Source organism: Antechinus flavipes, chromosome 2 (genome assembly GCF_016432865.1).
Source record: "Antechinus flavipes isolate AdamAnt ecotype Samford, QLD, Australia chromosome 2, AdamAnt_v2, whole genome shotgun sequence".
NCBI classification, from domain to species: Eukaryota; Metazoa; Chordata; class Mammalia; order Dasyuromorphia; family Dasyuridae; genus Antechinus; species Antechinus flavipes.
In genome coordinates this window covers 295,658,667-295,780,562 of record NC_067399.1, presented here as the reverse complement: position 1 = coordinate 295,780,562, position 121,896 = coordinate 295,658,667, and the positions used below count along the sequence as shown (strand labels likewise).

Genomic DNA, 121,896 nt, shown 5'->3' with positions numbered 1-121,896 from the left:
TGTTATAGAATAGCTAAGTAGCACAGTGGATAGAGTTTGGGCCTGGAGTCATGAAAACTTGAGTTTAAATCCAGCCTTAGCCACTTACTAACTGTGATTGGGCAAGTCACTTAAACCTACTTGCCTCAATTTCCTCCTCTGTAAAATGAACTGAAGAAAGAAATGGCAAACTATTCCAGTATCTTTGCCAAGAAAAACCCCAAAATAGGCTGTGAAGAGTCAGACATGATTGAAAAGGTCTAAACAACAGCAACACAGATGCTATGGATGGGAAAGTCTAAAAAATTAATTCTCTTTTACTTTTCCTTTTAGTTCAGATACCATTTGATTTTTTAGAAACTTTTAGTGACCTAAGTAACTTAAGCAAGCATACTTATTTCCTCTTATGGCAACAGCTTTAATCTGGCATGATGCTATTTTTATTGCTTTAGAATTGAATCTCTGTGACTCTATTCCTTTTTCGTTTGTTTTAATGTTTTTATCTTTATTTTTCTTGTGAATATTTTTATTTTAAGTTTAAATGCAAAATGAGAAAAGAAAAAAAAATTTCCATGTATACAGCAGACATGATAGAGAATTAAGCATAAAATAATAAATTTCCATTTGAAGAAAACCTGTATAATAGATATTATCTATTGTTTTCAAGTCTGCCTGGGTTTTCTTTGCTTTTGCTTTTTTTTTTTGTTTTTTGTTTTTTGTTTTCTGCTATGTACTCTTTACTTTATTGTTTTCTCCTCCCTTCCCTTCCTCTTCCTCTAAAGAAGGCAGGAATATATATATATTCCATATATAGCCATATAAATTAAGCATGGTTATATAAATAGATATATCCATATGTGTATGTTTGCGTACATATATGTATACACAACATATATATGTTTATACATATTTACACACATAAATAGCTATAAACACATACATACACACATATATATCATACATATATGTATTAGTCTATACTCTGCTTATTTTCTCTTATCATCTGTTTCTCTGAAGGTGGATAGTATTTTCCTTCATAAGTCTGAGTCTTTCCATCTTTTTCTAAATGAACCAATTAATCATTTCCTACACCATGGCAAAATTCCAATCTAATCACATCCTATCTGAGAGTCTATAAAAATTGTGCCCCCCCCTCCATTTTTTGCATTCCTTCTATGCTTGGCTACATAGGTTTTATTTATATAAGAAAATTTTAATTTAATATGGCTCCATTCTCAAAAAAATACTTAAAAAGTAATCCTTCTGATGGTAGCCACCCACTAATCTGTTTCTGGACCTTAAATTCCTCTGAGGCTGATTTATGCTTTAGTAGCCTAAAATCATAGCCACTATAAATATCCTCCCTGCTATACAAATTTGTTTCTAGAAGTGGCTCTTGATTTTTTTCATTTCTCTACTGTTTATAAAGCATTATCCTCACAACAATTATATATAGATAGTGCATTATTATTTCCATTTTGCCAATGAGATAAATAAGATCTAGAGAGATGAGATACACACACACACATACACACACATACACACACACCCAGAGAGAGAGAGAGAGAGAGAGAGAGAGAGAGAGAGTGTGTTCATCTGATAGGAAGTACCCATCTTACAAATGGTAAGATGAGGCTTAGAAAGATTAAGGGAGGTTTCAAAGTGACTCTGATGGAAAGGAGTGGAACAGAAATCTGGGCCTGTGCTCATAACCTCTGTACCACTCTATTTATACAAAACAAAAATTCATTTGTGTTGAATAATAATATATACTGTATTATAGTAAAACAGTCCTCTGGCACTTTATTTGTATTCTTCTACATGAAAGCCAGAATTTATAAGTAAAAGAACATTGAATCTGAAGTTAGACAATCTGGCTTCAAAACCTGCATCTGATTTTGCTATCTACGTAGCTTTTTTTTTTGTTGTTGAGTCATTTTTCAGTAGTATCCAACTCTTCATGACTTCATTTTGGGGTTTCCTTGGCAAAGATGCTAGAGTGACTTGGTATTTCCCTCTCCAGCTCATTTTACAGATAAGGAAACTGAGGCAAATAGGATTCAAAGAATTACCTGGGCTCACATAGCTAGTTAAGTGCCTGAGGTCATAGTGAGGTTTTCCCTACTTCAGGTCCTCTGTGATGACCGAGTCAGCACCCTGGATACCTTAGAATCAGCCTGTGTTAGGATAAGCAAAAGTCCTTGGTCTTTATTCTTGGTCTTTAGAGGTAGGAGTGAATTGGATGGATGCAAGATCTCCACGACTTCTCCTCTTCATCTCCTGCCCAGAGAGTGACCCTGGCTAGTCTTATTCCACTCCCTAGTGCTGCCTACAATTCTCTGTACACCAGTTATCGAGCTAGCACAGGATAGTGGGAAGGGCTATTTTCCAAGCATATGCTAATGGAGTATTGTCCAATTGGTAACTAGTCTTAAGTGCTTGGTTGTTTGACCTCAGTGCATCAACTCAAGAATTTCAGCCCTTTACAATCCCCTCTATACACTATGCCATCTATATAACTTTAGGCAACTCATTTAACTTCCCCGAGTTAAGCTAGGTGAAAGAACAGTAAACAGAGCACCTGGAGTCAGGAGGACTGAGTTCAAATTCAACCCCAGATATTTATCAGTGTGACCCTGGCAAGTCACTTAACTCTGATTGCCTTAAAAGAAATGCTTTTAAATGAGAATGTTGGACTAGATGGTCTCTTAGGACCCTTCCAACCCTAGCTCTTAATCCTAATCCAACCAGTCTCCCTGGGACTTCCATTTTCTTCTCTGTAAAACAAGGAAGCAGGATCATATGGTTTTTTCTAAATTCTAATCAATGATTGTATGTGCCCCCAAAGCAAGAACTTACCGTCTTGTGCCCCAGGAGGCAGGATGCTCTGGCTACTAAAGAAAAAAGAATTAAACAGAACTAAATTCTGCTCTAAGACCATAGGTCTGAGAGGTCTCACTCTTTCAGTTTTGAAAGGATTTGCCCAAGCCATAAAGTTCACAAGTGAGTAAGCAAATGGCTAAGACATAAACTCTGTCTTTTAACTCCGAGTCCTAACTTTCTTGGCCACCTTTGTCCCATGGCCACTTTGCTCCTCACCAACTGCTTTATAAAATATGCTCTGTTGGTTCAGGACCAGCCTCATTCTAATATAGAGTAGGCAGCTGCTTGCTTATATAATATGACTTGCGGGTGGGGTGGTTACTGAAAGGACAAGATGTGAAGGAACATGATTGCTATCTTCAATTATTTGAAGCTTTACCCTATAGAAAACTAATTTGAATTTGAACTGTGAGCAATGAAGAGAAGTTGTTGAGATGCAGATTTTGGTTCCTAAAAAAAAAGAAAAAGAAAGGAAAAAAGAAAAAGGAAAAAAAAAAACTAAACTCAACTCTAAAATAAGTGTACTAAAGTCAAATAAATTGCCTTGGGAGGTAGTGAGTTCCCCATCACTGGTAGTTTTCAAGTGGGATTCTAGAAAGCTAAAATGGCATAATGGATAGAACACTGGACTTGGAATCAGGAAGCCCTGAATTCAAATCTTTCTTCAGATACTAGCTGTGTGATTAGTCACATCACTTCATTTTTCTGTGCCACAGTTTCCTCATCTGTAAAATGGGGATAATAATAATACTTATTTTCCAGAGCTGTTGAGAGGCTCAAAGGAATCAACATATATAAATCGTTATGCTAGCTTTGATGATGATGATGATGATGATGATGATGATGATGATATCAATATCTCAGGTCCATTTTCATGCTGAATATTTTTGCTACTTAGGGACATTGTAGAGGGTATTTTGCTTTTTAGACATGTTGAATCAGATGGCCCCAAAAGCCAGTGGGACTGTAAGATTGAGCTGATCCCCATCAGTGCCCTTTTCTGCTTGCCTCAGGGACTCATTTTATTAGTATTTTAGGCTTTCACTGCCAGCCCTACCTAGTGACCCAGGATCTCATCGGTAGCAAGAGCAGTAGTTGTTATAATAAATAGTTATCTTTTACAATGTGCTTTTAGATTTGCCTCACAGCAACACTGTATTATCCCCATTTTACAGGGTAGTCAACTGAGGCAGACAGAGGTGAAATGACTTGCCCAATGTTACACCATTAGTTAAGTATTGAAGGTAGGATTCAAACTAAGGTTAAGAAGGCACCTTTCAGGTCTTTGGAAATGTTCCCCATTGTAAACTCCACTAGTCTGAAAGTGTGAGTTGTTTTCAGTCTGTCAATGTTCACCTCACACTTTAATTAAACTCTTTTTGAACCCTGTGCTCAGAGTTTGGCCTGACCTATTTATTTATTCTGGGGGTAAAAAAGACAAAAGCAAGTGGTTTTGCAAAGCATGCTTCAAATGGAAACAAATGCTTAGTTTTTAAGGAAATAGAGCAAGGGAACTCAGCTCTGCGGGCTTGGTTTCTGTTTCATGTTTGTTTCTCTCTTCCCCTTTGTTTTGAACTTACCTTCCTCTTTACACTTGAATCTATATGATCTCAGGAGTTGGCAAGCCACCCTGGGCCCATTTTCCAGGGAATTGCACAGGGAGGTTTGGCCAAATGACTTTTTGTTTCCTTTTATTTAAACTAAAACAAACTGAAATAGTAACAGCTCATATTTATGGTTTGCTGAGTGATGGCCTTACTGTAATCCTATGAAGTAAGGCAGTAAAATTCATACTACTCCCACTTTATAAATAAGAAAACTGCCGTTCAGAGAAATTAAAGTTCTTAAAAGGTTACACTAGATCCTGACTTAAGGAAGATGCTGCCTTTGAATACCAGATTTGATTCTCCAATACCTGTGCGTCCTTGGACTTCACTACTCTGAGTTTTGGTTTTGTTACCTTTAAAATGGGGATAGTAATAATTTCATCCTGAGGAACCCCATTATTCAGAGCTCAGAGCATGGATACTGTTAGGTCGGTTGATGTTAATAATAATAATTTATATTTCTAGAGTGCTTTTGTTTTGAGTTATGTCCCACCCTTTGCGATCCCATTTAGAGTTTTCTTGGAGCAGTCTGACATTTCCTTCTCATTTTACAAATGAGGAAACCGAGGAAAATAGAGTTAAGTGATTTGCCCAAAGTCACATAGCTGGTAACTGTCAGAAGCCGAATTTGAACTAAAGTCCTTCTGATATCAGACCTGTACTCTATCCACTGGGCCACCTAACTGCCTTCCAGAGTGCTTTACTATCTATAAAGTGTTTTCTCCACAGTAACCTTATTGAGGAACTAGCACAGGGATAATCATTTTCATTTTATAGACAAGGAAGAACTTTGAGATGGAAAATGGTATCTTAAGGTTGCATAGATATAAAGATATAAAGAAAACAAGCATGTATTATGTGCCTACCATATGCAAGGTCCTGGTTTAAGCATAGTACAAATATTATTTCATTTGATCTTCATGACAACCTTGGGAGTAGGGCTATTATTACCTCCAACTTATAGTTGGGGAAAGTGAAGCAAGCATGGGGGGGACTTGCCCAGGGCCACAAAGCTAGTTAAGTGTCTAAGCGTGGACTTAATTCAGGTCTTCCTGATTTCAGGCCCAGTGCTCTATTGCACCATCTGGCTGCTAATAGATATAGATAAAGTATTTGACTCACTACATTTAAGTGCTAGAAATACAATTATATTGTAAACAGATGGTTGTCCTTCTTTCTCAGAGAGGACCAAAATGACATCACTATGTTAGGGTCGAGTTACAGTGTGTCTGACTGCGGCTGATCAGACCAATATGTCTACAATATATGTAGGTGTCCTATTATCATAATATTATTAATTAATATCAGATTACTGAGATTATTAAATACCATTATTATGTAGCTATAATATTATCAATTATCATATATTAAATATTATCTTAATTCTACTTATTTTATACCTTTTATAATATTTTATAATTATAGTTTATATATAAATTATAAATATAATACAAATAAAATATAGATGTAATTTATAATATAATTTAAAATAATTACAATAACATAAAATATTATTTATAATTATATTTAATTATATAATATATATTTCTTTTTAATTTAATATTTATTCAAATAATCACTATATTGTTAATTAATTATATATTTGATAATGTTGACTTATATAGACAACATATAAGTTTACATTACCAATTATATAATTAATAATATAGTGATATCCTCTCTCTGCAACGACTCTACTTTATATAGACAACATATAAAGTAGAGTGGTTGCAGAGAGGGGATCACCAATTGAGGTTTTGGGATAGAGATTTCTTCAATATGGCAATAAACCCATGAGGAATAGAAAGAGAATTCCAGAGATTGAGTCCCATTGAGATTACCTGTCAAGTTATAATCTCTATAACTGTTTTCTGAGAAAAATTTACTTTATTTTTGTTTCTTTTTTCTTTTTATTTTATTATAGTTTTTTATTTACAAAGCATATGCATGGGTAATTTTTCAACATTGACCCTTGCAAAACCTTCTGTTCCAAATTTTCCTCTTTCCCCACACCTTCTACCCTAGATGACAGGTAGTTCAATATATGTTAAATATGTCAAATTATATGTTAAATCCTATATATATATATATATATATATACATATTTATAGTTATCTTGCTGCACAAGAAAAATCAGATCTAGAAAGAAAAAAAAAACCTGAGAAGGAAAACAAAAATGCAAGCAAACAATAACAGAGTGAAAATGTTATGTTGTGGTCCACACTCATTTCCCACAGACCTCTCTCTGGATGTAGATGGCTCTCTGGAACTGGTTTGAATCATCTCATTGTTGAAGATCAGAATTGATCTCCATATAATCTTCTTGTTGTCGTGTATAATGCTCTCCTGGTTCTGCTCATTTCACTTAGCATCAGTTCATGTAGGTCTCTCCAAGCCTCTCTGAAATCATCCTGTGTAGAGGGCGGGAACTCTGGAAAAATATACTTGAAATAAAAATATTTACAGCAGGGTGTTAACTCAGTGTGACTGATGAGATAAAGATTCTCTAGTTCACATATACTTAGTATGGTGATGTAACGGTTCTACAGTTGACACCTGCTCAGTGTGCTGTAGGGATGTGATTGTATTAAGGTATGTAAAGGCTGAGAGGACTTGAAATAAGCAAACTGGAGAGAGTGTCCAGTGAGAGTGTGCTCGAGCTCAAACGTCAGACTCCAGAGAAAGTTAGCCTAGACATTACAATCCTGCTGGTCATTTCTTACAGAACAATAATATTCCATAACATTCATATACCACAATTTATTCAGCCATTCTCTAATTGAGAATCCACTCAGTTTCCAGTTTCTAGCCACTACAAACAGGGCTGCCACAAACATTTTGGCACATACAGGTCCCTTTCCCTTCTTTAATATCTCTTTGGGATATAAGCCCAGTAGTAACACTGCTGGATCAAAGGATATGCACAGTTTGATAACTTTTTTAGCATAGTTCCAAATCGCTCTCCAGAATGGCTGGATTCATTCACAACTCCACCAATAATGTATCAGTGTCCCTGTTTTCCCGCATCCCCTCCAACATTCGTCATTATCTTTTCCTATCATCTTAGCCAATTTGACAGGTGTGTAGTGGTATCTCAGAGTTGTCTTAATTTGCGAATCTCTGATCAATAGTGATTTAGAATACCTTTTCATATGACTAGAAAAATTTCAGTTTCATCATCTGAAAATTGTCTGTTCGTATCCTTTGACCATTTATCAACTGGAGAATGGCTTGATTTCTTATAAATATGAGTCAATTCTCTATATATTTTAGAAAGGAAAAATTCACTTTAATGGCGTATCATTTGATTAATAATATTAATTTGTAATATTCTATTCTCTGTCAAAAGTACATCTCTTATATTAGTTTAAAGAGAAACCCCTCCCTGGCCAATTCTAGCTAAGGACTGGCATAGCAAGGCATCTGCTTCTTAACTAGGTTGGGCTGAGCCCCAAACAACTGGAAACCAGAGTTTTGTTTACTCTGTAAATAGGACCCAGCTTCAGTTAGTTCCCTCCCTGGGGAGAAGAGGGGGTATGAGCTTCTGTTTTTGCTTCCTTTATTAAGTTTGGAGCAACTTGGTTCATGAAGAAGGAATTATGCCCAAAGGGCTATAAAATTGTGCATACCTTTTGATCTAGCAGTCTTATTACTTGGCCTTTTCCCCAAGGAGATCATAAAAAAGGGAAAAGGACCCATATGTGCAAAAATGTTTGTGGCAGCTCTTTTTGTAATAGTAAGGAACTAGAAATTGAGTGGATGCCCATCAGTTGAAAATGATGATTAAGTTGTGGTATATGAATGTTATAAAATATTATTGTTCTATAAGAAAGGATGTGCAACTGATTTAAGAAAATCTTGGATAAATTTACGTGAACTGATGCTAAGTGAAGTGAGCAGAACCTAGAGAACATTGTATAGAGTAACAACATTATGTGATGATCAACTGGGATGGACTTGGCTCTTTTCAACAATGTAACAATTCCAATAGGTTTGGGATGGAAAATGCCAATCATATCTAAAAAGAGAACTATGGAGAATGTGGATCAAAGCATAGCATTTTTATCTTTTGTTAGGTTTACCCCCCCCCCCCCGCCTTGTGGTTTATTTTTCTTGCACAACATGGCAAATATGGAAACATGTTTAAAAGATGGCACATATTTAACCTTAAAAAAAGAAATCACATTGCCTGGATTACTATAATGAGCTCAAAACTCATGACTAAGCCTCATTCCTTAGCTGATGTTACTCTTTGATGATGAAAGAAGCTGAGGTCTTAACCCCTCTCCTCATTAAATGTCCATCAATCAGTGTAGTTTTTTGAGAGTTCCTGGTCAGAAGGAAAATATCTGATTTAAGGCGTTTCACAGATTGCTTTTTTTTTGTCTTATGAAGAGAAGCCACTGACCATCAATTTGTTGTTTATTAGCTAAATTAATAAATTAATTTTTAATATGCTGAAACTTTGTCTCTCAGAATTTTATTCATATTTCATGGGGAGGGGCAAAATATCCTGTTTTCTGTTTTGACTCACTTCCCCTTTAACACACATAGATGTTGAATATTTGTATTTAGATGAACTTCTATTTCAATGGCTCAAGGAATCTGCCATTATCTTTAATCTTTAATATAGAAATTCTTTCCATGTGACAAAAAAAATTTTTTAACCTCATCAATTCCTGTTATTTCCACCAAGGATCTGTGTTCTAGAGGTCTTCCTTTAGGTCTTTTTACATTTCGTGATCTTTTGTAGACAATCTACTATTCATCCCTTGTTTTTGCTTCATGACTTTTTTCATGACTGATCACTCCTCCAATCATACATTTTCCGAATGATATCCTTTATTCCATATTTATAAGCAGATTGTTGTGTTGCTTATCATTTAATCTCTATTGACTGTTGCACAATTCACAACTTTTTTCAGGGAGTTCTGTGTTACAAGATTTATTACACTATAGCATCACTAGATAGATAAATAAATCATTTATCAACATATAAATAAAGAAGCAAGAAAGTCTCTGCCCTCAAGGAACTTACATTCCTTTTGAAGAAGATACTACTTAAACAGAGGTAGAAAATGTATTGGTTCAAAGACAGAAGGAAATGGTTAGGAGCAACATAAGTTGAAAGTTCACTTCTCAGAGATAATCCTAGAGGTGGGTTTCAAGGTCATGATGGGAAGATTTGTACTGATGACCAGAATATAGGTAGCATGATCTTCTGACTAGAACATGTGAGTACAAATCTAGAGTTTATCTATCCATCTATCCATTCATTCATTTAACCATTTATTTATTTATTTTATATGTTATCCATTTATTCATTGATTGATTCATTTGCTCATTCACTTATTTATTTGATTATTGGTTAATTTGTTTTGTTTGTTAATTAATCCATTAATTGATTACTTGACTGATTAATTTGTTTGTTAATTAATTTACTAATTTATTTATTTGATTATTGGTTAATTTGTTTTGTTTGTTAATTAATCCATTAATTGATTACTTGACTGATTAATTTGTTTGTTAATTAATTTACTAATTGATCCACTAATTGATTACTTGACTGATTATTGCCCAGAAACATTTTGGAATTATTAAAAGCACTGACATTTCTCAAAGGCAATGCATTTAGCTCCTTCCAGTTCAGTTCTGGGCTAGCTCACTGTATCTCACATATTGTCTATTAGCACAGTATCACCCATTAATAGTGACATCTAAAGAATGTGGCTTAAAGGGAATATCTAGAGAAACTTAATTCTCTTAGGACTCTATGTAGGATATCATTTGTGATAATGACAAATACCTTTAGTCATATTACACTTCCCTGTTTTATTCTTTCTGTGGCATTGAAAATCTTAAATTTTTAGGATAGTGTTCTTCCCCCAGGCATGCTCAGTTGACATTCCACTTAAGAACTTAGGAACTTGGAGTATTCCTATTTCTGGATGTCCATGATGGAGAGACTTTCCTCCTTACCTATTCCCCTACTTCAGAGAAGGCACAGATAGCTTCTTCCTGTATCTGTTTCTGGGGTCTACTATTGATTTCTTCTTTCCTTTGCTTATAGAATCCTGTAAGATGTTGACTGAAAGCTGGTACATGCCCTTTCCTAGCAAGATAGCAGCTACCAGAAAAGTTATGTAGGCAGACCAAGCAAAAGGAATAGTCTCCTATAGAGAATGAAAATGCTATAACAAAGCGTTTTGGTGCAGTGGTGTGAAGACCGTGTTAGCACTCTAGATACCTTAGAATCAGCCTGAGTCAGGATAAGTAAAAGTCCTTGGTCTTTGTTCTTGGTCTTTAGGGGTAGAAGTGAAGGGAATGGAACACAGGATCTCCATGACCTTCCTTTTCCACCTCCATTGCCAAAGTTCCCCTGGCCTGTTTTACTCCACCCCCTAATCCCTCCTACAATTATCTGTATACACCAAAAGATTGAACCAGCACAGAATAGTGGGAAAAGAGCCATTTCCCAAGCATATTCTAATAGCATTATTGTCCAATAGGTAGTTAGCCTTAAGTGCTTGGATGTCCGTCCTTAGTGCATCAACTCAGAGTTTCAGCCCTTTACATAATGGCAAAATAAAATGGCAAATTAGTAGCCCTTGTAAAGAAGTTTTGCAAGTAGGCTTCTCAACACTCAGTACTAATTATTTCAGTAATCTTGATTGTTTAGGATTCCCTTTTCTGCATGGGAATAAAAATGTCCATTCTGTACTATTTGTACTTTATGCCTTCCCCACATACTTTGCCATACAGTGAGATTGCTTTCTTTGCATTTGTTGAACAGGATAATCCATCTCTCAACCCTAGGTATCTTCATTGGCTGTCCTCCATGCCCAGAATCCTTTCTTTCCACTCCTAGATTCTCTGGTTTCTTTTAAGTTCTAGCAAAAATCTCACTTGTTATAGAAACATTTGCTGATTGCCTTTAATTCTTCTAGAGCCTTCCCTATGTTGATTATTTCCAATTTATACTGAATATAGCTTGTTTACACATAATTGTTTGCATGTTGTCTCCCCACTAGTCTGGGAGCTCCTTGAGAATAGTGACTTTTCTTTATACTTCTTTATACCTCTAACATAAAACATAATGCTTGACACAAAGCAAGTGCTTAATAAATATTAATTGATTCATTGACTTTTTAATTTCTCCTACTGCCAGCTCCTTTGTTGGGGAGGATGTCTAAGATTGGATTCAAAAATAGAACTGTTTCTTAGTAATTTGAGGTGGGAGTGGAATTTTAGCATTCATGAATCTAGTTAATCTTGTTGAAAAGACAGGCAACCCCAGAACAAGGAACTCAGGTTGACCCAAGAGGAAAGGAAAATGACATAATATTGGTGAAGGTCACTAAGCCTCTGTGGCTTAGTGGTGCTTAATTAGCTACCAAGTTTCTGGATGAATCATTGAACTCTGTGGTTGTATTAATCAAGTAACCTTATGTAGTTTTATACATGAGAGTTGAATGCTCTATTTTTTTTTTTGCTATGGAATCAAATGTTTCCCTCTGCTCCCTTAAGTTATAAACAGAATGTGCCTTTCTATGCTTTGACTCTTTTAATAAATTGTAAGACTATAAAGATATGAAAAATGATTTTCAAAACCCTCCCTTGTTTTTGTCTAATATTTTCATTAACATAGATCCTTCTCATAAAGATTGCATAAGGCTGAAAAAGACATATGACTTGCTAGAAATTTATATCTTCTCAATTGCCTTTTGGGGATAGTAATATTATTTTTGACATTAAAAATTTTTTTTCTGTGGCTTCCTCTGTATGAGCTTGTCTCTAAGACATTCCCTCAGCGCTTTCCTACATTGTTGCCTCCAGCATGAATTTACATCCTTTATTTTCTTAGCACCATTTCTATTTTCACATAAAATATACTGAAGAATGAGGTGCTAGCGACTACACACTATTATTGTCATTGTTTTAGAACTGACAATAAATCTGTTCCATTTTCTATTTATCCTACTGCCAGGATAATTTGTTAATATTCTTGTTGTGACTGTCACTGACTTGTTTTTACTTGCAATGCTTTTCAATGTTTTATGCATTGATAGTTCTCATGATCTTCTGCCATCCTCTTCCATAGTTAGTTTTTTTGGTTGTTGTTGTTTTTCTTTATTTTTACAAATGAATTGGTATTCAAACCCATTATCTCCCTTGGATGTTATCTTTCCCTGCTTGGCAAAGAGATGAAGCATTTTCCGATTAAGAAGGCTTCTGAGCTTTGCTGGACTTCCTCATTGTGGTAACTATTTTACTTCAGTTAAAGTTTTGCAGGAAATGATGATAATCAAAATTTTGCCTTTTTCCATTTTTCATCATTGGCATCACTGAACTGGTGAAAAGTTTGAATGGTATGTCTCCCTTTCCCAATCATACATGCAAAATATATGGTAAGACTTAACTGCCTTAGAGACTAGACATTGTCTCCTTCTTCAACTGCTTGCTGGAGTTAAGTTTTCTGAATCCCTGGTCCTCATCTCAGCTTCCTCTTTAGTCAATTCAGAAAATACTCTGATTTTAGTGATCCAGACTGCTTCCCACTCCTGCCTTTGGGTCAATCTTCTTTTTGTATCATGTCAGCTCTTTGACTAAGATTCTATAGAAACTGATTCTTGGATGGCTTGAGAACTTGCAGAGGAGCAGCTGGTTGCATGTCTAAGCCAATGGCTTATCCATGGAGCTAGAGACTGTAGGAGAGGACATCCCCTTCTGCTGTTCCTCATTCACATCTTCCATGGTTGCTATTCCTGTTTGGTAATTTAATTCTTTGGGAACAATTTCTTCCCTTCTGGCCTGGCAGAAAGCTTCTTTGACTAGATTGTCCAATGATGCAATTGTCTCCATATCTTATCATCATAATTCTTTTTCTAGTAACATGTTGATTTTGCCTTAACTAGTGGATGGTCTGACTGTGTAACTGATTCTGATGGAATGCTCGTGTGAATAGTCATTTCTTTCCTCTTGAGCTATATTTATTTTTTTTCCATAATGTTCAGTGCCAGCTGAACCCAGTACTAATTGTGCCCAATATCCCCTTTTTCTTCTTCTTTTTTTGCCAGGCAACTGGGGTTAAGGGATTTGCCCAGGGTTCCACAGCTGCCTGTAAATATTAAATGTCTGAGGCTGGATTTAAACTTCCGACTCCAGGACTGGTGCTCTATCTATTGTGCCATCTGGCTGCTCCTATTTCCTTCTTAAATAAAATATTCATAATATGTATATATGAAGCTATTGAATTATCTTTTCCTAATTTCTTCTTCTACCTTTCTTGAGTTTTAAAATCTTTTTTGTGTCCTTCCACTAGGATTTTTGAGCTTGAGATCAATTCATATTCCCCTTTTGAGGTTCCATCTGTAGGCATTTTGTCCTTGCTGCCCTCTTCTAATTTGGGGTTTTGATTTTCTCTATTGCTATATCTTTAGGACTCTTTCTTTTTCTTACTAATTTTTTGTTGCCTATTTGGTGACTTTAAAGTTAACTCTGTTCCTGGGGCACAGTAGAAATTGCCTCAAGCTTCTCGTGCTATGGACCAGGGCCTGGTCGCTGGCTTTCCATCTGGGGTTTCAGATGCTTGTGGCTTGCTCACTGCACTAAGAGGGCTTGGCCTAATTGAGCCAGGGCTATGGGGCCCACAATTTGGCATCTGTGCTGGGGCTAAAGGTCTCATAACTGGACTGCTGTGTCACTGACCTGCTGAGCCAGGATTGAGGGGCCTTGATTGCTGATCTGTGCTGTGACTAAGAGCCCCAGGCTTGCCCAAAAACTGAAGTGCTGGACTGTGCTTTCCTTTTACCCAAGTGGGTAAGTGAGACAGACCTTTCCTGAAATTCTAAGTTTTCTTAAACTGGAAAATAGTTTCTTTTTTTGTGCATTCTGTCCCTCTAGAATCTGTTTAGAAGCTTGATTTAATGGTGTTTCTAAGGGAAACTGGGGAGAACTCAGACAATTTCCTGGCTTCTCTCCACTATCTTGGCTCTAGCATCTTTGAATTATCCACACATCTTCAATTGCTTTCATTTCTGAAATCTGAACCATATTTCATATGCTTTTTGCCATTTTTCTCTGTGAGTATCTTTGCATTGAAGTCACTAAGTATTGAAACATTTGTTGATTTAGTTTGGAGGATCTTGTCACATTTGTCATAACATCTCTTTACCTTTTTCTTCCTCCAGAGCAGATGTTAGTTTCTAAGCAGCAATTATCTCACTGGTATTTAAAAAACAAAGCAAAACAAAATACAAAACCAACTTATGACCACCAGGAACACTACAAAAACAGATGATGACATATTTCATGAAATGATGTTTTTAGTTGCTTTTTGGTGCATAAGGAAAAAGATTCTGCAAACTCCTTTACCTCTCCAAGAACATGTGAGCCATTTACTAAATGTACCACCTGGGCAAGTTTTTTTTACCTTACTTTTCTCCTCTGTAAAATGGTAGGTAGGGTTCAAACATCTCTTCCAGAGCTGTGTTCCAGGACCCTCTGTAGTACCACATCAGCTACATAACTGATAGATCTATTATAGATCTACTCTCTTGGATGAATCCTGTGTCCATTCATCTTATGGATGAATGAAGAAGAACATATGTGCTTACCATGTGCATAGAATTATGCTAAATAAGTCCTAGATACATAAATAGAAAAGCAAGAGTCTCTGTTATACAGGAAATTATATTTTAAAAAGGAGAGACCTATAGGAAGTTTCAGTTGTAATGGTCATTGTTAGGGTGCAGCCACAAGGGAGATAGTAAAGCATCGTTTTGAAGTGCCATTTCCATAAATAAAACTAAATTACTTTCTGATAAAGAAAATATGCTAAGTGAATTCATGCTTCTTTAAAAATGGTCTCTGGGGTATTAAAACTCAAAATGAGGTAAGAATAGAAATCATTGCTAAAGACAGTAAAGAAGCACTGCATTTTTTTAAAGCTATGATAAAGACAAGAGAAGGACCAAAGCTCAGGGTGGATGGGATGACAAGTGAGAAGATAAGAGTCCTCAATTTTTATTTTTCTTTTGTTTTCTTACAAGAATATTTATCTTTGAGTTGGGAAGAATAGAGTAAAATGAGTAGAGAGTATAGAAACTTAAGATAAGTGAAGAGATGGTCAGGCAGCAGCTAGCTGCCCACAATAATTACCATACCCTGTTGAATTATAATCTAGACTTGAGAATTTAAAGAATAGGCAGATGTGACCATTGAGCCATAGTGGTCAATCATTATAGAAAATTAAGGGGAAATACTGCTCCACATTTTAAAATAAGAAAGAGGATAGAATTCACACAGCTAGGAAGTATTAAATATCTGAAGTCAGATTTGAACTCAGGTCCTCCTGACTTCAGAGCTGGTGCTCTATCCACTGTGTCACCAAGCTGCCCCTGAAATACATGTTTAAATATATTTTAAAAAATTAATTAATAAAATGTATTCCAAGTTTTATGCACAGAGCACCATGGTAGGTATCAGGAAGACTGAATTCAAATCTATTTTCAGATACTTACTAGCTATGTGAACCTGAAGAAATCATTTAATCTTGTTTGCCTCAGTTTCCTCATCTATAAAATGAGTTGGAGAAAGAAATGGCAAACCGCTCTAGTATCTTTGCCAAGAAAACTCCAAATGGGGTCATGAGGGGTAAGAGGTGACTGAATCTACTAAAAACAAGTTTTTAGAGTTTAAAATTATAGGATTGCTTTTGGAATACCTTGTGTAAATGGCTATTCATTGCCACTTAATAATAAAATAACAATTATTTTGCTAATTGAAGAGGTGCATTTTTAAAAAATGATATGTTCTGGAATTTTATCTGGAATAAAAGTCTGTTTGCAGACTCTAACCTCTTCCCCATTTTGAAATCTGAAGCAATAGTTTCCCTTTTCTTTCAATGATCACTAACTACTGTGTCTCAGTGATCTTGTTTGCCCATTCCTTCATTATTCTGTCCCAGAATGTAGGTCACTAGGGCCTGGTAGCTTGAATTTGCAAGAACCTTAAAAGAAGAATCAGTAATCCCAGAAGCCCTTGGATTTCAGATACCTTTTAATAAAACCAATTGTAGAATCAGAATTCCTCTCTAACATACTGGATATGTAATCAATAAAGCTCAGAGGCAGCCCATTCCATTTTTGGAAAAGTAATTCTTAGAATCTTTTTGTTATATGCAGCCTGAGTCTGCAAAGAGTATTGCTAAAAGCCAGGGAGGCTCCATTAAAAATAATTTACCGAATATGAGAACTAGAAAGGGTTTTAGAGTTTTTGTAGTTCAAATAGTACCTGACTATGAACATCCCATTTAGATTGTGAGGTCTTTGAGCTCAGGGACTGATTCTCCTCCCCCTGTCCCCTTTCTTTATACCCTCAGCACTTAGTACAGTGTCTAGCACAGTTTTTTATTGTTGTTCAGTGGTTTCAGTCACTCTTGGTGACTACATTTGGGGTTTTCTTGGCAGAGACACTGAAGAGGTTTGCCATTTTCTTCTCTAGCTCATTTTACAGATGAGGAAACTGAGGCACAAGGGTAAGTGACTTGCCCAAAATCACACAGCTAATAAGTGTCTCAGGTCAAATTTGAACTCAGGTCCTCCTGACTCCAGAGCTGATACCCTATCTGACATGCCAATAGTAGAGTCTTAATATATGCTTTTGCTGACTTGACTTGATAAAAATCCCCTTTCTATCATCGCTGATGAGTCCTCCTTCATTTTTCACTTGCAGATCTCATGAGGAGCCCATTATTTCCTGAGGCAACCCTCAAAAGGAAATGATTTGTCATGTCAAACTATTTCCTTTTTTTTTTTTTTTTTTTTGACAAGGTATCTAGACTGTTTATCAAGGTAATGTAGTCATAGAATATATAGATTTTGATAAGCCATTTGGCAGTTTTTTGCTTGTGGATAAGATGGACAGATATGAGCTAGATTATATAGTTCATTTGAGTGAATTTGTCACTGACCATGAGAAGAGTGATCATTGTGGAGTTAATGTCAATCCTCAAGGAAGTTTCATTCAGAGTGTGCTTTCATTCTCTCTTGCCAGGAGCCAGACCTCCCCCTCACTTCCTGCCCATCACCCCTCCTGCTTTCCAGCTCCTCTTTATATATGTCTTCTTCCATCAGGGTATAAATTCCTTTTTGGCAAGATCTTCATTGAGGGTATTTGCATACCTCACACTTTACAAAATACCTGTTGATATTATTGCAGTCATTTTCAGTCATGTCTGAATCTTTTTGACCTCATTGGAGTTTTTTTTTTTTTTTTTTTGCAAAGATGATTTGCTATTTCCTTCTGCAATTCACTTTACATAAACAGAGTGAAGAGACTTGCCCCAGCAAAGTATCCAACACACAGCAAGTGCTTAATAAATGCTTTTTCATTCATTCTCTCCTTCTAGGAGCAATAATAATAGTTGATTCAATTATGACTCCCAAATTAGAAAGGTGGGGAACAGGAGAATATATACAATACAGCAACATATTATTAGCTAGAGAAATGAGAGAGGAGTTAGAGATAGATCATGAATTAAATTATGGTCAGAGCCAGGAATCTGAGGGAAAAATGAACCATTTATTATGCTTTTTGGTGTAGAAGAAACCTATGGTCATAGCTAGTCATATATGTACCCGAAGTCTGGGGGGAATGGATTTTAAGGAATTCTGGAAATGAATAGGAAAGATCCCATTGGCTAAATAAACTTCAAAGTAATCAGTCAAGAAGAGATTGGAAGTGTTTGAGATGAAACACTTGAGAAATTCACCTTGACTCCCCTGTATCTGTCTTGACATTTTCTTCTTTCCAAATTTCCAAATTACTCTTCGCTGATTTTCCTCCTACCTCTCTGATTGTTCCTTTTCCATCTCCTTTGCTGGATCCTTCTCCAGATTATACCTGCTAACACAGGTGTTCCACAGGTTCAGACCTGGGCCCTCTTCTTTTCTCCCTCTATACTACTTTGGGAATCTCAGCCATGAATTTAATTACCATTTCTATGCTGATGATTCTCAAATATATCTATCCTTCCCCAATCTCTCTGCTAAGAGATTGTATCTTTTGTCTTCAACTGACTTGCAGACATCTCAAATAGAACATCCAGGAGACATCTTAAACTCAATTCCCCTAAACCCTGTGTCCCTTTCTCCCAACCTTCCCTGCTACTCTAGAAGCCAATACCATCCTCCCAGGCCCTTAGTCTTACTACCTAAGAGTCATGATTAATTACTCACTATTTCTCCCCCTTCTCCTTCATATCCAATTTGTTGCCAAAGCCTGCCAATTTTACCTTTGCAATATTTCTTGAATATCCCTCCTTCTCCCCATGACACTGCTGCCACTCTAGTGCAGGCCTTCATCACTTTATGCCTGAATTATTGTAATATCCTGTTGATGAGTCTGCCTATCTCACTCCAATCCATTCAGCCACAAAAGTGATTTTCCTAAAGTGCACGTCTGATTATGTCATTCTTGCCTGTTTTACCTTCTTCCTACAACATTGCAGTGGATCCCTACTGCCTTCAGGAGCAAATACAAAATACTCTACTTGATATTCAAAGGCCCTCATAACCTACCCCCCTAAAATTCTTACGCCCTACTCCCAGACACATACTCTTCAATCCAATGACACTGACTGCTGCCTGTTACACAACAAGAAATTCCATGTCTCGGCTCTAGGCATTTTTTCTGGCTGTCTCCCATGCCTGGAACATTCTCCCTCCTTTGCCACACCTACTGACCTTCCTGGCTTCTTTCAAATCCCAAATAACATTCCATCTTTTACTGAAACTTTTACTTGAACACCTATTAATTCCATTGTCTTTCTTCTGTCAATTATTTCCTATTTATCCTATGTAAAATGATCTGGAGAAGAAAATGGCAAACCACCCCAGTATCTTTGCCAAGAAAAACCAAATGGGGTCAAATAAGAGTTAGATATAGGGCAGGTAGATAACCCAGTAGATAGAATACTGGTCCTGGAGTCAGGAGCACCTGAGTGCCCCATCTGAGTGGGGTTAACCCAGTTGCCCTGAGGGGGAAAAAAAGAGTCAAACATAATGGAACAATAGCAGTTTCCTTCTAAATATGTTGCACATGGTGGGTGTTGTTGAATCAAATAGGAAAAAATAGCTTGCTTTTTATATATTTTATATATATTTATATATTTTATATATTTGTTTGAATGTTGCCTCTCCCCCCCATTAGAGTGGCAAAATCTGTCTTTTATTTCATTTTTTTGTATCCCCAGAGCTTAGTACTGGCACAAAATAGATGCTTAGTAAATGTAGATTGTTCTCTGTAGCTCTGAACTACTTACTTGCCAGTCCTAGACTCAGTTAATTAGTTCTTGCCAAAGGAATTTTATTCAAAAGATTTAGAATAGTAGTTATCTGATAGTTTTTGGGACCTATGGTCCCCACCTCTCTACTGAGAAGAGGGAGGTATATTTCATCATCTATCTCTTGGAACTGGTATTTATTATTCCCTTTAATCTGAATCCAACTTTTTTTTGTTTTTGTATAATTATTATTTATATTACTATACTATATGGGGTGCATATGGGTTTCTTGATTCTACTTTTTTGTTCTATATCAGTTCATAACAAATTTTCTTATGCTTCTTTGAATATCTCACATTCATTCTTCCAAAATCCAGAGAGGTGAGAGGATTTGTCCAAAGAGTCAGACACAGCTGAAATAACTGAACAATGATTGCTAAAAATGAGTTCAAATCCGACCTCAGACACTTCTTGGCTGTATGACTTTGGGTAAGTCACTTCACCCTGTTTGCCTCTGATTTCTCATCTGTAAAATGAGCTGGAGAAAGAAATGGCAAACCAGCCCAGTATCTTTGCCAAGAAAACCCCAAATGGTATCATGAAAAAACGACATTATTGAAAGGACTGAACAGCAATTGCTAAAAAATCAGGAAAACTCTGATAGAAAAACAGAGCACATATATTTCCTTTCTTCACCTACTCACACTGTGCCATCTTCCATTTTTCAGATAATTACAAATTAAAAAAAAAACTCCTTTAAGCCAGACTAATTTATAGCCCCATTCTTCTCTCCTCTCTTCCCTTCTCCTTTCTCTCCTCTTCTCTTTTTTCCTCTTCTCTTCTCCTCTCCTCTTCTTTTATCTCTTCTCCTCTCTTATCTTTTCTCCTCTCTTCTTCTCTCCTCTCCTCCTCTCCTCTCCTTTTTTCTCTTCTCCTTTTATCTACTCTTCTCTTTTTTCTTCTCTTCTCTCCTTTCTTCTCCTTTCCTCTCATCTATCTCTCTCTCTCTGTCTGTCTGTCTCTGTCTCTCTGTCTCTCTCCCTTTCTTCCAATCCTTCCACCTCCTCCCTTTCTCCCTCTCTCACTTTTTTGGATAGTTCCAGAAACATGTCCATATATGGCCTACATGTCAAGGATCACAAATGATGTTGTAACACGAGGGCAACACTGTGCCATTTAGCTACAGGATACTTTATGAAGAGAAATTCAACAAATTAATGTAACCGAGGGAGACTGAAAGATGGATAAAAGCTTCTGTAGGGTAATCTTCAAACAGGAAATCTGAGATTCATAACAACTTATATTTTGGCTTGTCATCACTGGTCATGCGGTGGTCCCGAAATAAACTCAGCTTGAAAGAGGAGTGTTTCAAAGCTGCACTGTAATACATCAAGACGCTCGGGGAAAGAAGAGAGATGAAAAATTAGGATTTTGGGTGGGGAGAGGGGGGAAGGAAAGGAATGAATATCTGAAGATATAATCAAGGAAGTCATTCTTTTGGGGGGCATTGTTCTCTTGTTTCAGACCTAACAGGTAATGTATGTTTTCAGCTTTCTTTTCTAGAACTTGCAAAAAAGACTGTTTTGCTAGTTGCCAAAGCCTGGGCTGCTCGTGGTGAAGGGGGTGGTGGTGGTGGAAATATTTACTCCAAACTTCTTGCAAATCAAACTTGGTTATCTTTTTTTCCTGTCTCTCTTTCCCCCTCTCTCCTTCCTCCATGTCTTTAATCCTAAAGCTTGGTGGATAATTTAAATCTAAACTGTGGCACAACAGAGAAAGTGGACAGAAGATGAAATGTTAGATGTAATTAAATGAAAGCATTTGCTCAGACTCACTTCAGAGATCAGCTGCTAAATCTGAAGAGGCAGGAATTAAGTGTGATGCTGTTGTAGATTTTTTATGCCTGCAGGTGTAGTTTTTAGTACACTGAGGACTTTAAGGAAAGGATTTCTATTCTTTGAGCACAAAAGTTTGTTTATATAAATAGTTGCCTATAGAGAAAGGCACTCTGGCAGTTATGTAGAGAATAGGCTTTGGAGTCAGATTTAAATTCAAGCCCTGACACAAACGGTCTGTGTGAATCTGGACAAATAACTTAACTTTTCACTTAAGTCTCTGAGATTTCAATGTGCTGCTTATATGCATCAGTGAAGGAAATTTCCACACTGGGAATCCCTTCTTTCTTTCTTTCTCTATCTCTGTGTTTTTGTTTCTGTCTCTGTCTGTCTCTGTCTCTCTCTCTGTCTCTCTCTCTGTCTCTCTCTCTCTCTCTCTCTCTCTCTCTTGCTCTCGCTCTCGCTCTTGCTCTCGCTCTTGCTCTCTCTCTCTCTCTCTCTCTCTCTCTCTCTCTCACACACACACACACACACACACACACACACACACACAACTCAAACGATGCTTTCTGTGATTATAGTAAAGAATGCTTGATGACTTAACCTAAACTTTTAGAACTGCAAACTTGGGTGGAAAATGTCACACATAGACTTCTGAAACTACACTGTATGATCTAGTCTAATCTATTCATTTTATTGTCTAGGAAATTAAGAGGTGAAATACAGAATGATTTGCTTAAGAATGCATGCACACAGCAAGTTAGTGGCAGAGCTAGGACTAGTTCTCAGGGATTCTGGATTTTCAGTCATTTGTGGATTTTTAAAATATTGTTAAAAAATTATATGAATTTAAGTTAGCTATTACATTTATAAGCACCTTGCGTTATGGGGAAAATAACTACAACTCTTTGGCTATCTAACCTTTTGAATCAGTGACTTGCTGCAAAATCACAACTTCACAGTATTATTAGACATCACAAATGTACTTCCAGAACAGTTAGATGAGTCTGGACAGCTGGGGCAAGGAGTGTAACTATTTACTTGCAGGAGAAGGAAGAGGGAGGAGATCTCCATTAGAAACCTCACTGAGCTGTGACTATTCTGGCCTGTATCATCTATCACTGCACCAGAAGTATGAGCCATAGGCTTAATTATCTGCCCAATAGGTACCTAGAAATTATTTCTCTAGAAGGGCATTGCTATTAAAATTCATCAATTGGACCTTTAACGTGAGGAATTTGTTGCAGGGAATTTGTTTTTCTTTTTTCTCAATGGGGGATATGTGTTCAGGGAGGGGTCAAAAGTAGAGCAAATAGATTTCCGTTAATTAAAAAAATACACTTTAATTTTTAAAAATGTGAAGAGTTAGGTCACCTTAGGAAGAAAGCAGGAACTTTTTTTTTTCTGTGTGAAATGTGCTGAAAGTGACCACATTCCTACACTTTAGGGTTGCGAACAGATGTTGGGAAGGGATAATATTATAATGGTAAGAGATTAATAATTAAAGTCAGAGAATCTGGGCTTGTCACAACCTTGCTACTCACTCTCTGTATCACTTTGGCCAAATCACTTCATGGGGTCTATTATTTATTTATTTATTTATTTATTTAATGGAGTTGAATTAGATCAGGGATCTAGTTTTTTCCAAGCCTTTAAAAAAATTTAATAATAACTTTAATTTTCAAAATACATGCAAAGATAGTTTTCAATATTCACCCTTGCGAAATCCTGTGTTCCAAGTTTTTCTCTCTCCCTTCCTCCCCATCCTTTTCCTTAGACAGAAAGCAAAAAAAAAATATGTTAAGTATGTGCAATTCTTCTGTACATATTTCCACATTTATCGTGCTACATGAGAAAAATCAGAAAGGATCTAGTTTTTAAAAATATTTAAATAACTTTATTTCGATATAATCAATTTCCTTTGTAATCCAGGATATTTTGTGCATTTAAAATATCCTGAGAAAGGAGGAAGTAGAAGAGGAATACAGTGGGAAATATAAATGACATTAAAATAAAAGATATCAATTTTAAATGATCAATAAAAAGAAAAAAGAAAAGAAAAATGCTTTCTCCTCCAGAGAGAGAGAGAACTGATGGGCCCTGAGTATAGATAGAAGCATTTTTTCCATTTTCTTAAAAAAAACATATCCTGAAAAGGAACCTATAGTCTACACCAAACTGCCAAAAGGGTTCATGACACAGAAAAGGTTAAGAACTCCTGGATTGAAGAATTTCTATGTCCTATCCAACTTTAAATCCTGTGGTCCTGTGAGCCAATGAAAATGCTTAACTGCTTAGTCTCTATGTAGGGATTCTAAATCTGGGTGCTTGAGTTTTTTATGGCTGGAGGTCAGGGGAGAATCGCAGCTGCCAGTTCCATCCCACACTTGTCTCCTTCTAGGCGTCTCTGTGACCTTAGTGCATACTCCATCTCCTGAACATAGAAAGTTAATTCCCTACATGTGTCTTTTGGGTACACACTGCCAGATTGCTGTGCTTGGGTTGGGGGTCAACAGCTGTTTGAGTGAATTCCTGGGGAGTATAGGAATCTATATGAACTGGGAAAAGCCAACTTTGTTTTTTAGCCCCATGACCTCCTGAGCTCCTTGCAATAAGAGCAAATGCTTAACTTTATGGGAAACCCAAGACCCAAAACTGGGTCAAATGGCCCACTGATACCTTGTCCTTTTGATGGAGATTTCAGACCAATGCATGCTTATTGGCACTTATCCTGAAATGGTTACGTAGGATGTCAGCCAAGGAGGTGTTAACTAGGACATGAGTCCTTCCTCCAAGTCAGAGAGACAGAGACTTAAAAACCAGTGAGAATGATGATGAATGGATCCTCAAGATTTAGAAGTATTCTGTGACAAATTAAGATACTGTTATTGACAATAATAATAATAAAAACAAGTTTATATTTTTATAAACTTATTGGCTACCATGGGAGGCAGCATGTTGTAGGGCTAATGAGTGTACTAGGGTTTGGAGTCAGGAAGATGTGAATTTGAATGCTACCGCAGATACATACTAATTGTTATCCTTAGGCTGTCATTAAAACTTCTCAACCTCAGGTACTATCATCTGTAAAATGTAGATAATAGCATTTATTGTGAGGATCAAATAAGGGAATATATGTAATGCGCTATTTAAATGTTAACTGTTGTTATTAAGGTACTTTGATGAACATTTTCTAGTTGGATTCTCATAATAACTCTGTGAGGTGGCAGGGTGAGTAGGAGTAAACTGGGGCTTTGGTGGGATTGAGAAACTTGACCAAGATATCTAAACTACTTTTTCTATTTCTCAGAATGTTTATATGGCATATAATTATATAAATTTGGGATTTGTGCACATGAGATTTTCACTTTTTTGTCACCAAATTTTCTGTAAAATGAATGAAAGTGGGGGCAGCTAGATGGCACAGAGCATAGAACACCAGCTCTGAAATCAGGAGGACCTGAGTTCAAATGTGACCTCAGACACTTAAATACTTCCTGGCTATGTGACCCTGTGCAAATCACTTAGCTCCAATTGCCCCAGTAAAACAAAACAAATGAATGAAACTGTCTTTTTCCATACTTTTTTTCTTTTCTTGATATCTCTTTTCATCTTTTATCTTTCTTCCTTCCTTATACCTTTATTTTCACCTCTCTTTTTCCCTCCCCTATTTTTTTTCTTCCTCTTAAACCACTAGAGTTTATTTGGTTTTGGTTGGGGTGGAGGTAGCAGGGCTCTTCTCTCTCCTTTCCTTATCAACCACTTTCCTTCAAATATCTTTTCTTAATGACTTACTCTTTTTTTTTTTATTCCTTCACACAGTTGACCTACCTACTCAACTTCCATTTCTATACAGACTTCAGTCAATCACATTCAGATTCTGGGTCATTGCCCAGTTTTTCCTTAGATCCTCCTCCATTTTAACATTAGACATTAAATTCATACTTAAGGTACTGCTCCAGGTATTAGGCTGTACAGTCTATTTAGGTGAATATAATTGCAGCCAAAGAACTCAATGCAAGGCAATTCAAAGGGGGAGAGAGATGACTGGTAGGAAAGATCTGGAAAGGTTTGCCAAAGGACATGGTACATATTGAGCTTTGAAGGAAGCTAGACATTCTAAGCTGCAGAGGTGAGGAGGGAGCAGACCTTTATAGGAATGGGGGAACTGTCTGTGCTAACTCAAGGAGATAGGAGACGGGGCCATTTTGGCCTGAGCATGTAAAACTAAACAATGTGAAGTATGTCTGGAGAATTAGGTTGCAGATAACATGTAAAGGGCTTCAAAGGCCACGTGGAAGAGTCTGTATCTTAGTTCAGGCATCTAGGGACAACTGAAGATTTTTGAGTGGTGGAGTAATATGGTAAGACCTGTGCATTAGGAAGATTATTTTGGTAGTTGTGCAGAGCCTAGAGATATGGTGTACAATTAAGAGGCTATTGCAATAGTCCAAGAGAAAGGAGATTGAGTCCTAGCTAGTTTTGTGACTATGAAAGCAGTAAGGAAGGGATGGATTTAAGAGAGGTACATTTGTTAGCTACATGGCATAGGGAGCTACAGATCCTAAGACACAATTATATTCTAGTCTTGGGACACAGCTAACACAAAGGCAGAGTATTGAAGATAGTGAGTCATGTATGAAGAATGGTAAGAAGGACAGTTTGACTGGACCATAGAATTTGTGAAAAGGAGTTATGTGTAATGAGGCTGGAAAGGTAAATTGGAACCAGGTGGTGAAGTTTTATATGCCAGGAAAGCAGTTTATATTTGATCCTGGAAGAAAAAGGATGAAATTTATTGAGTAGGGGAGTGATATGATCAGATATTCACTTTAAGAAGATTGCTTTGGCGGCTGGGTGGAGGATAGCTTGGAGAGAGGAGAGACTGGAGGCAGGGAGACCAGTTAGGAGGCTACTGCAATAGCAAGAAATGATGAGGGCTTGAATCAGGATAGTGACTGTGTCAGTGAAGAAAAGGGGTAACTGCAAAAGATGCTGTAGAGGTAGAAATGGCAAGATATTTCAAGTGATTAATATGTGGGTTGAGGATAATGTTGAGATTAAGAAACTAGAAGATTAGAAGGATGATAGTACCATTGACAATATTAGGGAAAGTCAGACGAGAAAATAATTTTTGGGCAAAGATATTGAGTTTTGTTTAAGGCAAGTTGAATTTGAGAAGTCTATCAACTATCTAGGACAGCTAGGTGGCTCAGTGGATAGAGTGGCTTGCCTAAGGAGGGGAACACCTGAATTCAAATCTGGTTTCAGATATTTACTAGCTGTGTGATGTTGGGCAAGGCACTTCACTCTGCTTCAATTTCCTCATTTGTAAAAATGAACTGGAGAAGGAAATGGCAAACCAGCCCAGTATCTTTGCCAAGCAAACTCCAAATGCAGTCATGAAGAATAGGGACAAGACTGAAAGTAACTAAATAACAATAGAACATCCTGTTTGAAATATCCAATAGATAATTGTGCTCCACATCTGGAGCTGAGGAAAGAAATTAGAGATACTTACCTACTTACCTACATGTATACAATTATAAATAAATGTATACAGACTTATTTACATATATAAATGTTAAGCAAAGTTAGATGGCACATGGATAAAGTGCTGGACCTGGAGTCAGGAAGCTGAGTTCAAATTTGACTTCACATATTTATTAGCGGTGTGGAACATGTCACTTAACCTTTGCTGCCTCAGTTTCCTAATCTGTAAAATGATGATAATAGCACTTATCTTGCAGGATGATTGTGAAGATCATATGAGTTAATACTTGTAAAAGTGCTTTGCAAATCTTAAAATGCAATGTAAATGATAGCTATTACATATACACATGTAGATTTAGGAGTCATCAGCATAGAGATGATAATTAAAACCATGGGAGGAGGGGTTATTGAGGTCACCAAGAGAGTATTTAGAGAGAGGAGAAAGAAGATGAAGGGTAGAACTTTTGATATATCTACAGATAGAAGGCATGACCTGGATAATAATGCACTAATGAAGTCTAAGAAGGAATCATTGGAAAAATAGAACCAAGAAAGATCTGTGTCATGAAAATCCCCAAAGAAGAAATCATCTCCAGTATCAAATGCTGTAGAGAGATGAGGAAGAAAGAAGATCAAGAAAAGGTCTTTTTAGATTTGGTCTTTTGAGATCATTGGTAACTTTGAAGAGAGTGGTTTCAGACAAAAGTTGGGACCCAGACTGTGAAAGATTGAGAAATGAGTGGAAGAAGTGAAAGCAGCAAAATGTAGACAGCTTTTTCTAAAAGTTTGGATAAAATAGGGAAGAAAGATCCAAGACCTTGAGGGGATAGTAGGATTTAGAGAGGAAGAGGAAAGTTTTAGGGTATTTGTAGTCAGAAGGGAAAAGCCCATTAGAAAGGGAGAGCCAAGGATCAGATAGCAAAATTATAAAGAGAAAGGATGATTGAAGATTAGAGAAGTATGTGATAAGTATTTATGAGCATCTGTATATTTTTATAATTGAATGGAATAGAGGAAGTCACAAAATTGTACTGACTAGGTCCATTTGATAACATCCATGTTATGCAATCTCAACTGGGCCCCAAGCAAAAGGGTTATTTTACTTCTCCATAATTAGGTCTCTATCTCATTTCCTTGAACTGAAGTGCCTGTATAGGAGAGATATTTTGTCAGAGTGTCAGAGTGGATTTTTATAGCCTGAATAGTTTATATTGGTTGCCTAAGTTAATCATATTTATTAAAAAAAACCTTAAATTTTCCATTCAATAGCCAAACCACTAATCTCCATCCATCCATCCATCCATTCATCTACCTGGCCGTCCATCCATCCTGGCAGTATAGTAAGATGAGTAATACTGGGCACTATGCTAAGCATTTTTTTAAAAATATGGTCTCATTTTATCCTCACAAAATCTTGAGAGGTAGATTCTACTATTAGTTCCATTTTACAGATGAGAAAATCCAAAGCAAAGTAACTTGCTAAGCATAGTGGAAAGAACACTAGATTTAAGGCCAGGAGACCTGGATTTGAGTCCAAGTTACAAGACTTAGTAGTTTTATGATTGTGGACAAATTGCTTCTCCTTTTTGACCCTCAGGTACCCAGTCTGCAAAGTGGAGTTAATCATCCTTATACTATTTACCTCCTAAAGTGACTGTGAGCAAAGTGCTTTGTAAATCTTAACGTGATTAAAGAAATGTGTTATTATTTTTGACTCATTCATTCCACAAACATTTTATTAGACATTATGGGTCCATAAAAGTTTTATTCTGATGCCTGCTTATTTATGGCAGGCACATGCCCTTGGGTTCTCACATGTTGTGCCAGCAGAGCTCAGGCTCTGACAGGTCCTCCCTAGAAGAAAGCTTTGAGGACGCTATTGAGGACATATTGTTTTTGCTGTCCAAAGACCAGCTTAACTAAAGAAGGAGAGACTCAACATCAGATGGTTGGCCAGTAGAAGGATTTCACACTGTTCTAGGAGTTATGAAACAATATAAAATATTCAATATAAATAAACAATATAAATCCCTGCCCTCAAAGAGTAGGAGGAAGTATGTGAGGCATAGATGTAGATAAATAAAATAAAAACAGAAATATGATAAGTTCTTAAGAGGAGCATAAAGCATTGTGAAGTCTGGCAAAGTGGAAGGGGTCCAATACTACATTAAAGATTGAGGAGTCTGAGGTTAGTATTTAAGCTCATGGTTGGAAAGGCCAAGAAAAGCTTTTTGGAAATCTTTATGTAGAGGAAGAGGATTCAGTACCCAGATGGGCTGAGTCCAAAAGAGACTGTGAAACCCGATATCTGAAGCAATGAGAGGCTATGAGATTGGATAGCCTATCAAAACTACCATGCTGAGAACCACAGACTGGAGATTTCATCCAGAGAAAAGGAATGATCTCTACATCCAATAAGGGCAAGTGACATGGATAGCAATCTCCTTTGCAAGTCAAATAGGAGGCTAATGATGTGTGTGACTTAAGAAGGGCCAAAAGCCCACCTTCCCCATGTCAGAATGTCCAGATTCTGTCCACTTCCCTACCATGTTATCTCCATGACTGTAAACTCTCCAAGTCTTTTGGAGGAAGACATTGGAACCTGCTGAAATGCAAATGTGATTTAGGAAGGGTACCTCTTTAAAGCTTGTTGAGAGACAGTGTGGGTGGAGTGGAAAGATCCCAGGATTTATAATGACACATGGACTCATACTTGTCTTTCACAAGTAAGTCACTAATCTCTCTAAACCTCAATTTTCTCATCTGTAAAATAGAAAGAATATATAGTATATATAGAAAGTTTATAGATCTTATGATTGTTGGAATGTGAGCTGTTATAATAAATCATTAAGAATAAAATGTCATGGCTGGAAGTCATTAATAGTTGAGGGTGAATTAATTGTTTAAAATATTTAGTAAGTCACCTAACTATGCCCCAAGGGAATGGATGTAAGACAATACATTTTTGTGGAGAGGAAAGAAGTAGGAAAAAAAGGCGGGGGCGGGAAGAAAGATCTAACTTCCAAGAGAGTTGTTGCCAAAGAACCTGGAGCAGCTTTCAGTGCTGGATAATTAGGAGAGTATATCTACAATTGAGTGAGCCAATTGGCAATGACCTTCGAACCATACAGTATCACGGCTAGAAGGGAACTTAAATTCCATCTAGTCCAACCCCTTTATTTGGCTAAGAAGGAAACTGAAGTCTGAGTGATGATGTGACTTCTCCAAGATCACTCAGCTAACAAGTAACAGCAGTGTTGGGACTAGAACTTGGATCTCCCATTTTCTGGGCCAGGGTCTTTTGTACCATATTATGCTTCCTTCTAGGGAACTAGCCATGCAATTTTTTTGAAAATTCTGTGCAAAGTGTGATGGAACATACAAGTATGATACCATCTGGTTCTTCAAAGAATGAGGCAATTTAGGGGAAAGGATACAATGTTGGGAGTGAGAACACCATTAGTGGGTTAGTCATTCCTTAATTGATTCATCCCAGCTCTGACACCAACAAAGTTACCGCACACCTAAGGGTAACTTTAGTCCTATCTGGGTCTTTGTTTCTTCATCTTTGAAATGAAGGGATTAGAAGAGCATAGGAGTTCTTAACCTTTTCCTGTGCCATGGACACATTTGGGGGCTGGTAAAGCTTATGGATCCTTTCTTGGAATCTAGGTTTTCAATGCATAAAATAAAATCCATAGAATTACAATAGAAACTAAGAATAAAAGCAAAGATGTATTTTTAAAAATTTTCAGTATCATCACAGCTATCTTAAAATATATCTATGGATGACTTAGGATCTCTGAACTCTAGTAGTCCTTTTTAGCTTTAATGTCCTGCATTCTAATATTCTATGTTTCAAGGTTTCTTTCCATGTTATGTCTTTTCACATTATGTGTTCTAATATTCTATGATTCTGATGCAGTACAGTCAGTAAAGTAGGATTTTGGAAGAGGGCTGGATAGGAAGATTTTTATTGAGTAGGTGAGACTTGAACTGAACCTTGAAGAATAGATAGAATTTGTATGGAGGTGGGAGGAGAGGACTAGAGAGAGAACAAGGGGTCCTGGGGAATAGAATGTTATCATTCTCCTCAATCCACTTAGGGATTGTTGACTATCTGGGGATGATTTGAACAATATCCAACCAGTTGGATTAGGAAAAATAATACTCCATTTCTACCCCATGGCAACCTGTGAGTATATTATTGACATTTAAAAGGACTAAGTCAGGAGGTTGCCAGGATTTCATTCCAGTGCCCCATGTGATTCCCATGTGTCATCATCCTGAGGGAGTCTAAGGGTGCTGAGAATTACAGTGTTATTTTTGCCAGCAGCTATAATGGCCAGCAGCCGCCAAAATAAAGACAGGGCCAGGTCTGACAGGGGGAGATCAAAGTCCCTTAGGCTTTGTCATTTAATGATCAAAATCTGAATCGCTTCCAAGAAATGAGCCCTGTCAGGACTTTCATGACAAGTGACTTTGGTCAAGTTGATTAATTTCTCTGCATCTCAGTTTCACTATTTGTAAAATGGATATAAACCTGCCATGTCTACCAAATCTAGTAATGGTAATATATATGAAGCTAATTTTCAATATATAAAGTTTGGGACTATTAGTTCTTGAGAGACATCTTTTGCCCCCTGTCCACTTGAAAAGTCACACCAGGTCCTCTCTATTACCTACATGTTAATTCTCATCCTGATAGCCTCCGTTTGGGGATTTTCATTGTTCCATCATTGAGGAGAGGGAAAAAATGATAAGAGAACAAATAAAAGAATACTGTTGTAGTATTAGTTGAGTTCTGTCCTCAGCTTTTATTCTCCAAACATAGACAGACATATGCTGAAACATACACATATATACAATTATTTGATCAGTCAGTCATTTATGATGTGCTTAACATATCCCATATGCTAAATGCTGGGGATAAAAAAATAATAATCTTTGCCTTCAGAAGCATACATTCTAAAGGAAGAGATATGTAAATAAACATATACGTACAAGATAAATAAAGTGGAAAGTAAGATGACAGTGGTAAGGAAGGCTTTAGTTACTGGAGGAACTGGGAAAGGCATTCGTCAGTAGGTAGTGGAATTTTGAAGGAAGAGAGAGAGATACTAAAAGAAGGTAATCAAGAGAAAGAATATTCCAGTAGAGGGAGACAGCCTGTTCAAAGTCTTTACACACCTGTAAGCCAATACAGAGATCCACATGTACATAGAAACATGCAAATCCATACTATCACACATACCCCGACCCACATACTTTGTTGTTTTTCAGTCATTTCAGTTATATTTAGAGTATTTGTGACCCCCATCACAAAGATACTGAAGCAGATTTGCCATTTTCTTTTCTATCTCTTTTTATGGGTCATATGAGTTAGTAAAAATCTGAGACCAGATTTCTGACTCCAGGCAGGCGCACATGAACACAGCTGCACACACACACATACACACGCTTCTGCCCAACTGTAGAAACTTTATACCCCCTGTAAGATAGCCAGGCTGTCCTAAGGCATGGTTTTTGAAGTGTGTAATAGTTCATGGGGTCTCCGCAGGGGTGAAATGTCCCTCTTAGTGAAGGCATTCTGCAGCCTTTCAGAGCAACTCTATATAGGTAGGGTAGGGTAGGGTGGGAGTGTTTGCCTTCCCTTTCTACTTCCCATTTGCATTCTTCTACTTCTACTCTATTGCTCCCTGATTGAATTTTCTTGTTACCATCCCAAATCTTGCATTTCTTCCCCAGAATCAACCTTTAAAATGCATACCTTGTATACTTTTAGACCTTTTTACCTATTAATGGTCAAGTCCTCCAGAACCACAGGTAACTCAAGGGCAAATATAGAAGTTGTTTTTGTTGTTTTTAATTTAGGGGAAAAGACCCTGACAATTAGTTCTGGGTGCTATCACTTCCTTAGCTAATCCTCCTAACAGACAAGACTCTCAAAGGTATCGAAGAGACATGTAATTATAGATTATGAATTGGAAGAGAATGTGTAGCTATACTACCCCGAGTTCTCATTGTATAGATGAAGAAACTGAGATAAAGGGAGCTTATGTGATTTGACCAGTGTTATGCAAAGGAGAGAGTCTAGATGAGAACTCATCAACTAAAGTTCAGTAGTTTTCCTGCTATACCATTACCTCTTGAACTGATTCTTGCTCATGCTCACTCATCCTAGCCTTCTCCTGGCACTGAACACTTGGCTCTCTCTTTTTTGAGCCTCCTCCACTCCTCAATTCATCCCACACATGCATAAGAGTAAATTAAATTGTTGACCAGAAATTAAGTCCCTGTATTAGAAAGAAAAGGGCAGCTAAGAAATATATTGGACAGAGAACCAGTTCTAGAGTCAGAAAGACTTATTTTTTTGAGCTCAAATCTAATTTCAGATACTTACTAGCTATGTGATCCAAGGCTAGTCACTTCATCCAATTTGCCTCAGTTTTCTCATCTGTAAAATGAGCTGGAAAAAGAAATGCAAGCCACTCTAGTATGTCAAAAAAAAGCCCAAATAGGGTCACAAAAAGTTAAACACAATATAAAGTGACTCAACATCAAAAACAGTTCCATCCCTACTACTAGATATAAAGAGATCATTTTCTGGTTGAGTGACCATCAGGGATATTGTAACAGAGATTCTTTTTGGACATGGGTTGGACTAGCTGACTATTGTGGTCCTCTCTGCCACTTTTCTAAATTACATGATTCAGGTATATTCCGCAATAGTTCTAGACAGTTTTAACTTTAATAAAAAAAATAGCTTTTATTTTCAAAATACATGCAAAGATAGTTTTCAGCATTCATCCTTGGAAAACCCCATGTTCCAAATTTTTTCTTTCTTCTTTCCCCCAAACCCCTCCCTAGACAGCAAGTTATTCAATATGTTATATATGTACAATTCTGGGGCAGCTAGGTGGCACAGTGAATAGAACTCCAGCCCTGAAGTCAGGAGGACCTGAGTTCAAATTTGGTCTCAGATACTTAACACTCTAGCTGTGTGATCCTGGGCAAGTTACTTAACCACAATTACCTCAGCAAAAAAAAAAAAAGTACAGTTCTTCTATAAATGTTTTCACAATTATGCTGCACAAGAAAAATCATGTCATAAAGGAAAAAATAAGAAAGAAAACAAAAAGCAAGCAAACAACAACAAAAAAAGATGAAAATACTATGTTGTGATTCACATTCAGTCCACACAGTCCTCTCTCTGGGTGAAGATTGCTCTCTCCCTCACAAGTCTATTGGAATTGTCCTGAATCACCTCATTGTTGAAAAGAGACATGTCCATCAGAATAGATCATCCCATAATCTTATTGTTGCTGTGTACAATGTTCTCTTGGTTCTACTCACTTCACTTAGCATCGGTTCATGCAGGTCTCTTTAGCCTCTCTGAAATCATCCTGCTAATCGTTTCTTATAGAACAATAATAATCCATAATTCATATACCATAACTTATTCAGCCATTTTCCAACTGATGATATCCATTCCAATTTTAACTTTGTATGATTATCATATGATTTACATTTTTGCTTTGTTTCCTATGTTTTGTCTTGTCTCCCCAAGAAGACTCTTTGAATTGGAAAGAAGTTAAAGAAATTATTATTTTAAAAACTTCATTTTAAAGATGAGAAAACTAAGGCTTGACTTATAATGTTAACCCAGGATTAAAAGGCTGGTCAACTGATTCCCACTTTAGGGTTTTTTCTAATGTATTGCACTTTGTTTAATGTCAGGGACTAATGTATTTGTACCTACTGTCATGCCTAATCATAGGTTCCATTTGGGGTTTTCTTTGCAAAAACACTGGACTAGTTCATTTTACTGCGGCTCATTTTACAGGTAAGAAAACTGGGATAGACAGGTTAAGTGACTTGCCCAGCATCACAGAACTAATAAGAGTCTGAGGCTGAATTTTCAATTTAAGCCTTCCTGACTCCAGGCAAGCCACTCTATCCACTGTGTACCTACCAGCCTCCTTTGAATTCTTTCATTCATTTAGACTTCTTACCAAGTGCAGGGTATTGTGAAAGATGCTTAGTGATATCTAAGAATAAGTGAGTCATTATTTTTACCTTTGAGATGTTTATAATCTCCTAGGCAAGATTTGAGCTGGAGAAGGAAACCACTTCAGTATTTTTGCCAAGAACTCTCCTTCCCCAAAAATGGAATTGCAAAGATTATACATGACTGAATAACAGAAAAGGAAGCCAATATCCCCAATGTGGCATTTAAAGTTTTCCACAATCAGGAACTAATATGTTTCTAGTCTTATTTCATCTTTCTCCCTCTCACACTTCATTCTAATCAAACTGGACTGCTATCTAAAACTTTTCTTCTCCTATCTCTGTTTGACAATTTGTCCCATATTTTTAAAGTAGATAATATTCTCTTTCTTTGTCTCTGCCTCATAGAATCCTTAGCTGCCTACAGAACTCAGCACAAGTGCCATTTCCTAGAGGCTGCCTTCTTGATGCCCTTAGTTATTAGAGGCCCATCCTCTTTTTATTACTTTGTATTTTGATACTTTGTATATATGTCCCTAGTCGTTTTGAGAACAGGAATTATTTTGTTTCACCATTGTTGTCCCTTCAGTGTCTGACATAATTAATGTCTTTCACACAGAAGATACTTCATAAACACTTATTAAGTTGAATTGAATCAAAATAGGCTTCTTGGAAGAGATAGTATTCAAAGTGAAGTTCTAAAGCTGGTTAGAAGTTCCATAGGTGGAGATGGAGACTCACTGTGGTGAACAAAGGAGCATACAGTTAGGCAGCTAAGTGGTACAGTGGATAGTATCCTTCTTAAAATCAGGAAGCAAGGAGTTAAAATACAGCTATAGATAGTTTTATGACCCCCTCTCCTCAGGCAAATCACTTAACCTTTGTCTCATTTTCCCCATCTCTAAAATGAAATAATAATAGCACCTGCTTGCTTAGGGTATTATTACATTTATTGTAATAATTGTAATTATATGTATCATATAAAATTATATATTATTGTGAACATAAAATGAGGTATTATTTATGAAGCATTTTGCAAACCTTAAAATATTATATGAATGCCAGCTATTGTTATTAGAGCTGGAAGGTACCTTAGAAGTCATCTAGGCAGAGAAAACAATGAGATGTATGTAATGAACAAATAATAGTCCAATTAAGCTAAAATATAGAGTGAAGAAAATTAATGGAGATAAATAAAACTGATTGAAGCCAGATTAGGAGAGTCTTGAATGCTATTTTAAGTAATTGCATTCCATCCTCAGGAAGATAACTTTTTCTTAGCTCAGGAGGAAGCAAAGTCCTTTGCAAAGGTGTGGATGAGTGGGTAGTAAATTCATAGTTTGTTGGGATTGGGTTTGAGGCAGAGGGTGATGGTAGAGTTGACTAAATAGGCAAGGAAACTTAAGGAGTCAGCTACTAATGCATTCTACCATCTTATGGCAAATTGCCATGTTAAGATGAAATTTGTTATTCATTCACAGGTTAGGGTATTTTACTTTAATCAGTCAATTTAGCTAAGATCAAACCAATGAAAGTACTTTTTTTGAAAAGTACAGGTGAGAAGAATTGTTGTTTATCCTTTGATGATGATCTTTTCCTCAGCAAAGTGCATGCCATGAAAACTTTTAGGCACATTCGCCAGGTTGCTGTCTAGATTGTGCACAGATTGAATTTAAGTGTGGTGAAATTGCATAAAGTCATCAGCCTCATTCTCTCCTCCAGTCATTAAAGTTCAGCAAGAAGATAAAGATCAAGATGACTGGCAGTGGTCCAGGATGGACCCTGGGCCTTTCTAAATTAAAATCTTTGTCTGAGGTCAAGTCTATTCAATGACTAAGGGACAGGTAAGAATCGAAACAAAAGTTAGCCTGATTTATCATCACAAAGAGTAAGAGCTTCCAGAGTTTCTGTTTTTTTATTGGCAAATTAAGGGGATGTCTATCAGGGGTGGGGAATGGTTGAATAAGTTTAGGGTATATGAGTGGAGTAGAATACTATTGTGCTAAAAGAAATGGATGGGTTCAGATAAACCTGGGAAAACTAAGATGAACTGATGCAAAGTGAAAAATGCAGAACTGAGAGAACACTGTAAACAATACCAGTAGTGCTGTAATGATGATCAATTGTAAAAGGTGGGGAAAGAGAAGGTAGGAGGAAAGAAAAGAGAGAAGGAGAAAGAAGGGGAATATTAAGTGGGGTGCTCTGGAAAGATTGGTAGATTTTGAGGGAGATTGATAGATTTTGACTGAAGAGAACCTGGATTCAAATCTTGCCTCTATTGTTGTTGTTCAGTTGTGTTTGAGTCTTTGTGACTTTCATTTGGGTTTTCTTGGTAGAGATATTGGAGTGGTTTGCCATTATCCTTCTTCAGTTCAATTTGCAGATGAGGAAACTGAGGCAAACAGGAATAAGTGACTTGTCCAGGATCACACAACTAGTACTTGTCTAAGGCCAAATTTGAACTCAAGTCTTCTTGCCTCCTGCTCCAGAATATCTGACTGTCCACAAATCCTGCTTCTGTTGTTCATCCCTATATGATCCTGAGTAAATCAGCTACTCTTTTTGGGTTTCAGTTTTCTCATTTGTAAAATGAAAGTCGGGGGATGGGGGAGTGGTGGATAGGATCATATTCCAGATTGCTTGCAGCCTAAATCTTTCAGAATATCAGACAGAGCTGAAAGGAAACAATATCATCTGCTTCAATCTCTTAATCTTCCCGAAGATGTACTTCATACTCAGAGAAGGGAATCTAATCAAAGCAAGTAGAGAGGATGAGGAGTTGGATTAGGAATGGATGTTTTGGTTCCTAGTACAGTTTACCTTCAATCAAAAGAATCCTGCTCTTCCCCTAGTCTAGGTGATGATGCTCTCTGTTCCCTTACCCTTTTCATCTTTGGCTTGAGTGATTGAGAATTGTTTATGTGTGTGTTCCCTTATCTTCATCTTTAGCTTGGGTGATAGGAAAGTGTGTGTGTGTGTGTGTGTGTGTGTGTGTGTGTGTGTGTGTGTGTGTGTGTCTGTGAGAGAGAGAGAGAGAGACAGAGAGAGAGAGAGAGAGAGAGAGAGAGAGAGAGACAGAGAGAGAGAGAGACAGAGAGAGAGAGAGAGAGAGAAACAGAGAGAGAGAGAGAGACAGAGAGACAGAGAGAGACACACACACAGAGACACACAGAGAGACACAGAGAGAGATAGAGAGACAGAGAGACAGAGACAGAGAGAGACAGAGAGAGAAAGAGAGAAAGACAGAGAGAGAGAGAAAGAGAGAGAGAGAGAGAGAGAGAGAGAGAGAGAGAGAGAGAGAGAGAAATTCCCTTACCTTCTTCACCTTTAGCTTGGTAACTGGTGTGTGTGTGTGTGTGTGTGTGTGTGTGTGTGTGTGTGTGTGTGTGTGTATGTGTGTGTGTGTGTATGTATGTGTGTGTATGTGTGTGTGTGATTCTTTACCTTCTTCATATTTAGCTTGAGTAACTCTAAATTTGGAGAGGGAAAGAAGATGGCAGCCTGGTTTAGTTACAAGAATGCTAGTCTTGGGGATGGAATCTTGAACTTTGATTCAGAAAGGGTCTTTCAAGGGCATCTAGTCCAATAGCCTTAGTTGATAGATGAGGAAACTGAGGGAAAAAGAGATAGTGTAATGTGACTTGCCCAAGATCTGAACCTACTAGGAAGACCTCCATTTCAGTCTCAGCACCTTTTTCAGTCCCTCACTCAATCTCCACAAATTTACCTTCATATTCTCATCAATAGAATGGCTAAATATCTCTGCCTGGGACAAGCCTAGCTAGTTTATGGGAGGCAGCATGATACCAACATTTATAACTTGGACTTATAACACCTGAGTTTAAATTTTTCCTCTATGACCTTGAGAAAATCACAACCTCCCTGAGTGTCATTTTCCTAATTTGTTAAATGAGGAAGTTGCGTTAGATAACCACTAAGGTCTTTATCAGTTTTTAGATCTGAAGTTCCCCTTCCCTACTTCCTAAGCAAGTCACGAACTCTCTAAGTCTCATTTTTTTCATTTATAAAATGAGAATGAATAATAATTATCCTGCCTACCTTGTGAGTCAAGTACTTATATAAATGTGAGTTATTATTATTTCTTGGACTTGGTCCTCTCCCCCTCCCAGGACTTCTTGAGAATGTTGACCTTAATTTAGACACTTAATATACTCTACTCTTGCTACAATACTCTCTTCCAGATTGACATCCTATTATAGGCCCTCTAGTCCTTCGGTAAACAAACCAGTCTGGATGGAATCCAAGCTAGACTGATTTCCTTTCACATTCAGCCCTCTGGCTGAAAGCTCCACTGAGCTTCCTGGGTAGGCTTGTGGAGCCTCAATAGGACTGAGGTATGGGGCATAGATATTTGTTCTACAATTGAGGTCAGGAAAATTCCCATGATCTGTGGACCACTATGCTAGGCAGATTTTTCTGGCTCGCTTGGCCACTTATTTTCTTTCTCATCCCTGAAAATGAGTAAGTTTCCTCAGGGGAAATCTCATGTGTCTCCATCCCTACAGGCCTTTGGGAGGGAGAATTAGAAGTGTCTGAAGGCCAGTTCTGCTAACCGCAGTTAACCATCTGTCTCTCTGCCTCAGTTTCCTTCTTTCTCAAATGAAGAGATGATCTATAAAGTCCCCTTCAGCTCTAAATCCAATGAATGCATTCATGTGAGGAAAAAAAAAAGACAAAAAAAATCCTCACATAAAATCTTCCAACCCTGCTGCCAGCCTGTAAATATGACAGTCTTTGGCCACAGTCCCATTGGCAGGGAGTCTCAATCCTAGGATTAGCCCTGGATAACTCATCTTAATGTGAGAAGGATCTTTTTAAAAAAAGACTCTGAGATCAAGATCCCCCTCTCATACATCCTGCCTTAACGTCTCAGACCCCTCTGTTAAGACTGCTTTCTTTCCAATTCTAGTTAAAAATCCAAAGGGACTGTACCTCTGATTTCTATAGTATTGGGATCTCCCAAAGGGAGGAAACTATTTACCAAGGAAGTTCAGCACTTTTTCTGCAACTTATAGTCATCCACTGAATCCTGAGCCTCTTGTTACTAGATTTCAATGCCTCTGGAAAAGAGAATGAGGCTTTGTGAAACTCTATCTAAATGAATTCCAATTCACACACAAGTCAAGTTGTCATTTGATGATATAAGTCCTCTTCAAAAATGAAGGACAAACAAAAACAACAGAATTCAGGTGCTGACCTTCATTGTTAGAGGGAATTTCCTTACTGGGAGTACACTATATTAATGAGATCTCATATCATGTCCAATTTTTAAAAGGTAGAAGAGAAGAAGGGCAGAAACTCAAAATTCTTATTCTTTATTTTGTAGGTGTAGGACAAAGAACAAATTAAATCTTGGAATTTAGAATTGGAAGGAAACTTAAAAGTGCAATGATCTAATTTTGATTTTTTTTTTTATCTCAACTGAGGAAAGACTTTAGAGATCATTTGATTTAAGGCAGCTAAGTGTTTGACAGTGGATAGAACACCAGGCCTGGAGCCAGGAAGTCTCATCTTCCTGAATTCATATCTTGCCTCAGACATTTTCTAACTGTGTGACCCTGTGAAAGTCACTTAACCCTGTTTGTCTCAGTTTCCTTTTCTATAAAATGAGCTGGGGAAGGAAATGGTGAACTATTCTAGCATCTTTGCCAAGAAAACCCCAATTAAAGTCATGAACAGTCAGACATAACTGAAAAACAACTGAACAACAACCCTCACAAAACCACGTATAAGGATCCTTGTGGGCTACATATTGGAAGTAAGTTTAACCTGATTGTACATGAATAACTTATATCAGATAACTTCTTGTGTTGGAGTGGGGGGAAGGAAAGGAGAAAAATTTGAAACTTTAAATCTTACAAAAATAAGTGTTGAAAACTATCTTTACATGTAATTGGAAATAAATAAAATACCATTAAGTTGAAAAAGGGGAAATAAGAAAACCACATATTAACATTATCTATGTTTTATTGTCTTTTTATATATTTTGTGAAAAATTTCCTAGTTATAATTTAATTTGATTTGGCTTTATTCAGAAGTTTTGTGGGGGAATAAGGCCACGTGTTTGATATCTCTGACTCAGACTATAGTCAAATGTCTCCATTTAGAGAAAATTCCCTTGTCAGTTCCTTATTCCATATTGTCACATCTCCAGTTGCTAACCAGTGAAACATACTTATGTCCCCACTAGGACAGCCAAAGACCAGAATACCAGGCCAGTATTCATTCCCTCGCCTTAGGAGAAGCATCTATATTTGAAAATTTATTCTTTTCACTATTGAAACCTAATATTAGATCAAATTACAATGTAAGAGACGACATCCACATACCCAAAGGGACATGATAGTCCTTAGCCAATGCTGCCAGATTTGAAGACAGACAATGTCAGAATGTCAAAGTTGGAAGAGAGCCTTCACCAGAGATAATCAAATTTTTTGATTCTTGAACTTTTTGCACTCAGATCCTTTTGCATCCCTACAATTATTGAAGTCCCCTCAAAGAGCTTTATTTTAGGTTTTGATTTTTATTATATTTGAAATTTTTTAAAACCTCAGTATTATTAAGAAAATGGTTTTGGCTTCCTTGATAGGGGGGTTTCAACCTATACTTTGAGAACCACTGATCTATAGTTTATAGTTCAGTTTATAGTTGGAGATTTAAAGTAACTTATCTAATATTACATACTTACTAAGTGGTAGAACTAGAATTTTAAATGAAGTCTTCTTATATCCCCCTCCCTCCTTTCTAGCTTACATTTTTTTCTATTGTATCTTAAGCCTGTTCCCCATTAACCTTCCCCCAAAGTATAAATAACTGAACATGCTTTATGTGTGACCTCTTCTACTCCCATTCCTTTTGATAATCAGGACTTGTATTTAGTAAGGATCAATATCTTAAACTCAAAGGTATTTATTGATTATTCTACTATTCTATTCTACAGGAATTATTTAGGAGGCATCTAGGTGGTTCAGTGGTTAGAACTCTAGCCTTCGAGTCAGGAAGACCTGAGTTCAAAACCTTTAATAGCTACGTAATACTGGGCAAGTCACTTAATCTTTGCTTAATCCCCTGGAGAAGAAAATGGCAAGCCATTCTAGTATCTTTGCCAAGAAAATACCAAACAGGATCATGGAGAGTTGGCTACAAATGAACAACAATAATAATGGAGTGGAATTGCAGACACCAGTGATTAGATTGTGGAAGATTTTTAAGGTCCCCCAATCCCCCTGACACCATTTTTCCCCTTCCCATCTCCTAGTCACGTTTAGTCAGGTTTCCTGTTGCCCCTGAGAGTCCTTCCCCATAGATGACACTCAGCTGAGTAGTAAGGAGTAAGATTGACCCTGCCACCATCAGCAGGTGGTGAGGGGAGATGGAGAAAGTGGAAAGGGCCAATGTGGGCACTGAAAGGCTGGATCCATATGGTTAGCACTTTAGAGAGTTACTTTCCCATGAACTTAATGGAGTTCTCTTTTGTAGTTGTCATTCTGTGCCAAAAAACCAGCCCATTACGTTAAGTGCTGCCCACTGGCAACAGGACATTTCTCTCCCAGGGTGCAGGGAAGGAGAGCAGACTGTTCCATGAGGAGATGATACGAGGAGAGCAGCTGCAGGATAGGCTGCTCAATTTGGAGACAGCCAGGGGCCCCCAAGCCCCCTGACACCACTCTTCCCCTCTCCCATCTCCTAACCATGTTTAGTCAGGCCTTCCACATAAACCTCATCCCATCTGGGCCTGTATTTTTTTCCCCCTTAAAATTCAATTTCTCCCTCTTTAGTCTCCCTGGGGTATTATTATGTATAGAAAAGCCTTGGTGTGTTTACTTGAGAAATATTCATTATTCATCACAATCCACTCTTCTACAGGGTCACTTTCTCCATGGAGTCAGTTGATACATTTTTTTCCCCTGCTGCCCTAGGGTAGAACAGCTGTGAGATCAGGGGACCCTGGGGAGAGTCTCCACAGAGAGGCTCAGCTAGATGGCTAGTATTTGCGGGGTACAGGAAGAGGGGGGAGATTTAGAGGGACTTTAAAGGTTCTCTACAGCTACTGCCTCTATTTTTCAGATAAGCTGAAAACCAAAACAATTGAAGTGATTTGTGTTATGATCACATTGATGGTAGTAGCATTATGACTCAAGTCCAGGTCATTTAGGCCTTTTAACACCTTATTGTTGTTCAGTCATTTCAGCTGTGACTCCTTTTGGGGTTTTCTTGACAAAGATATTGGAGTGGTGTGCTTTTTCCAGATCATTTTTACAGGTAAGGAAACTGAGGCAAGCAGGGTTAAGTGACTTACAGAAAAATGATATTTCTGATTCTGAGACTGGTACTCTATCCATTGGACCATCTAGCTGTTCCTTTTGACATTCTTGACTCCTAATTCACTGTTCTTTCTTTCTGAGACTAGTTTTTTCCTCCTCAGCTTACTCTTTATCTCTGAACAATGTACTTTTATGATGCTTACTTTCTTTATCTGCAAAATATTAGACTCGAGTGCCTTTAAGATCTTGTTACTTCTATGTTTCTATGATCTTTAAGGTACCTTTTTGAGTCTGTGATTCATTGATTGAGGATATTTGTTCACCTTTGCCATCAATTCTTCTATGTGTTTGGGAAAACCATCAAGTGGCGAATTAAAATTTTAACTCTATTGCTAACATGTTCTGTGATCTTGGCAAATGAAGCCTCCTCTCTGAGCCAATTTTTGTCTGTAAAGTGAGGAAATTTGACAAATAACATCTAAAATCTTTCTTGGATATAGTATTCTATTGTTGAAAGTTCTCTAACCTGTATTTTATGATCCTTTCCAATGCTAACATTCTATATGCTAAGGTCTTTTTAAAGCTCTAATATTCTGTGATTCTAATTTTCTAGTTATATATTTAGGATATGGTATCATCATAGTCACTTCAAGGCATAGCAAGTAATACCTGAAAGCTCTTGGACTGGTTATGTATTGCATGTGTATGAGGTGGTGGTCATGGTAGTGGTGATGATAGTATGAAAAGGGAGGGAGCGGCTTCTTCAATTGGAGATCTATTTCTCAGGTGACTGAAGAAAAAATGGGCTGAGATTAAAGCTTACATTACTGAATCCTTATGATAATTATATGTAATTATAATAATACTTATAATAATTATAATATACAAAATTGGAAAATCAGACCAGTGACTTATTATGCCTTTGTGTGTGGTTAGAATTTGGGAGAATAGATAAGTAGGATTATGAGGAGTAAAGAGAGGTCTACTTTTTAAAAACATTGACTTCTATTCTCTAGATTTGTTTGTTCTTTCTTTCCAAAATTCCTTCAATTGTTTTGTAATTTTTCCCCCTTTTATGTGTGCAATTCATTCCCCCCTTAGAGTTTAAGCTCATTAAGGGTGGAGATTAAGTCTCTTGTTTTGACCTATGCTCTATAGGACTGAGTATAGAGCTTGTCACAGAATAAAGCTTAAATTATGAAGGAAAGGGAAGGGAGAAAAAGGGAAGGAAAACCTCTTTTGGTGAAGATATAGGATTGGAACCAGAGACAGTCTTCACTGGTTGCTGGCTCAGCTATCAGGTAACATCTTATTTTCATGATTCTATGTTTTATCTTTCCAAAGACATCATAAATGCATAAGAGGGTCAATTCTGCCACAAACTAGCTCTGAATCCCTTAATATATCTGAGCCTCAGTTTCCCTATTAATGAAAGAATGAAAAAAGTATTAGTTTCTTATTGTGTGCCAAGTACTGTGCTAAGGACTGGAGATACAGATACAGAAGTGTGTTATCCCCTGTTCCCAAATAGTTTCTATTCTAAAAGGGAAAGACTAATAGTGAGAATTTATATAGTATTTTAGGATCCGCACAGTACTTTACAAATATTTCATTTGACCCTTACAAAAACTCTGACATATGTACTATTATAATTTCCATTTTCCAGATGTGGAAACTGGGTGGTTATTGTTGTTTAGTTGTTATGATTGTGTCTGATTCTTTGTGACCCATTTGGGATTTTCTTGGCAAAGATACTAGAGTGGTTTGCCAATTTCCTTCTTCATACAATAAGTGTCTGAAGAAGGATTTGAACTCAAGTCTTCTTCACTCCAAACCTATCCCCTATCCACTATACCATGAGTTATTGGTCTAGTGGTAGATAGGGAAGGATGTTATGGTCTAGGAGTTCCCCAGGAGAGTGAGTGGAATAATAAGACAGTCCACTGGCATGCCCTTTCCAGAACCAATGGTGGTATTAACTTGATTACAGTTCTTAAAGCAAGATATGGAAAGCAGGAAGGGAACAGGGAGGAATATGGCAGCAAGGAAGAGAAATGCCCAGTATGAAACTAAGGCCCAACTGGCTCAGGGAGTTTATGCCTTGGTTCCTACAGTCTCCATCTAGAGAGATCTATGAATGGAAGTGATAATACCTCCAGCACCTACTTTGTAAGGTTGAGGCGAGAGCCAAATGAGGTTGTATATACACACATACATGTACATATATGTATATACATCTATAATAAATATATTTATGTATATGTATATAAAATGTGCATAAACATAAGATTATGTACATATATTGTGTGTATATGTGATAGGTATATAATATATACTAAATGTATGTATATATGTGTATATATATTAAAAAATTTGCTAGCTAGGTAGGTATGGGGATAGAGAGCTGGATCTGAAGTCAGGAAGCCTCATCTTTCTGAGTTCAAATCTAACCTTAGACACTAAATAGCTTTAAGACTCTTGGCAAGTCACTTAATCCTGTTTACCTCAGTTCCTTATCTGTAATATGAGAGAAGAAAACAGCAAAGCACTCCAGTAACTTTGCCCTTCCCCCCAAAAAACCCCCAAATGGGGTCATGAGAAATTGGGCATGACTCAAAAATGACTGAACAATAACAGCAATATATATTATGTGTGTAGATGTGTGAATATATGTGTATGTAAATATATAAAATATATATGTATTTTTCTGTGTATACACACACACATATAAAATCATCTTGCTTTGTAAACAAGATACCACATAGATGTTGGTTATGCACATATTTGGGATGCATGACTATACATTCTAGGTTTCCTATTTTGATTTCCTCCCTTTAATAAACCTCCAATGTTGTGAACTTTGTGCTTTTATGTGGATAGTTGTTTTCAGCATACTAGGGGGTACCCCATGCATATTCCTGTTTCCTTAGTGAAGACTTTTTGAGCCAAGAAAAATGAGAAAATCTTCCAAAATATACCAAAGTCCTTTATATCATTTTACAAGGGCTACTGTAGTATAGAAACGTGAGATGTTATTATTATACTTCTGTAGTCCTTAGCTCAGAACCGAGTATAAAGTTGGTAACCCGTCTATACTAAGCAATTAGGTAGCACCATAAATAAAGTTCTGGACCTGAAAGGCGAAAGTCCTGAGCTTCAGTCAGGACATTCAAACTCTGCTTTCCTGCTGTGTTTTTGCTCATGCAATACTGTCTCCATTTAGAATCCTAAATCTGCCTTTACTATCTTTCATGAAGCTTTCCCTGATGCCCCTGGACAGTAAGATTTTTCTCCCACCTTCCCATTTTGTTTTATACTTCTTTTAAGGTACTTTTCTCTCTTGTGATACTCTAAAGTATAGCCAATTTTACCTTCTCCCTAGTTTTTCATATATTCTATCTCCTATAACATTTGTCATTCTGTAGATTTGGAACATACTTCCTTTCTCACCTCTACCTTATAGGTAAATGCCCTTGGTATGTTTCAAGTTCCATAGAGCCTTTGCTTATCTTCCCTACTTCCAGTATTTTCCTTCCCTAATTATCTTGGAATATATATGTATATGTATACGTGTGTGTGTGTGTGTGTGTGTGCTCTTTGAGTACTGAAATTTGTTTTTATTTAACTTTGTATCCCCAATGCATAGAATACTACCTAGCATATAGGAGCCACTTGATGGAGAGTCAGACACTAGCTATAAGATCCTGGGCTTAGCTAGTTTGTCTCAGTTTCCTCATCTGTAAAACGAGCTTGAAAAAGAAATGGCAAACTAACAGTATCTTTGTCAAGAAAACCCAAAAAAGGTCACAAAGAATTGTATAGGATCGAAAAAAGACTAAATAACAACAAATAAATTCTTGTCCATTGATTGATTGTATCATATGAAGTATCCCAAAAATCTTGGTGCATTTTAAAGTCCTTTGGACACATGTGCTATATTACTACTGTACCTTTTAATAGTGCCTTAATATTTTCAAACTACTGGTACAATTATTACTATCCCCATTTTATAGATGAGAAAACAGAAAATTTGAGAAAGTTGTCCAAATACTTAATGTGTTAGAACTAGATTTGAGCCCAGGATTCTTTACCATTGCTACCTTCAAGACTTGGGCAATCATTCAACTTTTCTATCATGTGAAAAGTGTAGACTAGATGAGTTAATTCCATTCAGCAAACATATATCAAGCATCTAGGTGAAAGATTGCTGGGTTCTGGTAACATAACTTCTTCCAAATAAATAAAATTTTAATTCAGGATATCCTATAAGTTAGAGCTGTTTTAAGGCTTAAAATTGACATCTTGGGAAGTCCTTTCTCTTAAGGAACTTACATTCTACTAGGAGATACAGCATTTACAATTATAAGCAAGTACAAGATATTGGGAAAGATTGATGTCCAACAACTGGGCAGCAGAGAAATCAGGGAATGCTTCCTGAAGAAGGAGGTAGCACCTGAGTGGAGCCATGCTGAAGGTTATGAATTCTAAAAGGCTGAACTGAAAGGGAAATGTACCATAGGCATAGGAGACAGTCTGTAAATGACAGATTAAATGCAAAGATGATGGAATAACAAAGAGGTTCTTTGTCCGGAACTCAAAATGCACGAAGCAGATTAATGTGAAATGTCTATAAAGTGAAGCTGGAGCTAAACTGTCAAAGGCTTGAAATGACTGCAATTTTTTTAGATACAATAGGGAGTTTCTCGAGCAAGTGAGTAACATAGTTGTATTTAATTCTTTGGGCATGAATATGGGATTTAGATTGGAAAGAAAAAAATGGCAGCTGGGAGAATATTCAGGAGTTCATTGCAGTAGCCCAGATTTAGGATGGGAAATTAGTGGTGGGTGGAAGAAAGGAAAGGAAATAAGCATTTATAAAGTACCTCCTATATTTCTGTTAGGTGCTTTAGAACTGCTATCTTATTTAATTCCTACAGCAACCTTGTGAAGTAAGTACTGTTTTTAAGTTTATTCTTAAGGAAACTGAGGCACAAGTAGTTAAGTGATTTGCACAAGGTCACACAGCTAGTCATTATCTCAGGCTGACTTTGAACTTAGGTCTTCCTGACTCACAGCCCAGCAATCTCTCCATTGCATTGCACCACCAGCTGCCTGGTGAGATTTAAATATTGTGGAAATAAAACTGACAAGACATGGAAGTAAGAAATTAGAGAGAGTGAAGAATCAGGAACGACTATGAAGTTAACATACTTAAGGATGTTATTGAATTGAATTGATGGTGAATTGAAAGGATGGTGATCGCCTCAATAGAGAGAATTTTGGAAGAGGGACAAGTTTTACTCCAACACTAGCTCTAATACCTTTGCTGGGGAGTAGGGTGGGTGGATTGTTTTGGATATATTATATTTGAAATCATAAGATCATAGATTTAGGACTAAAAAAGGACCTTAGGGAACATGGATTGTAACTGATTCATTTTACACTTCAGGAAATCAAGATTCCACTTAAGTGCCTTGCTTGGGTTTGAACCTAGGTCTTGCTGGCCTAAAAGTACATTTGACCACAATACATTCTCATACAAGCAATGTCCAGCAGGCAGTTGGTAACATTGGACTGGGGCTTAGAAAAGAAATCTAGACTAAATATATAGATTTGGCAATTGTATATATGCATAGATATGGTACCTGAACCCATAGGAACTGATGAAATCATTAAGAGAGAAAATATACCAAGGGAAGAAAGACCAGCACTAACCTTTAGATGGGGGTTGGGGGACATACAGAGTTGGATGATGGGAGATGAATGATAATTCAGCAAGGGAATCTAGGAAGGAGGTGGTCAGATATAAGAATCTGAAGAGAGAAGTATCATGGGAACTAAGGGAAGTGGATGGATTAAGTGGTCCAAACTTAAAGGAAGAACTAGAAGGATAAAACCTATGAACAGACCACCAGCTTTCACTGTTAAGTGATAGTTGATAACCTTGGAAAGAGAAGTTTCAGCCAAGTGATTGGGCCAGATTGTAAGGGGCTGAGCAATAGGAGGTGGGAATGTGGAGATAATAAAAATAGATGCCTTTTCTGGGAGTTTGACTAAGAAAGGGAAGAAAAATGCAGGTTGATAGCTTGAGGGAGTGGCACAGTCAAATGGCAGTTAATTTTTTTATTTGGTAAAATATGGGGGAGATCTGATTTCTTCTAGCTTGAAAAGATTGAGATCTTACCATCCAAAGTCTTGTGTATAATTATACCAAGCTGCCTCTTCTATGTCTCATGTCAGCCTCTAGACTGTAGTGCCTTTAAAGGGAGGCACTTTGTCTCAATAATATAATCTAACTTACATTTTTTATAATTCTTTAAGGTTTTCAAATGATTTACTCATAACAATCCTCTAAGGTAACATTGCTCAATTATTGTTGTTGTTCCCATTTCACAGATGAGGAAAACTGAAGCCCGAGTTGGAAAAAGTGACACACAGCTAATAAAAGTTAGATTCAGATTTGAGTTCAGTATTTATAATAATAAATAATTAGCACTTGTATACTATGTGCCACTTTACAAATATGGTCTCATTTGATCCTTACAATCATTGTAAGGCTGACATGGATTGAAACTGGGAAGTAAGTACTATTGTCATTATTCCCATTTTATAGATTTGAAAACTGAAGCAAAAAAAGAAGTTAGATGATTTGCTCAAAGTTAAACGTAAGCATCTAATGTTGGATTGCCTTCCTGACTCTGGGCCGGGTGTTCTGTATCCCCTCCATCACCTAGTTGCCTCTAGTACCCACCTTCTTTCACTTTCTACTATAACACACAACTCTGTAATTATTTATACAATGTCCATTCTCCTGCTTTGTAAGAATCTTAAAGTCATGGAGTGTCTTACATATTCCTATATTCTCTTTTGAACCATTTATGGGCCCTTATAAATAAAATGAGCTCGAAACTTTTTATTTTAGTTGTAAAGATATTGTCTCCTGTAGTTGAATTTATTGTCTTGTAGCTAATTCTCACAAGGCCCCTGCAGAAGCTATCCTAGCAATTAAGATACTTTAATTTCTAATTTCTTACAAAGTTTGTCAAAAGTTTCATGTTCTTTACCTCCTCAATGAACTCTCTTTTTTCACCCTATGATAACAGACTGGGGGAGGATGGCCACGGAGATCACTACACCGAGGACCCAGAGAACTATTGGACATGAAGAGTACAGTCTGTATAGCAGTATGAGTGAGGATGAGCTTATCCAAATGGCCATCGAGCAGAGCCTGACTGACAGCTCCCCTGGGCAGCCAGCTGTCCCAGGCTGTCAGAAAGCTCGGACAGCAGCGAGAGAAACAGCTGCAGCCAATCGCTCCAACAGGCCACCTGCCCATTTTTACCCATGGACCAGGTAAGTGAATGGAAAATTGTGTGCATGTGGTGGGGGCAGGATTGGGTGGGAATGAGGACTTGAGGGAGTAGTGGAAGGATAAAAAGAGGAGGGGATGATTAAACAATAGAACCCTGTCTTGTCAGCCAAGAGTTTAGCCAAGCAAAGGGAGGCAATATGAAACAGTGAAAAATCTGCTGGATTTGAAGTCAAGGAGGTGGAATCCAGGCTCTAACATTTATGAGTTGTATACCCATGGTAAACGATAAAATTTTTAACAGCCTCAATTTCTTCATTTGAACATGGGAGATAAGGCATTGCTTACCCTATAAGACTATTTTGAGGAAGGTGCTTATAAAGTATTGTGGAAATGGGAATTATATTATATATGGCTAGTTTTCAATTATCTATGTAAAAGATGCTGGTGGTGGAATGAATGATGTGGAGAGTCTAAAATGCTGGCTAATCCAGGAAAGAATTTTCATTTATCTTCAGAATGCTTTTGTGTGTTTTAACTTTGGATATGAGAGACTGACTGATGTAATGAGGGCCAGCCATGGAGTCAGGAAGATATTTCTTAGCTCACATTTCTATAGTGGTTTTCTTATGACAAGCCTGGGGGGCGGGGGAGGTATTGTAATGCCTATTTTACATTTAAATTCAATTCAACAAGCATTTATTAAATTTCTACTATGTGCCAGTCACTATGTTAAGCCCTGGGAATACTAAAACCAAATTAGAGTCTTCCCTGTTATCAAGATGTATGAGTTCAAAGTTCTGGGTGCAAGATCTGCCTCTTGAATAAATTATATTTGTTGTTTGAACCTGAAAAGTCTCGTAACTTTTCAGTTATCACAGCATGGTAACTGGCACGTAGACATTTAAAATAAAATATTGTTGAATTAAATTGAGTGAAATATAGTTACAGATGTGTTGCTGTTTAGAATTGGTGAAGGGAATCTTTAGACTAAGTCTTTCTTAAATAGAAGAAATTTTATATGTTTAATATTTCTTTATATATATGATGCAGTTTGATGAAACCTATGGATCCCTTATGTGAATAATATTTTTAAATGAAGGAAATGTTAAATTTTAGTTAGAGCAAGGATTCCTAACCTGGAGTTCACAGATAGATTTCAGGAAAATCCATAAATATGGATGGAAAAATTACATCTTTATTTTCACCAGTCTTTGGATTCTTTTGAAATATTTTACTTCATGATTTTAAAAAATATTATACTGAAAAGATTTCCATAACTTCATTAGACTACAAAGGGATTCCATGACAGTGAAAAGACAAAAAAAAAAAGCCCTATTAGAGGCTTATATTTATTCTCATTCATTCTCTCTCTCTCTCTCTCTCTCTCTCTCTCTCTCTCTCTCTATATATATATATATATATATATATATATATAAAATAAAGATGTAATTTTTTTCCCATTCAACTTAATGGATGTCCTGAAATTTCTCCTTTATAATACTTGGGATTTAAGATAAAGAAGCCCTGATATTCTAGTGCAACTCCTTTATTTAATAGAGAAATTCATTTAATAGAGAAATAAATGGAAGTTCAGAGGAAGGAACTAATTTGTCCAAAATCAATCAAGTAAAATAAGTGATAGAGGCAGAATTCAAATCTAAATTCTTTGATAGAAAATCTATCCTGAGCTAACACTTTTTTCCTTGCCCTGTCCCTAGATAGTAGAATGTTAGTCATAGAGTCAAGAAAAAGTGTGTTCAAATCTAGCCAAATTACCAGACCTACAGTTTTAAGATTGTTTTATTTCAACCCAGAAGATCATTTTCCCCTTAGGATCAAAGCAAAACTTAGTTCAGAATATTAACCTAGATTGGAACTCTTCATATAGCTAAATGAGGACTAAGCTATTTAGGGTTAGGGGTTCTAAAGAGATTGAGCCCATTTTTTGTTACTTTCCTCATAGATTCTTTCTGAAGTCCCAACAAAAATAAAAACAGAATAATATGGTTTACATCTACATGTTAGTTTTCTTATCATTTGATGAATAGTCTGTGTTTTGGCCTAAAATAGTCTTTGCTTCTATTTCCCCACCTGGGGTGGAGGAAGAAGCTTCCTTGTAGCTCTCTTCCCTGCCCTTTCCCTGTTACAGTTTTCCATTTATATGCCTGTTTGAACTTCATGATAATCTATGAGGTAACTGCTATGGGAATTATTATTCCTATTTTACAGATAAGGAAACTGAGGCTCAAGGAAGTTAAATAACTTGCTCATGATTAAATAGATATTTGATGTTAGTAATAGCAGTTAAATCTATCCTAATTCCAGATTCATCTCTTCATTAGGGTCTCTCTAGAGCAGTTAGTGTGAGGGATGGGAGAATTGGGAAGCTACTAGGATGGAGGTTAGAGTCACAGCATTTGGGAGAGAGTGAAGTGAAATGATTTTAGAGGTCCCTCTTGGTTCCAGGGTTCTGATGATTAGGATCAAGTTTAAAGAATGTCTTTGCAATTACACCATGATAGAGGCAGTATGGCAGAGAGGGACAGAATAGGCTCAAGTTCTGTTTCTGATACATGTTGGCTATGTGACTTTGAGCAAGTTTTCATTGAACCTTTCAAAGCTTTTAAGGAAAATCTAAGACAAAAGTGAACACCAGTTGGTAGAAGGAATTTCCTTATTGAAAATTCTGTTTCATTTCTGTCTTTCTTCTGCCTCTATCTCTGTCTTTTTTCTCCTCTTCACCTTGTTTCTCTCTTTCCCTCTCCCTTTTTTTTTCTTTTTCTTTTCCTCTCCCCCACCTCTCTCCTTTTTCTCCCCTTCTCTTTTTTTCTTCCTGCCTTTTCTCTCTCCTTTTCTTTTCTCCTTTCCCTCTTTTTCTTTCTTCTTCTTTCTCTCTCTCCCTTTCCTCTTCTCTTTCTCCCTCTCCCCCTCCCCTTTTCTTTTTCTCTTTCTCCTTTTTTCTTTTCCCTATTCTCTTTTTTCTCCTTCCTTCCCTTCTTCCTCTTTTTCTTTCTTTCTTTCCTGATCATTGACCTCTCTCTCACTCCCTCTTTCCCCTCTTTCTGCCTTTCCCTCTCTCTTTCTTTCCCTCTTCCTTCTTCTTTCCTCCTTTATCTTTCTCTCTCTCCCCCTTTTTTCTCCCTCTTCTCTTTTTTTCTTCCTCTCCTCTCTCTCTTACTTTTTCTCCCTCTTTTTCTCTTTCTCTCTCCCTCTCCCTTCTTTTTCTTTTTCTCTCTTCCCCTCTCATTCTCCTTCTCTTTCTCTCCATTCCTCTCTCTTTCTCTTTATCTCCTCTCTCTTCACTTACTCTCTGTCTCTGACTTTCCCTTGTATGTACACTCTGATTTAGGAGAAAAAGAATTGAAACAAAGCTCAGTATGAGTTTTATCAAAGATCTGGATATCAGAAAGCTTATTCTTCATTTTTATTTTTTTTTCAATTTGGATTATAGGTTCAGATTACCATAGGGGTCCAGTTGGAAGCATTGGAGCACAGCAGGAAAAGTATTACTTCTGAGTTGTTATTTAGTAATTTTTTTTTATTTATGTCTGACCCATTTGGAGTTTTCTTGGCAAAGATACTGGAGTGGGTTGCCATTTCCTTCTCCAGCTCATTTTACAAATGAGGAAACTGAGGCAAATAGTTTAATGACTTGCTTCAGGGTCATATAGCTACTAAGTATCAGAGGCTAGATTTGAATTCACAAAGATGAGTTTTCTAGGCCAGGAAAACTGTATCACTTAGCTGCCCTTCTCTGATATTCATGTTTCACCTTGGGCAAGTTATACAACTTCTCTGGGCCTTAAATTCCTTATTGAGGATGATTCTTGAAATGGCCTTTGAAGGTGATCTCTTCCAGCTCTAGCTTTGTGATCCATGAATTTTCCCCATTGATATGAAGGCTGAATCTGCATTTGTCAACATTTTTTTCTGAAGGATAGTGACCCATTTCTTCTTTGCTTGAGAATGTCCTCAGTGGATCAGCTCTAATAGGCTACAAAGTTATTTGGTGAAAACAGTATTGAGAATGTGGGTGTATACTTTGTAATGTAGTTTCAAGGACTTCCTCCTCCCACTCTGTGTAAATAGCATTGCTGTACACAGATGATGTAACAGTTCTCCTGGAAAAGTTCCCCAGTATCTTATTAGTCAGTACTCCAGTATCCAAGACTGGGATCAGTAGAAGTGGACTATACACATACTTGAGCCCTGAATAAATAAGTCTTTTGTGGCTTTTAAACCTTTACTATATTTAAAAGCTCAATTATTAATGTTAGGATGACCACAATACATTATCCTGCAGTTTGTACTCTCTTATATATGAGAAGATAAACTGAGTCCTCTAGATTTACACTCATAGTATCATGGCATCTTGAAGGAGAGAAAAGCCTAGAAAAATATCTGATTTGGCCCTTCCCCATCTCTACAATATTCTCAACATAGGATCACCCTTTTGTCAACTTGTGTCTAAACATTTCCAGGGATGGAGAGTTTGTTATGGATGAAGGATGGACATGACATGATAGATGGAACTTTAAAGTGGAAATCTAGGAAATATAGGTCCAAATGCTTCCTTAGATTGTTACTAACCCATGACATTTTCCTTGTCTGTGAAATAGGTATAATAATATGACAAAAGCTATGGCAAAAATCAGATAATATATTTAAAGCATTTTGTAAACCTTAAAGTACTATTTTTATTTAGTCATTTTAGTCATGAAATTCCATTGGGGTTTTCTTGGCAAAAATAGTGGAGTGGTTTGCCATTTCCTTCTCCAGTTCATTTTACAGATGTGGAAACTGAGGCAGACCAGGAGTAAGTGACTTGCCCAGAGTCACACAGCTAGTAAGTATTTGAGCTAGGTATGCACTCAGGTCCAGCATTCTATTTACTATATCTATTATATAGCTGACCTCAAAGTACTAAAAATGCTTATGATTGCTTTTGTTGCATGATATCTCATGAATTAGCCTATTTCACTTTGGAATTATTTGAACTGTGAACATGTTTTTCCTTCTGTTGAAGTGAAATCCATTTCTAGCTTCTATGGGTCAGTGCTAGTTCTGCCCATTGAAACCAAGTGGAATAAAGCTAATCCTTTTTACACATGAGTCGAGCAAGACAAGTTTTGTTCATATGATTTGTCTTTTGCTTGAAGATATTAACTAAATTCCTCCCTACTCTCTTGTCTAGGCTAAATATCTCCAATTGCTCCTCAAAGGATAGTATAATACCCTAGATGTAGTAATAAATGTTTGCCAACTTGAAGGTTCAGATCTACACACTGCCATCATCACTCTAGTGGCTCTCTTCAAGAGGCTAGCTAGTTCCTAAGTTTCTGCTTTTAAAGTCTGTTGTTGGTTTTTTCCTCTACATCTCTACTCTAAGTTTACGCTAAAAAACAAACAAAAAATTTTAAATGCACTAGAATATTGTAAACAAACATATAGGGCAAATGGCATTGTTTTGCTTTTGTTTTTAAAATGTTTTTTATACCATTCTACAGCATTGAATATGTAGCAAATCACAAATACCAGAACTGAAAGGAACCCGGAAGGTCCCTTCCAATCTGTACCTAAATAGAATCTCCTACTCAATATTTTTAACAAGTAGACTTGATTATAGCTCCAAATAATACTACCTCATAAGAAATCTCAGTCCATTTTTGGACCCAGCTAAGTGACACAATGGATAGAGTGCTTGGCCTGGAGTCAGGCAGATATGAGTCTTCCTAACTTCAAATCAAGCCTTAGACACTTATTGATTGTATGATCCTGGGTAATAAGTCACCCAGCCCTTTTTGGCTCAGTTTTCTCATCTATAAAATGAGCTAGAGAAGGAAATGGCAACTACTCTAATGTCTTTGCTAAGAAAAACCCCGAATGGGATCATCAAAAGTCGGACATGATTGAAAAACCACTGAACAAAAAAATCTCATTCAATGAGCAAATTCCATTCCCACTCATGTACCTAAGTATTTAAAATTTTTTACCCTTATATTATTCAAAGGCTTCTTCATTGGGTTCTTGTTTTTCTGTGGTACTTTGTTAACAGGAGTATATTTATAGATCCTAGGAAAGAAACTATTGAGAACTTGAGAACTTACAAATAGAATCAGTCAAGAATCAATCCAATAAACAGAGGATTAGATTTAGGTTAGATTAGATTAGATATGACCTAGTTTGGATTCTTTCATTGATGCTTAACTACTTGTGTGACATTGGGAAAAATCATTTACATAACTCACCTATTCAGCTAATTAGGTCATTCAGCTAACAAATATTTGTGGTGGCATTTGAACCCTGCTCACCTTAATTCTAAGTTCAGAACTTAATCTACTATATCATATTTCTTCTTGAGAGCAATTAGTCTTAGAGTCTGGAGAATGAAAAGTCAAGTCAAGTCTTCAAGTTTATTAAGAACATAGAACTCTGAAGTGACAAACACTATGCTAAATGCTGGGAATACAAATGCAAGCAAAAAGACAGACAGTTCCAACCCTCAAGGGCATTCTAATGAGGGAAGACAAGAAGTAAAAGGGAATTGAACATCATGGGAGAGGAGAAGTAGTTCCATGAAGGAAAAGTCCAGAGAGTGATGGATAGGTGATCTGGGTGCTTCATCAAAATGGAGGTTCTGGGATGAACGCATCATTGAAAGAAAGGGACCACAGAAAGGAGAAGGGAGCTGAAACATTGTTTGAGAAAACCTTAAAAGACTCAAATTTGAGTCACAACTTAGCCACTTACTAGCTATAAAACTATAGGCCCTTTCTTGGACTCATTTTATTTATCTGAAAAATGAAGGAATTGGGTTAGAAAATCTTAGTAGGTTTTTTCCAATCTAAACATTTTCTAAACAAATAACTTATTTGAATATGTTCTACAAAAATTGGTGTAATGGATAGAGGACTCTATGACCTTGATTTTTCCTAATCTATAAAAAGAGGGGACTGGAATAGATACAAGCAGCTAAGTGCTGGGCCTGAAGTCAGGAAGATGAATCTTTCAGAGTTCAAACCTGACCTTAGATACTAACTGGGCAAGTCATTTAACCCTGTTTGCTTATAATTTCTTCATCTGCAAAATAAGCTAGAGAAGGAAATGGCAAACTACTCTAAAGTATCTTTCCCAAGAAAACTCCAAATGGGGTCAACAAGACTCAGACATAACTGAAACAACAATAACAAGGTACTTAGCACAACACCCTACATACACTTGGTACTTAGTATATGTGTGTGGAGATCAACTGGACTGAATCAAAATAATAGAACATCTGATATTTATTCTAAAGGATCTTAGATCACAGAATGAGATCTCAAAACTAGACTATGAAAGCAGGAAGTTATCAGAGGAACATGGATTTAGAGCTAAATAGGATCTTAGAGAACACTCCTTACTTTAGTGAGGTATTGGTAAATGTTTAACAACTGGAGCTCTGGGTGAACAAAAAGGAAAGTATGACATGCTTTAAAAAAAAAAAACCTTTTATTTTCAACACACACACACAACACACACACACACACACACACACACACACACACACCCTATAGTTTTCGACATTCACCCTTGCACAACCCTGTGTTCCAAATTTTTTTTTCTCCTTTCTCTCACTCCCTCCTCTAGACAGCATGTATTCCAATATATGTTAATAATTTGTAATTCTTCTATAAATATTTGCACAAATATCATGCTGCACAAGAAAAATCATATGAAAAAGGGGAAAAAATGAGAAAGAAAACAAAATGCAAGGAAACAAAAATAAAAAAGTGAAAATACTATGTTGTGATCCATACTCAGTTCATAGTCCTTTCTCTGGGTGCAGATGGCTCTTTTCACCACAAGATCATTGGAACTTGCTTGAATCATCTTGATGTTGAAAAGAGTCACGTCCATCAGAATTGATCACCATATAATCTTCTTATTGCCATATATGATGTTCTCTTGGTTCTACTCACTTCACTTACCATCAGTTCATGTAAGTCTCTCCAGGCCTCTCTGAAAGCATCCTGCTGCTTGTTTCTTATAGAACAATAATATTCCATAACACTCATATACACAACTCATTTAACCATTCCCCAACTGATGGGCATCTACCCAGTTTCCAGTTCCTTGCCACTACAAAAAGGACCACTACAAACATTTTTGTACATGTGGCTCCTTTTCCCTTAGTACGACATACTTTTAAGTTTAACTTGTATTATTAACATTTTCTTTATAACTTTCTATAGAATAATATGTCAAGCCAAGACTTGTACCATTTGCTGATTTCCAAAGTTTAAATGCTTATACTGAAAATTTAATAATTAGCACTCAAGGATCAGTATAAGCTGACTCCAGCACATTGGTCCAATGCATTCACTTTAAACTGGAAGAAATTGAGGCTGAGGCTGGGGAATTAGCTTATCCAAGGTCATGCTAATAATTAATTTTGTTCTTTTAAAGTTGGTCTACTTACATCACTGATAAGAGAGCAGTTGGGTACAATGTTTGGGGGCCAAGGTCAGGTCTAGGTTAGGGTTTGAAGTCAGAGATAAAATTAAAAAATAAAACAAAGTAAAACATTTTCTTATCTACTTCTTCTACTTCCCCTGCCTCTACCCCAATTCCTTACAACCACCTTGGGGATGGATGTTAAAGAAGAAAAAAAATCATAAAATGACTCTCATCCACTCAAAATCATGTGAAAATAGTTTTGGAACAAAAGCGCCATTCTCTATATCGCATCCTATCTTGGGTAGAGTGCTTGGAAAGACCTGAATTCAAATCCTGCCTCTGATACTTATCTCTGTGACCCTGGGAAAAATCACTTGATCTCTATTGACCTCAGTTTCTTCATCTGGAAAATGGGATAATAATATTATCTCCCTCACAGGGCTATTTTAAGGATCAAATGAGGTAAGATATGCAAAGTACTTTTCAGAATTTAAGGAAGTAATTAATACTTTTTGTTGTTCAGTCCTTTCTAACTCTTTGCAACTTTATTTGGAATTTACTTAGTAAATACTGGAGTGGTTTGCCATTTCCTTCTGCAGCTCATTTTACAGATGAGGAAACTGAGGCAAACAGGCTAAGTGACTTGCCCAGAGTCACATAGTGTCTGAAGCTGGATGATTCCTCCTAATACAAAACCCAGTGCTCTATGCACTGTCACCTACCTATTTTAATAAATGCTAACTAGTTATTATATGTAGCGACAACAACAATAAATATTTTTCAGCGCCTGCCTTCCCTAAGGCATTATGCATAGAAATACAAAAACAAAAATAAATTAAAAAAAAAACAACCTTGGTATTGGGTAAGAAGTGATAAGATAACATTCCATTGCAGGACTATAAGTTATACTCAAAGCAGAAAATCTGAGATAATTTGAGATCAAGAACTCTAATAACTAAGGGAATCAGGAAAGCCTTCACATAGAAGACCTGTTTGAGTTGAATCTTGAAGGAAGTTAAGAATTAAAAGAAGTAGAGGTGAGGAAGAAAGAAACAGCTAAACAGCCAGTTTGGTTTGGATGTAGAATGTGTGAAAGGAAGTTGCACAAACTATGTCTGGCAAGTCACAATCTTGTGAAGGGCTTTAAACAACAAGGTGAGGAGTTTATATTTTATGATAGAAACCATAGTGAGGAATGAAAAATTCCTGAGCACAGGGGTATGGTGTGACTTTGTCAATAAAAATTTATGAAATACCCATCATGTATCAGGCTAAGGGGTTACAAGTACAAATAGAAATAGAAAGACAGTCTTTACTCTTCAAGGAATCTTTTTTTAAAAAATGTTTAGCCTTTTCTCACAATATCAGTGGATGGGTTCCCTTTTATTTTTGATTATTGAGTCATTTTTCAGCCTTGTTTTCTTAGTGAAGATGAAGTGCTTTGCCATTTCCTTTTCTGGATCGTTTACCAATGAGCAAACTGAGACAAACAGGGATAAGTGACTTATCCAAAGTCACACAGCTGATAGGTGTTAAGTATCTGAGGCTGCTTTGAACTCAGGTCCTCCTAATTCTGGGGCCAGTGCTCCATCCACTGCACCATCTAGCTGCCCCTATTTCCTTCTCTCTTGTTCAGATAATTTAATACAAGGCTGAAGCAGCCCATGATACTCCAGAGTTGAGCCTGAGATACATTAAAATGAAATTGGGAAATATTTAACAAAATAAACATTAAATAATAAAACATAGATAATGTGATTGGGTTTTCTAAGTTAATGCGTGTCTACAAGGATCCTAATGTCTCTTTAGTGAACACTCCTCTTTCTATCTATCTGAATTTGACATCTCTTGTCTAGACTTTTATGAGGCAATTTATTTCTAACTTTTTAAATGCATTTATTTTGTATTAAATGTTTGTATTCCAATTTATTACTAAAAGTACCTCTTGAATTTATATAACTCAAAGTTTGCAAAGCACTGAACTTAGTTTGTTTAATTTATTCTTATAACAATCTTGTGAGGTAGATGTTATTATAATTCCCATTTTACAAATGAGGATTTGTAGGAAAATCTTTAATAATGAGGTAGGGCAATAGATAAAGAGCTGGGCCTGGAGTTAGGAAGAGCCGACTTCAAATTTAATCTCAGACACTTACCAGCTGTGTGACCCTGAGTAGGTCATTTAACTCTGTTTGCCTGAATTTCTTCATCTGTAGAATAAGCTAGAGAAAGCAATAGGAAACTACTGCAGGATCTTTGCTTAAAAAAAAAAAAAAACCAAATGGGGTCAGAAGGAATTGGATATGATTGAAATCAAAACAAAAAGAATTTAGGGATACATGATTTCAAATCATGGACCACAAGAACAGAATTTCAAACTCTTTCTGTCCCCAAATCCCTACACAGAGCAGGTGCTTAATAAAAGCTTGTTGAATTAAACTCAGTTATCAAAAAGCAGAGGAGGAAAAGGGCATGATTTGAGACTCAGCATTCCTGGAGGAGGCACTTCTCAGCCTAGATGAGACCTGGCTCTGAAGGCACCATAAGGCTGGAACAATTTCATGATCTCAGCTTGCAGCAAACCACTGTAACCACTTTTTCAAATCTTCCTTGGAGGTGGAGAATATCATGTCACTTCATATCTTCCTTCTGTGTGGTTAAGTTTTTTTTTTTTTTAAAGAGGGGGGTGTGAACCTCATTGTTGTCTTATATGGTCATTCAAATCCCTTGGTGCTTCCTCAGAAGGCCAAAAATAATCCAGAGCTGAGAACAGCTGAGTCCAGCCCCAGAGCAAGCTGTGGCCATCTGCTTTCATTCAAAGTCCCAGTGCCCAGCATCAGCCTGCCCCTCTCTCTCTCTCTCTCTCTCTCTCTCTCTCTCTCTCTCTTTCTCTGTCTCTCTCTCTTCTTCTTTTCTCCCCTTCTTCCCCCCCCCACCCCCTTTCTCTCCTTCTCCCCCTTTCCCTACTTTCTCCCTCTTCCCCTTGATCTTGCTAACAATCCCTGGATATGACTCGCTTCTCTTACTCTGAGTATTTTTCCTTGTTTCATTCATGCCATCACCCCTCCAGGTCTGCAGCTCCTTCGGGGACCCAGCCTCCGCCTCCCAATGTGGGCTTGTTTCAAGGGGTCAGGCAAAGATACAACGGCAGCCTGTTCAAGACCCCCCAGCCTGTGTAAGTGACCCTCTCTATCTCCTTGTCCAAGGCTCCCAGTCACCTTGTTGTCTGTCCAAACTAACCCAAATGGCATTTGTGGCATAGAGTGTGGGTAGGGGCTTTGTCAGAGTAGTGAGGAAGTAACTTGGACAGAATTCCTGCCTCCCCTCACTTCTCTCCTTCCTCCTTCTACCTTATGGTCCCTTAAACACATATAGTCATTTCAAGAGTTGGACCTAGACCAGAAGGTCCAGTCTCTCCTGATTTTTCAGAATTCATGAGTCACTCAATGGGAAGGCAAACAGGTCCTTGTTCGTGTTTATCTGCTAATTCACTTGTCAGGACTTTAACTGAATTAGCCTCGTGCTATTTTAAAATTATGGATATATTAAGATGCTTTTCACCTCCAGGGAAACAAATAATAAGTTAAGGAGAAGAGACAGAGAGAAATGCATGGGAAGTACACAGAGAGATGAAATGAGAAGAACAGTGAAAGAGAAAGAGATGAATGAGAAATCGAAAAAGACAAACAGAGAAGGAACAGAGACTGAGAAACGTAAACAGACAAAAGAAGGCAAAACTAGAATCAAGAAGGCATTGTTTAATATCGATGTGTCTGGGTATAGCTACCAAGAAGGATTGCATTTTTATCCCCAACTCAAACTGAATTAATATTTGATCTTTAAAAAATTTCTTTTTCCTTTTGAAAGGAGGGAGGATTTTCATATCTGAATGGATTGATAAATCAATACAAATTCCTCCAGATAAAGGAAACTACCTTTTTGATGAACAGGTGCACTGGATCCCTAAACTCCTAAACAACTATGGTTTTCATATCCAGCTCACTGCACAAGTCCAAAGGCCACTCAATGACATATTAGATGACTCTCTGAACTCACTAGAGTGGAAGTTTCTTTCATAACCATTATCTACCCATGCTTTCCCATCCTGAATGGATTTTATCCATGTTTTTTTTTCTCCTCATGAATTGGAAAGCCATGAGATCATACCCAAGAGTTGGATGATATCTTAGAGATCATTTAGTCCAATCTCCACCTTTTATAAATGAGGAAATGAAATAAAGAGAGATTAAGTGACTTGGTCTAAGTCACAAAAGTATGGGGTAGAATTTGATCCTAGGGTTTTTGATTCCAGATTGAGCAATCATTGTGCTGTACTGTAGAGGATTGATTGTTTCAGTGTGGAAGCCGCCTTTGGATGCTTTTAATATCTCAGGAGGTTCTCAATGCAGCACTAGGTCAGCTCATCTTTTGCTTCTTAAACTCACATTTCGGATTATCTTTATCCTCAATGATGACTTTTGTAGTAGTCTTCTCTGATAATGTGCTATAGCCTGCTTATGCTATGGTGTGTGTGTCTCTGGATTTCTTTCCATTTGATCCTTAGAAAAATGTGATTGTCCTTGAGTTATAGCATCATCTAGAGAATACAGGTGTTGAAGAGATGGGCTACAGAGAATTAATACTTCAAAAAAGATTAGTAAGCATCAGAGATCATAAATGTATAGAGAAGAATTTAAAAATCAAAGTTTTATTCCTTTATGGGATCGTTAAAACAACTTACTTTGAATCCTTTACCTCTATCCTTGCATGGAAACCTTGGTAGTCAGATCAACTTAACAAGTTTTCTTATAGTCTAGCTTTTCTGCTCAACCCATGCAAATATACTTTGGAGAACCAACCCCATATAATACCAAAAACAAAAAACAAAACTAAACAAAAAAAAAAAACACCTCTGACATGGAAATTGAGAGACTCTGGGTTTTCATCTCTGTCCTGCCAGTAACTCACCTTGTGACCTTAGGGGATCACTTCCTCTCTCTCTCAACCTCAATTTCCTCTGTAAAATAAGTGGGTAGGTGATCTTTAACATTCTGTGCTCTGTATCTTGACTTGCTCTTTTTAAAAATTCCCTTTCAATTCTAGCAAAATATGATTATGATTTTTAAGATCCTCTTCAAGCTTTTGACAGTCTTTTCCTCTTGTTTTAAGGTCTCTTTCCATCTTTGATATTCTGCATTTAATCCCTTTTAGAGAAAACAGTTTCTAATCTGTGATTCTAAGGTAACTTCTAAGTATATCATTCCGTGTACTAGGATTTTGAGGTTCCTTTCCACTCTCTGAGTTTTTTGTCCTACATTATAATCCCCTCCCCGCTTCTAGCTTTAAAATACTAAGCAAAATTGATTGAGGGTGAGAAGGAGAGAATGTAGGAGAAAATGAAATTTTATTCACATTGTTAGCTTTCTGGCTTCTTGTCAATGACTTCCTAAGGGGTAATACTGAGATGAGGGAGTACATATACCTCTTTGGGGATGGTACAATCTTTGGAATGGTACAATAGAGTCAGGGACACCCCCTAGCTCAGGGAAGACTCAGCAAAAGACCAAATGAACAACACCCATTTCTTCAGATCAACAAATACTCCAAAGTATACTAACATTTGATTAATTAAAAAGGTTCTGGATGATTCCAAGAAGGACCATCCTGAGGAAGTAAAGCTTCTAATAAATGTTCCACTTTACATATAGAAATTGCTAGTATTTGGATAGTGCTATAAAGTGTGTTTGTTTTTCTTTTTTCTTTTTGGCATGATAATCAGTCATACAGCTAGTAAGAGTCAAGTGTCTACACCCTGATTTGAATTCATATCCTCCTGATAACCAGGACTGATCTATCCTTTGTACCACCTAGCTGCCACTGTAAAATGTTCTTCATATGTGATCTTATTTAATTCTCACAATAGCCCTGTAATAGAGAGGTTATTATTATTCCTATTTTACAGATGAGGAAATTGAGACAGAGAGATTAAACAGCTCTCTCAGAGTCACCTAAACAAGTAAGTAAGGGAGACAGAATTTAACCTCACGTCTTCCTGAGTCAAAGTTCAGTGTTCTAATAAGCAAATACAGACAATTTTATCCGAGTCAGTGACAAATTCCTGATAAAAAACGAGAGCTCTCAGGCTCCTGCTTCTTCCAAGACTGAACAACTACCTCTTTTCTCAGCCTTCCTGGGTTTTGGGAGGGGCCATGTAAGCTGGATGTCCTGGGAAAAGATGTTGCTTCTCCTTTTGGCTAGTATTGAGACTGTGTGAGAAATGTCTGTTTCTTAACATAGAATTTCTGCTTTCTACCCAGCTGGAGTTCAACAGCACACTCAGCAAGGTTAACCAAAAGGAAGGAGTGTGAGGGGAAGAGAGGAAAGGGGAAATGTACATTGTGGCTTTAGCCCTTCCAAATTTGAGAAATGTTCTGATGAAGAGTTTGAGCAAAACTCATCCTGGTAGAGGACGATAGATGGGTGGGAGTGGGGAGCAGGAGAGGTTGCCTGCCTCAGTTTCCTCTGGCTTCATTCACATTTAATTTTGTGCATCTCATACGAATACAAAGTATTAATACAAGTCCAGGAGACTGAAAGAAGAAGTAGCCAGATGGGTTTATGGGCATTCTTCATTTTGATCCTGGCTTTGCCATCAGTTCTGGTTTCATTATAGCTTATTTTCTACATCTATAAAATGAAAAAATCTTTGCTTTTCAAATGATATTTTATTTTTCCAAATATATTGAAAGATAGAGTTAAAAATTTTCAAAATTCACCCCCTCAAAACCTTGTGTTCTAGATTTTCCCCCCTCTTTCTCCTTCCCCAAGATAGCAAGCAATCTGATATAGGTTAAATATGTGCAATTCTTCTAAACATATTTCCATATTTATCTTGCTGAGCAAAAAAAAAATCAGATAAAAATGGAAAAAAACACAAGAAAGAAAAAAACAAAAAGATAAACATACTATGCTTTGATCTGCATTCAGTCTTCATAGTTCATGAGAACATCTTTGTAGCTGCAACAATTAATTCACTCATTATTAAATGTCAACTGTGTGCAGAGGACTGTGCTAGATAATGTAATATGGTAGAAAGAACACTGGATTTGTAATCAGAAGACCTCTGTTAAAGCCTTGACTTTGACAAGTCATCGAACCTCTCATCTACAAAATCAGAAAATTGGACAGACTGATTTTTAAGTTTCTTTTTATTTCTGATTTTGTGCAGATATGTGCAGTAATCTTTGGGAAAAAATTTAGCAGCATCAGAATCATGCCCTATTTTTCTTCCTCTTTTTCCTTCATAAACCCCTCACCTTCCAGGTCTTATCAATTTTACCTTCATAACATCTTTTTTATTCATTCCTGTCATCAATTCACATAACTTCTATCTTGGTTCAGGCCCTTATTATTTCTTCATTTATTGCCATTTAACTGGTTTCTCTGTCTGCTATCTTTCCCCTCTCTGACCCTTATTGATTCCAGCTATAAAGCTGACAATTCTCAAGCCCAGGTCTGACTATATCACTTTCTTGCTCAAAAAACTTAAATACCTCTCTATTGCCTTTAAAATAGAAACACCTCTGCTTGTATATTATTAGTGAGAACTTATCTTTCTAGACTTTCTAGACTCATCTTTAATATAAGTATGTGATAGAATATAAACCCCCTGTAGTTAGGGACTGCTTTGTTTTTTTTTTTTTTAGTCTGTATATTTAGTACCTTGAATAGCATTTGACACATGGTAGATCCTCAATAAATCTTTGCTGAATTTAATTTTGTGATATATGATTCCTAGCCTTATGGAGCTCATAGTCTTGTGCATAAGGCATAAACATAGGTAACTATAATAAACATTGGAGAATTTACTCTGGGGGCTTTTCAAAAAATAATGAATATATTATTGCTAATCAATTTTTTTGTTTAGTAAACAGTTATCTGGGAGTCAGAGGAACCTGACTTGGTTCTTGATTCCAAGCTGGGTGAGCTTTGGCAGGTGACTGTCCTTCTCTGGACCTCAGGATCTTAATCTATAATATGGTGGGATTAAACTATTAGATTTAAACAGAAAATAAGAATTAGGGAAGCTAAGTGGCTCAATAGTAACAGTATTGGATATGGACTTAGGAAGATACATCTTTCTGAGTTCAAATTTGGCCTCACATACTTATTACTTATGTGTCCCTGGGCAAGTCACTTTTTCCTATTTGCCTCAGTTTCCTCATCTGTAAAATGAGTTAGAGAAGAAAATGTCAAACCATTCCAGTATCTTTGTCAAGAAAATCCCAAATGGGGTCATGAAAAACTGCTCCTGATTGAAAAACAACAAAGAGAATTGGGCACTTTAAATTGGACCACATAAAAGCATTGAAATAGGGGAGAATGTTCTCTTCCAGTCTTAGAATTATTTATTTTGTTTCAAACCTTTGCTGTTTTAATGTCTTTTCCAGCTTTTTGGTGATCATTTTGAGTTAAGATACATGGGAAGTAAGAATGATAAGACCAAGGAGCCATAAAATTTTAATTCCCTAGAGGAAGAGCAAAAACAGTGATTCAAAGAGAATCATAGTCTGAAGTATTCCAACATTCCCAAATAACTTGCATTGTAACATTCAATGAGAGGCTGCCTAGTAGTAGACAGAGAGCTAGCTTCAAAGCCAGGGAGACTTCAGTTCAAGTCTTGTTTTGTGACAGCCACTATATATATGAATCTGGCAAATCACTTACCATGTTCTAGACTTCCAAAAAGGCACTAACCTGCATTTTTAGAGGTAGTTTTCCCTTTTGGGAAGCTCTTAATATGTAGGTCACCTGAATCTCATTCAGAAGCCATTTCATTTCATCAGATTGAATGTCCTTATGGAGAGACAGATTTTAATTTTAATGTCCAAGTTATAATTTTAAAAGTATGCTATACCCTTCTTGAAGGCCCAATGAATCAAGCAATTATTTAAATCAACACTTGTTTATTAGCCACAAGACCTAGGTTTGAATTTGGATTCTTACCCTAAGCTGATAACTCAGGGCAATACCTTTAACATCCCCATTAAAATATTAAGCTCTTTCTTATCCCTGGTACTTGTTGATTGAAAAGACCCTGATATTGGAAAAGATTGAAGGATAAAATAGAAGAGGATGCAGAGGAAGACAGAGATAGAAGCAATAAACATGAACTTGGACAGACTTCAGGGTATAGTGGAGGATAAAAAGGTCTGGCATGCTGTGTGGTCCATGGTTCATGAAGAGTTAAACATAATTGAATAACAAAAAAAAATCAATTTATTTCTATATTAAAGGAGGGAGATGGGTAGGATGATGTGCAAGGTCTTTTCTACTTTAGTATTTTATGTTCCATAGTCTCATCTATTTTCTAAGGATTCTTCTAACTCTTGACATTCTCTGTTCCATGTTCTGAGGTCTTTTCCCACTTTTAACATTACATTAATGTCAGGGACAGTGCTACTTTTGCATTTTATATGGCTAGTGCTTAGCACAGTGAATGGCTGGCACATACTAGGCACTTAATAAAGCAGGAGTTCTTAATCTGGGGATGCATAAACTTGAGTCTTTCTTATGTTTTCGGTACTCTCATACCTTACTCCCCACTCATCCCCATCATGAGCAATTCACTGATACCTGGCTTCCCTCTAGTTTCCTCCTTTTCCCTTTTAAAAAACTTACTTTTTTTTCTTTTTTCCCTTTCTTGTTTCTTTTACAAGATACTCCAACTCCTGCCTCTAGAAATTTTCACTAGCTTTCTCTTCATCTCCACCACCTGTTCTTTGTTTTCCTTCAAGTTCCAACTAAAATCCTATGTTTTACAAGAAGTCCTTCCTGAGCTCCCTTTATCTTGGTATGTTATCAATTTAGCATGGATATAACTTGTTTGTACATAGCAATTTGCATTTTGCCTTTCTCATTAGACTGTGAACTCCTTGAGAGTAAGGACTGTTTTTTTTTTTTTGCCCTTCTCTGTATTCCTTACACAGTGTCTGGCTCACAATAGGTGCTTAATGAATGCTTGTTGACTAATTGACTGACTTTTGAGACAAGCCAATGTTAATGAGCTCTCCTTCTTTTTAAAGAGTCATAGATCCCGTGGTGAAGGCCATTAAGGATGGTGATGAAAATGCTTTAACTTCCATGATCCAGTCAGGCAAAAACCTCTCTGAACCCAACAAGGATGGATGGCTCCCTCTGCATGAAGCTGCCTATTATGGCCAGTTGGGTTGTCTGAAAATATTACAGAAAAGTGAGTTGAAAAAGAATGATATAATTGCATTAGATGAGGATATGGGAATATAGTAGAAAATGAAAGGAAGCAAAAGACAAGTTGGACTATGCAAAGACACATGTACAAATCTGTCTCCTTATTTCATATATTTTATATAATCCAACTATAAATGTATATATAGCTATATGTGTATATACACACAGATCCATACATGCATACACACATATAAAAAGGCTCAGCTAAGTGATATAGTGGATAAAACACTGGGCTTGGAATCAGGAAGACTCATCTTCATGGGTTCCACTATGGCCTCAGGTACTTACTAAGTGTGTGACTCTGGGCAAGTTACTTTGGCAAAAGACCTCTTTGCCTCAGCAAACCATTCCAGTATCTTTGCCAAGGAACTCCAAATGGGATCACTAAGAGTTGGACATGACTGAACAACATACTTAAAGACATACGATGCACAGCAAATGCAAATGTCCATTTATTGATTACTTTTTCATTATGTATACAAACATATACACATATGCATATATAAGTACCTAAATATAAATAAATATATATGTATTTGTGTATGTATGTGTATGTGTTACATACAGTTGTATTTTTCCTCATCCAACTCCTCTGATTTTTTCTAGACCTCGGTTGAAAAACCCACATTTTAGAAAATTAATGGATTAAATGACTTGCCCACAATCAATCAGTACATTATCAGAAGACCTTAAAACATACGTCTTTTTGACTTTAAGAGGCTTTCCTATCCACCATATCATGTCTTGTTTTAGGAAGGAAATACGCATTTATTGAGCATCTCCTAAGTGTCATGTGCTTTATAATTATTATCTCATTTGATTCTTGCAACTATCCTAGGAAGTAGTTATTATTTATATTCTCAGTGAGCCTGAATTTGAACTCACCTCTTCCTGATACAAAGCCCAGTGCTCTCTATTTTACCCCTTAGATATAACTGCTTTAGAGATGTGAGTTATTATTATTAAATCTTTAGGCTTCAGTTCTCTACTCTATCAAATTCAGGATAACTGTTTTATTCTGAGGTTTAGTATGAGACAACATTAAACAATGTATATGAAAACACTGGGATAATTAGAAGCATTAGACAAACGTTAATACAACATATCAGTTCATTTCATGTACTTTCATAAATGGTTTTTCCTTGAAATCCAAGCCACTCATTAATAAGTAATATGGGCTGTTTTCCAAATGTTTAGTTTAGGTTGTCACAAAATCACAACATTCTTAATTCAGTATAAAGTCAATAAAGCTTATATCTGCACTAAAATTTTTGGACATCCTGTAAATATGGATGTGTCTTGTTATTCACTTGTGTTCAACTCTGTGTGACTCCATTTGGTGTCTTCTTAGAAAATATACTGGAGTAGTTTGCTATTTTCTTCTCCAGCTCATTTTACAAATGAGGAAACTGAGGCAGACAGGGTTAAGTGAATTGCCCAGGACCTCACACAGTTAATAAGTATCTGAGGCCAGAATTGATCTGAGGTGGTTGAATCTTCCTGGTTCCAAGCCCAGTGTTCCATCCACAGTGTCGCTGTGGGTGAACTTATTAATGATGATCTTTCAAATGGTCTTTCCTCTAGCATATCCTGCTATTATTGATCAACGCACTCTTCAGGAGGAAACAGCCCTTTATATAGCAACCTGTAGAGGAAACCTAGATTGCTTACTGACCCTTTTGCAATGTGGAGCTGAACCGGATATTTCTAACAAGTCTCGAGAGACCCCACTTTATAAAGGTGAGTACCTAATGTACTAGAAAGCAACAAAAATGATGTTGCAATGAACACCCCAGAAATCAAATTTCCAAATGCGTGTTATTCCTTTCAAAGAAAGTTTTAGTTTAAAGTGGCTGTTATTGCTTAAAGACATCCTGAAACTCCTAAGGCATAATTGACTTTTGCATGCAGAAATCCAGGAATTCCTTTTGCAACATCTCCCCCAAGTGGTCGTTCATCCTTTGCAGAGAAACTTCCGATGGCTCATTATCTCACAAAACACTTCAGTTCTATGTTGGGTCTTTTTGGTGACAATTTGAGCCAAATTTTTCATCCACAGAATTGTCTATCCATTGGTTATTCTGCAATTCTCTGAAGCCACACTGAACAAATAGAATCCTTTCCCCATCAATATTAGTCCTATGGATAGCCATCATGTTACAGTTTTTTCAAATTAAACATTCAGCTGCTAGATGGTACAATGAGCTAGGTTGTTAGATTTGGAGTCAAGAAGGCCTGAGTTCAAATCCAACCTTATAGACTAATTAAGCTGTCATTGAACCTCTCAACCTCAGTCTTCTCATCTATAAAATGGGGTTAATTCTATCACCTAACAAAACTTTTTTGTAAAGAACAAATGAGATAACAAGTGAAGGGCTTGACAAATCTTAAAACTTGGGCAATTATTATTCAAATTCCATTTTCATTTTGAGACCCTTTATCATCCTGGTCATGCTCCTCTGGACATGTTATCACTTGACAATGTTCATGTTAACATCTGGTGACCAGAAATGAACACAATCCTCTAACTGTGGCCTTATCTTCCTCCTTTTGTACACTCTGCATCTGTTAATGGAGAGGAAGATCATTTCACTTTTTGGTTTCAAAAACTACACTGTTTACTATTATTGATATTTCAATCCTAAAGTTGGGTTTTTGGAGCCCAGGTGCACTTCTTTAATTTTATTCATTGAATTTCATCTTGTCAACCCTAGCCAGTCATACAAAATCATCAAACATTTGTTATTTTATTTCTAAACTATTTTGTAGAATAATATGTTATTAATCTTGATGAGTAATTATCCAACACAAAGGACACTAATCTAGGCAATATTAATAATTATTCTTAAAGTAATTACAATGTGACTATTATATTAATTGTAATAGCTAATCATCTCAATATTGGTTATTGATATCAATATTACTATATGTAATAATATGTTAGTTGTCATTATTTCCTAAGCTTCAGGCTTATGTCACCTACATTCAAATTATTGATACAAATGTTGAAAAGAATTAGGCTATGGGTGGATGCTTATAATATGCCATTAGAAACATTCTTCCAGGTTGAAATAATTGCCACTGTTTATTTATTTTGCACACCTAACTATGAACCCAACCTTATTTCTTTTCCTGGTTTATAAGTATACTAATTAATATTTTAGTCACAATCTGCCAAAAATTTTGTGTAGGATGTCTCTGTTTCATTTGTTCACTCATTCATCCATTTATTCACAAGACATTTATCAAATGGCTGTGTTCTTTATAAGATAGTAGGGAAGATTCAAAAAAAGGAAGATTTGGTCTCTGCTTTTAAGGAATTTACTTTCTAATTAGGAATATAAAATAGGGAAACAAGTAAATACATTATAAGCAGCATGAACCTGGGTTGAAATCCCATCTCATTACCATCATTTCTACCTTTTGGAATTATGGAATATAGAGCTGGGAGGGACAATAGAAGTTATCTCATGTAATTTCATTTAACTAAAGAGGCAACTGAGGTCCAGAGGAGAAATGCCTTTCCTATGTCACAGAATGAGTTGATGTCAAAATCACCATCTTCTCTTTTTTAAACCAGAGTTCTGTTCTTGCCCCCCGTCCAGAATTTACCCATTATTTGAGTTCCGATTTAAGTCCTGCCTCCTCCACAAAATCAATAAGTATTTATTTACTCTTGGGAATATAATATTATTATAATATAATATCAACATCTGGGGAATATAATGAAAGGGAAAAAATCCTATTCTCAAAGGGCTTATAATCTAATATGGGAGGTAACAGAAAACAGCTATGTATAAATAAGACATATCCTAGAAAACTGGAGATAATCAAGTGGAGAGGCATCTGTGTTGGGGAATATAAAGAAATGTTTCTTGCAGAAGGCAGCATTTTAACTGAGTCTTGAAGGAGTCCAGGAAACCTGGAAGCATGAGATGAGAGAGAAGAGTCTAGGCAAGGGGAATAGCCAGTGAAATACACAATAGAGAGATGAAGTGTTTGTGGTACCCATTAACTCACAGTTGTTCTCTGAATTCTTTGTACTTCCTGCTATGATGATCATGTATTTTTTTGTGATTTCTCTTGAATTTTTTTTGAATGTCATTTAAAAAAATAACTTCTTGCATTGCTGCTTTCCTTTTCATACACTTAATCTTTTTTCCACAAGAAGATGCTAAAGTAATCAGATTCCATTTCTTTTAAAATTTTGTATAGCCTCAAAATTCATGTGAGAAATTGTGAAAGTATAAAGAAGTCGTCCTTAATAATCTCTGAGGCAGAGATATGACTAATAAATCTTCACTCTCATATCTCCAAAACAAACAAACTAGTAATTGTATTAAATAGCCTTAATGGTAGGATAGGGATGCTCCATAGACAATTCTAACAGACTATAACCTTCATAAGGACAAGGAAACTGTCTTATCCAAAATATATTTCTCCCCCAATACTCTTTACACAGTAAGTGCTTAAAAATGTTTTTAATTTGAGAAAAATGTGTGAACAGAATGAAATTACTCCCATGGCTAGATCTAGCCCAGAAGCCAGCGATTCCCAAGTTCTATAATTATAGATAATATTTGAACATAAGCATTAAGGTTCTTAGATACCCTCTTGTGGATCACTGGGAGGACCCTCATGAACCTCCAATGGTCTCAAGCAACTTTCTGAAGCTCATTTCTCTAGAGGGACTAACCTTTCCCAGCAGACTTTGTTTTCAGGTGACAGACCCCTCTCCCATGGTCGTCATTCTGCTGAGTGGTTTGCATTTTTCCTGGTACAGCTTGTGAGCGGAAGAATGTGGAAGCTGTTAGGATGCTTGTGCAATATAATGCCGATACCAACCATCGATGCAACCGCGGCTGGACTGCTCTCCATGAATCCGTGGCCAGGAACGACTTGGAAGTCATGGAAATTCTGGTGAGCGGAGGTGCCAAGGTGGAATCCAAGAATGCATACGGCATTACCCCTTTATTTGTGGCTGCCCAGAGTGGACAGCTGGAGGCACTGAGATTTCTGGCCAAGCATGGTGAGTGGAAGCATGACCCTAAGTAAGAGAATCAAAGCATTTTAGAAATAAGAGGGACATTTACAGCACAGAAAGTGAGAGCTGGAAGATATTTTTGAATCATAGAATTTGAGATTAGGCAGTTAGATGGTATAGTGGATAGAGATCTGAGTCTGTTATCAGGAAGGTCAAACTTCAAATTTGAACCCACACTCTTACTAGCTATGTTACTTTATCTAGGAATATCTGAATTTCTTCAACTATAAAATGAGAATAATAATATATGTAGCTCCCAGGGTGGTTGTGGTGGTCATATGAGATATTTGTAAAGTATTTGTACAGTCCTCAGGACACAGTAGATGTTTACTAATAAACAACTTTTTAAAGCTTTTGTAACCAGCAATTACTGTTATCTGGTAAGGTTTGGAGGTTTAGGGTAGAAAGCAAAAATGAAAGTAAGAGACTTAGGTAAGTGGTCAAGGGAGATTCTTTCTAGATCATACCTTTCTCTTTCCACTAGAGAGCTAAGGAAACATAGCATGACGTTCCTTTGATTTACATCTCTGTCCTTGGTGAGAGACAGTAGATTTCACGAAGTGCTTGCATTGAAAATCACATCTGTATCAGGTTCAACAATCTCTTGATTTTTTTCAGTTTCATTCTTTAGCCTAGGGAAAAGGAAGGAAAAATTCCAGATCCATTTTTGGTTCTGTGTTTTGGGAAGCCTATAAAATGATTAATAATCAAAACTATAAGATTTTTTTTACTTGTATCCCAGAGCCCTTTAGCTAGGATGGCCCCAATTCTTTTGAAATAAGGTGCAGCTTTCTATTGTTCTATTTGAATTCTGTATATTTCCAGCTATCCTACTAGCTTCTTCCATTTCATTCTTCCCTTTATTTGTCACAGTAAACTTATGGTTAATTGTAGTTTTAATACGAAACTAAAAAAAAAAAAATCAGGAAATAGAAACAGATGAAAGAGATAGGGAAAACCATAGACAATGCACCTTCTAGGAATGACACCTGGGGGGGAGTTGGGGGAGTTCAAACTTTAGCAGCTTTTCCACAGTTTTCAAAGAGAGGTCACAGTTGATGAGCAATACATTCCAGCCATCTTTTCCATTCTCATCTCTCCTCCAATACTTTTTAACAGAAAAATAATAGACAATAGTAGTATTAATATACCTCTTTGTTAGTTTCCATTCAAAACAGCTATCATTAAAAAAAAAAAAAAAACAGCTGTCATAATTCATTCCATTCCAAAACCTGAACCTCTTCTGCTACAGACTATCTGGAAAACCTCTTGGCCACGAGAGAGAGTCTGCCCCTTGGCTCAAATCTTGCATTATACTTATTTTCTTCCAGGATAGGGAGAAAGTGCTATCTTTCCAAGATTAGAATTTCCAGAGATTATACTTAGATTTCAAGACATTTTTCCCACCAGAAAGAGAAATCAGTACGAAATCCACTTACAACTCAGATTCTATATGTTTATAATTGTGTTTGGCAGCTAGATCGCACAGTGGGTAGAGTGCCAGGCCACGAGTCCAGGAAGGCCTGAGTTCAAAACTGACCTTAGACACTTCCTAGCTGTGTGATCCTGGGCAAGTCACTTAACCCTGTTTGCTTCAAGATCCTTATTTGTAGAATTAGCTGGAGAAGGAAATGGCAAATTATTTCATTATCTTTGCCAAGCAAACCTCATATAGGATCACAAAGTGTCAGACATAAATGAAAAATGATCCAACAAATATAATGAAGTAAGGTCAAAAGAAATCTAGTGCTATTAGAATGTAACCTTCATGAGTAGAGGGATAATGTTTTCTCCAAACTATCTTGGCGGACTAGATCTGCTAGATCTTAATTTCTCTAACGTCTCTAATCCTAAGAATGTTAGAAAAAAAAGTACTAACCAAGTTTTACAAATGAGGAAATTAAATTTTAGTAACACTATAGAACTTATTTAAGTTCACATCATTAGTAAACAGTGGATCTAAGATTTGAGCCTGAATTTCCTTGATTCTTGAATTCAGGATTCTAAGGTTCCAAAACCTCAATGTGGGTGCAAATGAGTTCTCAGAGGTTAGTTTTTCAATCCAATATTCCATAAATCATCAATTCTTTGTTTTTTCTTCTTAATAAAATGTCCTTCTTTGCTCATTGCCATCCCCATACTATTTCTAGCTCTGACATTTTAAAATTGCCAAACATGGCCCGGGCATTTGGGTCAAGGGAATGCAAGAGTTGGCAGGAAGCTTTTATACTCAGAGAAACATCTGATGGGTTTAGCAAACATCTGAGCAGAGCAGAGAGATTTGTTCACTGGTTTAGGACAAATATGTACTGGACAGTTGGAGATAGAGGCATGGGAGTGGGTCCCTAGAGCTAAGGAAGTGGGATTGTGGAAGACAGCAGCACATGTTAGATGATTTCAAGAGTCAAGTATATTATAGAAATCTTCTTGATCCTATGTGCATTTTCCCTCCCATCCCCATACCTTCATATGCTATATATATTTATAAATAAAAACATTTTTCTTGGATGAGCGAACAGCTTGTCTGATGAGGATGAAGTTTTTAATGGAAATTGATAGAGAGCCTTTGATGTTGTGTTTTGAGTTTTTAAATTAGAAGGGGCAATTCAATTCAATTCAGTTTAATTCACTAAGCATTTATTAAGTGCCATTCATTATATTATTGTTCAGGCTTTTTTTTTCCAGTCGTCTGTGACCCCATTTGAGATTTTCTTGGCAAAGATACCGGATTGGTTTGCCATTTCCTTCTCCAGCTCATTTTACAGATGAGGAAACTGAGGCAAACAGGGTGAAGTGATTTGTCCAGGGTCACATACCTAGTAAGTGTTTTTAAGATCATATTTGAAATCAGGTCTTCCTGATTCCTGTCCCAGGACTGTTACCCACTGCAACAGGAGCTGCCCATTTCAGTATAGGGGACAGCTATTAAAAAAGGCCCAGAAACAAGAGATAGAGTGTTGTGTGCTAGAAAAGTAAGTAGACTTGATCATAGAGTATGTGGAGGTACAAAGGGACTATGGTGTGAAGTACTTTAAAAATTAAAGAACTTTATATTTGATTCTGCACAGAATAGAAAACCACTGGATTTATTGAGTAGGATTACTTTCTCAGATCTACACTTTGGAAAAAGTCATTTTGGCAACTGGGTGGAGATTGGAGTAGGAGGCGACGCAAAGTCCAGGGGATAGGGACAGATAGATGGCACAGTGAATAGATCACCTTCCTGAAGTCAGGAAAACCTGAGTTCAAATTCACCTTCAGACATATGATCCTGGGCAAGTCATTAATCCCAATCCTCCAAACCCCTTTTCCCCCCAAAAAAGACAACCAAGGAAGACTTCCGGTTAAGATGGCGGAGAGGAGGCTCACAGCTGTGTAGCTCCACGCTTTCTCTCACTATCCATTTCATTACAAGCCTCTGAATTAATGCTTGACTGAAAAAAACCCACATATAGTTACCAAGAGAAGCCATCCTTGAGAATCGCCAAGAAAGGTCTGTTTTTACTGGAGGGCTGGGACGGTTTTAGATCGGGCGCAGGTGGTGGGCAGCGGCAGTGAGAGAACGGGAGCAGACTGGAGAGGGGGTGGGGAGTGATCGCAGCCGTCTCTGCGGGGAGAGCTTTGCTACAGGTTTGGATACTTTGCTCCGGCAGCAAGTCAGCAGCCCAGCAGAGAAGCTAAAAACACCGGGGCTGAAGAATACAACCCCAAACAGCTGGAGTCTCTCGGGACCTGGCCACCCTCCCCTTCCTCCGCCCCCCCCCCCCCCCACAGTGACTCAGCACGCTCTGGGATCTCAGAGCGCAGGCGCAACACAGTCCTGCTAGTGCCTCACTGCTGCCCCCCGCAGTCTGGAGAGGAAGCTCGGTAACACCACCCAGCCCCTCCCCCAAAGAAAGACTCCAGTTCTTTCTTTTTTTCTTTGCTAGTTTGTCTTTGATTATTAGACAGAATGAGCAAGAAACTGAAGAGGACTTTAACCCTTGACAGCTTCTATACAGATAGAGAGCAGACTCTAAATCCTGAGGAGACTAAAAACAGACAGTCCCCAGGTGAATCCCCAAAGGAGGAGATCATCTGTTCCTCAGCACAGATGAACCTCATAGAAGTGATTAAAAAGGCTCTCACAAGGGAGCTAGAAGAAAAATGGGAAAAGCAGAGTGAGGCTTGGCAAAAGGAGAGGGAAGCTTGGGAAAAAGGAGAGGGAGGCTTGGCAAAAGAGCCTGGAGAAAGTTAAAGAGAGAGTGGATAAAGAAACCAAATCCTTGAAAAATAGGATTAGTGAACTGGAAACAGAAAATAGCTCTCTAAAGAACAAAATTGGCGAAATGGAAAAAAATTCCACAGAAAAAGAACTCAATGGGACAATTAGAAAAAGATTTTAAAAAAGTGAGTGAAGAAAATACTTCACTGAAAATCAGAATTTAACAATTGGAATTGAATGACTCGAGGAGACAAGAAGAATCAGTCAAGCAAATCCAAAAAAATCAAACAATGGAAAAGAATGTGAAATACCTTCTGGAGAAAACAACAGACCTGGAAAACAGATCCAGGAGAGACAATCTGAGAACTATTGGACTCCCAGAAAAGTATGATGAAAAAAAGAGCCTGGACACTATTTTCCAGGAAATTATCAAAGAGAACTGCCCAGAAGTCATAGGAACAGAGGGTAAAATAGACATTGAAAGAATTCATCGATCCCCTACTGAAAGGGATCCTAAAATCAAAACACCAAGGAATATAGTGGCCAAATGCCAGAACCCTCAGATGAAGGAAAAAATATTGCAAGTGGCTAGAAAAACCCAATTCAAGTATCAAGAAGCCACAATAAGGATCACCCAGGATCTAGCAGCATCCACATTAAAAGATCGAAGGGCCTGGAATATGATATTCCGAAAGGCTAAGGAACTTGGTATGCAACCAAAAATAACTTACCCAGCGAGAATGAGCATCTTTTTCCAGGGAAGAAGATGGACATTCAACGAAGTAAGCGAATTTCACCTATTTTTGATGAAAAAGTCAGAACTTAACAAAAAGTTTGATCTACAAATATAGAACTCAAGAGAAATCTAAAAAGGTAAAGATTAATCTTGGGAACTATATTTCGGCTATAAAGATGTATAAAGAATACATGTATACCTTGTTCTAGAAACTGATGTGGAAAGGACATTGTACCAGAAAAAGGGTAAAGTGGGGGTAGTACACCTCATGAAGAGGCATAGGAAACCTATTATATCTGAGAGAAAGAATGGAGGGGGATGAATATAGTGGGTATCTTACTGCCATCAGAATTGGCTTTAAGAGAAAAATTTTAGACATATTCAATCTATGGTGAAACTTCTCCCACCTCATTGAAAAGTGAGAAGGGAAAAGTGAAAAGGGAAGGAATAAGCTAAGTGGAAGGGAATACGGGAACTGGGAGGGAAAGGGGTAAGATAGGGGGAGGAACTCTAAGGCGGGGGGAGGGATACTAAAAAGGGAGGACTGTGAGAAGCAAGTGGTGCTCACAAGCTTAATACTGGGAAGGGGAGTAAAGGGGAAAGAAGGGAGAAAAGCATAAACCGGGGTTAACAAGATGGCAAGTAATACAGAATTGGTCATTCTAACCATAAATGTGAATGGGGTAAACTCCCCCATAAAGAGGAAGCGGTTAGCAGAATGGATTAAAAGCCAGAATCCTACAATATGTTGTTTACAGGCAACACACCTGAAGTGGGGAGATACATGCAGGTTAAAGGTAAAAGGTTGGAGCAAAATCTACTATGCTTCAGGTGAAGTCAAAAAAGCAGGGGTAGCCATCCTGATCTCAGATCAAGCTAAAGCAAAAATTGATCTAATTAAAACAGATAAGGAAGGGCACGATATCTTGCTAAAGGGTAGCATGGATAATGAAGCACTATCTATATTAAACATATATGCACCAAGTGGGGTAGCATCTAAATTCTTAAAAGAGAAATTAAGAGAGCTGCAAGAAGAAATAGACAGTAAAACTATAATAGTGGGAGATCTTAACCTTGCACTCTAAGAATTAGATAAATCAAACCACAAAATAAATAAGAAAGAAGTCAAAGAGGTAAATAGAATACTAGAAAAGTTAGATATGATAGATCTCTGGAGAAAATGTAATGGAGACAGAAAGGAATACACTTTCTTTTCAGCAGTTCATGGAACCTATACAAAAATTGACCATATATTAGGACATAAAAACCTCAAACTCAAATGCAGTAAGGCAGAAATAGTAAATGCATCCTTTTCAGACCATGTTGCAATGAAAATTACATTCAACAAAAAGCCAGGGGGAAGTAGACCAAGAAATAAGGAAACTAAATAATCTCATACTAAAGAATGATTGGGTGAAATAGCAAATCATAGACATAATTAATAACTTCACCCAAGAAAATGATAATAATGAGACATCATACCAAAATATATGGGATACAGCCAAAGCGGTAATAAGGAGAAATCTCATATCTCTAGAGGCCTATTTGTATAAAATAGAGAAAAAGAAGGTCAATGAATTGGGCTTACAACTAAAAATGCTAGAAAAGGAACAAATTAAAAACCCCCAGTCAAACACTAAACTTGAAATTCTAAAAATAAAAGGAGAGATCAATAAAATTGAAAGTAAAAAAACTATTGAATTAATTAATAAAAGTAAAAAAGCTATTGAATTGATTAATAAAACTAAGAGTTGGTTCTATGAAAAAACCAACAAAATAGACAAACCCTTAGTAAATCTGATTTAAAAAAGGAAAGAGGAAAATCAAATTTTTAGTCTTAAAAATGAAAAGGGAGAATTCGCCACTAATGAAGAGGAAATTAGAGCAATAATTAGGAGTTACTTTGCCCAACTTTATGCCAATAAATTCGACAACTTAAATGAAATAGAAAAATACCTCCAAAAATATAGCTTGCCCAAACTAACAGAGGAAGAAGTAAATATCCTAAACAGTCCCATCTCAGAAAAAGAAATAGAACAAACTATCAACCAACTCCCTAAGAAAAAATCCCCAGGACCAGATGGATTTACATGTGAATTCTACCAAACATTTAAAGAACAATTAACTCCAATGCTAAATAAACTATTTGAAAAAATAGGGATTGAAGGAGTCCTACCAAACTCCTTTTATGACACAGACTTGATACTGATACCTAAACCAGGTAGGCTGAAAACAGAGAAAGAAAATTATAGACCAATCTCCCTAATGAATATTGATGCTAAAATCTTAAACAAAATATTAGCAAAAAGATTACAGAAAATCATCCCCAGGATAATACACTATGACCAAGTAGGATTTATACCAAGAATGCAGGGCTGGTTCAATATTAGGAAAACTATTAGCATAATTGACTATATCAATAACCCAACAAACAAAAACCATATGATCATCTCAATAGATGCAGAAAAAGCATTTGATAAAATCCAACATCCATTCCTAATAAAAATACTTGAGAGCATAGGAATAAATGGACTTTTCCTTAAAATAGTCAGGAGCATATATGTAAAACCATCAGTAAGCATCATATGCAATGGGGAAAAACTGGACCCTTTCCCAGTAAGATCTGGAGTGAAGCAAAATTGCCCACTATCACCATTATTATTTAATATCGTATTAGAAACACTAGCCTCGGCAATAAGAGTCGAGAAAGATATTAAAGGAATTAGAATAGGCAATGAGGAAACCAAAATATCACTCTTTGCAGATGATATGATGGTATACCTAGAGAACCCCAGAGATTCTACTAAAAAGCTATTAGAAATAATTCATAATTTTAGCCAAGTAGCTGGCTACAAAATAAATCCCCATAAATCCTCAGCATTTTTATACATCACCAACAAAACCCAACAGCAAGAGATACAAAGAGAAATTCCATTCAGAATAACTGTTGATACCATAAAATATTTGGGAATCTATCTGCCAAAGGAAAGTCAGGAATTATATGAGCAAAATTATAAAAAAGTCTCCACACAAATAAAGTCAGACTTAAATAATTGGAAAAATATTAAGTGCTCTTGGATCGGCCGAGCGAACATAATAAAGATGACAATACTCCCTAAACTATTCTATTTATTTAGCTCTATCCCAATCAGACTTCCAAGAAAATATTTTAATGATCTAGAAAAAATAACAACAAAATTCATATGGAACAATAAAAAGTCGAGAATCTCAAGGGAATTAATGAAAAAAAAATCAAATGAAGGTGGCCTAGCTGTACCTGATTTAAAATTATATTATAAAGCAGCAGTCACCAAAACCATTTGGTATTGGCTAAGAAATAGATTAGTGGATCAGTGGAAAAGGTTAGGTTCACAAGACAGAATAGTCAGCTATAGCAATCTAGTGTTTGACAAACCCAAAGACCCTAACTTCTGGGATAAGAATTCATTATTTGATAAAAACTGCTGGGATAATTGGAAATTAGTATGGCAGAAATTAGGCATGGACCCACACTTAACACCACATACCAAGATAAGATCAAAATGGGTCCATGACCTAGGCATAAAGAATGAGATTATAAATAAATTAGAGGAACATAGGATAGTTTATCTCTCAGACTTGTGGAGGAGAAAGAAATTTGTGACCAAAGATGAACTAGAGACCATAACTGATCACAAAATAGAAAATTTTGATTACATCAAATTAAAAAGCCTTTGTACAAATAAAACTAAAGCAAACAAGATTAGAAGGGAAGCAACAAACTGGGAAAACATCTTCACAGTTAAAGTTTCTGATAAAGGCCTCATTTCCAAAATATATAGAGAACTGACTCAAATTTATAAGAAATCAAGCCATTCTCCAATTGATAAATGGTCAAAGGATATGAACAGACAATTTTCAGAGGATGAAATTGAAACTATTACCACTCATATGAAAGAGTGTTCCAAATCATTATTGATCAGAGAAATGCAAATTAAGACAACTCTGAGATACCACTACACACCTGTCAGATTGGCTAAGATGACAGGAAAAAATAATGATGAATGTTGGAGGGGATGCGGGAAAACTGGGATACTAATGCATTGTTGGTGGAGTTGTGAATGAATCCAACCATTCTGGAGAACAATCTGGAATTATGCCCTAAAAGTTATCAAACTGTGCATACCCTTTGATCCAGCAGTGTTTCTATTGGGCTTATATCCCAAAGAAATACTAAAGAAGGGAAAGGGACCTGTATGTGCTAAAATGTTTGTAGCAGCCCTATTTGTAGTGGCTAGAAACTGGAAAATGAATGGATGCTCACCCATTGGAGAATGGCTAGGTAAATTGTGGTATATGAATGTTATGGAATATTATTGTTCTGTAAGAAATGACCAGCAGGATGAATACAGAGAGGACTGGAGAGACTTACATGAACTGATGCTAAGTGAAATGAGCAGAACCAGGAGATCATTATACACTTCGACAATGATATTGTATGAGGACATATTTTGATGGAAGTGGATTTCTTTGACAAAGAGACTAACTGAATTTCAATTGATAAATGATGGACAGAAGCAGCTACACCCAAAGAAAGAACACTGGGAAACGAATGTGAACTATCTGCATTTTTGTTTTTCTTCCCGGGTTATTTATACCTTCTGAATCCAATTCTCCCTGTACAACAAGAGAACTGTTTGGTTCTGCAAACATATATTGTATCTAGGATATACTGCAATATATCTAACATATATAGGACTGCTTGCCATCTAGGGGAGGAGGTGGAGGGAGAGAGGGGAAAAATCGGAACAGAAATGAGTGCAAGGGATAATGTTGTAAAAAAAAAATTACCCTGGCATGGATTCTGTCAATATAAAGTAATTATTAAATAAAAATTAAAAAAAAGACAACTAAAAAAATAGTCTAAGGAAAGATTGAACCTTTGGTTGAAAGTCTCATCCAAGATGTAGCTGTTTGAGTCAAGGGGACTTATCTGAAACAATAAAATTGGGCAATTGATTTGGATGAATGGCAGTGAGGAACTAAAGGGGATTCTAAATAGAACTGTAATTTGAACCTTGGTTTTGTGGGTTCAAATTCAGTGTATTTCTCCTGATTCCCCCATGGGGACTCCAAGTTGAATGGTAATGTGACGTCTAAAATTACTAATATTATCATGTACATGTGTTCATCAAATGTATTTTCCTCTTAAATGGGAGGGACCTGGGAACCTGACAGAAAGAAAAAGATAATGAAAGAATAAGAAAGACCAGGAAGGTAACACCCCCCAAAAGACTTTTGTCCCCTCCACAATTTTGCCAGCATCTTCCGATCATTAAACCAATCCTTTTGTTCTTGGCTAGGTGCAGACATTAATACTCAGGCCAGCGATAGTGCCTCAGCCCTCTACGAAGCTTGTAAAAATGAACATGAAGATGTGGTGGAGTTCCTCTTGTCCCAGGGAGCAGATGCCAACAAATCCAATAAGGATGGGTTGTTACCTCTTCATATTGCTTCCAAACGAGGCAATTACAAGTGAGTTGATAACTATCTCTCTTGCACCCCCATCTCCACCCTCTATCTCTCTATTGCTCTGCCTTAGAAAATTAATCATTGATCTGACAGAGGAACAGAATTCTTCTCTCTGGAGTTGGAATAAAAGGGAATTATTACTGATTCCATTATCCTATAAATTGCATGTAAATGAGAACCTTACACTTTAGCATCAACTCTGAGTGCCCTATGTGGGTAGGAAGGGGAGAATCATTCAGAGGATCATAAGATGTCAGAGTGAGAAGAAACCTTAGGAATTCCAGAGGTTCTTAACAATTTTGTGTGTGTTGTGGATCCCTTTGTCAGTCTATTTGTACAAAAGCTTTTAAATTTAATATAATGAAAATTACCTATTTTGCATTTTGTAATTTTCTCTAGTTTTTGTTTGATCACGAATTTTTCTCTTTCTAGTAAGTATGAGTTAGTAGGCTTTTTTTTTGCTCTTCTAATTTGCTTATAGTTCCCCTTTAATTATCTAAAATCATGCACCCATTTAGTCTTTATGTTGATACATGGTATGAGGTGTTGGTCTATATCTAATTTGTGTCCTACTGTTTTCCAGTTTTTCCAGCAATTTTTTTTCAGCAATTTTTATTCCAGAAGCTTTGGGTTCATCATACACTAGGTTACTATAGTCGTTGACTACTGTGTCTTTTGGCCCTAATCTATTCCACTGATCCACTTCTCTATTTCTTAGCCAGTACCAGATAGTTTTGATGGTTAGTGTTTTATGATATAGTTTCAGATCTGGTATTACTAGGCCACTTTCCTTTGTATTTTTTTTCATTAATTTCTTTGATATTCTTGATCTTTTGTTCTTCCAGATGAATTTTGTTTTCTAGTTCTATTCTTTTGGAAGTCTGATGAAGTTATGGATTCTTCAGAATAATAATTTTAAGTACATAAAAATAAAATGTAAAGGATGACAAATGAAATTAATTATATTTAAATACAGTTATCAAAATATAAAAAACCCCAACAATTTCATGGACCCCATGATCCTGGAGTCAGGCTCCCACATCAATTTTGCTACTGTTAGGGACTTATACCAGAACTTCCCAGATACTTTTATGGAGGGGTCCCAGGTATTGAGATGGGTAATGCTGCCCAAAGGCCTAGGGTAAAATATGTGGGACCAGTATGGCCCTGTTCCAGGAGCTGAAGAGGTTGTGGAATGGTGGAATACATTCATGATATTAGGTGAAACCAAAGGTCTACCTGGCTGAAAAATAGTGTCTGAACTTTCTAGCTCCCCCCAGAAGATTCTATTGTTGTTGTTCAGTCATTTAATCAGTCTGGCTCTTTGTGACCCCATGGACTATAGCATGCCAGATCCGTTTGCCTTCCACTTTCTTGAAGATTGTCCAAAATTCACATTCACTGTTTTCATTATACTGTCTGTCCATCTCATCCTCTTGTCACTTCCTTTCTCTTTTGTCTTATTACTACTGAAAAAACTAACAACAACAAAAATTACATTCAACTAATCCTAAATGTTGGAATGGTGGAAGGCAACCCAAATGGTTATGGAAAGCCAAAAAACTTGTCTGTGATCTTGAATTAAATGTGTTAGGAGATGCATAGCCTCCAGGAATAAGGAAAATGGTAGTCCTTTTGGATTCAGGTCTGGAGTATTAATTTTAGGTATTACATTTTTGTTGTTGTTCAATCATGTCTGACTCTGTTATCCCATTTGGAGTTTTCTTGGCAAAGATACTGAAGTGGGTTGCTGTTTCCTTCTCCAGTTCATTTTACAGGAAAGGAAACTGAGGCAAATAGAGTTAAGTGATTTGTTCAGGGTCCCTTAGCTAGGAAGTACCTAAGGCTGGATTATTATCATTGTTATTATTGTTGTATTGATAGGGGTAAGAGAGAGAAGGTAGGAAACAGGCATTTATGAAGTATCTATGTTGCCAGACACTGTGTTAATCACTTTAATAATATTATTTCATTTTATTCTCATAGCAACATTGAGAGGTAGGTGCTATTATTATTGCCATTTTACAAATAAGGAAACTGAGGCAGACAGAGGTTAAGTTTCCCAGGGTTAATAATGATGATAACTAACATTTATATGGCACTTAGTGTATTAAGCATTGTGCTAAACTTTTTACAAATATTATATCATTTGATCTTCACAATAATTCTAGGAAATAGGTGTTTTAATAGCCCAACTTTATATATAATAATAATAGCTAACATTGTATTTATAATAATAATATATAATAATAAATATATTTATAAAGTGCTTATTATGCCAATTATCATGCATTTTATAATGCACTTTCTAATTATTATTCCATTTGATCCTGGCAACAACCTTAGGAGGTAGGTGTTATTATCCCTGTTCAGGAAACTGAAGCAAAAATCAGGTGATTTGTTTGGGGGCCATAACCACTGCTATAACTTTCTGGGGTGAGAGCTAATCATTGGTATTTTTGACTCCAGCACTCTATCCAGTAAGTACTCCACTTCTTTCCTTATGGATAAGGAAACTCTTTCCATCAGCATTGGTTGGCTCCTTCTCTACAACTAATTTGTCTTAAAAGAATTTTCTGCCTATTCACAAGCCTGTCCTTCTGATTCAAAAGCATTTTGAAAGCATTAAAATTCTGTATAAATGTTAGTAATGAACAAATTCATCTAATCTGAACTGCTCATTTTGTAAATGAAGAAATTGAAGACCAGTGAGTCTGATGACTGACCTACAGTCACACAACAAGTTGGTGATAAAGCTAGCTAGATGCTCTTTCTAGTGTCCCTGTTCTAAGCCCTGGACTAGTAGTTAGGAGATTTGGTTTTAAATGATGTTTATTGTGCTGTCCTGAGACTATCTAAACCTTATCAGAAAAATAGTAATAACAATGTTTGTATTACCTATTTATGACAAAAAGTATTTTGCAGACCTCAAAGTGTTATAGAAATAGGAATTAACACTTGTCAGTTGAATTTCCTGAGGAAAAATGTAAATATTAGTCATTTTTTGCTACTGTCTTATGACACAGTATTTTACTAGAAAAATACCTTGCATCAAATTTCAGTTATCTATGTTAATGAAGGCAGGTATGGTTAGATTGTTTAAAATACTAGATGATGCAAAAGGTTTTGAAACACTTTCAGTGACAGACTTGTAAATCATTTGTTCATTCATTCTTAAAGTTGCAAAGAGGTTCTGATCTACTTTGGCAGAGGTAACCTCTCCCTATCCTAATGAAGTATTTATAGGTCCATTAAAGACAGCAATAACAATTAAAAAAACCCCCTAAAACAGTGCAAAACATCTTGCTGGACACAGAGTGTGATATACCATGTTCAGATAGGACCATTTCTTTATTTCTTATGCACCTCAGTATCTGACCCTCAGATACCTTCTAATTTGACCCAGCTGTTTGACAATGGCTGGGGACTTTTTCAAAATTTGCAAAATGGTCAATGGACTCAGATATTCTTCTATGGCTTCCTAATTTCCATCTACAGGTTTTCCTTACTTTAAGCAAGTTGGAGACATGAAAATCCACATACATTAAAATGTATGGGGATGGACACAATTCTTTGCTTTATTTACATGTATGTCCTGGGTAGGGATCTTTTAAATGTCAGCATCTCTTAATATGTTCATGATGTGATTCAGTTTAGAAACTGACTTACACAGAATTTTGGAAACATTTCAGCTGTGGAAAGTTGACTTTATTTGGGTTGGATGGAGTTAACATGGCTTAGTGGATGGACCATTGGACTTGAAATCAGGAAGACTAAGATTCAAATATTTGCCTCAGGTACTTGCTAGCTGTGTGACTTAACCACACTCTGAACCTCTTCTGCAAAAGGAAAGGGTTAGAGTCAGGGGCTTCTAGGGTCACTTCCAGCTCTCTCAGTCTATGAGTCTGTGAATCTACTGACAAGCTTGACTTTTGTGTTCTTCTTAGACTCATTCTTGGCTCAAAGTTCTTTCCATAGTCATAATTAATATAATTAATGACAAAGTCTTATTTTATCACAGCTCAGAGGTCAAGTACAGACCTGATATTTTTTCACTGGTGTGAAATGAAGTGTTAACACACTATCTTCCAAGCAGCCAGCACCACGTGTTTTTTTTTAAGAAATGACTGGTCAATGTGCCAAGTAGACAATCATTATTAACTGCTCTGGTATTTGGAGTGATATCCTCAGTGGTGACCCCTCAGGAGGTACGCAAATTTAGTGTGTAATTTTATAGGAATGTCCCTTATAGGCCTTTAGAAGCAAAGGCATGAAGGCTGGATAACATAAAAATCACAATATTTTCGCTGAGGGAAGTGTCCTTTTCATTTCTATGGTGTTTGACTCTTTCCTGAGCTAAGATTCTCGTCTTAGCAGAGATCAAATGAGATATTTGTAAAGCTCTTAGCACAGTGTTAAACACTTAGTAGGCAATTAATAAATGCTTGTTGATCTTTCTGTTTTTCTAAGGTATCTTCCTATTATTACATTCTTTGGTTCTGTTCCCCCAGTTTCCACCTATTGGCGTTTCTTACTTGAAACAGATTGATTTATGAAAATTCTTATTCACACAAAAGACTCATTAGGGTCATTCTTTACTTTCTAGGTTTTTCCACAGGGTTTCTGTAAATCTCCATGGTGCTTCTCCAGTATGCTTGCAATATGAATCATTTTATAAAAATTTAATTTATACACAGCTTCCTTCATCTATTGTTGCCCAGTGAGGTCCTTCCATAAAAGATAGAAACATTACTTACTGTCAAATACTCCAAATAGCAAATAGTAAAATGGAAAATTAGGAAAAAAAAGAAGGAAGGAATGTGTACTCCCTGCTCATATCTCTAGAGGTTAAGAAAAGGCCAGGCAATATTTTCTTGGGAGAATGCTCAGGGTCCAATTATTTTTTTGTATACAGATAAGCTTCTAGTGGGAAACTTTATTTTTGTTTTATTTTCCCTAGAGGGGAAAAATGCTGAAGGCTTGCAAGGGATATTCAATGTCATTCTCCCATTTAAAACTGAAAACCCTAGCAACGTGTCCTCCTTCTCTAAGATGAGAAAGGAATTGAGTGAAATGTTTTTTTCTGATGCACAGTTTCTGCATCTGAACAATGGGGAGTATAATACTTATACTATGTATAATACATAGGAATCACATTCTATAGAATAATATACATACACACATATCAGAGAACCATCAAGAACTTGAGAGAACCAACTAAGATTCAGATACAGAAAAACTACTTGTCAATGGTCATAGACCTATTAAATGGAATAGATAGGATTACACTCCAGGTCGCTAGAATAATGCTCTGAATCTGAGGTTGTGGAATAGGACAGTGAACATGAAGTCAGATAGAGCTTGGGCATCTGAGTGATGCAGTGGATAGAAAAATAAACTGAGAATCAGGAAGATTAATTTTCCTGGGTTCAAATCTATGCTTAGTAATTATATAATCCTGGGCAAATCACTTTATCCTGTTTGCTTCAGTTTTTCCCCATTTGTAAAATGGACTGAAGAAAGAAATGACAAGCCATTCCTGTATGTTTACCAAGAAAACCCCAAAATGGCATGATAAAGAGTAGAATAAGAGAAAAATTACTCAATAGTCAGTGATGATAAACTCACAACTGAACAATAACAACAAAGATTTTAGCTTATATTCCAACTCTAATATTTGATTCCTGGCAAGTCGTTTCCTTTTTTTGGCCCCAGTTTCCTCATCTACAAAGTGAGGGGGTTGGATTTGATGGCCTATAAGGTGCCTTCTAGGTCTGTCTCTATGATCCTGTGATCCCTGCTAACCCCTGCCTGGACAGAGGGAGCCCTCTGCTCCCGAGCAGTGGGTTCTTGGGGAATGTTATGGCTATAACAAAGCATTTGTTAGGAATGGCTGAGGGCCAGGCCCACAGCACCCGGTCCTTCCTCCTTTGACCGCCACCTTTGCGGGTCTAGATCAAACCTCCTGAGTTTGCACAAACAGAAATTATAAGGCCATGAGTCCCCCTGCGTGGGTAAATTTCCTTTGTAGGTTTTAAAGATTGATTTGTAAAACAACAGCCTGAGATCCCAATAATAATACTTTCTTCTGGTGTCATAGTGTGAGACTTAATGGTGTTGGATTTCAAGGGGGCCAGAGAAAATTCAGTTTGCCAGGACTTGGGTAAGCTGGGAAACTGTTTGCGGGGTATCTGCTCCATGAACTGTTCTTGCCCTCCACTGAAATGTGTGAAAAGACGTGGTCACCTGGGAAGATTAGGGTCAGCAACTGAATCTGCATTCCTCAACTGGCCCTTGTCTGTTGGCCATTGGCAGAGAATTTAGAATTATAGAATGTGATTCCTAGAATTGTGTAATGTCAAAATCACAGTATCTTAAAATCTTATCTTTGAGTCACCTTCCTTTTTCAGTATATTCCTTTCCTTTTCCTTCCCCCCTCACCACTTAAAGATACATATTTTAAAATGAATTATAAACATCGGGCCGTGCAGTGGATAGTCTCCTAAGCCTACAGTCAGGAAGACTCATTTTTGTGTGTGCAAATTTGGACACTTTCTACCTGTGTGTGACTTTGAGCAAGTCACTTAACCCTCTTTGCCTCAATTTCCTCATCTGCAAAATGAGCTGGAGAAAGAAATAGCAAAATTACTCTAGTGTCTTCACTGATAAAATCCCAAATTGGGTCATCAAGAATTGGACATGAATAAAACAAAACAAAACAAAAAAATAGGGCATGCCCTTGTGATTCCATTGGTATAGGGAACTCTACCAATATAAGTCAGCACTTTCTCTACAATTTATAGCCTTAGAAAATTATTTAAAGCACTAAGAAGTTAAATGATCAGGGCAGGGTCACACAGCCATGAGCTAGATCTTTGAAAGTTATTTTTCTACATAATATTATTATGTAAATTGTTTTTATTTTACTCTGCATCAGTTTGTATAAGTCTTCCCAAAAGCCACACACTCAGAGGGGAGATGTGAACCCAGGTTGCCCAGCTTGAAGATTAGCTCTCTTTCCATAGTATTACACTGCCTTTAATTAAGCATAAAAAAGAGAGGAGGAAAAAAGCAATGAACTTGCAAAAGGAGGATGCAGAACCATAACATCTTATTATAATGAGAGAATGTTATGACCTTTCAAGTCATTTGGTATAGCCTCCAGCTTATTGCAACCACTTTCTCTATATTATTCTTGACACATAGCATTTTGGCTTCTGTTTAATTACTTCCAGTCATGGGGAACTCATTACCTACTAAGACAAAACTCAGGACCATGTTGGACATTGCTGAGTTAGATATTTTCACTTCTCATCAGGAAAAGGTCTAAAGGTTTATTGTGAGCTATTCTTCTGGAGAAATTAATCATAATTACATTTTTACCAGTAATGAAAAAAAGATTGATTTTTCATTCAGAGGACTTTCACTTTTGGGACCATGTACAAATCACATAACCTTCTGGGCCTTTATTTTCTCATCTGTAAATTTGGATAGGTCATATTAGATGACCTTGGAAATCCCATTCAGTTCAAGGTCTTTGTTCCTATAACTTTTCTTTGAGAAAAAACAAAAGTCCAAAGAGAATCATTGATTCAAAGTTTGCTCTGCTTTACCATCTTGCCATTTCTGAAAAAAATTCATTGAGCCTGAGTGTTACCTCCCTTCTCTCAATGCAGTTATAGCCCTCTCTCTTTGAATGTACCTTAAACTCAGTTTTCTTCAAAGCATTTGACTCTTTCCTTGACCCTATCTTTCTGTGTCACATGAAGGGTCAGACATGGTGACCTTCCAACAAGATGAGGACTAGGCCCCAGCTGTCTTGACCCCCTTCCCACCCAATAAAGTTCAATAAAGAACTCTTGGTCTAATTCCTCCTAAATTCCTCTGACTGAAAAATACTAGAATCACATAAAACTGCCCTCCCCCAAACAGTAGTACCTTTGTTAGACCTCCAAGATGATATTTGGCTTTTGAAAAGGACTTTACTGTCATAAGCCAAAGGGATGAGTGGTGGAAGGAAAGTCAGACAACTCAGAGAGCCAGTGAAATTTCTAGCTGATTTTTCTATGTATAAGATCATCTCAGATTTTACATAATTATTTTTGCCTATATGGATAAATCAGCTTATTTTCACACACTACATCTCTGTCTAAATTAACTGATAAGCCTTATCTTGGAGAGAAACATTAAGAATCATTCAAAACAAATTGAAATTCTAGCATACTTTGAAAAAAAGGATTATAGTCCTATAAATCTGCCCTTATGATAAGCTCTATAAAAAGGTATCAGTACCAGAGAATATTAGAAATGAAAGGGATTTTTGGATACAGAATAAATTAGAATATAAGACACAATGTTGGAACCAAAAGGGAATAGCCTTGGAAGCTGAAGTAAACCTGAAATGCAGTATTCTGGTTTTGAAATGGATATAATTATTATTTTTAAAAGTGAATAAGTATTTATTTTTTCTCTCTCTCCCCCCCATTGAAAAAAGAAGCATTAAATCCTCATAATAAATATGAATAATCAAAGAAAAACAAATACCAATACTGACCATGTCCCAAAATGTTTGTCTTATGCTATCTTTTGAGTCTATCAAATCTCTGTTAGGAAATGGGTTACACTTCATCATCCATTCTTTGGAATCATGGTTGATCTCTTCATTTATCAGAGTTCTTAGACCTTTCAAAGTTATTTTTTCGTAATATTGTTATTATATAAATTGTTTTATTGGTTCTTTTCATTTTACTCTATATCACTTTGTACAAGTCTTTCCAAATTTTGCTGAAACTGTCCCTTTTACATTTCTTACAGACAATGACATTTTATTTCACTCATATACTATAATTTTTCAGTCATTGGAGATAATTATTTTTGCCTTGTCTACTTTACAAAGTTTTGGAGAAAGAAATTTGTAAGTCTTAAGTGGTATAGAATTGTGACTTAGTATTTTTACAAAATGTTTAGAACATAGAATGTGAAGTCACTAGAAGTCAGCAAGTTTAGATAACTTAGCTTTGATGTTACAAAATCATACGAATACCATAAAACTAATCTCTATATTTATTTAATCTGCCTACCTGACATTGATGCTAACAGTTCACTGATCCTGAATGCCCCTTAAATTTTTCTGGATTTATTTTAAAATTATATCCTAAAGATAGTGTTATGCTGGTAAAATCTTTAACAGATAGCTCTCTAAAAATATTTAAGAGTTTAATCTGCATTATTAACACTAGGTTAGGTGAATGACAATTACATGGCACAATGTCAGCTCTGGAGGCAATAAAGTCTGAGTTCAAATCTATTTCAGACAATTACTAGCTTTGTGACCTTGAGCAAGTCACTTGACTGTGTTTATATCTGTTTCTTCATCTTAAAATGAGTAGGAGAAGGAAATGGTTAACTACTCTAGCATCTTTGCTAAGAAAACCCTAAATGAGGTCAGAAAGAGTTCTAAATGATTAATGACAACAAATTAATGTTATCTTAAATTTAGATCCTAGGATCACCAAAACAATGTCAAGCCCTGATTTACAGCATTGGTTGATTCCTAGATTAAATACTCAAAACTATAAATTTGATTAGTTCAGCATGCTCCTGATCCATCTCTTCACTTTATAGCTAAGGAAGCCAAGACTCAGAGAGATTAAATAACTTTTCCAGAGTCACACAGATCAAAACATCAGAGCTAGAATTGGAACTAATATCTCTGACTCCAGAGAAAATGTCTCCCCAGCTAAAATGAATTTCCTGTAAGACAAAGATTATATTTTCTACCTTTTTGGCTCTCTTAGCCCATACTTCTCTCCCAGGGCACCTACACGGTACCGGGAACATAATAAGTTTGTTAAATTAGTATGAATAACTAATATACATATATATAACCTATTATTTACTAAATGCTTTACAAACATTCTCATTTGATCATCACAATAACTCTGAGAAGTCAGTACTGTTATTATCTTAATTTTACAATTGAGGAAATTGAGGCAGACATAGATCATGTGCTGTGCCTAGGGTCATAAGCAGTAAATGTCTGCTAAATTTGAAATCATTTCTTCTGGACTGCAGACCTAGCATGCTGTGCCATCTGACAACATCAATTATTGACTGTGATAAAAAATAGTATCTTCCTGAAACAGTTATTTATGTTTTTCAGAGTGCTTTCATATATTTATTTCCTCCTTTTATCCTTATAATAATACTTTTAGGAAGGACAGATGAAACTATTCTATTTTTTGATAATAACAATAACTAATATTTATGTAGAACTTACTATAAGCATTTCAAAATATTTTTTACTTGATTCTTACAATAACTCGCAATAATTATTATTCCCATTTTACAGATGAGGAAAATTAAGGTAAATAAAGATTAAGTCACCTGCCTAGGACTTAATAAGTATCTGAAGATGGATTTTAACTGAGATTTTCCTGACTCTAGATCCATTGAACATCTATCTATTTTTATAGACAAGGAAACGGATGGCCAGAAAAGTCACTTAAGGTCACTGGTTGAATTAGTTACAGAATTACTTTCTTTCTTTCCTTCCCCTTCTTTTTCTTTCTTTTTCTTCCTCCTCCTCCTTTTCTTCTTTTTTTTGGTGAGGCAATTGGGGTTAAGTGACTTTCTAAGAGTCACACAGCTAGTTTTTGTTAAGTGTCTGACTCCTGATTTGAACTCAGGTCCTCCTGACTTTAGAGGCAGTACTTTATCCGCTGTACTATTAAACTGCCCCAAATGATCAAGGACTCTTTTTTGGGGGAAGAGGGAAAACAGGGTTAGGTGACTTGCCAGGCTCACAGCACTGGTAAGTGTCTGGTACTAAATTTGCGTTCAGGTCCTCCCTGACTCCAGACTGGTGCTCTGTCCGGTGTACCACCTCACCGCCCTTCCCCTAACTTCTCTCTGTTTTGCTCCATAGGATTGTTCAGATGCTGCTACCTGTGACGAGCCGCACACGGGTTAAGCGCAGTGGTATAAGCCCCCTTCACCTGGCCGCTGAGAGGAATAATGATGACGTGCTGGAGGGGCTCTTAGATGCTGGCTACGATGTCAATGCTACCCTTTCCCCTGAGCGGTCCCGGCTGTATGAGGACAGGCGGAGCACTCCCCTGTACTTTGCTGTTATCAATAACAACATTTATGCTACTGAAATGCTTCTACAGGCTGGGGCGAGCCCCAACCTGGACATCATCAACCCTCTGCTCATCTCCATTCGCCATGGCTGCCTCAAGACCATGGAGCTCCTGCTGGACCACGGAGCCAACATTGACGCCTACATCTCCAGCCACCCAACCACCTTCCCAGCCACCATCATGTTCTCCATGAAGTGTCTTTCCCTTCTGAAATTCCTCATGGACCTTGGGTGTAATGGAGACTCCTGCTTCACCTGTCAGTATGGGAATGGCCCCCACCCAATCACACAGGCAACTTCAACCAGGTTCAATGAGATGCCCTTGGACAAATCACCCACTGTTGTCCAGGTAGGTAGAGAAACCCAGAATTGGCATGGAGTCCTAGAACCCCAGAGCTGAAAAGGATCTCTAGTATCAATGAATGCAACTTCTACCCAAATAATGAACCTCATCTATAACATCCCCAAAGTATGATTATCCAGCCTCTGCTTTAAGACCTCAAAATAAGCTGTTACGCTTCTTGGAATATATTTACCATTGTTGGAAAGTTCTTTCTTACATTTAACTGATCAATAGGCATTTATTAAGAACCTACTACATGCTAAGTCCTCTGTTAGGTCCTAGAAATACAAAGATAAAAATGAAACACTTCTTGCCCTCAAGGGGCTTATATTCTAATGGGGAGAAACAACATGTAAATATATACATCTAGTCATAACATAGGCAAAATGAATACAAGGAAGTTTATGGAAGAGACCATTAGCAGCCAGGATGGAGGAGGATAGATCAGAAAAGGTTTCAGGCAGAATATGGCACTTGACTTGAGTCTTGAAGGAAACCAGGAATTATGAAAGACAGAGATAAAATTACAGGCATAAAGAACAGCAAAGACAAAGGCTTAAGATGGGAAATGGAATATTATGTATGCAGAGTAGTCATTATAACAGGATTATAAAGAGTCTTAATGTGTAAGAAGACTGGAAAGGTAGAAAGAGAGTAGGAGATTTAAATGCCCAATATGACTTTCTGTGATTTTTGTCTGTTTTTATTTTTTGTCTCAGGATCAAAAACTTCCCTATGAATATTTTAAATATTCAAAGACAGAAATTATGGTTGCTCTCTATCTCTCTCCCCTTAAAAAAAGCAAAAACAAATTTTCCCTTATTTGGGTTAAATGGTCATAGTTTTTTCATGTGATTCTCATGTGTTAGTCTCTAGTGCTCTTCCCACCTCAATTCAGCTGCCATGTATGTGATCTAATTCATCAATATCCTTCCTAAAATATGATGCCCAGAAGGGAGTATGGAATTGTGGATATGACCCAATGAGGGCAGAAGATAACATTTCCTCATCTGGAAATGTTCTGGTCAACTTTACATTAGTCATGTATGGGTTCTTAATTGCAAGATTTTAAATCAATTCTATTCATCAAACATTTATTAAGTTCCCACTGTATGCAAAATACTAGTAATACTACATACTGAGGAAGCTGTTAAAGATGAATCCAGATACATACACATCCTGCAAATATGGAATTTCAAATATAATAGGGAGAAGAGAGAGATCCCTTTGGCTATCTATTATTGCAAAGTTGAAGGGACTAGGTTTTTTTTTTTCAATTTCAAACACTATGGTTCAATTTATTTTGAAGACAAAATTGGTTTGTGACTAAATCAACTAAGGCAATGTTGGACTAGATCTTGGGGTTATCTTTGCCTTTTCTCTCATCTCTCATATGCCATCAATTATCAAGTCCTATTAATTCTAGTTAAACAATATCTCATATCTGTCGCCTCTTTTCTTACTCCCACAGTTCAACTCTTATTATAAATTACTTAAACTGTAATTATGATCCATCAATCCATAAACATTTATTCAGTGCTGGGGCTACAAGAAGAGGGAAAAAATAGGTCTGGACCTGATGGAGTTGAATGGAGAGACAACAAACAAATAAGTATATACAAAGCAAAATGTGTGCAGAATAAATAGGAATAATTAACAGAAAGCAAGCATTAGAATTAAGGTAATGGCCTTCCTCTTCAAGGGAGATGAGGAATGTGCATTTGTAGGATATGATGAGTTTCATCAATTTTTGTAGAATTGACTGTCTAAGATAGGCTTTTAAATCACCCAGATGATGGATCAGGGAAATAATTGAATGAGCTCCGGGTATCTCTGCTTCAAAGCTTTCTCCTTTCCAATTCATCCTGAATACATTTATAAGACAATCTTAACTATTCATAAATGTGGTAATGTGACACCTTTTTTCAAAATAATTCATTGTTCTATATTGTCTACTCAGTAAAGTTCCAACTCCTCTCTGTCTGGCATTCAAGGCCTTTTATACTTTGACATATGTCTACTTCAAATGAGTTTGCTATCTACCTCTTGCAGAGACAGTCTCATGTGCTTTTGCTTACACAATTCTCTGTCCCTGAAATTCCCTGTCTCTCTCTATGAAAAAGACTGCAGAATATGATACAAAATGTATATTAGAAAGATGCAAAGCCACGTACTATATGAGTTACAAGGGGAAATCCAGAAAGGTTTCCTTGAAAAAGTATCATTTTTAGGTAGATTTGTAAAAAATAAATAAGAATTAATTAAGTTAATAAAGTTATTTTATAAACTAGATTATGAATTTCCTAGGGATTTCTATTTTATCTAATCTGTGTTTTGCCCATAGATTTTGGGCAGAGATTCTTGACTTTTCTTGTGACATGAACCCCTTTGATTGTTGAAGCTTAGGAAGCTAGATCATTCACTAGATAGAGAAATGGACCCAGAGTCAAAATGACCAGCCTCAAATATTTTCAAAGTGACCTTAGATAGGTCAATTAATTTCTGTCTGCCTCAGTTTCCTCATCTGTAAAACAGGGATAAAATAATAGCACTTATCTCACAGGATAAATTGTGATAATATTTGTAAAGTAATATTAAAAGCTAGCTACGATAATTACTGGGTAACTGAGTGACAAAGTATATAAAGTGCTAGGCCTGGAGTCAGGAAGCCTCCTCTGATTCATGAGTTCTAATCCAGCTTCAGATACTTATATAACCCTGCTCAAGTCTTAATGCTGTCTGCCTCAGTTTTCTTATCAGTAAAATGAGCTGCAGAAGGAAATGGCAAACCACTTCAGTATCTTTGGTAAGAAAATTAATTTAGTGAGTGGGACAGGACTAAAAAAATGACTTAATAACATGATGACCTTGGACCTTTTCTCAAAATGGTTTCAAACACAAGAAATAAAATATATAATATCAGAATGGAAACCAATTATATTGAAAGAAAATAATCAAACTATTTTTTAAAAGCACAGGTTTATGGATCCCAAGTTAAAAACCCCTGTTCTTGAGGTTCCCTCAATTCTCCAAGTCAGAAATAAGACTAAGCAATAACTAATTTTGGCGCCACTAGAGGGCACTAATATCAGTTCCAAAGTGAAGGAAGCAATGGGTGCAGGCTGGCAGTTTCTGATCTAGAAAGCTATCCTTGAGAAGACTTTTAGTACATCACTAGGCTGAGAAATTTGACTAATCACTTAGAAAGGAAAAAAGGAAGTTTCTATAGTTTTGTTTAGCGTACCGTAGAGATTGATATCCCCATTTAAAATGTCTTTTAGTTCCTTAAATTATTTCCCTGGTCCATCATCTTGGGTGATTTAAAAGCTTACCCTGGGGAGAAACAGATAGGAAAACTGAGGCAACTCTCCAAAAGTTGATGAGAATCATCATATCCTGAAAACGTACATTCTTCATCTCTCTTGAACTAAATCATTGACTTACTGGGATAATTTATTGTGTGGGTTCCTGGAAGGGAGTCACCCAGTATAAGGTCACATAAGGATACCCAGAAAAAGTAGTAATACTTTAAATGCAAGGATGATATGCTTTGGTAGGTAATGAATTGACTGTCCCTGGAAGGTTTTCAACAGAGGTTATAATGATTTTGAGAAAATTATTGCATTAAGTGACAGTTTGAAATAAATGACTCTATGCTTGGAGGGCCCAGTGAAAGAGAGAAGATACCAGGTCCTTCTATATAACATGCCCTAAAAGGAACAAATATAGGAAGGGAAAGAAAAAAGGGAGGAAAGAAAATATTCATTTATTAAGCACCTACTATGTTCCAGATACTCTGTAAAGCCCTTTACATAGTGAAGGAAGTGCTATTATGATTCCATTTTACAGTTAAAGAAACTGAGGCAGTCAGTGTTGAGATGCTGTCCCTAGGATCAAGCAGGAAATATCTAAGGCAGGATTTGAGCATACTATTTACTTTGCCCCCTCCAGTTGTTTCTAGAATCCTGGACTGATTGACCCAGAATTAAATATTGAATTTGGTGTAGCATTTTTTGTTACTATTATTTTTGTTAAGTAATGATTCTTCATGACCCAATTTGGGCTTTTCTTAGTAAAGGTACTAGAGTGATTTATGCTTTCCTTCTCCAGTTCATTTTACAGATGGGAAAATTTGCAGATAGGTAAACAGGGTTAAGTGGCTTGCCCAGGATCACACAGCTATTAAGTATCTGAGGCTGGATTTGAACTCTTCAAGTTGAGACTTCTTAATTCCAATCCCAGCGTTTTATACACTGTGCCATCTAGATTCCTGAGAATTATATTGTATTAGCTCATTTGATCCTCACAAGGACCCTGTGAGTTAAATACTGCGACAGCATGCCCATTTTATAGAAGAAACAGGTAGACCATAGAGAATTAACTTCTCAGGATCATATGGCTAGTAAATTGCATAGTCTAGACTTGAGTATAGATATTTGAACTCCAAGTCCCAAGCTCTTTCCTGCTTCCTTCTTCATAGCTCAGTAGGCTGAGAACCTGATCTGCAAATAGTTGTAGAGTTGTAATTTAAGAATCTCTCTTCTTGGGATCCTCGGATTATTATAGAGAAATATTAATAAATCATTGGTTGAGATCCTGAACTGCCTGTGTTTTTTCTCTCAGTTCTGTGAAATCATCTCTGCCCCCGAGGTCAGTCGTTGGGCGGGACCCATCATTGATGTTCTCCTGGATTATGTTGGGAATGTGCAGCTGTGTGCCAGGCTGAAGGAGCACATTGAGAGCTACGAAGACTGGGCTGTCATCAAAGAAAAAGCAGGTGTTTATGAGTGATGGGGATGACCTACTCCCGGCAGGAGATCTGCTCACTCAGGCTTGTTACACGTGATTTCCTTCCACGTATGCTACAGTCTTGCTACACTGGCCTGTATGCTGCTCCTCTTAGTAGGCACTCCATGCCATTAGAAGGTTTTCCTGGATGTGAGCTAACATCTGCTTCTATGTAAAAGGATACAGATGATGCAGTAGACAGAATACTGGGCCTGGAATAAGAAGGATCTGAATTTAAGTCCAGGTTTGGGTACTCACTAGCTTGTGATCCTGGCAAGTCATATTTCACCTTTGTCTACCCAATTTCCTCAACTGTAAAATATGGATTCTACCTACTCCCCAAAATTGTTGTGAGGATCAAGTAAGATAATATTAATACTTGCTTAGCATAATACCCAGCACTTGGTGGCACTATATAAAAGATTATTATTATTATTATTATTTATTCCCTCTCCTGAATTACTGCTTTGTGATGGAGGAGCTTGCATAACTCAATGAAAACTGTGAGCTATGCCATGCAGGATTACTTACTATGATACAGGTAATAGGAGAGAGTTCTGACAAAAGGTGATTTAGAGAGGGAAATGGCAAATTGCTCCAATATGTTTGTTATCAACTCCAGTATGTTTCTCAAGAAAACACCATGGGCAGTTAATAGTTGGGGTCACAAAGGGTCACAAAGAGTTAAGATATGACTCATCAACAAATTATTATGATTCATTAAATCTTTTCATCCTATTTCTGCAATAGTAGCTATAGTCACAAGGAGAAAGCATCTCAGGCAACCCCCTGACTGAGTTCAGTTTGGCTCAAACCTCTATCAAAAAATAGTTTTTATTGAGTCTTCTCTACTAGTGCTGGATACAGCTTTAGTAAAGACCAAGTGATGGGTTCCTAGATCATCAGAGCTGGAAGAAGACCTTATATCATACAGAATATTAGAAAATAAAGAATATTAGAACTGGAAAGTTCCTCTGACATTATTTTGTCCAAACCGAGGAGTAAACTTTCTTATTAAAAAAAAGTGATTTGTCCAAACCATTGTATCATAAGACATTTACAGAGAACTTCAGTGTTTATGAAGTTCTTTCCTTCAAAATAATCCCCAGAGGTAGCTAATGTAAGTATCTTTACAGCCCATTTTATAGATGAGGAATATGAGGCTCACCACAGTTAAAACACTTTCTGAAAAGTATCATGGCCGGCATTTTAACTTTGCCTTCTTTCCATTTCAACAAACAATTTTTATCCTCTACTACTTAATTATTTGGGACTCTGGAAGAGTAATTCTAATAGACATCAAGGTAGCGTTGGGTTGATCCCTGAGCTCAAGATAAACAACAAACATTTATATCGTGTGTGCTCTGTACAAGAGATTTGATCTGACTTTGTTAAGAACTAATCAGCCTTCTGCTCTCAATACCTGGGACTCAGGTCAGGCTAGTATCTCTGGGTAAAGGTAAGAGCTGAGTGTGTCTGAGGTTCTCAAGGCTTCAAATACTAACTCCTTGATTTCCATTTTTCCTTTTGTTCTAGAGCCACCGAGGCCTCTGGCCCATCTCTGCCGTCTGAGAGTTCGAAAGGCCATTGGGAAATACCGCATCAAACTCATAGACACTTTGCCACTCCCCGGCCGGTTGATCAGATATCTGCAGTATGACAATTCTCAGTAATCTGGCATGCATTGGAGGAAGACGAGCTTCCTCCTGAGATTTTACACAGCACAGTGATTAAGTACCAGGATTATGAAGGCTTCCAGTGATGATGGCCAACTGACAGGACCGCCCTCAGGCTCACAAGGCTCACAGCTATAGCATCACTGTGACCAGCCCATAGACTCTGTTCTTGGTGGGGCCACAGTGCAAGAGCAAAGAGGGAAAACAAGAGCTAGGTGGGCTGGGGGAGGAAGGGAGGGAGCAAGAGGGACTTACACAAATGCTGCCATGACCAGACTAGGAGATAGGTTTACTGACTTATCACCAATTCCAGACTTTGTTGGCATAAGGGGAAATTTATGAAAGAAAACCTATTAACTTTATAAGGTTTCCAGGCCTTTGAGGTACAGTCAAAATGAAAGGAATCTCAAGAAGTCCAGGAAATATAGAAAAACAAAAGCAAAATTTGCCTGGTATGCTGTGATATAGTTGCTACAGATTAGAATAACCCGTTAGCCTTTCACAGTATCTCAGCAGATTTCCTTATATTAACTTGGGTTCCTTTCTTTGTTAAATTTTTACTTCAAGAATCATGAAATCTCAGAGTAGGAAGGGACTTCATAAAGCGTCTGGTCTAACCTTATGTTCTATGTAGCAATTCTTTTTGCAATGTCCCTCATAAGTCCCCAGGGGATAGAAGCAGAGCAGTGAGAATGTGAGCAAGTAATTTCCTGCTCTGGGCCTCAGTAATTTCCTTTGTAAAATCAGGGGTTGGTCTTAATGCTATGAGTGATTCGTTCCAACTTTTGCAACATATGCTTCTTTTAAATTGGGCACATTTTTCTCCAATCCAAACTGGATGATCACTTCTTTTCTTTCATTTTGAGCACCACCTAGTGGCTCCTTGTTGTGGTGTGATCATGTCTCTGAACCTAAAGATCCAAGAGCATTTTAAAAGATAAATCCCTGACAAGACTTAATCCCTCCATCTCATATCCCGTGCCTCCTTTTTCTAGCTTTTCTGTACTCAATTGTTTTTCTTTCTCAGCTTTCTTTTCAACATATTGTGTTTGAGGATTGGGAACTGTGATAGGATTTTTGTCTCAAAGTTTTGATAAGTACAATGGATGTTTCCTACGTTACATGAAACATGACAGCTGTTAGCGTTCTCTTCTCCCCATCCCTGTCACACTGGTCACATTTTATTTTGTGTGTATATATATATATATATATACACACACACACATATATATATATATTTTTTTTTATTGAGGTTGTTCTTCACTGTCCCTTCCAAATGCTTCACTTCTCTTACCCTACAGAACCTTTCTTTGAATGAATAAAAATTAGTTACTAGATGCTAGAATCAAACTTCTGGGTCGGAATGGAGCCTGATCATTGGAGTCAGGATTTACTGCAGGAAACATTCTGGTCACTGATTTCTGTTCAGAAGAGAACTAACGACACACGACAAATCCATGACAGAAGCAACTCTGGCCGTATGTAACATTCATTTGCCATTCCTCACACAGAAATCTATCCTTTTGATTTGTTTCCCATAATCTATAGACCAAGGGAATATGTCAATTCATTATAGATATGATGAGGGTCAGATTGCATATAAAGGTCATTTTTGGGAGCCTTTAAAAGACACTTATTCATAGAGTACATACACTCTTCATTCCCACAGATCTGCTTTTCTATAGGAGTCAAGACACTGGAAAAAAAAGAAATCATACACTTAACACTTAGTGTATGTTATAAGCAAAAGTACTGTGATGATGACAGGGCTTTCCTGGAGCTCTAACAATGATAATAATGCTTTAAGGTTTACAAAATGTTTTCTATATGTTAACTCATTTGATCTTCACAGCAGTTCTGTGAAGTAATTACTATGATTACCCCTTTTTACAAATGGGGAAAAACAGACTAGGGGAAGTTAAGTAACTTGCCCAGCTTTTAAGCATCTGAGATTGAATCCTAACTCCGTTCTTTCTCACTCCAATGCCAGCACTTTATCTATTATGTCCCCTAGCTTCCTGATCTCACGCAACACATATACTGGTTGGTGAGACCCATGTCCATTGCAGTTATATGTCCTTATCAGCCCTACCTTTGCTCATTCCCACAAAGAATGGATGAGCTCCACTCCCTAGTGCTATTTGCTCTATTTTGTCCTAAAATCGCTTGCATTTGCATAGATTTTATGTAATAACATCACAGAGGTAAGTGCTTGTTTTATTTGTATGAGACTCTTCCAAGTTGTCAGACAAAAGGAACCAAGGACATCAATGTGTTAAGAGGGGGCAGTGGGATACTGAAGAAAGGGCACTTGCTTGGAGAAGTTCAAGGTTTTGGAACTTCTTACTAGCAATAGTAAGTAAAATGAAAGAGATGTTCTACCTCTAAGATCTCTTCTATCTCTGATATATTAGCAGTCTCTGAAACATAGAGTGTCTGTGAAGAGAAACACTGAGTCTGTGATAGGTTAGTAATGCTTGCTATTAAAACATAAACTAAATGCATGTATAAAGTGCTTGTTTTGAATCTTTTAGTGGCGAGGGACTTTAGAATCATGTAGCCCAGTTCCCTGATTTTCAGATAAGGAAACTGAGACCTAGAGGGGGTGATTTGCCAGAAGTCCCCTAAAGAGTTGGAGCAGAAAGTGCAGTCTAAGTAATAGAGATTTAAAAATTAACTCTTAAACCAACATTTTCCAAATGATGAAATTTAATTTTTAGGATTCCATTAGACTTATCACTTGTCCAGTGGGTGTCAGAAGTTTGTAGATGAGAAAACATTGCCTATAAAACATTCTTCACTAAAACTATGTCTTGAAGGAATTAACTTCCCTCTTTGCTATATAGAAAACATTATCAACAACAATTAGGAAAGTAAACAGTTCTGACCCCAGAACTTAGGAAAGGGATAGCTCAAGAATTGTCTTATGGGATATATTGGTGAGCAGAGAGAGAAAAGGAAGGCTTTGTTGAATCATGTGAACCACTTAGAACTATGGAGTTTTTCAGAATAGACACCTTTTGTAGTATCTTCATTTTAAATCTTTAGAGACTGTTATGTTCCATATCTTGCAGCCATATAATAATGCCAATTGAATATTGTTATTAAAATATGGGCTTTTGTTTGGGGGAAAAGTTTGGAGTCATTAAAGTTTTGCTATTTCCTTAAGACAATTCACTCTCTTGTTTAATTCTGTGCTCAGTTTATTAGCCATTTGTGTTTTCTATCTTGGGTTTGCTGACAGATAAACATTATATGTTGTCTATCCAACTGCACATTGTAATTTCATTAATAGACATTTTTTCAACCACTTGGTTTTTCCCTTGTGAATTGTTAGATTAAATTCAAATTTGAGAGAGTTTTGGTTTTATTTTTTGTATACTGAGTTAGGTAAAAGTTGCATTTTTTTCAAAATTAAATAGAAATTGATTAGGAAAAAACCCTTCCAATCTGAAGGCAGTATTACCACTTTTCAGTGTTTCTTTATATATATATATATATATATATATATATATATATATATATATATGTGTGTGTGTGTGTGTGTGTGTGTGTGTGTCTCACACACACACACACACACACACACACACACACCTCTCTATCTTCAGGGAAATAGACATAAGGGATGATAAAGACAGTCTTGAAAATTTTCTCGCATTCTGATCATTTTCTTCTGCTCATGTGATCATAACATATTGGAGTGAAAGGGATTTCTTATCCAATTGTTTCATTTGACAAGTGAGGAAACCCAGCATGCTTTAAAGTCATCTCTCCTGGAGATACAGGAAGAAGACTGCCCGGAACCTAGCATCCTGAGATAACTAGAAGGCATTTTAGGGATCATAGTGTCCTATTTTCTCATTAGGTAGATGAATAAACTGAAGCAGATAGCCATTAAGTGATTTGTCCAAACCCAAAGAATATCCAAGATTTGAACGCTGATCACCTGACTGCAAAGTCAGCCTTCTTTCCATTATATCATGCTGACTCTTGCTGTTATTAGTCATGAGAGTTTATTTTCTTCCTCTAAGATATGATGACAGAATTAAGTCCTATACTCTCTAAAGTTACAGGTGCTCAGAAGGGTTCTCTTTGTGGAAGGGTCATTTTCCTAGTCCTGTAGCAATCTGAGCTATATGAACCATTGGAAAAAACTATATATACTATAGTACTGTAAAAATCAGGGATTTAATCAGTATAATTGTACGAGACTTTGAATGAGCATGCAATATTACATTAGCCATGTGAATTTTAAGAATACTTTTTATATACTAAAGAGAGGAACTTTTTTCCTTTTCGGGTAGGAGAGTGATGCACTTTTGGAGATACTCTAAATCTCTTCAAAATTTCACTAACTTCCTCCCATATGATTTATAAGTAGGTTCATAATCCATGAATTTGGACAATGGACTAATAGTACTGCTTTGAAACACTTCTTTTGGTCTTAGTATTAAGTGATCATAGAGTTGCCATCATTGAGCCAATTTTCATTGTATCCAACTCTTTGTGACCCCATTTGGGATTTTCTTGGCAAAGATATAAGAATAATTTGCCATTACTTTTATGGATGAGGAAACTGAGTTAAGTGACTTGCCCCAGGGTCCCACAACTAGTAAATTTCTGAGGTCAGATTTAAACTCAGGTCTTTCTAATTTCAGGGCCAATACTCTATTCATTGTACCATCTAGCTGTACTGATCATAAGAATATCATGATAACATTTAGAGCATTTGGGAACTTAAACAGAATCTAATGCAACTTAAAATAATTTACTGAGGAAGAAGATAAGGACCAAAGAATTTGTGTCTTATTTAAGGTCTTAGGTGGTAGCTAGCAGAGCCTGGATTCAATTCTGAATCCACTGTTCTAGATTAGAAAAAGAGGAATCTGAAATAACTCTTTTCTATTATATTAGTAGCAAGATGCGATAGTGGGTAGAACACTGGATTTGGTGTCAGGAAGATCTGAGTCTGAGTCCTGTCTCAAGGTATTTATATTAGCAAATATCCCATGCAAGTTACTTAACATCTTCCTTAATTTTTTCATCTGTAAAATGGTGTAAGAATGACCCCTATAAACCAGGGTTGTTCATATTTGTAAGTTTTTTAAAAACTTTAAAGATCTATATAAATGTTAGCTATTCTTAATATAATTCTTCTACTTATCCACTTATGGAAGCTGCTAGGGGAACAAGTAAGACAGTCAAGGGTTATACAAAAATTAATGTCTCCCTGTAAAAGTCCAGAAGTCCTAGAATGAAAGGTCTTTAGAGTGAAGCTTGATTGCTGCTACTATGTGATATTTCTGTAACTTCTCAAGGTTTAAAAAAAATGAGTGCTTTCCTTAAAATTGAACTATAAGGCAGCCAGTATAAATGTCACTACCATCATTTTATAGGTCATTCAAACAATCAATATTAAGAACCTATTATGTGCCAGGCACTATGGCAAGTAATTGGAAATATACAGCCAAAAGTAGAATAGGAAATATACAGTCAAAAGGAGAATTGCCTTTTGAGGGGCCTTATAATCTTTCAAAGAAACAAGTGAACTTATTGGTGTTGAGATAGAAAGACATTTCTGATTACACCCAAAGAATGTTAGTTGTTTTAGGAAATGAATCTATCTCTAGCAATCTTGGCTAGAAAAACAAAAACCACATCAAATTGATTCCCCCCAATTTGGTCTTTCCCATGTAGACCAAGTCACCCCTAATTTTGACTAGAAAGTAAAAACAAGAAACTTATCCCCTAGGAAGGACTTCACTCAAGCTGATTCTCTGTCTGCAGGACAAAAAGAATTTAGGGCTCTTGAGAAGATGCCTTTGAGGCTGAGTGTGATAACATTACTAAATCAAACCGTCTGAAACTTCAGAATTGGGATCACAAAATGAAGGAAAGAATGGATCACAGAATAACATTGCCTATTAAATAGTACAGCTTAATAATTTTCTTCAGTGATTAGTGAACACTGGTCATATGCAATTTTAGCTTGCCCTTATTGAATGGAAAACACTGGAATTAGAGCAAAAGAGAATGGATTCCCTTGTTTGAAATGTAGTGTTTTTTTTTAAATGCCAAATAATTTATTCTTAGTATTGAAAAGGAAGAGTTTTGGGGATATATATTCACTGAATTTGTCTCAGCTCTATAACTCTATTTAAAAAAGGGTCAAGAGAATGTTTAATAATGATTAAACATTCTGAAAGAAAGGAAAAAAGAAAAAAAGGAAGGAAGAATGGAAGGCAGAAAAGAAAATGGAAGAAAAAGAGGAGGAAAGAAAAGGAAGGAAGGGAGGGAGAGAGGGAAGAAAGAAAGGATGAAGGAAAGGAAGGAAGAAAGGAAAGAAAAAGAAAGAATCAAGGAAGGGAGGGAAGAAGAGAAGAAGGGGAGGGAAGAAGGAATGAAGGAAGGAAAGAAGCTGCCTGTTTAATCAGGCAGCAATTTAGTTCTAGAGAGGCAGATTTATTTTTATTATAATATTTGAAAAATTACAAATTTTGGAAAGAACTTCAAAAGATAAAAAGTTTATTTAAAAGCAACTTGATGAAAGGTTAATTGAAGTAGATTTATCTAGATGAAGCATGAGCATTGTTGTTGCCTTGTTGCAGTTGAGTCTCACTCTTCATGATCCCATTTAAGGTGTTCTTGGCAAAGATATTGAAGTGGATTTGCCAGTTTTTTTCTCCAGATCATTTTACAGATGAGGAAACCGAGGCAAAGAAAACGGTTTTTTTTTTATTCCAGATCTGACATTCCTGCCCCTAGCACAACCATTATCAAATCATGTTTTGGGGCATTATCCTTTCTACATCAGGGGACATGGGGGTCTAAACTTGGTTAGTGATTATTTGAATCTAGAGAACTGGCAGAAGTGAGAGAGAGGGTGATAGGACAATTGACAAGTCATAACAATTGATGGGATATGTGGAAACTGAAGTCTGTGTATTACTCAACTATATTGTCTGTTATGGGTCTGTTATAGAGTAAGAAATAAAAGAGTTCGAATCTGGCCTCAGATAGTTTTTAGTTGTATGACACTGGCAAGTCATTTCATTTCTGCTTACCTCAGTTTTCTCATCTATAAAATGGGGATAATAATAGTACCCAATTCACACAACTGTTGTATCTAATGAGAATATAATTTTAAAGCATTTAGCAGAGTGCCTAGTACATATTAGGTGCTTAATAAATGCTTATTTCCACTTTTGGCAATGGAAACTGCCAAGGTAATTATATAAGACAATCAGCCTTCTACAGACATTCCTTCTGTGCAAATATTTCTCATAGCAGACCATAGAATCCTAGGATAAAAAATCTTGGAGTTAGTCTAGAGCTCAGTTCTAACTACTGATTCTTCTACTACCATTACTAACTCATCAGGGGCAGAAAATAATGAGTTATTATTGGCCTCTTTTCGGGTGGAGAAACTGAGAGCCAAGAGGATCAAGTATTATAAAAGTTATTATAATGCAGTAATATGTTTCAGGTACTGTGCTAAGTGTTTTTCAACTAGTATCTCATTTTACCCTCACAATAAATTTTAGGAAGGTAGATACCATCATTATCCCCATTTTACAGATGAAGAAATTGAGGCTAACAAGAGGTAACCCTTTCTAAAGTCACAGAGGTAGGAAGCATCTGGGGTTATGTTTGAACTCAGGTCTTCTTAATTATGTGCCTAGCACTCAATCTACTTTGCCACTTAGCTGCTCCAATTACACAGCTATTATGACTAAATCACATTATAGAACCTTTACAGTAGTAATACTGGTACTGGTAATGGTGCTGGTGGTAGCAGCAGTAAGAGGTAGTGGCTTTTTAAGGTTTTCAAAGTATATCACACATGTTTGTTTTTGTAAATAGTTTTATTTTATTTAAAAATATAGAAAAACATTCTTAGCCTCCCGATGACTCATCAGAAGATCAAATTAAGCCCTGATGTATAGAATTATTGATTTCTAAGGTATAAAATTTTCATCGCAAACTTAATAACCATTTTTCTTAGGATATAGGCACTAACTTCAGTACACCCTGGGACCTTTCTCTTCCTTTTTGTAACTTTTATACTTTTGTATAAACTTTTGTAACTCAGAACTCAAGTTCTGTGCTCTGTGGTTAAGAAGAACAAGTGGAAGAAACCTTCCTCTACAAGAACATGCTACAAATTCTTGAAGACAGTGATCAGTGGAGTGATTTATCCCCATCCCCTTTTTTTCTTTTTCAGATTAGATATTTTCAGATCAACTGATGGTTGTTTGTCATGGTCTTTAATTTCCCATACATCTTAATTCTTCTGGAAGCTCTCTGACACATCAATGTCATTCCTAAAATGTGGCATTCAAAATCAAAGAGATGTAATGTGACCAGCAGAGAATCATTAATCCCTTCCCTCTCCCCCACTCCATTAAGGAAACTATATCCCTCTTAATACAGTCTATGATTACATGCTATTGATGTATATTAAATCAACACATCAAAATCCACAAATCTTTTTTCCACAGGAACAGTCATCCAAACACATTTTTCCACCATTTACTTTTTCCTTAGAGAGTGGATTTTTGTTTTTATAGGGCTTTATACTTAGTGCAATTAATATACCTTAATCAGTATGATCTATCATCCTCAGGTGCTAAAATCTTTTTTACAACCTGACTCCAAAGTGTCAGTGTCGGCTTTGGGCATCACTTCATTTCACTACCCTTTAAGTTTATTCCTTTTCAGCCGCCTCTTTGTCCCAGTCCACATCACTCCTCCAAAAACAAAATTTTTTCCCAACCCTGTTCAATCCATTTCTTTCTCCAACACAATCATTTTCAAATCTTAATCAACTTGTCCTTCCCTCTCATTTGACAGGAAGAAACTGAGTCCTAAACAGTTAGATTTGCTCAAAGTCATATGACAAGTTAATGGCAATGGCAGAACTAGACCCCAGGGATCCCAATTCCTAGCCTGATGCTTCTTCCAGGGTGGATGCTTTGTCCCCTGTCTCACCTGATATGTAGATGGCATCTGTTGATTGTTGACATTTTAGTCATCTTGGCAATGAAATATTAAGACCTCATATTTAACAAGAGTGTCTTAATTATCTGAATATTTCAGGTTAAAATTAATTTGGGACCCTAAATAATTTAGGCCATTGTCCCAATTCTCTACTTCGTTTTGCAAAAGGAGGCACAGCTAAACACTGCCTTTTACTTTAAAAGATGAAAAATTTAATTGACTGAATAGTTATTTTGTTTTCATGGTGCCAAACTCCAGTTGGATTGTTTCTTTTTGTCCCCAACTGGCAAATGCTTAACTATAATAGTGTGGATACAGCCTTAGTCCTGAGTATCTTTTCAAAGAGCAGAACACATCATTCTCTAGAGCTTTTTCAAATAACTAAGCTTCATACTAAAGCACCATAGAAACAGGCTGAGTGCTGCTTTCTTTTCCACTTTAGCCAAACTCATCGGGGACTATCCTTACCTAGATTTGCCTAATATTTCCCATTCTTTTCTACTTTAAAAGCAAACATTAGGGATTATATTTATCTAGATTTGCCTACCTAATTTCCCATACTCTGATCTTTGGCCCTATTATTCAATCAATAAACTGACCTGCTTTTAGACCTCTTAGGGATGACATGGGGGGGGGCAAAGATAGAATAGGGGTTTTTTTGTTTTGATTGGCTTTTCTGATAATGAAGCATCATAATTAAGTTTGTGAAGTCAAGAGCTGAACTTTTGAGAATCACCTAGTTCAACCTGATCATTTTAAAGATGAAGAAACTAAGGGCCAGAGAAGGAAAGCAAGTATATAACAGAATTGGTATTCAATTTTAAAAGATCTGAGAAGTAGAAACTAAAAAAAAATTACTTTGCTTTATTTTTTAACTCTCTTAATATTTACAAGGAAGGAAAAAAACTGAGATTGGCTTACACATTTCTTGTCAAATGAAGTGAATATTGCTTCCTGAGCACCTATCAGATAAAAGTTAGCCCCCCCTCCCTTCCCCACTCCCCCCATTGCCCCCCAAATGCTAGAACAACTGTTTACAGTATAGATCTGGTTCACAATTGTCTTCGGACATGCTGACTGGTTGATGAGAGGCTGATAGATCCTGGCTCCAAATCTCACTGATGCTGTCTGGGAAAATAGTCTTAAGCCCCTCCCTTATCCTCCCCACTCCCCATTCCCTCTCATGACAATAATTATCTTAAATACCCTCAGTAGGCCTCTGAATGTGCTTTTCTTGAATATTGCAGAAGTCATCCACTCAGTGTTCCTCATGGCCTTTCCAGGGAGGCCATCTCCCCTGCAGGGGACGGTGGGAAGCTTCCTTTCCAGGAATCCAGGAGCCCAGGCAGGATCTTTGTTAGATCACGGTGGTCAGTGCTTTCCAAGGGACACTCACCTGGGGCTAGATATAGCTGAAAACATTAAAAATGGGAGGAGGAACCCCTGGCTTTGTGGGGATGGGTTTCAAGACCACTGGTCTGTAAACTTTCTGGCTTGGGCTACCAGGTTCCTTGCAGAAATGACCTATCTCCCCGGGGGAAGATGGACTTTTTCTCCAAAGCCCCAGACTTGGCACAGGAGACTGAGGCAGACCTCCTGGGCTCTGGTAGATGGGTTGTCCATGATATTGGAATGGACAACAACTCCAGGCACTCATTCGGCCCATGAGGGAGGCTGAAGGGACCTTAGGGGATTCCTTCTCTGCCCTGGGAGAAGCAGGTACAGGTGCAGTCTCTGAACCCAAGGTCTCAAGTCTCTTTTTGCTTTTTTTCCCCTCGTAGGCAGGGACCTCCCTAGGAACTGGGAGCCCATCTAACCCTCCAGAGTAGCTTTGGGCAGGTCGGGGTTCTTCCCAGAAGGAAGCAGGCAGTTGTCTTTTCCGCATGGGGACTTGGTCTGGCCTGGAGGCCTCTGGGATTTGCTCTTGAAGGGCCTGCTCTTCAGGAAAATTCTCTTCCATTTCTGGATTTCCTGGACCCTTCTCAGTGCTACCATTAGAGGGGGTCCGGCAACGGCCATCCTCAGGCCCCCTTTTTGGATGAGATTCCCCAGATCTATTGGGATAGCATCTTGGCAGTCGGGAATATTTCTGAGAAAATCTCTTGAGCTGTTTCTGCAAGTACTTTCTGTGGTCTACAGAGCGTCGGCAAGGAGCAGATTTGTCCAGAGCAGCTTTGATGTCACTGGAGGCCAGGTTCACAAAATTGAGTAGCATCTTCACCTCACTGTCGGATGCCATCTCCCTGGGTGCACAGCCCGGAGATTTCCATGAAGAGCTTCTATTCCCTGGCCTACAGCTTAGCAGATGGACAAATGGCAGACCTAACAAAAAGGATAATAACAATAACAGGGATAAGCAGAAGTTGGCATTTCGATAGCTTTTTAAAGTTTGCAAAGTGCTTTACATGTATTGTCTACTTTCAGGAAAAACAAAACAAAACAAAAACAAAACAGGGACATTGATAACTGTGGGAAGCACATGATAAACCAGACACAGAGATGCATTTTGCTATCTCTGGCAGTCGCCCACCCACCACACACACTTGCCGACTTCCCTGGTGGGCTAGCACCTAAATGCCTAACCAGCAAACGTTCTTTCATTAGCACTGGCAACTGCAACATTTAGAACTTATCCTGGCTTTTGAAAGCAGTGCACCCTCCTCACTATTCTCTTTTCAATCTCCTTCACTTCACCTCAATTTTCTCTTTCAGGAACTACCCCCCCCCAATTCCTTCCCTTCACATCTCCCTCTGATTCTCAAACCCTCTTACAATACACCAATTATTTTTCTCCTATCCCACAACAGTCTCCATCTTTCTCACTTTTCTCAACACAGCCCAAATTTATTCTCCATTCACAACAGCTTCTTTTTCTTCCTGTGTCCCCTTTATATCCACTTATTCTTCCACCCCCAGCTCACTACATCCATATTCTCTCCCTCACTCCACCTTCTTCCTTGCCCACTCACCCCAACCCCGTTATTTTCTTCCATACCTTCCTAACACCCCCTCACTTTCTATTTATAACCGCCAGTAACTCCCCCAATTCCCGCACCCCCCCCATCCTCCTCCTCCTATCCTCTCTCATCCTGAAAAGTTTCTCTCTACTACATTGCCTCTGAGTTAGGGAGGGCAGTACTCTGTTCCCAGATCATCTGGTTACATAGGTAACAGTGAACTCGGTAAAACATCTGCAGCAATTTCATGCCTTCAACAACCGCCCAAATACCCTCCATCCCAAACACACGCATGCAGGCACTCATCCCCCTCCCCTCTCTCCTTTCCTCCCTCCCTCCCTCCTTCTTTCCCTCCCTCTACTTCTCCCAGCCCACTGTGGGCCAAGCTGCCTCCCAAATATTGACTGTTACTGTATGCTGCTGAGGAGGGACCCGGCGGCGGGCTAATCTTGTTATGCAGGTTATACACGACCAACCTTTGGAGGAGCAACCAGCGGCTAGGAGTGTTTAGAAGCAGTTTAGCGGCACTTGAGTAGTCTGAATGAATATCAACTCCTTCGAGCTGGGGGACTTCTCCGGCCAATCAGGAGCCACTCTGCAAATACAAAGACTCCCAATCAGGCGTCGGGCCCCCTGTTCCCACATTCTTTGCCATCACAAATTGTTACCATGGGGACCATCACAAAAAAGACAGCTAATAAAATACCATCATTTCCCGGCAAATTTCTGCCCCCTCATTCTCCCCCCTTTTTTATCCCCCCCTACACACTTTTCCTTCCCTCCATCCTTTCTGTGTTGGGGGGGGGCGCATAAGGAGGATTGAGGGCGGGGAGCAGGGAGGGCGGTTCTCAAGACGCCCTGGACGCGGGCTCTGCCGATGGTTAGTGAGTGAAGAGAAACTTGAAACTCCGTATTGAAGACAGCCCCGAGAGGCCTGGAGACGTGGGCGGCCATGCTCCAGTGCTGCGGGACAGTTAGGGAGGGGATAAGCCGATGAGGCTGTCTACATTTAAGAGAGGCTCTCGTCTCGAATCTCGGCACTGATACTTAGTAGCTGTGTACCTCAATTTCCCCATTTGTAAAATAGGGTAAGAATATGGGGATGATATTACAATTCATTGGGTTATTGTGGGGATCAAATGAGACAACATGGGTAAAGTAAAGCTCTACACAAATGCTAGCTAGCTATTATTGTTAGGTGATTCTGGTCAGTCATCTCATTTCTCTGCTATCCAGTTTCCTTATTTTCAACTTGGGCAAATCATTTAGCTCATTTGTACCCCAGTTTCCTCTTCTGCAGCATGGAAGTTAGTAAGTGGGTCTTGGCTTAACTTTTTCATCTTTCTCAGTGTGTCTACACATTTAATAAATCTTTGTTGAATTGAATTTGATGTTGAACCTGGGCAGATCATTCCGCGGGCCTCTCTCGAGTCTTTGGGTTCCTTATCTGTGAAATGGGAGTTTTGGTTATTGTGAAGAAAGTACTGGAGAAACCTGGATGCGCTCTCGAAATGTGAGCTACCGATATTATTATTTTTATTAATCTTAAGAGCTCTCCTCCATCTTTTTTCTAAAGATGCTGTGTGGGGGAGGGAAGGAGAGGAGGAGTGATGTCAGGAGAGCTAGGTAAGGAAGGACCCGGAGCTCTAAAGAGTTGCGGGGATAGATATCCATGGAAAGCCGGCCTGAGCGTTGAAGAATCTTGTCTTTTATGTTTGCCCCCTCAATTGAGGCGCACAAAGGCTGAATTACCCATTCAAACTGGCGGGACAAAGGGATGGAGTTGGATAGCCCTCTTGCATTTGTAGTCAAACAGTTAGAGACTTAAATCGAGTCGTCATGATGGAGAAAGAGTTAGACAAAGCCCATAGAATTACCATCAGCAAACATTTTCCTGTGTCATATTAGCGAGTCGCCATGGCTCCCCCTGGCCCGGAGACAATAGCACAAGTTTGCACACTTGGTCACTATCACCCTGCCAACGCTGGCGAGGAGCGAAAACAGGGCGATCTTTGAGGGAGCGAGCATGCCCACTGCGGGGCCTGGACCGTGAGGGGGAAGAAAAGCGTGTGAAATGCTAATTGAGCTGCTTCCTTTATTAACCCGGAGCTCTGGGAGGGAGGCTTCCCCCGCGGCTGTGGCCTCCTCCTCCTCGTCCCCCTCCCGGTCCTCTCCCCGGCTGTCCGAAGCCGGTGGCAATAACTCAATAGCCCGGGAACCCAGGCATCTCACCCAGAGCCCGCCCTCGGGAGAGGCGCGGAGAACCCCTGACCCGGTGAAATTCAGAAATGCCGCAGTTCCTGTAGGTGGCTCTTCCCTTCACGCAGGGACCGCGGGTGGAAACGCACTCTCAACTCTTCTGCTCTGAAGGAAACTCTTTCGGGGCGCGGTGGCTGGTGCTCAAGGAAAGAGGGGTCTCCGCCGGCTCCGAGCCGCGTGCATTTGGTAGTCTCTGTCTCTGGGACTCAGTTTCTCCATCTGAAAAATGAGAGAGTTGAACTAGGTAGATCTCTGAGGTCCCCTTCCAGCCCCAAATCTATGACCCTATCACGATTGGAAGTTGTTAACCTGAGGTCCATAAACTTAAAAAAAAAATTACAATTATTTCAAGGTAATTAATTTCCTAATCATAGTTTGAGGCTAGGGTGACGGCTGCGTGATCTCTACGTTTCCTTCCAGTTCTAAAATAGGGTTTTCTGCGTTCTAATATTCCTCATTCTCTGCTCTAACATTGTTTCAGAATTCCTTCCAGTCACAACATCTTATGATCCTCCAATCAATCAGTTCCTTTAAATTAAACTCAAAAGGAAACATCTTTAGGCCAATTAGTTATTGAAAGCCAATAGATGTGAGACTGGGGAATCCTTCCCCCCTTACTGCAATAAGGAACACGAAGCTGAAGACTTCTAATAAGATTTAATAACTTAGAGGGAAGAAATGACAGCAGTGTTGGCTCTTCAGACAAAGAGCAGCTGAATCTCCAGAGGGTGAATCTTGCCAGGGTGGAATCTTTACTGTTAATCACCGGAGGAGTAGTAATGTTTTAAAGAGATTAGAGTAGCAATGTAGTATTGCACAATGGAAAGTTTACTAGATTGGGAGACAGAGGAACAGTTTCTGCAACTTTCTACTTGCGACCTTGGTTAAGTCACTTAAGTTATTTTATCTGTATCTTGGCAAGGATTGCACTAGGTCATTTATAAGGTTTCTTCCATTTCCTTCTGATGATGAGAGAATTCTTAATCTAGGGTACATGAACTTTTTAAAAAAATGGTAATTATATTTTAATACATGATGTTCCTGAAGTCTTAGTGCATTTTTTTATTTTAATAGCATAAAACTTTAAGCTTTAATAGCTTGAAAATTGCACTAAGACTTTGGGGACACGCTGCATGATTAGTTTCCTTTGTAATCCTATGTATTCAAATTTATGTATTTAAAAATAATATTGAAGAGGGTTCTATAGCTTTTTCAGATTGCCAAAAGGATCATGTCAAAAAAAAATCTCTGCTCTAATGGAACATTTACATATTATTAGCTATTATTCTCAGCTTGTTTCCAGAACACCAATATTTTCTGCAAACCAACAGACTTTTATTAAATGCCTAGCATTTTCTAAATGCTGTACTAGATGTGGGGATGCAAAGATGAAAATAAAGCTCTCCTTGTCATTAAAGGGCTTACTCTTCTGATCTAGTCCATTTTGAATATAGCAACATATAATCCTATCATTTTTAGGGCAATACTTTCATCGTGGAGGGACAGTTTGACATATAAGAAAGGAAAGTATACTGGATATGAGACCATCAGAATCATAGGTTTGTCATTTATAAACTCATAGAATGTTGAAACTAAAACCCAAAGTTTTGTGGCCTTGTGCTCTATTCATTTTGAATCTCAGTTTCCTTAATATATAAAATTGGGACCATAATATTCTGGATACAGAAAATTGTCAGAGCTAGATCATCTCCTACAAATGTCTGGAGTCAGGAACTCTTCCTGAGTTTAAATTTGTCCCCAGACATTTAATAGGTGTGTAACCCTGGATAAGTTATTTAACTCTGCTTGCCTCAGTTTCCTCATCATTAAAATGAACTGGAGAAGAAAATAGCAAACTACTCCAGTAACTCTGCCAAGAAAATCCCAGAATCATGAAGAATTGAACATATCGGAAATGACTGAACAACAACAAAACAAAGGTTTTTCTGCTGCATAACAACTGACTCCACAGGGTTCTTGTAAAGATCAAATAAATATATACGTTCAATTTAATTAAACAACATTCATAAAAGAAAGAGCACCAAAATAGGGCATTTAAAGAAGGGAAATATTTCAACAGGAAAAGCTGTAGGAAGACTATATTTCAGATATGGAGGACATACATGGAGGCATAAAAGAACAAGACAACATTAGAACATAGCAAGTAGCTCAGTTTGACTACAGTCTAAAATATAAGAAGGAAGAATGTATAAAATTAGATAAGAAAGGTAGGTAGTAACCAGATATTCAAAGGCCTTGAATTCCAAGTTAAGGAAATGTAACCATGAAGTAGTATATAGAAAAGGCAACTAGGTGATGCAGTGAATAGAGTGCCAGACCAGGAGTCAGAAAAACCTTTGTTCAAATCTGGTCTCAGACACTGAGTAACTGTGTGATCCTGGGCAAAACACTTAACTCTGTTTACCTCAGTTTCTTCCTCTATAAGATGAGCTGATAAGGAAGTGGCAAATCACTTCAGTATCTTTGCCAAGAAAACCCCAAAAGGGGTCACAGGGAATTGGACATGACTGAGCAGCAACTTATCATGGCAACGCCCTACCTAAATGTCTGAAATGACTTTCTTTTTTTTTTATCTCATTCATTCTACATTGATCTCTTTATCATTTGATCATGATTTCCCTTTCTGGCTTTCCAAAAAGTACTGCATGTAAGAGCCAAGAGAGCCAGGTTTGAATCTCAGCTCTGCTACTTACTACCTGGCTGACCTTGGACAAGTAATTTAACTTGTCCAATTTTAACTAATCCAAAGCTGTCTCTAAACCAAGGTTCTAGTCAGATCAGACTAGACCCTATGATCCCTCTATGTGGCTGAATATATTCTTCAGTCCATTCTCTTTGCTGTCTTCACATCCTGCTGTTTACATATCCACCTGTCTTTGGGTCCATCCTCTCCCCTTTCTCTGGAAGATCTTCTTGGAAGACACAAACATTTTCTGACCCACCTTCAGGGCTACGTGCTCCAGGAAATGTTCTCCTTCTCCAAATTATTCTGCTGCCCTCTTTTTTTTTTTTTTTTTAATTTAAAGGCTGCTGTGGTGTGCTGAAAAAGAACACGAGCTCTTAGGCAGCTAGGGTTCAGATCTTATATCTGGCCCTTACTGAGTTGCCAATTCTCTTCTCTGAGCTTTTAAGTTGTAAGGTTATATTGTTGTGTTCACTTGAGATCAGGCCTTCATGATTTCATTTGGGATTTTCTTGGTGAAGAGGGTAAAGTTGCCATTTCCTTCTCTAGTTCATTTTACAGGTGAAGAAATTGAGGTCAAATGAAGTTAAACGACTCACCCAAGATCACACAGTAGGTAGGGAGGGATCATTTCTGACTTGTAGAAGGATGATGAGGGAAGGCTTCCTGATGGTGGTAGTGCTTAAGTTGAGCCTTGAAGGATAGATGACATATTTGAAAGGAGCAGCATGAGCAAGGATGGAGAGGCAAGACAGAGCAGAGTATATTCATGGATGTGAATAATCCTATTTGGTTGGACAATAGAAGAGAACACTGTGAAATAACCACTAAATCTGATGGTCTTTTCTCAGTTCGCATCCTACTTGACTTCTGTGCACCGTTTAATCCTGCTGACTACCCCATTTTCCTGGATAATCTCTCCTTTGGATTTTATGACACTGTTCTCTCATCTGTCAGATTTTTCCTCATTCTGTGTAGCTGGATTACCTTCTATCTACTGTCCTCTGGGCTTGTGAGTCCTAACAAGACCTTCTCCTGAGTCCCATGTTTCTACTCTTTCTTCTCTTCCTTGTTAATCTCCTTTACTCCCTAATAGATTATCATAAATGAATCCATAAATTAAAGTCTAATACAATTTTTCCTGAATTCCAATCCCTTGTTGTCAATTGTCTGCTTGAACATCTATTCTTGAATGTCCTTTTAGCATTTCATTTATTGTTGAGCTATTTCAGTTGTGTCCAATTCTCCATTTGGGCTTTTCTTGGCAAAGATACAACAGTGGCTTGTCATTTCCTTCTCTAGCTCATTTTACAGATGAGGAAACTGAGGCAAGCATGGTTAAATGGCGTGCCCAGGGTTACACAGATAATAGGTATCTAAGGCCAGATTTGAATTCTGGTATTCTACGAGCCCTCATTGGAGAAAGTGCTGGGCTCTATGAGCAAAGCAGAATTGAATCATCTCAGAAAAAAAAATGAGAGATGCACAAAATTAGAGGATCCACCCAAATTCATAGGGATTATTTGTGTCTGACCTATGGCAGAACATTTTTAGCTTGTATTGGTCTGATCAGCCAGTCAGACACTGTTGTAACCCAACTTGAATATAATGATGTCATTTTGGTCCTCTTCAAGAACTACCATCCATTGTACCACCTATCTGCTCCAATGGCATTTCCTGGAATCATAGAATTTTGTAATTGGAAGGGATTCAGGAACCATTTATTGCAACTTTGACAAAGAAATCCCTCTACAACATTGCCAATCAAGACATCACTCCAACTTCCCTAGTGAAAGTTTTTTTAACAAGATCATCAACCACCAGCCCAATTTCACCTTTGGATAGCTCTAAGTATTAGAAAGTTTTTCTTTGCATCAAGCCATAGTCTGCTTTTTTGCAATTTGCATTCAATAATTATAGTTCTGTCCTCTAGGGCCAAGCACAACAAATCTAACATAGGACAATCTTTCAAGTATAAGATGATAGATCATCCCTCAATCTCCTCTTTTCCAGGCTAAATATTCCCATTTTTTTATATCAGCTCTCACATAGTACAGACTCAGGGCTTTTCTCCATTCTAGCTCCTTAACTTTGGACATTCTCCATGCTATCAATGTCCTTTCTAAAATGCATTGCTTA

At 37.2% G+C, this 121,896-nt stretch overlaps 2 protein-coding genes across 5 annotated transcripts; one reads left to right on the top strand and one right to left on the bottom strand.

Moving 5' to 3' along the window:
* Positions 1–20,976: 20,976 nt before the first annotated feature.
* ASB2 (ankyrin repeat and SOCS box containing 2) lies at positions 20,977–106,010 on the top strand. 4 transcript variants are annotated; one of them, XM_051977378.1, is made up of 11 exons: positions 20,978–21,288; positions 49,992–50,043; positions 50,482–50,731; positions 62,197–62,301; positions 69,212–69,378; positions 70,980–71,135; positions 74,179–74,424; positions 84,722–84,893; positions 95,818–96,379; positions 100,997–101,150; positions 102,698–106,010. In XM_051977378.1, the coding sequence occupies exons 3-11, from the start codon at positions 50,493–50,495 to the stop codon at positions 102,832–102,834; spliced, it is 1,938 nt and encodes a 645-aa protein (XP_051833338.1). In that variant the 5' UTR covers positions 20,978–21,288; positions 49,992–50,043; positions 50,482–50,492; the 3' UTR covers positions 102,835–106,010. The 4 variants fall into 4 exon arrangements, with proteins under 4 accessions (XP_051833339.1, XP_051833340.1, XP_051833338.1 ...); XM_051977377.1 differs by lacking the exon at positions 49,992–50,043; XM_051977379.1 differs by lacking the exons at positions 49,992–50,043; positions 62,197–62,301 and having other exon boundaries at positions 20,977–21,288.
* Positions 106,011–112,682: 6,672 nt separating this feature from the next.
* Positions 112,683–115,557, bottom strand: FAM181A (family with sequence similarity 181 member A). The gene is made up of 2 exons (XM_051977382.1): positions 115,271–115,557; positions 112,683–114,159 (listed from the first exon to the last, which is right to left on the bottom strand). Exon 2 carries the CDS (start codon positions 114,074–114,076, stop codon positions 113,240–113,242), a length of 837 nt encoding a protein of 278 aa, XP_051833342.1. The 5' UTR covers positions 114,077–114,159; positions 115,271–115,557; the 3' UTR covers positions 112,683–113,239.
* Positions 115,558–121,896: the final 6,339 nt, after the last annotated feature.

Excerpts from the sequence above, each read along its gene's own strand:
- ASB2 (XM_051977377.1), top strand. The coding sequence starts at position 50,493 with ATGGCCACGGAGATCACTACACCGAGGACCCAGAGAACTATTGGACAT. Across the intron at positions 74,425-84,721 it reads GAGATTTCTGGCCAAGCATG|GTGCAGACATTAATACTCAG; the intron begins GTGAGTGGAAGC and ends GTTCTTGGCTAG. Across the intron at positions 96,380-100,996 it reads AATCACCCACTGTTGTCCAG|TTCTGTGAAATCATCTCTGC; the intron begins GTAGGTAGAGAA and ends TTTTTCTCTCAG.
- FAM181A (XM_051977382.1), bottom strand. The coding sequence starts at position 114,076 with ATGGCATCCGACAGTGAGGTGAAGATGCTACTCAATTTTGTGAACCTG.